Source organism: Carlito syrichta, unplaced genomic scaffold, assembly GCF_000164805.1.
Source record: "Carlito syrichta isolate Samal-C Ts95f unplaced genomic scaffold, Tarsius_syrichta-2.0.1 Scaffold302583, whole genome shotgun sequence".
NCBI classification, from domain to species: Eukaryota; Metazoa; Chordata; class Mammalia; order Primates; family Tarsiidae; genus Carlito; species Carlito syrichta.
This window is the reverse complement of record NW_007246679.1, coordinates 179,290-311,455: the sequence shown is the minus strand read 5'-3', so window position 1 is coordinate 311,455 and position 132,166 is coordinate 179,290. Positions and strand designations below refer to the sequence as shown.

General features: G+C 37.3%; 1 protein-coding gene across 5 annotated transcripts; it reads right to left on the bottom strand.

Moving 5' to 3' along the window:
* Positions 1 to 26,953: 26,953 nt before the first annotated feature.
* On the bottom strand, positions 26,954 to 118,533 carry HBS1L (HBS1 like translational GTPase). 5 transcript variants are annotated; one of them, XM_008056961.1, is made up of 18 exons: positions 118,292 to 118,533; positions 114,322 to 114,387; positions 104,260 to 104,382; positions 100,198 to 100,392; positions 63,955 to 64,051; positions 58,590 to 58,852; positions 57,984 to 58,149; positions 55,050 to 55,167; positions 49,246 to 49,392; positions 47,177 to 47,251; positions 46,550 to 46,667; positions 46,073 to 46,141; positions 42,216 to 42,320; positions 39,048 to 39,138; positions 38,498 to 38,606; positions 32,684 to 32,784; positions 30,107 to 30,251; positions 26,954 to 28,271 (listed from the first exon to the last, which is right to left on the bottom strand). In XM_008056961.1, exons 1-18 carry the CDS (start codon positions 118,332 to 118,334, stop codon positions 28,260 to 28,262), a joined length of 2,043 nt encoding a protein of 680 aa, XP_008055152.1. In that variant the 5' UTR covers positions 118,335 to 118,533; the 3' UTR covers positions 26,954 to 28,259. The 5 variants fall into 5 exon arrangements, with proteins under 5 accessions (XP_008055152.1, XP_008055151.1, XP_008055154.1 ...); XM_008056960.2 differs by having other exon boundaries at positions 27,617 to 28,271; positions 63,955 to 64,063; XM_008056963.2 differs by lacking the exon at positions 104,260 to 104,382 and having other exon boundaries at positions 27,618 to 28,271; positions 63,955 to 64,063; positions 118,292 to 118,448.
* Between the last annotated feature and the right edge of the window lie 13,633 nt (positions 118,534 to 132,166).

Here is a 132,166-nt window from a genome sequence, read left to right as displayed (position 1 = left end):
AGTTAACATTTATAGAGTGGGGTTTTCACTGAACTCATAATATACTAATCAGACACTTTTTATGATAAATTAGCCAAAGACAGAAAGCAACCTTGGGGACCTGGGAAGCATTACTAAAAGCTTCTTTTGAGTTTTCTTTAGAAATAAACACCGCAGGGATAAGAGAAAAGTAACAAAGACACCTGGACAAGAGAGGCGAATACAAAGCTTTTAAGGTCATAGAAGCCCCATATGGGAAAAGTACTGCTACATGAAGAATTTTGCACTGGGAAACTTTCTGGAGACAGTTCAAGGACTGTAATTCGGGACTTTGGACTAAAACTATCATTTTTGGCTGTATGAATAAGACTCGTTGTCTGAATGTTTATAGGGTTCTTGGCTTGTTTGTTGCTAAGACCACTAGATGGTGGTACCTTTTAGAGGATATGTACATGAAGGAATTTTCTTTGTCTTGCCCCTTTACAAATGGTAGAAAAGCCTTCCCTTAGCTAACATTACACGTCATCTGTTCAGGAAGCAGCTGTCCGAGTATAATGTTTTCGTCTTTCGCCTATCCGTCTCTCCTTCAGGAAACCTCACGACCCTTGTCGGGGCTGGACCACCACAGGGCCTGAAGGGGGATGGTCCCTGAGGGCAGGAGGCCAAGTAGAGACTGGTTCCTGGTGACCAGGGGAAAGGAGTCTTCCAGCCCCACACCCAGGGACGGTTTCTTCAGGTCCCCGCACAGCTTTGACTGGGAGCGACTCACTCAGCACTGTCCTCGCCATCAGGGCTTGGCTTCCATCCCTGGGCAGGAAAGACAGGCCAAGGCTTGTACCCCTGAAGGGAGCAGCTCGGCCTGCCCGAAATCCTCCTCCAGGCCCAGCATCTTACCCGGATTTCTTGTTGAAGGCCTTGTTCTCGTCGGACTCCCTGTCGTGCAGCCTCTGTGCCATGTTCCTCCTACTTGTGGCCTTGAGGGGTCTGTACCTGTTCCTGAGCCAGAGCGTCCGCCTCAACCAAAAGAAGCCCTCGTGGAAGAAGAGGGGACAGGTGGACCCGAGCTCACCTCCCGCACCTGTCTGGCAGACGTACCGACTGTTCACTCTGGAAGCAGCACCCCAGCGCAACAAAGACCCCAAGAAATTCCTGGGAGCTACGTGGCGCATTAGTGACTATGCTGCTTCCCATGTGGCTCCCTGGTCTCATGAGGACCTTGGCCCGTAGTCACAGAAAGCAAAACTCCCAGGCCTGGTCATGAACAAGGTTCACCTCGTGTGGGACTCCCTGAGTCCTCCATGTGTCCAGAGGGCCCCACGTGTCTCGGGGGAGGCTCTGAGGGCTCAGCACGACGCAGAGGCAGGGTTTTCAGTCCCACTCACCCCATGGGCACAGCCCTGGAGCAGTGATCACACTGCACAACCAGGCCAGGCAGGAGCACATTCCGTCCTCCCTGGAAATCATCCCCACGCCTCCCCGGACGTGGTCTCACATGCAGCCTGAGGCGGTAGGCGGAAAGAAGCTTCCATTGCCCTGATGCTCTATCCCCTGAGCGAGTCACACCAGCAAATGTCCGAGTCCAACTAGTGAAGTTGCCCACCTCCCAGATCCCCTCTCCACCGCAGGCTTCCCTGGGCGGAGTGAGCTGTGGAGCCAGTTTAAAGGACGTTACTCTTGGCGAATATGAGAATAGAAAAACATCAGAGTTCATTGCTTCAGAGGCCACTTGTCTACCAGCGTGTGTGCGCTGCTTTGTGGCACAGAACAGGATGCGTCTGTCTCGGTATCATCAGTGTAGGAGAGGCTGCGGCAGGGGACCAGCGTCTTTCGGATGCTCACTGGACGTGTGGACCATGGGGCGAGACAGCCTCCTTTCTCTTTCTCTGCTTCCTTGTTGTAAAGGAGGAGGCCAACTGCTGTCCAAGTTCTCTCCCACTTAAAACCCCACGAGGTCTGGATAACAGGAATAGAGAGTGCAGGCCCAGGACCCGGTGGGAGGTGAGGGGGCTTTCCCGCCACTGTACCGGAAGGACTCAGGTGTTCCATCTGTCCTCAGCTCTGAAGGAGACTCACCCTCACCCTAATACCACTTGGCCTTCCCACCCCTTCCCCAGAACTCTGAGAAGACCCCTGGCCTGGCCTGACACCCTCCACAATAGGAACCAAGCATCACCAAACTCTTCCCCATCTCTTCTTTCCTCGCAGGACTGGTGAAAGCAGATGCGTCCTCCCTAGCCCTGTCCAACACAGCTTTGGGGATCTGGTTTCACTGGAACCTGGCCAAGCAAGTGCTGGGATTCTGGGAGCAAGCCACCACTCCTGGCCTAAAGCACTCTTTTAATATGCTGGCGCCTGCCTCTTGAGACGAGGAATACGCTGTTATGCAGCTGAACAAAAGGTAAACAGAGGCAAGCTCCAGGAGTAGCTCCTGTAAGCAGGACACACCTCGGGGCGGCCGGCCACAGGGTTACAGTCACGCTTTCCCTGGGCCCCTTACAGAGCCCCTCCTACACGAGAGAAGCAGGAGCCACTTGACTCTACTCATCCAGAGTATGGCCCTTCTGTCTGTCAGCAATGTCCTTTTCCAGGGTGATGGCAGTTCGAGAGGGCGGAAAGTATACATTTCTTGTCATTTCCACAACAGGGAAATCAATCAGCAGCAGAGCAAGAGTGACTAGGCAGCACACCAGATTGTTAGCTTTAGAGCAGAGAAATGTTGCCGTCATCTACACTCTGGCCTTCCTAAACTTCACTTTTCTGAAAGAGTCTCGTGGTTTGCTAACTTGGCTTCAGTTCCACAGAGATCTGCTGGGAGGAAAGTTTCTGTAAACATACCTGGGACATACTTTGCAGTAAAGAACAAAGTGTGCCTCAGTCTTAGGGACTAGAGAGGATTGTCAAGGGTCGGTAGGTGGGACAGTGGTCTTGATTTTCGGCAAAGACAGGATAGCATTCTGGAAATCTGAGTTGATCGTTGGTGTTACCTCACTGAGACAGAGAATTATAATCAGAATCATCACGGCAGCAGTCGCAGATATTGCCAAGATGAGTCTGCTGTTACAGACATATCCTGGAACTTATTTAGTGAGCTAAAAAGAAAAAAAGAACAAGTTTTTTAAAAATAAAGCAGTGAAAAGGACAAAGCTAGCTATTCAAAACCCCACTCTTCCAGATCGGTGGCCTACAGGCTCTTAAAGAACAGAGCGAGTCCACTGCGTTACGTGTTCGCGTGACTGCGTGTTTCTTTCTGCAGTCTGTCTTGTGTTTGGTCTACTTCGTTCTCTGAACGAGCAAAGTGTAAGGTCCCTGTCGTGACCAAGGTTACTTGATCCACAGGATTCACAGTAACATGGTGCAATGTTGGAAGCTGACCTTGATCATGATTTAGAGGACAAACGATGACTTCCTGATGCTCAGGCCTCCTACTGGCTTGTGAGAAGGTTCGACCTCCCCAGGAGATCAGGAGGCTGAGCTGGCTGCTCACGCTCCCTCGGGGAAGGTTCAGCCTCCACAGGAGGCTCAGCTGGGGCCTCTTTCCGCGGTGCAGGTTCCACCTCCTCAGGATGCTCTGGAGGCCATCCTGGGGTCTACTGCTGAGCTGGGGACGGTTCAGCCTCCTTAGTAGGCTGTGAATTTATGTGATCACCACATCCACGGATTTAACTGTAATGTTGGGTGTGTTGTAGACATGAGCTTGATCCTCACCTGGAGGTCGCACTGTCTCCTCCTGATTCGATGACCTTCAGCCACACCCTCCGTTGGGGACTCTGGAGGCTGAGCTGGGACTCCCTGCCAGGTTTCAGAAGGTTCAGCCTCCAGACTGGATTCTGGACATTGGAGTCGCCCTCAGGGCGGTAGGCTGTTTAGCCTCCACAGTGGATGCTGGGGTGATGGTGAGTCCACGTCCAGAGCTTGAACTGTGATACTGGATGTTGAGCTTGACCCTGACCTGGTGTTGCAACGGTCACCTCATGACACACAGGAAGTTGAGCTCCAACCTCCTTAGTTGGCTCTGGAGGGTGATCTGGGTTCTCCTGTGTGGCGGGGAAAGTTCATCCTCCATTTTGGATTCTGGGGCTATGATCACTTCCTGGTCCAGAGGCTGAACTGTGAGTTGAGTCAGGCTTAGATGGTCAGTCTGAACCTGATCCAGATGTGGAAGTGGAAGTGTCACTACACGGGACACTGGAGGAGCTGTGGTCTCTTTCAGGGCTGTTGACTGCTCAGACTCTGTAGTGTGTTCTGGAGGGATGGTTGCTCTAGGTACAGAGGCTGAACTGTAAAGGAGCAGACTGAATGCCAAGCTTGATCCTCACCTGGTGATGGAACCGTCACCTCTTGATACACTGGAGGTTGGGGTACAACTTCCCTGGGAGGATAAGTTGGGCTGTCCTGCGTGATTGGAGAAGGTTCAACCTCCATGTTGGATTCTCGGGTTATGGGAAGTTCTAGGTCCAGAGGCTGAACTGTGACTTGAGTCAGGCTTGGATGCTCATCTGAACCTGGTCTGGCTGTGGAAGTGTCACATCAGGGGACGCTGGAGGAGCTGTGGTCTCCTTCAGGGCTATAGACTGTTCAGCATTCTCTGAGGATGCTGGGGTGATGGTGAGCCCAGATCCAATGGCTGAACTCTGACAGGGAGTGACGGTGGATATTGAACTTGACCCTGACCGGGTGAGGGAACTGTCACCTCATGATAGACAGGAGGTTGAGCTACAACCTCCTTAGGTGGTTATGGAGGCTGTGTCGGGGCTTCCTGCATGGTTGTAGAAGGTTCAGTGTCCATACTGTGTCCTGTAGATAAGGAAAGTCCCAAGTCCATAGGTTGAACTGTGACACTTGGCAATGGTGGATACTGAGCTTGACCCGGACCTGGTGTTGGACGTGTCATCTTATGATCACCAGTGTTTAAACTACAACTTCCTTAGGAGTGTCTGGAATCTGACCTAGGACAGCCTGTTGACTTGAGGAAGATTCTGTAGCCTCTGGAGCTCTGCAGGCTGAGTGGGGACCACTTGCTGGACTGGGGCACATGCTCCCTCTCTAGGGGGCTCTGGAAGCTGAGCTGGAAGCCCCTGCTGAATTGGAGATGGTTCCATCTCCTTAAGGAGCTCTGGAGGTGAAGATGAGGCCACGAGCTGTATCAGAGTGGGTTTTGCCACCACAGGGATCTCTGAAGACTTAGCAGGGACTGCCTGTGGGACTGGAGAGCATCCTATCTCTTTAGACACTCTGAGACCTGAGTCAGAGCCTGCTGCAGAACCAGAGAAGGTCCTGTCTCCTTGGGGGCTCAGGAGGCTGACGAATGGTCTCTTGAGAAACTGGACGCGGCTCTAAGACCTCAGAGAGTTCTGCAAACTGAGATGGGGTCACCGGCTGAGCCGGAGAAGGTTTCGTCTCCTTAGTGGTTCTGAAGGTGGAGCTGCGGTCTCCTGGGGACTGAAGAAGGTCTCCTGTCTCAGGATGCGCTGACTGGGCAGGTACCTCCTGCTGTGTGAGAGACATTATTCCTCCTCAGAGGGTTCTGGAGGTATAACTGGGGCCTGCTGGGGCCTGGGTAAGGTCGAAAACCTTAGAGGGCTCTGGTGGACAGCCTGAGTTCTTTCAGAACTAGAGAAGGTTCTACCTCTTTGGGAAGTGTATGGAGACTGAGCTGTGGCCACTTGCTCGGCTGGAGAAGATACAGCCTCTTTGGGGGAATCAGATGGGTTTGGAGAAAATCCACCCTGCTCAGTGGAAACAGGAAGGTCATTCTGCTGAAATGAAGAATGTTCAGCCTCCATAGTGGGCCCTGTTTGTATGGTGAGCACCATATCCATGCGTGCAATTGTGATATTAGGAAATGGTGACTTATCCTTGAATTCTGAAGAAGGATCTAGGGATAACGACATCGTCTCATTAAAGGACAGCTCTGGAGGCAGATCTGTGTGCTCTTGCTGACCTGGGGTATCTTCATCACCCCCAGGGGGCTCATGACACAGCTGAGCTCTCCCGAGACTTAGTGAATGTTCCTCAGGCGGCTGATCTGGCTGTGATGGAACCCCTCGAAGGACTGGGGTCCGACAATGGGATTTTGCTGCTGAACTATGTCTTCTTGCTGGTCTTTCAAAGATTGAAAGTGCTCAGGGGAACCAGAGGACTGAGGTGGGTCTCCTGTAGAGGTAAAGCCTCATGAGTTATCTCTGGAGTCATGGTAACCACGTGATCTCTAGATCTCACAGTAACGCGGTGCAATGTTTAGGGTGACCTTGATCATGACTTAGAGGAAAAACTGTTCCTTCAAGATGCTCATTAAGGAGTTGGGGAGTCTGAGCTGGGACCTCCTGCTGGCTTGCATAAGGTTCAACCTCCCCTGGAGACTCAGGAGGCTGAGCTGGCTGCTCCCGCTCCTGGGGGAAGGTTCAGCCTCCACAGGAGGCTCAGCTGGGGCCTCTTCTAGGGCGCAGGTTCCACCTCCTCAGAACGCTCTGGAGGCGGCGCTGGGACCTCCTGGGAGGCTGCAGAAGCTTCAGCACCTTGGAGGCTCTGAAGTTCTGGTGACCGCCGCATGCACGGGTTTAACCCTTACCTTGGGTGTGTTGAGATGCCCTTAAGCCTTGCTGGGCGGTAGCATGGTTACCTGCTGATTGGGAGGAGTTTTGGTCACACCCTCCATAGAGGACTAGGAGGCTGAGCTGGCGGCTCCTGGTCACAGAGGGGGGTTCAGCTTCCACAGGTCACTCTGGAGGCCGGGCCGTGGCCTCCTGCTGCGCTGGACTGGGCTCGGTGTCCCTACTTTCCTCTGAAGTCGCCGCAATCTCCACCTCCTCGGGCTTCGCCATGACACTGGGCAGGCTCCAGGGCTGAGCTTGGTTCAGGCTTGGAAGTGGCATATTTTCCTCCCGATTCTCCGGCGCTGAGACTCAGCCCCCTCGGCCTCCTCATCGAGCTGTGGCCTCTCGCTTAGGCCTCTAGCAAGGAGTGAGAAAGTTCAGCTTGCTCATGGTGCCCTGGAGACTCACCCCCTTCTGGAACCCCAGAGGCAGGCTGCCAGGATCAAGAGTGTCCATTCTGCACCTAAATAAGCGTCCTGCAAAGTGTGTTTGATGCCGAGGTGTGGGTGCAAATCGATGGGGCGTTCCAACCACCACCGTGGCAAGCCTCTGATGCTAAGCCACATCTTTCTTCGGGTTCTTCGGGAAACAATAAGCTTGGCTGCTTTTGAACTCTGTCGGGGGGGGGATGAGTATTTCAAATGCCTGGTAGTCTGCAGCCTCATCCACATCCACGTTCTGAATCTTGACTTTTGAGCAGAGGAGGCAGAGATCAGGCGGATCTTGATCCTGGTCTAGCCGTGGAAAGTCTCTGGGAGACTTTCTGGCCCAATCGGCACTTCAGATCCTGTTGGGCACCAGCAACCTGATCTGGCCCAGGGAGGCTCTCCAGCTGAATCCGAGTCCTCAGGGTCCCGAAGTTTCAGTCACCTTTTGAGGTGGGCCCAAGCCTGGGAGCAAGCAGAGGACCCCGTGTCGTCAGAGTCCCCCGGGGCCGCTGGGAGTGTAAGCACATGGGGCGAAGCGGGCGGCAGGTCGGAGGTGCGCCGGGCTCCAGGGCCCCAGGGCCCCAGGGGGTCGGGTCGGGTGTCAGCGGGACCGGGGCCTGGGCCCACCCAGAGGCTGAACTCCTGGACCAGCAGCCAGGACGCTTACCGCAGGAAGAGGATGCCGGCGCCCGGAGATGCAGGCGGGACATGACGACCGAAGGCGACTGAGGTCACCGGGGTGCCCGCGCCGCGCCCTGAGCAGGAGCCAGGCCGTTAGGGCCGCCCGGAACCGCCTGGCAGCCCCGCGATGCCCGTGGCCTTGGCAACCGCGCGCCCCGCCCCGCCGCGCCCCGCCCCTTACTTATGACTCACTCGTGTCCACACCCGCCGTTAGGCGCGGGGCCCGGATCAGCGCTGCGCCCCCACGCGAGCCTCTCCCCACAGTCCGGCCAGGGCCTCCCTGCCCCTGCCCCCGTCGCAGGGCAGGATTTGGGCCGCAGACCCGGGTGGCCCGCCGGGCTCGGGGCGGCAGAGCTTCTGGCAGCCTGGGCTCTTCCTCCTCCAGGCTGAAAGCCCGAGAGGTGTTCTTCCCTCTTGGCCATGCTGTTCCCAAGAAAGCAACTGACCTGCGAAATGAGCGCCAGTTAGGGCGGCGTGAGCGCACACGTGACCGTTGTTTATTCCAATATGTTGCCATGTTCGCTAAACTTTCACCGTCCTTGGTTCCAGGATGGATCATTAATTCACCTCTGTTAGGTGGGGCCGTCAGGGAACCAGTGGAGGCGCCCACATATCCGTGGGGATTTGGAAGTTGGGCGGTTGAGCCTGGGAGAGGCTTGGATCCGAGTGTCCTGCCCTTTACGCCGGCCTGGGCGGGGCAGAACTGTAATCCCACCCTGACCGTGACCCCCGAACCATGACCCCAGAAGGGACAGACCGCTTCTCAGAGGTCGACTCTGTGTGCACACACGAAGAAGACGCTCAGGATGCTGAAGACAGCATGGTAGATACTTTCCTTGAACCGCCATCAGCACTGACACCCAGCTATGGCCCTCTCAGCCCTTGGCTAGTTTACAAGGACTTGTGCTGCTTGCCATAACCACAGCCATGTGAACTCCAAGAAGCTGCATCATCTTCTGTTCCCAGGGCCTGGAAAAGTCACCTGCATAGTCGTGGGTTTAAAACTGAAGTGACTCCAAGACTTGCCTCACCAAGGGATGGAGCTGTGGCTACAATCAGATTTCTAAAATCAGTGTTTTCTTCCTCTCACGTTTCACAGAATTTAGATTTTTTTTTTTTTTGAGTCAGAGTCTCTGTCGCCCAGGCTGGAGTGCAGTGGCATGCTCACAGCCACTGTAACCTGGGAACTGCAGGTGAGCATTCCACCTCAGCCTTCCAAGTAGCTAGAAACACAGGCGTATGCCACCACGCCCAGCTAATTTTTTTATGATTTATTATAGAGACCAGATCTTGCCACGTTGCCTAAGCTGGTCTTGAACCCCTAGGCTCAAGCAATCCTCTCGCCTCTGCCTCCCAAAGTGCTAGGATTACAGGCGTGAGCCACAAGGCCCAGCTGGGAAACTAGACTTAAGGTTTGATGCTTCCCTGGTGGCTTTTATTTAAACTGGATTAAAAGAATTATTTTATATACAAAGAGCTTCAAGTACTTTTTCAGAACCCAACCATTTTCTGTTTCTCTCCCTTCTTCAAAACAAAACATTTTGCAACTTTGAGGTGAGTTAAATCATTAAAAAAACTAGACCCATATTAAATTCCCACTGAAGCAAAACACATTTTTGCTCTTTAAAAAAAAAGCCAAAAAAACCCTGAATGTAGTAAAGAATGACTATTCTCTTTCAGAGATTAATTGAGCAACTTAATCCCTAATTAAGGACTTCGTGTGTTGCCTGCCACGTGAAGAGGAGCTTGAGAAATGCATCCCTGGGTGATTTTGTCATCTGTGTGAACACCATCGAATGGGCCACACACACCTACATGGTTCAGCCTTCCACACACTATGGTGTAGCCTGTTGTCACCAGGCTACAAGCCTGTACAGCATGTCACTGTCCTGAATGCTGTAGGCCATTGGGACACGATGAGAAGCATCTGTGTATTAAAACACTGAAAAGGTGCAGTAAAAATACAGTATAAAAGTACATTTAAAAATGGGACACTTGTATAAAGAAGCTCTATTACACTCATATGGGACCACCATCACCCTTGTGGTCTGTCATTGATCAGAATGTTATGTGGCACGTGACTGTAGCTGAGTCATAGAAGGTATTTCAGCAAAATATTCCCTCCAATCCAAGGTGTTGAGATCTAGATCGTGAGCCACATTCGAAAGGCCTCATGGTTTCTGAAAGCCGCAGCTTGACCAACCCGAGACCACGGCTACTTCTCCCCACTCCCTTGGGATCTTGTTCAGGGGCAGCTCTGATAAGTCCTTTGTTCAAGCAGCCCCGCATCCCTGACCCCTGGTGGGCCAGACACCCCCCTCCTGTGTCCACAACTGTAGTAGTGCTCCAACAGTTCTCAGCTCTGCTCTCCAACTTCAAATGAGGGGTCAGAGCGAGGGCCAGGATTTCAGGACGGCCCCAGAAATACCCTGTGCTCAACAGCAGCACCAGAGGGTCACATTTTCCATAGAATGACACGTGCCAGAGGTCTCAGGTCCTGCTGGTCATTTTGAATTATAGCTGCACTGGCCACGTCACCCTGGAGCCTTCATCTCCACATACTTGAACTGAACTGAGTAATTCTTTCTCCCTTATGACATCTGCCATCTCTTCTGTACTCCAGAGCGATTTTACCACTTTCTGAAATAAAGTTAGCAAGGATCATCAACTCAGAATCCTTCTCGTTCAGTGTCTACTTGCCAAAATGTGAAAGAACATTTACACTAAATAATGATGGACATGGGAAGTAGTAACTCAAGGCTCTGAGCTAGCAAATAAATAACTCTAATAGGAATGTCTCTCCTCCCACCTAGATATTGACTTTTAGAACATTTCCTTCATTACTCTGTCGGTGATTTTATGTTGCAAAATTCTCAAATAAAGCTTATGAAATGGTCTCCATGTCCAAAGAGCACTAAAAATTCATTCTTCATAAAAGGATACCAAGTGCCCGTTTCACAATCTTTTCAGTACCTTCCGTAAGACTGAGTGGCTACGTGAAATGGACACAGTTTGGAAACAGGAAAATCACAGTCCAAAGATTAAAGAATGTCGGTTAAGTAATCATTCCAACCACAGGAAGTGGAACCAGGATGGAAGAGGGGCCTAACAGGCTACAGAAGTGGAGGCAGTATGCCTAGAGGCAGTATGGAGTGGAAATTTCAGATTCGATCAGGGTTCGATCAATGAAGAAAGGGACAAGGGCAAGAAGGAGGATCCAGCAAGACCAGGGAGCCACCAATCGGGAAGTGAAACGGTCCCTGAACACGGAACGAGGATCGAGTTGAGGCCCACAGTGAGGTCCTGTTCTGGGGCTCTGGGAACATAAAATTGACTGGAATGTTAACATAGAATAGATTTTCCACAGTACAATGAAGAATGCTCCTGTCTTCTAGGAACTGAAGGGACCTCTCAACAGGCAGGGTGAGAGTGAAGAGGAGAACAATGACAATGATGATAAAGCATCCTTTAGTTAAACCTGGCAGAAGGGCTTATCATGCTCACACTTTTTTTTGGTTTCTTTGTTTCTTAAGTTTACTTGTATTTATTTTTTATTATAAAGATGTGGGGTACAATTCAAGGTTAGGTATACACATGCTGATTATGCAGATACCCTTGTTGATAAGGTATGCCCCTCCCTCCCCTAGCAGTTTCCCTCAACTACCAATCCTACCCCCCTTCCCCTGATAGTTTCCCACCACTGCCAATCACTTTCGTATAGTATTATAAATTATTCAAGGTCCGCTTATGAGTGAGAACATATGGGACTCTGTTCTTTGTTTCTGTGATAAATCACTGAGGGTGATCGACCTAAATCCATCCAAGTTGCTGCAAAGTTCATATGCTTGCCCTTCTTTGTGGCTGCATAATATTCCATTTTGTATTTGTACCACATCTATTTTATAAAGTCCAGCTTTGATGGGCAGTATGGGTGGTTCCATGTTTTTGCTATTGTGAATAGAGCAGCGACGAACATGCATGTGCAGGTATCTTTTTTGCAGGATGACTTGAGTTCCTCTGGGTAAATTCCTAATAGGGGAATTGCTGGGTCATATGGAAGGTCAATTGCTAGTTCTTTCAGAAATCACCACACTGTCTTTCAAAGAGTTTGCACTAGTTTGCATTCCCACCAGCAGTGTAGAAGCGTTCCTGTTTCTCCACATCCTCATCAGCATCTGTTGTTGTTTGTTTTATTAATGATGGTCATTCTCACTGGGATTGGGTGGTATCTCAATGTGGTTTGATTTGCATTTCTCTGATGATTAGGGAGGCTGAGCACTTTTCCATGTGTCTGTTGGCTGCCCATATATCTTCTTTTGAGAAGTGTCTATTCATGTCTTTTGCCCACTTTTTAATGGGGCTGTTTGTTTCTTTTCCTTTCAGCAAGTTGGTGTTCCTTGTAGATCCTAGATGTTAGGCCTTTGTCATATATACAGTTGGCAAATATTTTTTCCCATTCTGTGGACTGTCTTCTCACTTTCTTGATGTTTTTTTTTTGCTTTGCAGAAGCTTGTCAGTTTGATGAGGTCCCACTTGTCTATCTTATTTCTTAAGGTATGGGCATTTAGGTTTCTGAATAGGAATTGGTTGCCGATTCCAATTTCCATAAGGGTGTCTCCTGCGTTTCTAAGATTTTTATAGTTTGAGGTTTTATGTGGTCTTGGGTCCATTTAGAGTTAATTTTTGTGTATGGTGATAGATAGGGGTCCTGTTTCAATCTTCTGCATGTGATCAGCCAGTTTTCCCAGCACCATTTACCAAAGAGGTTCTCCTCTCCCCAGAGGTTGTTGTTGGAGGCTTTGTCAAAGATGAGTTGGTTGAGGAATTGAGGCTTTGCTTTCAAAATCTCTATCCTGTTCCATTGGTCTATATGCCTGTTCTTGTACCAATACCAGGTTGTTTTGATTACTGTAGTCTTATAGTAGAGTTTAAAGTCTGGAAGTGTGATACCTCCTGCTTTGTTTCTTTTGCTAAGGATTATTTTGGCTACTGGTGGTCATTTATGTTAACATATGAATTTCTGTATTGTCATTTCCAGGTCCTAGGAGAATGATGTTGGTAACTTAATGGGTATTGCATTGAATCTGTATATTGCCTTTGGTAGGATGGACATTTTAACAGTTTCGATTCTTCCTATCCATGAGCATGGAATATTTTTCCACTTGTGTGTTTCTTTTTGAATTTCTTTGAGCAATGTTTTGTAGTTCTCTTGTAAAGGTCTTTCACTTCTCTGGTTAGGAAGATGCTGAGGTATTTCTTTTCTTTTCTTTTTGTGGCCATTGTGAATGGGATTGTGCTTTCAATTTGGGTCTCTGCCTGCTTGTTGTTGGTGTATAGGAATGCAACTATCTTTTGCACATTTATTTTGTACCCTGAGACTTTGTCAAAGTCCTTTATCAGTGCAAGCAGGTTTTTGACACATTCTCTTGAATTTTCAAGGTATAGGATCATATCATCAGCAAAGAGGGATAACTTGACTTCCTCTTTTCCTGTTTGGGTACCCGTGATTTCCTTCTCTTGTCTAGGACTTCCAACACAATGTTGAACAAGAGGGGTGAGAATGGGCACCTTGTCTTGTTCCAGTTTTCAGAGGAAATGTTTCCAGTCTCTGTCATTTAGCAATATGTTAGCTGTGGGTTAATCGTAGATGGCACTTACTATTTTGAGATATGTTCCTTCTATACCTAGGTATTTGAGGGTTTTTATCAAGAAGAGATGCTGGGTTTTAAATAAGCTTTTTCTGCATCTAATGATATAATCATGTGGTTCTAGTTTTTACATCTGTTGATTTTAAAATTACATTTATGGTCTTGCAAATGTTGAACTAGCCCTGTATCCTGGGGATGAAGCCTACTTGGTCATGGTGGATGATTTTTGAAATGTGTTGTTGAATTCAGTTTGCTAGGATCTTGTTGAGAATTTTTGCATCTATTTTCATAAGGGATATTGGCCTGTAGTTCTCTTTTATTGTTGAATCTTTACCTGGTTTGGGTATCAGTGTGATGTTAGCTTCATAAAATGATTTGGGGGGAATTCCATCTTCCTCAATTGCCTGGAATACTTTCAGTGGGATTGGTATCAGCTCCTCCTTGTACGTTTTGTAGAATTCTGCTGGAAAGCCATCTGGTCCAGGGCCTTTTTTCCTTGTAGGTGGCTTTCATATGAAAGAGTCAATTTCCTGGGTTGTAATTGGTCTATTTATTGTCTGAATGTCTTCTTGTTTCACACTGGGGAGGTTGTGTGATGTCAGACAGTTCCCCATTTCATTGAGGTTATCGAGTTTGTTTCCATATAGGTGTACATAATAATCTCTGATAATCTTTTGTATCTCTTTGGGATCAGTTGTGTTTTGATCTTTTGTATTTCTGATTGTGTTTATTTGGGCTTTTTCTTGGTCATTCTGGCTAGGGGGTCCATCAATCTTGTTAATTCTTTCAATGAACCACTTTTTTGTTTTGTTGATGTTTTCTCTGATATTTTTGCCTTCTGTGTCCCATATTTGGGCTTTTATTTTGGTGATTTGGATTCTTCTGCCAAAGTTGGGGTTTTGGTGGTCTTCTCTTTCTAGCTCCCTTAGGTAACTTGTTAGTTTCTTCACTTGTCCTCTTTCCATTTTCTGATGTGTGCTCGTAGAGATATAAATTCCCCTCTTAGAAATGATTTCATGGCATTCTAGAGGTTGGGGTATGATGTTTCTTCACTTTCATTTGTTTCCAGGAATCTTTTAATTTCTGCTTTGATTTAATTGTTGACCCAGTAGTTGTTCAGCATCATGCTCTTTAGTGTTCATGTCTTTGTGGGCTTTGGGGAAATGTTGATGGCATTGATATTTATTTTGATTTGATACTGTGGTCTGAGAATGTGCATGACAAGATTTCAACCTTATGGAATTGGTTTATGTTTGATTTATGGCCAAGGATGTGATTGACCTTATTGGAGTACATTCCATGTGGTGATGAGTAGAATCTGTGGTTGTTGGGTGGAATAATCTGTAGGTATCTATTAAGTCCATTTTTTTTAGTGTCAAGTTTAGTTTCTGGATCTCCTTGTTGATTTTTTGCCTCGATGATCTTTCTAGGGCTGTTAGTGGGGTATTCAAGTCCCCTACTATAACAGTGTTAGAGTCAATATCTTTTTTTAGTTTACTTAGTAGTTACGTTACAAATGCTGGTGCTCCTGTGTTGGGTGCGTATATGTTTAGGATAGATATTTCTTGGTGATGGATTGAACCTTTTATCATTATGTAATGTCCTTTTGCATCTTTTTAAATTTTTGATAGCTTAAAGGTTGTTTTTGTCTGATATTAAGATCACAACTCCTGCTTCTTTTGCAATCCATTTGCCTGGAAACTCGTTTTCCATCCTTTAACTTTGAGTCTGTGTGCGTCCCATGTAGTGAGATGAGTCTTCTGGATGCAGCAAATAATTGAGTCATGGTTTCTTATCCAGTTTGCCATTCTGTGTCTTTTCAGTGGTGCATTTAGACCATTCACATTTAGGCTGATTATTGAAATGTGATTGTTTATCGCTGTCATGAGGTTCTTATTACATTTTTTCTTTGCTTGTTTTCTTTGGGGTTGTTGTGTATGTTGTCAGATTTCTTGTTGCGCTGTATTCTCTGTTGATTCTGTGCTCTGCTGTTCTCTTGGGAAGTGTGTGGTCATTCATTTTTTTTTTCTTTCTTCTGTGCTTAATACCTTTTTAAGTGTCTCCTGTAGAGCTGGTCTGGAAGCTGCATAATCTCTTAGGGATTAGATGTCTGGGAAGGATTTTAATTCTCCATCACTGATGAAACTGAGCTTGGCTGGATAGGAAATTCTTGGTTGAAATTGTTTGTCTTTGAGGACTTTAAATATAGGGCTCCAGTCTCTTCTTGCTTGTAGTATTTCTCCCGATAGGTGTGCTGCTATTCTGATTGGTTTTCCCTGGTAGGTAGTCTGACCTTTCTCTCTTGCTGCCTTTAGGATTTTTTTCTTTTGTGCCTACTTTGTGTAGGTGAATTATTGTATGTCTTGGGGTTGGTCTTCTCATATGATGTCTTGTTGGGGTTCTCTGTATCTCCAGTGCTTGGCTGGTCACAGTTAAGATCAGGAAAGTTTTCTTGGATTATCTCCTGGAATACTTCTCCAAGTTGTTCTCCATTTCCCTTTCTTCTTCTGTGATACCAATCAGGCATAGGTGTGGCCTCTTGATATAATCACACATCTCTTGTAGGTTTTCTTCTTTCTTCCTTTGCCTTTGTCTTCTTTCTATGTTTTTTACAGATCAGGTTAATTCCATGTTCTGGTCTTCAAGTTCTGAGATTCTTTCTTCAGCTAGATTAATTCTGCTTTCCATGTTTGTCGTCTTGTTATTTATTTCCTGGATAAAATTTTTTATTGCCAAAATCTCTGTTACAAGTTCTTTCAGTGAGCATCTTGTCTTTCTTGAGTTTTATTCACTCTTTCCATCCATTCCCTAATCCCTGTTGTAATCTGGGGACAGTCGTTGGTGACTTCCATTGTTTGGGCACCAAGGTCTGATTTTTCAGGAGACAAAAGTCTTTGATACAATTGAAATTGCCTGAGGTCCTCCTTTAGTTTTTCCTCATTTGTGACAGATCTCTTGTTTTTCTCTTTAGTTCTGTTATTCAGTGTCAGTAGGAGAGGCTTTCCCTTCTGGTGCTTGCTTAGTCCTCTATTCTTCCCTGATCCAGGCTCTGGATTTGTTCTATTTTGAAATAGAATAGTGAATGAGAAACTTTGCTGCTTCTTATAGTTTTCAAAATTTGAATAAAGTAGTGGATGGGGGCTAGGATCCAGAAATGACTTGCAAATTATAATGTTCACTTATTGTGGTATGCATTCCCTGAGACCCACTCCCCACCACCACTCTATATGACACTGCAAAGCAGAACCCAATAAAAATACAACACACACACACAGACATACACACACACACACCCAAAAACAAACTGTAATAACAATAAAGACAAACCACAAAAACAAAAACAAGAAAACTAAACACACACACACGCCTAGCACAAAGTGAATAGAGAAGAAAAACAGAAAGACCAGAGGGGAAAAAAGAAAAGAAAAAAGGAATTCAGGTTGAACTCTCTCACATATATTGACACACACCTTAAACTATATGAAAATTTAAAAACCCAGAAGAACAAAAGAGCAAAAACAAACCAACAACAATAACAAAATTGAAAGATGAACACTCAATCATTCACATACACACTTAAATGGAAAATGACAAATAAAAGAAGAAACAGAAAAAAAAAGAAAAAAATTTGGGGGGCATGCAGATCAAACCCTCACATACACTTTCATGCACAAAGAAAAATAATTTCAAAAATAATAAACTAACAGAGTCAAAAAATTTTTTAAATTTTTTTAAAAATTGAAAATTAAAAAAAAAAAACAGGGGAGGAGTTAGAATTGGCACTTGAGGGAAACTGCTAGGGAAGGGAGGGGCATACCTTATCAACAAGAGTACCTGCATGATTAACGTTTATATACCTAACCCTGAAGTGTACCCCACATCTCTAGAATACGTAAATAAATAAATTTTCTTAAAAAACCTTCCCTCTTGTGGCAGGCTCTGTAATTGTTCCTCTAATCAGGTCCCTCCTGCAAAGCCACCTCTTTCACGCTCTCCTCAGTATCCGAAGCAGGGAAGGAGGAAGGGCAGTGGAGGTGGGTGGGGCGGCAGGCCTCCCCGCCCACTCTCATATGGTCAGGGAGATCTCCTCCAGTGGGAGGGGCAGGATTGTCTCTTCCCCAGGTATGTACTTGCAGGCGGGTGCCCCAGGCTGGCCTATCCTGGAATGGAGTTCTCCTATTGCGACTGACGTCCAGGCTCTGCCTTGGTTTGTCCCTCTCAGTCAGGGTCCAGCTGTGTGGGTCTGATGTTCAGAGGATTGCTGGGAAGGAGGGGGTTTGGGTCAGTCCCGGACTCACCACTGATCTCTTGGGAGTTCTTCCTCGTCCTTTCTGGCTACACCCTTTGTCCCGTGATTGGATCAGGGTAGGGGGTGGGGCGCCTGGAACGCAGCACTCATCATGTCCCTCCCAAGTTTGTGCTTTCAGGATATTCCCTTTGGGTCACAATCAATCCCTGAGTAGCTGATCCGCCAGTCATAGACATCAGGTCTGTTACTCAATGGTGAGCGAGTGGGAGCACGTTCCTGCCCAGTCTTCAAGATGATGGTGGGGGTGCCTCTCTTATCCTCTTTCGCGAGACTTTGCCTCTGGACTCCCTCCGAAGCCCCTGCTGCCAATGTCCTGCCAGGCACTGAAGTGGTGAGGCAAAGCCAGAAGCCGGCAGTTTGTCTCCTGTTGCAATGGTGAGGAAGAGTCTGGGGCGATGGTTTCTCCCAGCTGCTTTTTTGCAGAAAAACTTCTGTCCGTTTAAAAAAAACAATGGCGCTCAACTTCTGTGATCTGGGAAGAACCAGGGTCGAAGCAGAGAAGCTGCAACACCAGCTGCTGCATCTGGGGCCTGACCACTTGCTCACAAGCCCCTACTTAGATAGTCTCTGCCAGCAGCATTTTCTTCCCAGGGAGGGTTTGTTGATTTAAAAAAGAAAAGAAAGAAAGAAATAGAAAATGACCCTGGGTTTCTGTGTCCCGGGAATCGCTCTGGTCCAAGCTCAGCAGCTGTAGCACCAGCCACTGCCCCAGGAGAGCCCTGGCCACTAGCTCCCTAGTCCTCACTTATTCAGCCACTCACATGCCCATTTGCTCACCAGCACATACACAAAATTTTCCAAACACTACTCACTCACACTGGGACCCGCCTAGTCCTGCTGGTTTGACTGCCATCTTCCCACGCCCCTCCCCATGCTCACATGTTTTAAGTTCACATAAAAGTAAGTACAGCTGGGCCCATGCCTGTCTTGTGCCTGAAATCCCAGCTACTTGGGAGGCCACGGCAGGAAGATTGTATGAGGCCAGGAGTTCGAGGCCAACCTGGGCAACACAGTGAGATCCCCATCTCTAAAAACAGAGAAGTTCTTTTTAAAAAGTGAATATATGCAAAACTCTGGTGAAGATGTCCTAAATGCAGGGGAAGCATAAAATGACTTGGAAGTTAACATCAGTAGGTTTGAATTCGACCTCTAGTGTCCACAACCCTTGTCATGAACCCTAAGCAAGTCACCTCACCATCCTGGTATTGAGTTTCTTCACCTAAAAAAAATGGAGAACTGGAGGAATCATGTGGCAAGGTAACTGAAACTCTTCTGTTAACCAATGTGGGCCAAATGCTAGCCTATCAGAATTGAATGCAGCCCTTGTTCCAGTGGAGCTAGGAATTCCATGTGAGACCCACCTTCATCAGGGTGTTCTGAAAAGGCAGCTTCTGGTCGCAGGCCATCTGGGCTCTGTGGGCGTCCCTTATGGAATAAAACTTGACTGTGGCATAGAAACGGGCCACCACAGCATTTGGGAACACCCGGACTGAATACAGGCCAAACTGTGAGAAGACTGCAACAGAGAATGCTGCGGGGGTTCCATGGCGAGTTAGTGCACAGACCCCCCCATCCAGAAAATGTCCACCTCCACCTGGTCCCCAAGCCCTACCTATCCCCAAGCCCCTCCCCACGGAACCCCTCCTCCTCACCCTCCCACTATGCGCTAACCCCTGTTCCTGCTTTGGTGTGTATCTCCTTTGAATTTTTTCCCTGAGGTAATATTTTTACTCCTCGCCCAGTGATTTGTACTTTCTTCCTGTGCCATGTATCTAAGAGATCTTTTCCATGTCAGCACACCAGTCTAATAGCTAGCTGCCTTCCAATGCCTGCAGTGTTTCAACAGAGGGTACTGAGCCAAACTTGGATGTTAGCCAGAAAAGGGGTTCTTTCTCTTATTTGCTGATAATGATAAACTTTTGCCCATTTTCTTGTTGAATTATCTTTTTTGTATTGATTTGTAAAATAAGATGGTTTGGACACTGATCTTGGAAAAAAAAATACTTGCATTCAAAGTAATGAACTGGTGTTATGTGGACAGACAGGAACTGAAACATTGGTGGAGAGACATCCTCATTGTGAGTGTGGTCTGGCGTTATTTCTTGACTAATTGTGGAAACTGGGCAGCTGAAGCTCTGGCAATCACAAAGTGGGTATTACTTTCTGGATTTTAATATCCCCCACAAGGTGGCCGTGATTCTTTTACTTATTCTGTTTCATGAGTTCTTTTCCTACTTATTAAAGGATATGAACTGTGTTTCTTCACATAAATTTCTGAGGAAATGTTATTTCTTACATTGATGAAAATACCTATTGTAATACTTTAAGAAAGGGATTGGCGATAGTGGGAAATGGCTAGGGGAGGGCAGGGATGGAATTGGCAGTAATGGGAAACTGCCAGGGGAGGGAGGGCACACCTAGCCAGCAAGGGTACAAGCATAATGAACATTTGTATACCTAACCCTGAATTGTACCCCACATATTTACAATAAAAAATTGATAAAAAAAAAAACACATGGAAATCATACAGTTGGGCTGAGAAATTGAGTATATTCTCTGCAAATATGAGTACAAAAATCTAACTGCATTATAAGATCCTTCATGGTCCAGAATTTTGAGGTTAAAACCCCTGAGGAAAGGTGTTTTCTTATTCATATCCCAAATTAACCTCTGTTGATTGTAGTTCTATTGGCAGTCCGTTTCTCAGATTTTCCTTTACACTTGACGACCTTCAGCGTTTTCATAAGTATTGGTCAAGAATTTCATAGGATGTGCCTCTATTGAGAGGTGTTGGTCAAGAATTTCATGAGATGTGGCTCTATCTGCCTGATGTTTTCCTCATGACTAGGATGGTGTTACCAGTCACCGTATCATTATTTATAAATATATAGTGTATGTATAACCTAAATGACTTACAATTTTGATGTTTTTGTTGTTTTCTGTTGATGTTAACTTTGACCACCTAGTTGAAGTCATGCTCGTCAGGCTTTCCACTATAAAGTTCTTCTTTTTCACTCCTTTTCCATACTGTACTTTATAGAATAAAGTCACCACACTCAGCTCACACTTAAGGAGAGGGGAGTTATGTTCTACCTCCTTGAGGTTCATGAAATATCTACACAAATTATTTAGAATGCTTCTCCAGGGGAGAATTGTCTTTTCTCTTCTCCTTTATTTATTTATTTATGTATATCAGTATAGACTCATGTTATATTTCCTGAGGACATTTTTTCTAGGTTTTCTGGTTATATACTTAATTTTTATGTCTATAATAAAATTATTTAAGGCTATACTATAATTCCTATTATATACACATATACATACATATACACATGCATATATTATGGAGTATAAATTATTTGTTGTATAAATACACATATAATACATATATAAGAATATGTATCATACATATTTTTACACTTTTCTGATTTATGTAATTTTGCTTTTCACAAGTGATTTAGGATGACTTGCAGAAAAAAATATACACATTACAATAGGTTAGGGGAGTGGGGGATAATACCGGCAATGAAAAATAAGGGTTTGCAAATAAGATAAAACCAGGGAAAAGAACAGTTTAAGAAATGCCTAAGATCCTGCACAGTTTTGGGTGTGGACCTCAAATTTGGCTGTAAAGCTTCCTAGTAGTCAAAACAGAGGGAACCTCAAGATAGTATGCAGTTTTCTGAAGGTTAAATAAGTGACCCTGTTTTCATTTTTTAGAATAATCTGAAATTTCCTTCCCTCCTTTATTAGCAGCTATTTAAACCTCACATGTCTAAGATACTATTTTTATAAGCTCTTTTTATTCTATTACATAGGACCTTTGAATATTATGCTGTCGATAATCCTAGGCTTTATCACTAATAAAATACTCAATTTTTGTAAATTGACATTTTATAAGGTGTTTTAGGAAATAAACCTGACCACAGGTAAAATTCCTCAGATGAAAATGTCAGTATGTTGTAGCCCATTGGGCATCAATCAATATCTTGTTGAAATTACCATGGTTTGACATCTGGCTTATAGGCTTTGAGCCTGATTTTGTTGATATGCTAAGAATAGGTCATTTAACTTAATTCAAGAGATTGGTATTTAACACCAAGTTTCTAATTAGTTTATGTACTGTGAGGAGTATATCAGAAAATCAATATTTGAGTTCTTGCTCCTGGCATATTCCCTTCCTCTGATCCAACTACTTGACTTGCCAAATAGTCAAATTTCTGCACATTTATTCTTACCTTAAGCAGAAAGACTTATGTAGATCCAACATAATCAGAAAGTTAAGGCCCCACAAGGAACCAGAAGGAACATCTGACAAATCAAAATTCAACAGTATTTGAATCTATTTCAGAGTGATGTATGCATATCTATCTCCTTATTGGGCCTGCCTGGCCCGGCCGAGGGAGCCTTTCTTTTCTAGACAGCATGCAATGGTTTGAATGCCTGTATCCCTTCAAAATTCATGTTAAACTTTAATTCCCAATGGAACAGTATTAAGAGGTGGGGCCTCTTAATTGATTAGGATGTGATCAGGCCATAAGGCGCTCTGTCCTCTTGGATGATGAGAGCTTCAGGGAGTGACTTTGTCCCTTCAGATCTCCTACCATGTGAGGATAGAGTGTTTGTTCCTTTTGCCAAGTGAGGACACAGCAAGAGGTGCCATGTTTGAAGCAGAGAGCCCTCACCAGAGACCACAGCTGCTAGTGCCTTGACCTTGGGCTTCCCAACCCCTAGAACAGTAAGAAATATCCGTTGTATAGAGTCTAAGGTATTTTGTTATAGCAGCAGGAACACATGAGGCACAGGGCCTTGAATGAGTAGCATTTGATGCTGTGAACCTTTTTCAAGATTCCATGGATAACCTAACCCTTTTATAATTGGCACAGACCTTCTTTAATTATTTGCAGATATTTTTCTACTTCTGTTTTCTATTTTGTTGCTAATTCCTGTTCCTTTGTAGATTTGACTCTCTCTCTCTGATCAGTTTTAGAATCTTTGTCTTTGGTATCCTGCAGTTTCACTACAATGTATTTAGGTGTGGATTCCTTTTTATTGGTCATACTTGAAATGTGTTGCAATTTTTCTATTTGTGGATTCACATCTTTCATCAGTTCTGGAAAATTTTTCAGGTATTATGGCTTTGGCTATTTTTGTGTATCCATTCTCTATAGTTCTACTTCCTGACACTTTAATTTTATATATCTTCTCATTCTATTCTTCAATCAATACAAAAATTTTTCATCTTTATCTCATTGTGCTGTATCCTGATTTTCTATTTTATGTTCCAAGTCACTAATTCTTTAGCTGTACCTAATCTGTTTAAATACCAGTTTTAGTTTCAATTACATTTTTTTTTACTTTTAAAAATTATATTTGGTTGATTTTAATCCAAGGACAGTTCAATTTGTTTAAGTCATTCTATAGCTGAAACATTATTCCCATATCTATGGTCTGAGCCACTGAGTTGAATTTATAACTCTTCAAAAGCATTGTTATCTACCTCATTATCAAATTCTTGGAAGAAAACCTGACATGTAACAGTATGTTCTCTTTGTAAATATGTTCATTCTTCCTGCTTTGTTAAAGTCCTCTGTGATCTTTCTTGCTTGTTAATATGATCTATAAGGCCATATTATGAGAATCAATAGTTTTAATTGTCCTTTAATTTTTAATTTTCATTTTGCATTTTTATGCTATTTGATACACTGTTTCATTGTGCCCCTTATGAATATTAAATTGTATTGATCTTAATGTTTTTGGTTTGCTTGCTTAAATTATTAGTCCAGTATTAATATTGCTACTCCTGATTTCTGGAGAGACAGTGCAGTGTAGTTGACATGCCTCAATCAGACTTAAATCCAAATTCAAATCATGATTCCATAGTTTATTTACTTTTTGTTTCTTGAGTTGGGGGTCTTACTCTGTAGCCCAGGCAGGAGTGCAGTAGCACGACTGCAGCTCACTACAGTCTTGACTTCCTTGGGTTTGGGCAACTCTTTCACCTCAGCAAGGCACACGCCACCACACTCGGCTAATTTTTTGATATTTTGTGGAGACAAGGTCTCGTTATGTTGCCCAGCTTAGTCTCATACTTCTGAACTCAAGTGATCCTTTCTCCTCAGTCTCCCAAAGTGCTGAGATTACAGATGTGAGCCACCACACCCAGCTTTATTTACTATTTTTATTAACCCTTCTGAGCTGCAGTTTTCTCATCTACAGACTAATTATACCTGCCTCACATGATTATAGAACTGTCACATTTAATAAACTATTAATATGAAAATTGCCTGGCATATGGTAGACATCCAATTGATCAGTTACTTTTGTCTCCCCAATACATCTGTGCCTTTTTCTTTCAGTATATGGTTTTATCAGGCATATTTTTTGTAAATAGCATATCATTAGTTTTGCAGTTTGAGTCTACACTTTTAAGATAAAATATAAACTACTTTCACTTATTGTAATATTGATAGTTAACTCTGTCTTCATTTAATCAGTTTTGTTCCTTTTCCATCTTTTCCTGTACAGACTAAATTTCTTTGCATGTCTTTTGCATTGATATGAATAGTCTTAACTAAATCCATCAGTGATTATTATAATCATCCTTTAAACTTTGTTTTATGTGATTATCAGAATAACAAACTAATATCTCCCTTTATGGACTATAAATTACTTAATACTTTTTCTTCACTACTTCATATTCCCCAAATTTGGAGCTATAATTTAATTCATTAATTTTGTTTGTTTTACACTATATCTTAGACTTACAGTATTAATTTACTTCTACATATTAAAATGGTTTCAATGTGTGAGAGAGAAGCAGGTTCTGACAGCTAAGAGCTGGCCTGGCGTTCTCACCACAGCTAGGCTGTGGTGTTCTCATGCTGATCATTAACAATTCCCACATCTAACAAGGTCACTGTGAATCTGATGAAGTGAGATACTGTAGTCATGCCTGAGCACATGAAAAAAAGTCACTGTACCAGCCGTAACGACAACTAACCAACCCCTCTGTGTGGCTAGCATGTGTGTGATCGTACCAGCCGTAACAATGACTAACCAACCCCTCTGTGTGACTGCGGCCTCATCAAATCCACTACATAAAAATTAAGATATTCAACTGAAAAATCACTCCCATTTTCTGATAGCACCCAATCCAGAAGAAACCCTCACTTGAAACTTTCTTAAAGCTACCTACACATACCCAAATTCAATAACAAGGCCCTCCTTACACCTTTTTACTGAGAAGTATCTACAGACCCAATGGTGTGCAGTCTCTCTTATTGCAGCAAGCATCAATAAATCTAATTTTGACAACAGCTGTGCCCTGGTGATATTTGACTGATGACATCAACAAACGATGAGCACCCACAAATGCTTACTGTACAATTTTCTATCATCTCCCCAATCCTAAGTTTAAAGTTTTGAATTATCTCTTTACAACCCCACCCCGACTCCCACCCGCTGGACTGTCCGTCCTATAAAGACCTGAGTCCTAGAGCTTCCTCCTGAGCCTGAAATATGGCAGGCTCACAATTAGTTGAGGAAGGAATGGATGTTTTTCTATTCATATATTTCTGTTGACGTTTTACAGGAAAATTGGAAGTGTGTATTGGGCCTACTTGTTTTGATTTTTTTTTTTATCTTCAGTTTATTTTATTTTTTAAATATTAAACGTGGGGTACAAGTCAGGGTTAGGTATACAAATGATTATTGTACAGGTAAAGCTTGGACCTCCCTTTGGTCCCCACATCACTTGATTTGAGATCAGGTACCCATATATATATTTTTTTAATCAATATTTTTTATTATGATTTTGTGGGGTACAGTTAAGGGTTAGGTGTACAATTACGTTTCATTCAGGCACCCTTGTTTTGATTTTTTTTAAAAAACTGTATAATCTTGACTAATTTCTATACATTAAGATCTGTAATTTTGTTATTTTTACATCAATACAAAACACTGTATATTTCTATTGAGAAATTCTGATTAAATATAAAATGGAAAGATCTTAGCTAAGGTTCACAACTATGTAAAAAAGCAAATATGCATTGGAGAGACAGAAAAAATATATTAGAACATTGGCAGCAGTTATTTTCAGAGAACTATGGGCGAATTTTACTCCTCTCTCTATTTTTGTTATTGTCCAAATTTTCTAAAGTAAATAGGATTGCATTTTAACAATGGTTAAAATTATTGGCTTGCATACTCATGGGAGGAAAAAGTCTATGTCTAGAAATTAATCTCTAAACCATTTTTCACAACACAGAGCGGTTCAAATGTTTTTATAATTGTGTGAAATAACATCAACAGATCAAGACAGGGCTCTGTAATGTTTTCAAGCCATGTTATCCTAGAGGTTAATTGCCCAGTAGAACTTCAGAAAGAGTCAAGGTCAGAAGACAAAGCCACTGGGTGAAGAAACAATGAAATCAAACACACACACAAGTCAAGGCAAGAATTACCAGAAGCAAAATGAAACAAAATGGATGTACTATAAAACATGGATGAAAGTATCAGGGAAAGGATATCACACCACAACCAAGTGTGGGCATGGCTGCTGGACCTGTCACTTAAGTAACCCCAGTCCTCCACTGTCAACACTTTTCTCTCACACTCAGTCCTCTTAATAGTATCCCCACTCCCTTCAACAACAATCAGTTGTAAATATAATGCAAATAAAAAGAATACGCTTTATCACAATTTAAGAAGGAAGAAATGAATAAACTCATTCATTTCTAGTACAGTTTATGCTAAAAATCTTAATTCTAACAAGGCTTTATATAATATGCAGAGTAAATGGCTTCTTGTTTTTGCTCCCTCATTCCAACTTTCTCTTCCTAATAACACCCTGAATTTCCAACTCTTCCTCATCTGGTGGCTATGTCCTTTGGGTGATATTCACTTCATACTCAATAAGGCCATCCCGGGGAAAGAAAAAAACTCAATCATAGCCAATGATGAGATGTTTCTAGAACTCCCAGAAAAGACATGCTCTTTTAGCCTGTCCTTGCCCTGGATGGAGGGTCTGAAGACATAAGTGTGGAATCACTGGATCCAGTCAAGAACCTGGCATTGCAGGAATGTTCCGTGTGGACTCTGAGGGCAAAACCAGGCTGGAGAAGACAGAGCAGAGATGAGTCCTTGCTAACACTGTGAAAGCTGCTTGATCTGTACTCATTCAAAGCTAGAGCTACCTCTTTTTTTCAGTTACGGCAGAAAATTTTCTTGCAGCTTAAGTAGCTTAAAATTAGTTAGGTTTCTGTCACATGTATCTGTTAAACCCTTGATCAATATAATCTGTAAACAAAACACTTTCTTATCTCAGAGCAAGTTTATTCTGAAATGACAACTCCACACATATATTTTAGTAAATAAATATACCGTATGGATCTGTTCACTTGGTCACCATTCACTAAGCAGCATGATTATGACCTGTGTTCTTTGCCATAGGATGCTATTCTAAATGCTTATGTTCATAATGTCAGGTTCAAAAAAAGGGGGAGGGGAGAAAAAAGAGGAAATACTGTGGTATATGATAAGCCATTAATATACAAGTCACATCATTTTTCTAACGAAAAAGTTTAACATAAATAGTGCATCAGGTCAAAGGCCCAGACTCAGCTGAGGAAAAAAATCTACTCTAAAGTTCCTTATACCCAAGAGGCAGCTCAACAGATACTTGTTCAGTAAGTAAACCTTGAGGTTTGTTGCTGAAACTTTGAAGAAAAACATAATCCCAATCATAGGGGACTTACATTCTATAAGATATGCAAGATAAAGATATAGTTGTCATAGATACAATGGTTAAAAATGGATGACACTAAATTTGGTCTGCTGTTTGGATAAAAAAGCAAGAATGCATGTGAAAGAGTCAGGAATCTCTTAGATGAAAAAGATCACACAAAATCCCCAAATCATATTTAGTGATAGTAGTAGAGAATTTTATAAATGTCTAAGGAACAAAACACATTTTGCATTATGCTCAAACTAAGGCATTTTATTAGCTGGCGTTACAACTTAAATAATACCTTGGTTATCAAAGAAACAACTTCCATAAATTCCAAATTAAGCTTTCAAAAGCTTTACTTGTGAGGAGAAACATTCTTATGCTCACCACAAAACACCTTTACTATACCCTTCAGCAAATCTTTTCTTAGAGTTAACTAAAAAAAGTACTCAGGTCAAATATCAACTACCCAAAAAACCCAGTTCAATTACTTTTCCTTATATTGTGTATAGTTTAGTTGAATCAAAAGAGAAAACTGCAAATACGTTATGGTTTGGTTAGAAGTAGAGTTCATTTCATGACGATTTGATATCTTCTAATACTATTTCTGACACTTTCCATTAAGTCTCAGTAAAGTAAATCCATTTACTAACATTTCAGAGGAAAAGCTGGCTTTTTAAATGAAAATTCAATATTAGCCTTCCTCTGCCAGTTGGAAAACTGAAATTTTTGCAGAAGTTATTCTTAATATTTCTTTGCAGCTAAGTACAGCTTTAATTTTCTCTCTCATCTAAAAAAGTATCAACTGCACATTGTTCCTTTGAATAACTGGATTCTTTAAAACAGAGGTTATTTCACTGCATTTGGAAACACTGTAGAAATTCTGACCCATCATTCTTTTATCTGTAAAAAAAAAAAAAAGATATTTAATTAATATTCTTATGAATTAATGTTCTTATAATGAACAAAAAAAGGGAAAATTACAGCAAAATAAATACTATATCTAAAGATAATCTTTTTTTTCCCTACAACTCTCTTCCTGTCCAAATCATGATATTTCTATGATTTACTAGAATCTCTCCAATATTTTTCACAAGAAACTCTACCTTACATTTCGAATGCTCTTTATGTGTTTGAGTTAGAGTCTCTCACTCTGTCACCCAGGTTGGAGTGAAGTGGCATGCTCACGGTCACTGCAGCCTTGACCTGCTAGGTTCAGGTAATCCTTCTGCCTCAGTTTTCCAAGTAGCTAGAACTACAGGCATGCACCACCATGCCTGGATAATTTTTTTTTTTTTTAATTGTAGAGATGATGTCTCGCCAAGTTGCCCAGGCTGGTCTCTAACCTGTGGGCTCAGGCAATCCTCTCACCTCAGTCTCCCAAAATGCTGGGATTACAGGCATGAGCTACCGTGCCCAGCCTAGAATGCTCTTTTATAAAAAATACCTTGAGATATTAAATGTGACATTGATGACAAAGATGATATCAGCTAACATTTATTGAATGCTTTACACATGCTAAGTACTCTGCCAAATGTTTTGTACGAATCACTTCACAACAACTCTAGGAACTAGATTCTGTATCTATTTTTATTGATAAATAAACTGAAGGAGAGATGTATTCATGCTGCTAAAAGCTGGTGGAGCAGGAGCCCAGATGGGCAGTTCAACCCCGTAAATAGTTCTCTTCTCCAGCCTGAACCACCTTCCACATATATTTTATATAAATTATGTACATCAAGTTTCTTGGTGCTTCAGAAACTTCAAAACAAGATTTCACATGATTAGTGTGTAACAAAATTTTGATATAACTTAAAGCTCTATGTTTAAAGGGTATATCCAGTTAAATGAACTAGTTTTATGCAGAAGTAATGAAGACCTTTAAAAATATTCATAAGATTCATATTAATTACAATAGTGTAGAAGAAAATTTAAATTCCTGAAATTTTCTGGTTCATTGCTGACTATTTTCTCCAAAATTCAGTGGCACCTTGTATTATATAATATTTCAGAAACATTACTATGTTAATTGAACTTTTTTGAATAAATCATTTCAAATGCACCGAAAACCAATTTTTTAAAGAAAAAAATTTAATGAGGGCTCTTTTTTTCCTTGAGTTGGAGTCTCACTCTATCACCCAGGTTGGAGTGCAGTGACACAATTACAATTCACCACAGTCTTGATCTCTTGGGCTCAGGCAATCCTTCTGCCTCAGCCTCCCAAGAAACTGGGCCAATTTTTTTTACTTTTTGTAATGAGAAGGTTACCACTCTGTGTTGCCCAGGCTGGTCTTGAACTCTCAAACAGCCCTCCTGTGTTGGCCTCCCAAAGTGCCAGGATTACAGTGGAGTGAGCCACTGTGCTCAGCGTGAGCCATTGAACTTGGCTAACAAGGGCTCTTTTATTAAGCAAAAGTGCTACTTCCAATTCATTTGACTCCTAAAGTCTGTATACTTTCATAATTTGGATTGTATACTTACAAACCTATTTTCAACAGATTTCCTTGAATTTTGAGCAATATCACTGATGAAGATAGATTAGAAGTCTCACTATGAGGAGGTCTAAAACCAAACATTTTCTTCCCATCATTCTTTACATTTTTTATTAAAAATTTTAATTTCTTGTTCTAATACTATAACTGTGTTTTCCTCAAGTCTTAAAATCTCAGCAATCATCTTTAAAAGGTTAACAAAAGAAAAGACATCGTAACCATGGATGGATGGTCACTTAAAAATACCTCAGTGACAACACCAGCAGCTATTGTAGAACCACTGTAGCGCAGCATAAATCTTCCCAGCTCTTTAAAATCTTTGTATAGCTCAAGAGCTATTGGTCTTTGTGTCTGTAGCTCTACCAATGCATTCTGGCCTTTAGTCAAAAACCTATTTTTTTTAAAAAAAGGAACAAATGGATATACAGTAGAGGTGAATAAATATAACAATAACCCGAAAAATAAATATTTCACATTCAATTAGTAAATCAACTTAGTCTTCCAAAACAAAAAAAAAAGAACAGAATTTTTTAAATGAAAATATTCTCTTCCAATCTTCTGGCCTAAAAAATGCAAGGAGTAATTCTAGATTTAAGAACCATTAGGTAGTTCATTATTTTATCAATCTTCGAAATACAAATTTGTCTCTTGAAAAACCACTATAATCTAAAATGCTCAAAGTCTCTCCGGGTCAATGTTTTCGTTCCCTCGAGAAATTGAAAGGCTCAATGATCTAATAAAGAAAATGATACTAAGGCTTAATCCTACAAAAAAGTATTTGCATTTTTAAAAGGGATATAATGCCCTCTGTCTCTCCCAATACACCATAATTTGTGAAATGCGTGTTAGGAAGCCGTCTTTAAGGAGGATGGGCTCCTGATGCTGAGGCTACATCAACTGCAGCTCTCTCCCCCCAAACAGGAACACTGGTTCCAAGCAGGGACTCAAGACAAAATCATATAAGGAGCTTTTTCACAACATGATACTTGTGGGAAATGAACAGGCATGGGACAGGTTGTAAATGGTTTCATACAAATGATGCAAACAAACAAAAATTCCTATGCAAGGGTCCTACACAAACTTACTGAAAGAGGCAGAACCCATATGGGAACACTTTGAAAACATTTTAGTTTGATTGTTATGTACTCCAGAAGGAGAGAGGACAAAAATCATACACTCTGCTCATGAGAGATTCGTTCAGGAACAAACAGACTACACCAATAAAGTTTCCAAAAAATACACCCAAATTTCCAGTTGGTTTCACACAATTTCAGCTGGAAGTCCATTCCTTCAAGGAAACCACTTGATGTATTCATGACTTGTGCCTAATTTAGTTTCTAGAAAATTCAATTCTGTTCTGCATAAAGTATTCAAGAGTCTGCGATGTGCCTGAACTAAAGTGAAGGGGACAGACCAAACAACACTGGAAAAGGCAAAGCTACAAATAAGGTGACAAAAAACTAACATGAAAATATGTTAAGTCCCAGCATAGTCAAGCTAGGACTTTGTGGCAAGAGCAGGGAGGGGAAAACTCAGGATTAAGTATGATGACCCAAATTCGGACTGAAAATTCTCCAAATCCATCATGCGGGTCAAACAACCTGGCTCCTGCATAAAACGATATCATTCATGATGGGGTTAGAATCCTGCTTCTGCTACTTGTGAGCTGTGTCACTTGGCTGGCTGCTTTATAGGACTGCTAAGAATATAAATCATGTGAAAGCATTCATAATAGAGCCTAGAAAACAGTGGTCTTCAAGAATGTTAGTCATACAGTCATTCTTCAGAACATTATGGCAAACCTGAAGCTAAAGACTCTGGCTAAAAATAAAGAAACACATTTAAGAAAAAGGTAAAGTAATCCTTTTCTCCTAAGAGAGAAACAGGCATGGGTTTAAAGCAGTGTGAGATTCTCTCTCCCACTAACCCGCCAACTACCTTGGCCTCTTACGCAGGTGCAGAAGATGAGGAGCACCCAAGGACTGAAAAAAAGGGGATTTTGGGTGGGATTCCCCACAGGGTTGAACTTGAGGAAAACCCCAAAAGCTGAAGCAGCCAAGCCAAACTGTGATTACCCTTTAGGTGAACTGGGGTCAGAAATCTGTATGTTGTAACATTCAGCTCTAGTCCTTTGTATTTTGTTTTTATTTATAGTACCTAGTTTCTCTGGAAGTCCTTCCTTTGAAAAATCTCAACCTTGTCCCAGTAAAGGGGAATTATCCACACTTAGGCCTGGATATTAATGGTAATTAGAGGGGACCAACATGACAGTGATCACCTCAACTTAAGCTTCCTGGTGGACTTAAAAAAAACAAAAACAAAAAAAAAACTTTCTGAGTGGAAAAAACCAGGTGCTACAAGAGTGTAGAGCACTTTCTTCTAAGATCTCATTAAGGAGGTGACAAGAAAGTTAAGAAAAGAACACAGCTGAAACTTGGACCCAGTGGCTAGACATAATTCAAATTCACCTTTTAAATTGTAGCACTGTTTCTGAAATGACATACTTTCGCATCATCAGTATCTAAAACTTGATAGTACATATTTATATATAAATTTGTATTTAAATTTATTTACAATTTATATCGGCTACCACCATACACAACAAGTATATCCAACCTTCACACATAAACTGAAACTTAAGTATTCTTTTCTTAATGTTTGTTTTAATCTAGTCCTTGAAATAAATAATTTCTGGAACAAGTAAAAATAAACTTCACTTAACACAAAGAGAAATACTATATATTTCTATATACAGATGAACTTAATCTGTAAGGAATTTGCTTAAATTGCCTGTGCTTATGATGACTGCATTAAAATACTTACTTAGGTTTTTTCTTTGTGACTTCACCCGTGCTTTTGCTTAAGACACTAACCAATCGTTTAATAACAGCAGGTTCACTGACAGTCTGGTAGTGTAACAGCACCTAAAACAAAAAATTGCCACACTAAAAACTGCTGACCATAGCATCTCTGGCCTTTTCTTTGAACATCTGATCTCACTATCTTCAATTCAGTATGACTGCTTGGAGTCTTTCAGAATCTGCAGTTGCTTCCTCTAAGTCCCACCACTCCAATCAGGTGGATACTTAACTTACTAAGGAGAAAAGGTCAAGAGAGACGGTCCAAATTTCTACCTCACCACTTACTGTGTAAATTTTAGTTTACTGTGTAACCTTCCTGTCAGTTTTTTCCCTTGTAAAGATGGAGGACAGCAGCATCTTAGAGTTGCTGTAAAGATTAAGAGAATTCATCATTTAGTACAACTGTTGTTACTATTTCCATTATTGTAAGTAGGGAAAGAACCTTGGATTGGTCCCAACTCTTTCACTTTAATCTGCCTGTACCTCAATTTCCTCAGGCATGAAATAAGTAGATTTTACAGGGTTGTGATGAAAATTCAATAGGATCAGACACAGTGCCTAGCATAGTAGGTGTCCAAAAAATATTATTTCATCATAAAAATGAAGGGAAAAGGGATAATGTCATATTTAGCAGTAGTTAATGCATTCATTATTGGATGAGAATAAAATATTATAAAGAGAAAGCTTAAATGAAAAAGAAAATAACGTTTTTAAGCTCCAGTGGCTGCACTGTGAGATATGATTCATATGTACCATTTAATCTAATTTATATGATAATTCAGATAGGATCTAAAGTCAGACAGACCTGGGTTCAAATTACCTTCTTGTCATGGGAACGTTGGAGCAGCAAGTTCTCTAACAATATCCCCCATATCCCCAGTCTTGTGTTCCTTATCACTAAAATAAGGAAACTCAGTTTTGTTTTTTTAAGTGGTGCTTGGCACATGGTAAATACTCAGTTAATCGATGGCCTTGTATATTAGCTATTATTGTCCATGTTTTATATGTAAGAAAAATCAATGTCAAAAGGGTTAAATAATTTAATGTAGCCATGGTGCTATGTGTCAGAGCTGAATTTTAAGCTTAGGTCAGTGGGAGCTATAAATCCCAGGCCCTTCCCACTTCCACTTACTAAGAGACCTATAGAAATACATAAATGGAAACTTCCACTTTGTAAAAGCAGCAGCTAAGGTTTAGCTAGATCCTAATCCAAACCGGAACAAAATTAGACTGACTATCCTCATTCAGATAACAAGCATTAAGTGTCTATATATATAGGTCTATAGTTTGAGAATAATGGAAAGATGACATTCCCAGGAAGTGGCAGAGCTAACAGAGTTTAATTGGTTTGTAAGTACCATTTTACGCTGTTTGATTGTAGAAACACTGACAGTTCTCTGAAATTTTCTGGCTAAGTTTGCACATTCAGAAAACAGAAATGCGAGTGACTGTGGCTGCAAAATCCTAGACTGTGGGAACTTTCTAAACCAAGTCACTCAATTTTTTAAAAAGGCACAAAACTGAACCATCATTAACTTCAAAAAAAGGTTTACTTTTTCAATGGCACTTGATGATTCAACTGGAAAGATTCCAAAAGAATCAACAACTGAACCTTAGGATGGGGAGGGGAACCTGTTACAATGCTTGGTAAAGTGGTGTGAAACACTTCTGTGGGTTTGGTGGATTCGGGTCTTAAGTAGCACCGATATAAATAATATAAATGTAAGTCTAGGTATCTAAGGGACATCGCTTTTGTAACAATTTAGGTAAACAAGAAGGATTTGTTTCACTCAGCTTGGGTGTGACTAAGGAACTGGAACCCATCTCCATGGTTTGCTACATTTGAAAGAACACAAACTAATCAAGTCCCTTTTACCCTTTGTGAGCTATGTGTGGATGCCAGGATGAAATCAGGGTAGATGAAGAATGGGTTGTGGTATTATGAGATTGTGTTTTTCGATCTCCTCAGCATCTTACAAAAGGTAGATCAAACAAAATGCTTACTGAACACATGTTAAAAAAACTACAAGCAAATAATAGGGAAGCGATTATATACTAGTGTAACATTTTAATTCACATTATATATAACCAAAGTCATCTATAATTCGAGACAATCTGCAGTATAATATAATAGGGGAAAAAAGTACGGGATTTCAGGGTGAAAGAGATAAATAATGGGTCTTGGCTTAACCCATTACTATTTGCATAGTTATAATTTCAGAGTCTCCAATTCCTCATCTTTAAGTGGGAACAATGTTAATACAGGTCTTCAATCACTTCTCTGCAATTCCAAAATCTCAAAAGATGGAAAATTAAAGTGTTTTTCTCAGACTGCTATAAACCCATGTAAGTATCAAAATCAGACTTTAAGTGAGACAATTTATAGTCCTTATTTATCTCACTTAGTATTTATAAGTTTTGGTGCAGAAACATTAATGTCTGTCTACAAGGTATTATTTATATGAGAATTCAGATAGGCTCTAAAGTCAGACAGACCTGCATTCAAATCACCTTTTAGTCATGGGAACATTGGGGCAAGTTCTTTAACAATCCTTTACCCCCCAAATCCCTAGCCTCATGTTACTTATCACTCAAATGAGGAAACTGTTAGGATTTATGTAACATGCATGCATCCACTTACCTTTCTAAAATTCCAACATTTCTGAATTCTGAAACACACTGACCTAACGGGTTTCAGGTAAAGATTGGAACTCGTGTACTTCATGTAGGGTTATGAGGACCAGATTATCTAGTGTTTATAATAACTATAATGGGCTACATATAGGTGGCAGAATAAGTTATTATTTTCCTTAAACCTCTAGGTAACCTATATACTCAGTGATTTATCACAGAAACAAAGAACTGAACATCACATGAACTCACTCATAAGTGGGTCCTGAACATTTATCACAATACTACAAGAAAGGGATCGACAGTAGCAGGTCACTGTGTAGGGACAGAGTGGGGGGCATGACATCACTAAGGGTACTTGATCGTAAACCAGGGGAAGTAAAGACCAGTTGGAGGCCCAAACTTCACTTGCACCCAGCCTACTCATGTACCTAAATCTTGGCTTGTACCCCACATCTTTACAATAAAATAAAATAAAATAAAATATCAAGAAATATATGGTCAATTGACTTTCAATAAGGGTACCAAGACCATTCAATAAACATAGGACAGTCGTCTTAACAAATGATGGGAAAACTGGATATCTACATACAAAAGAACAAAGATGAAACTGTCTTATATCATATACAAAAATTAACTCAGAATGGATCAAAAACCTAAACATAAAAACAAAAACTATAAAGTTCATAGAAGAAAACATAGGCCAAAAGCTTCATGATAATGGATTTTTAATGATTTCTTGGATACTACAACAAAAGCAAAAATAAACTGAACTTCATCAAAACTTAAAACTCTTGTGCAGCACAGAACACTATCAAGAAGGTGAAGGCAACCCAAAGAATAGGAGAAAATCTTTGCAAATCATATATCTGATAAGGAATTAATACTCAGAATATACAAAGAACTCCTATTACTCAACAATAAAGAAACAACCTAACTAAAAAATGGGCAAAGGAATTGAAAAGTTTCCAAAGAAGATATACAATGGTCAATAAGCACATGGAAAGACGTTCAACATCATCAGTCATTAGAGAAATGCAAATCAAACCACCATGAGATACCACTTTGCACCCACTAGTTTGCTTATTATTTAAAAAAAAAAAATCAATCCAACTCCTCCCCCGAAAATTTATTATCTAACAAGTGTAGATGAGGAAGTAGAAAAAACGGATTCCTTGTGCACTGCTGGTAGGAATATAAAAGGGTACAGCCCCCGTGGAAAACAGTTTAGCAGTTTCTCAAAAAGTTAAACAGAATTACCATTTGATCCAGCAATTCCACTCCTAGGCATACATCCAAAAGAAGTGAAAGCAGGGACTCAAACAGATATCTGTACAGTCATGTTCACAGAAGTAATCCATAATAGCCAAAAGCTGGAAACAACCCAAATGTCCATCAACAAATGAATGGATCAACAAAAAGCAGGATATACATACGATGGAATGTTACTCCGTTTTTAAAAAGGGTATGTGTATGTGTGTGTATAATATGTAACATTAAAGAATTAGTCCCTAAATAGTGAAATTTTAGTTGCTTGGGAAGTATTTTCTTGGTTAAAAAAATTTTTTTGAAGTTTTTCTCCTTTGACAAAATATTACCGTTTTTTCCTAAATAAATTTCAACCGCATCTGTGCGAATCAACGTATGTGGGTAGAATCTCATAAAGCAACACTGAAAAACTTTCAGTTCATGCATATTTTTAAGAAACTATAGTAGACAGGAAGACAGTATTACTATTCAGTTACTACTGACCTCTTGACCTCTGCCTCTCCATTAGCAAATATTATTACATGGCATGAGTAAAAACATGCAGCAGCCAACCCCTCCACCTTCTCCCATAGGACATACTGCTTTCTATGAGTGAGTTCTAGTCACTCAAAACAATTACCTTGTAGTTACTTGCCAATGAATACATGAACTCTGCATATTTCAATATTTTCAACTATAACATTTTTCATGAGATTTTTATTCCTTTTTCAGTGTATGGAAGAAATGGAATATAATTATACAAGTAAAGTAGCTACATAGTATCCTACAAATATAATTTTTACATGGTCAAACTACATAAAAATAACAACAAGGAATTACAAACCAGGTATACGGTTATCTCAAATACAGGTGTATAATTATAAAATAAATTTAGATGAGCTAAATAAATTTATTGCCAACCTGTAAAACACTATCATCAACTTCAAAAAGGTTAAAGTCAATTATCAGTCTTGACAATTTTTATTTCAAAGATGCTTCAAATGGTGAAAACGATCCATTTATTTTTAAAAGGTAAAGCATTTAATCCCAGAGAAATATTTTTTACTGTCATAGAGAGTCTGTATTATATGAGCTATTAAAAAAAAATCTAATGGGAAAAGGGTTGTCTGTTAAGTGACTAAAGCAAGGTGCCAAACTAGAAAGAGTATGGCCCAGAAACATCCAAACAATTGCATATTAAACAAGGAATCCAGGCTCACAAGTAATATCTCTCCTGGATAATTAGCATTATAATATACAATCCCCCACTTCCCATAAAATGTGTATGCTCAAATGATGCCGGTCAACGATAACCAGCAAACCAACCTCAGAGCATGGAAGGGTCTGAGTTGCCACTTCAGCACAATTAAAGTTTATTGTATGTCTAAGATCCCGAGAATATGCTCAATATTTTTACATACTGGGTGGATACATGAAAGTACAGGGCAATGTAAAGAATAGATATCTATGGGTTACACAAGGCATTCTTATTTTCTGTACTTTTTGTGTTTTTCAAAATTTTTAAAAATAATCTATTACTTTCATAATCAGAAAAACTGCAAATAAGCATATTAAGCCAAACAAAACACCAGAAAAATCCAAACTAAAAATATTAGTCAGGTAAACTTTAGAACACAGTGAAAATGTCTATCCTTTTCCTTGGGTGAATTTATTATTACCATTACTTTGTTTCTTATTATATCTTCCAATGCCTCTGATCAAAGATCAAAATAAAAAACAAAAAAAGTGATTTTCTAATTTTATATTTTTCTAAATTAGAGTAATAAGATATTAATTAAAAATAAATATCACCACTAGTAAAGAAAGTGAATCCTTTTTAGGATAAAGTTATTTTGAATTTATAAAAACAAGAACAATAAAACATATTGAAACTTACAGGAAATCCTTTAGTGATAGGAATTTCAATATTAAAGATGAGGATTCGGGCTCTGAAACGAGTGCAAGCTTTAATGGGCTCTTTGGGGCCACAAAATATGCAGCCAACACTGTAACAAAAAAGGAGGGAGGATAGGTGGAAGACAAATTTACATCAAATAGAAATACCTCAAAACCATTTACAAAGAAAGTAAAACAATTATGTAAACTAGGGACTTTTTCTACCTATTCCCTTCTGGGTTAAGCATGGCTTAAACCATTATTAACCTTACATCATTTTTATACATTTCATACATTATAGCTTTCACTCAAAAAGCATACTAAGTACCTGTGCTGATATGTATTAATTCCAATTTTAAGTACATTTACACTTATAAAGTATGTTTATATAATGTGTATATAAAGTATACTTGGAAAGATCGCTTCTACTTCCACATGTGTCTATTTTTTGTCAAATGATACTCAAAATTGAACCAGTGGATTACAAAATGCATGCGTTTTGGGGTTCCATATCCAATACAACGGTTGCTTAAACTCATTTTCTCACTCACTTTATTTTGATGATATCCATCCCAACCAAAGTAAGGCTAACATGATCGCCTGCTGCCGCCCAGTCCACAGGTTCATCATGCAGAGTGATTCCTGGAAATGAGTAAGAACCAAAGCATACAGTGAAACAACTCGATATCAAACATAGCAACCAAGAGAGCTCGGCTGACTGTGCTTCAGCAGTCACTACTCATCATTTTCAGAATGAATGGATTGAGAATGAGAAGTGTAACTGCGAGCACTGAGGAAAACACATTTCCTCTAGACTTGACTCTTCTAGAACACCACCCTAAACATGAAGTGCATTTGCCCATAAAAGGCTGACTCCTGCTTATTTAATCAAGATTTTTAAACTCATCTACACAATTGGTAGGCTCATTAAAAAGGTCACATTCAAATATTTCTGTCATATTAATGGATGTGGGCACAACACAACAGTTCAAATTATTCATAATGACATACAAGATGGGACCTTGAGAAGATGCCTAGCAGTATTTTATTCTTTTGAGCTTTGCTTTTAATTAGACAACCACCTAAATAAGTAATCCTTGTTCTCCAACTAACCCATGGAACAACTGTGCTCAGTCAGAATTTTAAATATTCCTCTCAGCAGGTCCCTACTATTCCTTGCCCAGGCTGGTCTCATATTCCAAGCCTTAATCAATCCTCCAGTCTTGGCCTCCCAAAGTGCTGGGATTATAGGTGTGAGCCACTGCACACGGCCAGAACTTGGGTCTTCTGATGAAGAGTGTTTAGGCCAACCACTATGGACTATAGTTCTTGACCGACAAATTTTTAGTAAATAACATTTCATCCATATCTTTCTAAAAATACTCATTTCCCATGCAGCAGCATCAGTTTCTGGTTTTGGAGAGTTCAGGAAGAGCTTTAAGAGCTCTGAGACAACCACAATTTTATACAAAATTTCATCATGTGCACATCTGCATTAATCTGAGAAGAGATGGCATAACTTTCAGCAAATATCAAAAAGATGATTGACTCCCCCCCAGGCCACCACCACACTTTCTTTAAGTTATATGGCCCCCTCTCCAATCTTAGAGAAGTGAATCTACGCTCTCCCTGATCTACTTTCTGAATAAACTTTTTCTAACCTAAAAAGAAAAGATTATTGACCCCTAAAATGTTAACAAGTACAGTATTAAGATGTGTTTGCTAATTATCAACTAATTAAATTTAGTTTTTAAATATAAATTTAAAGCAACTATATCTGACTTTTGCTATGAAACATAGAATTGAGAACAGAAGCCAGAAACTTAAAATAAAGATTGCCTTTTGTTTAAGAATCTGCAGAGCTTTCATACTATACATTCAATTAATAATATAAAGTTTTTCAAAGATAATTGTATTATCTGGTTCTTCTTCCCTCCAATCATGTGACACTGTTCTATATATGCTAATTTATTTTTTCTAAGAACTTTTCTCAGATAAACATTACAAAAGAGGCTCTTTCTTAATACTTCATGAGCTAGATATGCTAATAAAGTAAAAAAAAAAAATTTAGAATTTCTCTGTTGGTAGTAGATTCAGTCAAGTCTTTCTTTGGGACATTACTGATTAGAGAGCCACAGTAGCACCGAAATGTTCAGACAGAAGGGTGTGTTAAACAATCAAGTAAGCCAAGCAAAGCAACAGGGTTAGAATCTAAAGACTGAGAACCTCCAGTTAATTTAGAAAGGTGGCTCTCAAGGAGCAGAGGGGCTCTCTCCGGGGCTTCTGATAAGACTTCTCTTTTAAGAACTGATTAAAGATAATGCTTAGAGTTTCTCAGCATGAAAGGGATAGAAAAGAGAAAGCTTAAGAATGCAAGACTTTCAGAGGTGACTGCATAAGGATTTCAGAAGTCACAAGGGAGCCAATCTCAGCGTCTGTGATAATTTTAGGATCATGGTTTTAATTCATGGCTCTTGATCACAATAATAATTTTTATTCTCAAAAAAGCTTGTTATCATACAAAGAAATTAGTATTACCAAAGTATTATAGCTCTTGATCACTTTAAAAAACAAAAGCAGAGAGTTGCACTTGTACACAAACAAACAGATCTTTGGAAAACAACACTATTTTTAAAGTGTATATTACTTTTTATCTAAACAGAAATTTCACAATTTCTAAGCAGACAGAAAGAAAAGGCCAAATAAGAATAACTTCAATTTCCATTCCCTTATTCATCTTTAAATGTAGGTTAAGCTTTGTTACCTAAACAGATATTCATTAATTTCTAATACTTTTTAAGAAAACTGCTTTTAAAGTGAGCAAATTAATTTTAAAAAGTACATTCAAATTTATAAACTAGTCAGGTATGACTCTAGATATAAACTATAAAAGTAAAGTGGGAGATATAAAGTTTTAAAAAATTTTACATTTCCAATAGGCTATATTTCATTCAGCTTAAAATTAAATAATATTACTGTATAGAAAATATCTTCAATTTTACATTTCAACCAAGTTATGTTAAGGTTAATCTATACATTTTTAATTATTAAAACTTTTAATCAGAATTTGGAAAAGATAATATGTATACATACACATGAATGATTTGAAGACAGAATAATTATTAGCCATCATAAGAAAACACATTATATCTATGTGCAGAAGCAGTGGCTGTGGCATTTTAAACCAGCTCAATTTATCTTTTTAACAATGGGTTTTTTTGCATTTGCATTCTACTTTCTTACTTAGGTCTTCCTAAAAAATACATAAATATTTTTGGTAAATATGACAAAACTGTTAACTTGTAATTATTCTGAAATACACATTTCAAAACAACAGACTGTAGTAGGCTCTTTTGCCACAGATTACTTAGTGTCAGGTTGGAATTAGATTTAATTTCTGCTACAGAATATGATTTTAAATGTATCTGCGATGTATATATACATCTCGTTAAACCTTAACCAGGATTCTTGACTCAGTGTCAAAAAAAAAGAACGCTATCACAGTTAGACTGTTAAATGTACATAAATATATACACCGACAGTCACAACAGAAAAAAAAACGTTTAATGTTTTCACATTTTAATCTTCAACAGTTAGTATCATTTTGACAGTCAGTTACAATTTCAGTAAGAAGTTACTTACTTTAGAGTTAAAACCAAACCACTTAAAAAAAAATCTGCTGTCTCAAGGCTTAGCAAAAGCATTTTGCAGATAAATACCTTTTGCAGTACAAGTTTCATTAGGAGGCATTGCTAGCAGTCGGTCACCAGTTTGGATATAACCAGCTTCAATTTTACCAGTTACACAAAATCCAGATCCTTGATCTGCAAAAAAAAAAGCCAAAATATTGTAATTCATATAGCAATGGAATAAGATGATTAATACTGTTAACTATATTTAGTTCCCAAATAGTTACATAAAACTAGTAGTTCAGTGGACATTAAGTAATGGTGATTTCAGAATTAACATCTCTATTAAAGATGGCACACCATGCTCTACTCTTTTTTCTTGCAAATAAAAGTACTCATATTACAAAAATTATTTTCTCAAATAGTTATTGAAAATTAATAAATATTTGAGTAGAAGGTACTGTACTAAATTCTGGGGATAAAGAAATGAAAATATACATTCCTACTCATAAGGATTTTACATTAGTGAAGAGAAAGACAAAAACAATTACATTGTCCTGAGACAAATGCTATTTATAATACTCAATGTAAACATAGAAAGGCTCACTAAAGAACCCATGATGGGGAGAACAGACACTTTATCTAGCACTTAGAAGGAGAAGGAATAGAAGTTTATCAGGAAGCCTGTAGGTATGGGTGAGGGAAGAAGGAAGACACTGGTGACCCAGGAAACTGCATGTGGAAAGGCATAACCAAACGCGGGATGTGCTAAGACCCATGTGTCATGTATGCGGGGGGCGGGGGGGGATATGGAACAATGAAGGAAAGATAAGACAGGAGTAACAGAGGGAGGCAAGGGGGAAATAAAGGGACTTTATAAATCACATTTAGGGTTTAAATTTCATCCTGAAGTTAAGTAAAGGGAAGCCAGTACAGAACTGTGGGCAGAGATGTGATATGATGGTATTTTGATGTTAGAATAGAGGCTGATGGAAATGCACACACTTACTACAAAAAGGGAATAACCTCAAACTATAAGAACCTTTGAAAATGCAGGAAATGCCCTTATAGAAATTGGAACTAGCAACCAATTCCTGATCAAAACCCCAAGGGCCCATGCCATAAGAGATAAGATAGACAAATGGGACTTCATCAAACTGATAAGTTTCTGCAAAGCCAAAGAAACCACTGAGAGCGGGGAGACAGCCCACAGACTGGAAAATAATATCTGCCAACTGTATATCTGACAAAGGCCTAACATCCAGGATCTACAAGGAACTCAAAGGTGCCAAAAAGAAAAAATCAAACAGCCCCATTACAAAGCGGGCAAAAGATATGAACAGAGACTTCCCAAAAGAAGACATATGAGCAGCCAACAGATACATGAAAAAGTGTTCAGCTTCACTAGTCATCAAATAAATGCAAATTAAAACCACACTGAGATACCACCTAACCCCAGTCAGGATGGTCGTCATTAATAACTCAAAAAACAACAAAAGCTGGAGAGGATGAGGGGAAAAGGGAACACTTCTGCACTGTTGTAACTTGTACAACCTCTGTGGAAATGTGGAAAACAGTTTGGCGATTCCTAAAACATCAAAAAATCGATCTTCTATACAACCCCACAATCCCCCTTCTGGGAATATACCCGGAGGAACTCAAATCAGTCTATGAAAAAGATTGCACACACATGTTTATTGCAGCATTATTCACAACAGCAAAAACATGGAACCAACCATGCTGCCCATCGAAAGAGGACTGGATTTTAAAAATGTGGCACAGCCATAAAGGACAGAATTATGAACTTTGCATTAACTTGGATAAACTTAGAGTCTATAATACTGAGTGATCTATCACAGAAACAAAGAACTGAGTACCACAAGTTCTTACTCATAAGCGTACCTTGAACAATTATCATAATACTATAAGAAAGGAATTGGCAGTAGCGGGAAACTGCTGGGGTCGAGGGGCATACTTCATCAACAAGAGTACCTGCATAGTGAACATTTGTATATCTAACCCTGAATTGTACCCCACATATTTAAAATAATTTTTTTTAAAAAAGGGAAAAAATTTAAGAGTTTGGGAATAAGAAATGACAAATCTGAGTGATAAGGTAAATGAAGGGTAATGACAAAAAGAATGAAATTTGAGATGATGCATTAACTGTGAGACAGGAAACTAAGGAACAAGATTCACTACAGCCTTAGAGAGGTTGAAATATCTATGAGACATACAGGCGGGGAAGTTGCATTCCATGGGGCACCAATTACACCCATTCGATGTCCCACAGCAGTTAGATGCATGTGTCGAGAGTGAATGAACAGGTCTGGGCTTAGAGAGCGATTTGGTAAGCATCAAGATCAGGAGGTAGAGAAACTCAGGGATGTCAGTTCAAAAGGAACATGCAGAGTAAAAAGAGGACCAAGGTAACAACATCATTTAAAAGACAGAGAATGAGGAGCCCACAGAGAAGACAGACTCAGAGAAGACACAGACCGCTTAACAGGACAAAATGGGTCACAGAAACAAAGGGAGAAAAGTTTCAAGGTGAATGTGGCTGTCAGCCCATTAGAGGTAATGATAAATTCAAGTAGGACAGAAGTAAGAGAGACTTGAAAGTGTGTACTGACTTTGGCAACCAAGAGGTCATTTGGTGAACTTAGCAGAAACACAGAGGGGAACAGTGGAGGCAGAAACCCAGAAGCAGCCTTAAGAGACAACAGAAGGTGAAACAGTGTCATCAGCAAATACTGTTAAATAAAACAAAGTAACCACCTCTTGTATTTTTAATAGATAATGGGCATTTTGAAAACTATTTCCATATCTTGTCTGCTACTAAAACACTGGAAGCAAATGATAATAATGATACATTTTAATTTCAAGGCATTTTTTCAAAGTACCTTCATTCATTCATTTCTTATTCATTTACTAAACATGCATTATGTGCCAGGCACTGGGCTAAGCCCTGCAGATATAGATAGAGAAGAGACAGAATTTGCCCTCAAAGAGTTCACAATATAAGAAAAATAAACAGGTAGCACACAAACCAGTATAATACCGCATGAATTGCAATGACAGAGAGTACAGAGAATGCAGAGGAACACCTCAGGTTATGTGTGGTAAGCATGCCAGTTATCAGCTTATTGCTCAGTTCCAAATCCACCCTTCACTGGCTGCTCTGTGATAATGGAAACATGGGGGACAATCAACAGCTTTGCTGTATTTATAATTCTGATACATAAATGTGATATCCTTTTATTTATTGGAATCGTTTATCCTATTTCCATTTTATAGTTTTCTATATAGGGTCTTGCACACCTTAAGTGAGATATATGCTTAGGTATTTAATGCACGTTCTCCATTGACATCTGAATCTCTTCTAAGTTTGTCCTTCCTTAGCCCTAGGGTACAATATAGAGTTTCTGTATATCTCGCAATTACTTTTTTATCAGAGTTAATAATTCTGTATATATAATTTCCCATGTTACCTATGTGTAGCATCTAACTCCTTGTTGGATACAAACTATTACAGATGGGAGGAAACGGACATGGAAAGAGAAAGATGAGCAAAACAGGAAAACACAGGTAGATATGCAGCAATAAACACCCTCTATGGTTAAGAAACAGCGAGCAATCCTTCCAGTGGCTGGAAGGCGTGAAAACTAATCTAATGGGAGGAAAAATAACTCTGAGGTTAGAAAGGTAGCAGATAAAGCTTTCTTATGCCTGAAAGTTGAGAAGTGATGAGTAGGTGGAAAATGTTTCTGGGAAAGGGAGCTAAGTGACTATGCCATTTGAAGATTAATTTGACAGCGATTTTCACACTGGCATGGTAAAGAGAGAACCTGAAGACAACACACTGTAAAACCTTAGTCCAGGAAAGGTTAGGAGAGAATGGGAAGAAAGGGACCATTTAGAAGAGGCAATGCCAAGGCAGCACTCACCTTTGAAAACATCAGACACACATAACCTAAACGGCTTGTCTATAGATCGTTGGGGAGGCTTGAAGGAATCTGGGGGGGAAATGGCAAAAGGCAAGGTTTAATTTAAAATATTTTTTTGCTCACTTCAGTAAGCCCATTATAGCCCCACTTCTCTTAATATAATGCAAATATCTCCAAATACAAAAAAGTTCAAATCCTAAAACACTTCTGAGTTCCAAGCATTTTAGATAAGAGATACTCAACCTGCAATACTTTTCAGTTTATAAAACGTGTTCACACATGTTATCTCATTTAATTTCAACAGCAGTCTGAGATAGGAGGGCAGGTACTAGCCTCATCAACTGAGGAAAATTGAGTATTAGACAGTTTAAATATTGCACATGATATCAAAACTGGTAAAGTAGCTCCTCTGGCTAAAATTCTACAGAATACTATTGAGTTTATAATGCATTAAAATTTGAATGGCAGTATACTTACCAATTTGTTCTAATAAACATAGTCCTTTATACCATTTTGTGAGTTCACTTGACTGAGATCTTGTGATTAGATTTTCACCACTGAGACCACTTGTAGGAATAAAAGCCACATCACTCTCCTGTTAAAAAGATTGAATGAAACTTTTAAAGGTTCACTATTACCATAACTATACCAAGTTTTCAAAAGCAACAATAATGCACCTTCTAAAAAGTAGTAAGATTCATAGAACTACAGCCTAAAAGTTATCAGATCCAACAGCTTTCAACTTTTTTTGACTTTGTGGGAAATTTGTAAATGTTCTCTCAAGAGCTTTTAACCTGGTAACATAGTCATATTACAGATTTTTGCTTTATCAGTTTCCATGTTCTTCTGGGATCTCCCTAAATCTATGCCATCTTTCAATAGATGGGGAAAAAAGTATTTTGCTTATATAAAAATCAAGTCAAATAGTAAATATATGCAATTTTCTAAGGTAAATACTCTAAAAAATGTATCAGGTATACAATACCAGGAGGAAGAAAAACCCAAAAGAATTAATAAGATAAGAATACTAAGTATTAGTTTTTTTGTCATATCATTAAGATGACCTAAGGAAAGTATTAACAAATAAATTTAAAATTTCCTTACCTTAAAACCTGCTTGCTTAAGAAAGTGCCCAAGTTTTCCAGTAATCTCTTGAAACCTTTCTTGTTGCCAACTAACCTGATAAAGATTCAATTTATTTTTAAAACTATGCTTCAGAACATGAAATTTAAAATTTAAATTTCTGCAATAAAATATCAAGACCATAAAAAATAAAACACAGAATATCAGAGCTTGCTTATGAACATGAACTAAAAGTAATTTTTTCCTAAAACTGAAAGCTTAGAAAGTCTCTAATACATTTAGAATTTTTTACATATACTAAAAGTGATTTCAAATTTTGAGGGAAAAAGTGAATAGTGTATTAAATTGAGCTTGGACCAACAGCTGGAATAAAATAAAATTACTGACACTCCTCTCAAGCCAAATAAAAAAAATTTATGTAATAGTAACTCGCTAAATAATAACATGCATTCAGGAGTAAGTGTACTATCTGCAACAAATATGGAAATGCATGCCAAAGAAATGGATTAATGGATGGATAAAGGAGTAAGAGGGGCAAACATGATCAAGTCAAAGGCAGAATCTTAAGTAGTAGGTATAATAAGGGTGTTCACTGTCTTTCAGCTTTTCTTTATATCTGAAATTTTTCATGCTAAAATGCTGGGAAAAAATGAAAAGTACATGTAAGAATGATACCACTTTAAAAGATAAAGAAAAAGAATGATACCACAAAGAATTAATAGCAAATGTAGGTGAATATTTATCTGATCCCAGAGTAAGAAAATACCTAAGCATAAAGACAGATGTCAAAAGGAACAATTTATAAAATCAGAGATATGTCCAAAACACACCATAAACAAAATTAAAAGTAAAATAAATTGGAAAAAATATATAAAAAGAGGATACAGAAGTAGTATCTTTAATAAATAATGTTTACAAATTGAGAAGAAAAAAAAACAGTTCCACAAATGAGCAAATTATACAAATATTTCCCAAAAGGAAAAACAAATGGTTAATAGACAAAATATATTTAAATAGCATTAACATTCAGAGAAGAATGAATTTTTTAAAAAAGAATCATTTTGTATATAAAATGGGAACAAATTTAATAACAGTAATGTTGATAAGAGTTTAGAAAAGTGAGTATACCATATCCGTCAAGAGTAAATAATTAGAACTGGGATCAAAGGCATTTTAATCATGTTCAGCAAGTCTTAAAAGGTATTATTTCTTTAGGCCCAGAAATTTTCATAGAATAAGCAATTTCTAAATACACACACAGAAAGTATTCATAAGGAGGGAATTGTTTGAATTAATTATATATCTTAAATAGACTAAAGCCATAAAAACAATTTCTTTATCCAAAAGTTATTAATTACTTGAGAAACAGGAATATTGTCTTTTTTTTTTTTTTTAAAGCAGATAATAATGTCTCTCTATTTTCAGAATAATACTTTTATCTATAAAATCATATTAGATGGATATACAAAATGAAATGTTAAAAGTTTCTGGGGGGAAAGAGAATGGGAAATATAGGTTATTTCTAATTTTTATATTTTCATTGTACTATAATAAATGTGTATTATTTTATACTTAAAAACAACTTTTAAGTCTTAAAAATTTATTTTGGGCCCGGTTTGGTGGCTCAACCTATGATCCCGCGCTTTGGAAGGCTGAGGTGAGTGAATTTCCTAAGCCTGAGGGTTCGAGACCCGCCTGGGCAACTTGGCAAGACCTCATCTCCACAATAAATCAAAAAAATTAGCCGGGCATGGTAGTGTACGCCTGTAGTTCCAGCTACTTGGAAGGTTGAGGCAGAAGAATCGCCGGAGCCCAGTAGGTCGAGGCTGTGGTGGCCGGGAGGCCTCGTCTAGGTGACTGAGTGAGACTCCAACTCAAAAAAAAAAAATTAATTAATTTTGAAAATAAGACATCTTCTTGCTTAAAAATTACTAACATCTCGTTTACTTAAGATTGGGATTATGAATTTATTTTTGAAAACAGCAACTTGACTAATAAACTGTACACTAGTGGCATCTGTGGTCATCTACATGTGTAGAATAACATCTTTATCAGCATCTTCAACAAATTCTCACAAAGCTCCTAAATACCTGATCCATTTTGTTGACTGCCACTGCGAGCTGTGTGACTCCCAGAGAACGAACCAAGAGGCCATGCTCTCGTGTTTGGCCTCCCGTCTCAAAGCCAGCTTCAAACTCTCCCCTGCTGGCATCTACAACTAAAACAGCTACATCCGCCTAAGAAAGAAAAAATAATCAGAACTAGAAACAATGTCACAACATTTTAGTTCAAAGGATGGATTTTTCTATTAATTGTGCTGGTCAGATTTTTCAAGGCAAACCCTAACCTAATCTCAACCACCAAAATAAATCAAACAAAAGAATCCCACAGAGGAATTAAAATTTTTAAATAAAAAAATGTACTATAATAAACTCCAATATAATAAAAAAGTCCATAACTGACTATATAACAATTAAAATATCTAGGTAGAGGAGGAAAAACACAAAACATTAAAACACAAGTAAGGCCGGGCTCGGTGGCTCAGCCTGTAATCCCGCGCCTTTGGGAGGCTGAGATGAATGGATTGCCTGAGCCCACGGGTTCGAGACCCGCCTGGGCAGCACGACCTCATCCTACAATAAATCAAAAAAATCAGCCGAGCGTGGTAGCGCATGCCTGTAATTCTGGCTACTTGGAAGGCTGAGGTGGAAGGATCGCCAGAGCCCAGCAGGTCGAGGCTGCAGTGGCTGGGAGCGGCCACTGCACTCCAGTCTGGGCGACAGAGTGAGACTCCAACTCAAAAAAAAAAACAAACAAAAATCACAAGTAAGCAGATATAAACATTTGCAGCACGAAAGATAAAAGTTATAACCATGAGTCTTTAGAAGAAAAAAAGATAAAGCTCTGTAGAAAACTAGTTAAAGGATTCAAGCAAGAAATTTGTCAACAAACATGAAAAAGTTATAATTCACTAAAAATAAAAAATTTAAAAGAGAAAATTTTTAAAAAATTGATATATTCCCCTCTCTCCTGTTTTTATAAATCACGTTGTTAAAGACTTAAAAGACAAAGTCATTTTCTTGTACACAAGGGTGCACTGAGAAGGGCATTTTCATACATTGCTGATATGAACTGTAAGTACACAACCTTTCAAGAGGGCATTTTCACAATAAGTATCAGAAACCCAAAAATATGCATATTTTACTTCCCATCAATTCCACCTCTAGGAATTTATTCTAGAGAAATAATTATGGATCTACAGATATTCATCAGAGTATTGTTTAAATGATGAAAAATTACAAATAAGTGAATTATCAAAAACAGCATATTCATCCGCTACAGTTACTAAAAGAGTCTCATAACAAAATTTTCTAATCTATGTGAATCACCTTGTGAATCAGACAGAAAGACATTTCTCCTTTTATACTCAAATTATACAGAGAAAAAGAAAGAAAGAAAGGAGGGAGGGAAAGGAAAGGAAAGAGTTACCCTTAGCTTAGCCCATTGTCCTTGTTACCTATTGAAACTAGCTTTATAGGTTCCCACTATTCTTTTGTGTTGATGCTCCTTTTTCTGAGTCCACTTGTCCCTTGTCTATGCAGTCTTTAAAATTTTGCAATAAGCAATTTATGCAGGCCGGGCTCGGAGGCTCAGCCTGTAATCCCAGCACTTTGGGAGGCCGAGGCAAGTAGATTGCCTGAGCCTGTGGGTTCGAGACCAGCCCTGGTAACTTGACGAGACCTCGTCTCTACATTAAATAAAAAATTAGCCGGGTGCGGTAGCGCACGCCTGTAGTTCCAGCTACTTGGAAGGCTGAGGCAGAAGGATCGCTGGAGCCCAGCCCCAGCAGGTCAAGGCTGCGGTGGTGGGGATCGTGCCACTGTACTCCAGCCTGGGCAAGAGTAAGACTCCAACTCAAAAAAAACCCAAAAAACAGTTTATGCAATCGTAGATGTTTCTCTATTTTCATTCCTATCAATTATTTCTGTCAATGCACTGTCAGGGCATTTTTAAAAGAACACTCTATCTTTTATTTTCCCTTTTACAGTTTTTGCCTTGTATGGAAAACCACTTTTCTGTTATGTGGCATCCAATGACTAAATGTGGCAGTACCCCCTTTAGCTCTTGGGCTTTTACATAATGTAGTGACTTTCTCTCAATGGTCCTCTTATATTCCATCCGAATTGCTCTGTTCTCCCGCCTTTTGGTCAGATCAGAGTCTACAAAAGTTTTTCTTCTTTTTGCTTCTTCAATGACACCTTATGCAGTGTCCAGTTTTTAAAGAATTTTTTATACAATATCATACAATCCTTATCATAATGAGAAATAAAATGATCATAAAATATGTCAACAATTTGTCAGATCCTTTACTCTTAACAGAACACTACAATTTAAATTAGAAGTATCATCCAAATGCTTTGTTGGTGGGACAATTTATACTACTTCTTTTTCCTTTTACTCCTATCAAAATACTCCTGCTTTACTTTTACTCTTAAGTGCAGCATTGATTTTCAATCCTTCATTATTTATAATGCTGAACACTAATTACCAGGCAATTTCTCTATTAATATTTTTCCTATGCAATAGCTCTTGCCTTTGGGAACACAAATGCCTATACATTTTCAAGGAAGCCTTTGATGATCAAGCAGTATAAAGCGATCTGTCCTCGTAATGTATATTGTATATATGTGCATTTGTTAGCCTGTCATCTTTACATGTCTTATCTTCCTGCTACATGACATCCTTGAAGAGAGGCAGCATGTGTTTCTTTGTGTCCCCAAAAGCTTACCATAATGCACATATATACAATATACATTACGAGGAGAGTTACTTAACAACTTTCAATCTATGTCGTTGTTATATAATCTAATTCAGTTAGGTAATCTCTAAAATCCTTTCCTACCCTAATTCCATAAAGAGTTTGGAATAAATGACAACTATGGATTCCAGGTTCTAGAATCTGAAAACATTCGAATAACTATAACTGCTTGTTCTAGTGTTTGTCTCCCCCATTAAACTATCAAATTGTGCTTTGTAGCTGTTCTATCCCCACTACCTCCCCAGTGCTTGATACATAACTGGCATTCAGTAAGTATTCACTGAATGAAAAAAAAACAAACACATGCACACATACATATCAGGAGACATTAAAACTACATTGTATTCTCTAGTAAATGCAATGAGAAGTACAGTTGTCCCTCGGTACCCATCACAGAGTGGCTCCAAGACGCCCCATCCTAGAGTGGATACCAAAATCCAGGGGCACTCAAGTCTCTACTATAAAAATGGGCTAATATTTGCAGACCTAGACACACCCTCCCATACACTTTAAATCATCTCCAGATTATTTATAATACACAAAACACTGCCTACATATCACTTCATTCATGTGGATTCAAAGTGGTACTCAACATGTGGCAAATTCAAATTTTGCTTTTTGAAAGTTTGTAGAATTTTTTTCCCCCTAATATTTTTGATCTTCAGTTGACTAAATCCATGAATGCAGAACCCATGGATATGGAGAGATGACTGCAATTTAAAATGGAGGTAATATATACTTCATAGTGTTGTTATAAATATTATATTTAACTAAATGCATATAAAACACCAAGTATAGTATCTGGCCCATATAAAATATTCAATCAAAAGTGATAATTACTATATTTCAGTCTTTTATCACATCCAGTCCATAAATCTTAAATCAATATTCTAAAATTATATATCAGCTTTCTAAAACAGAATCAAATAATTTCTTACTTATCTTCAAATATATTCTAATTTATTCAACTTATCCTCTAGCTTTTATTCAATTTATCCCTTATCCAAATAACCTTTCTAGGATGACAAATGTTCATATTAAAATTCCCTTTTAATAAGTGGAGCCCTAAAAATGGTCAATTGCTTGAAGTTTCACTTTTGCCATGTGACAGAACCAAACTTTTTAACTCTATTATGAAGGAAATCAACACTTAACATATGCAGTGCTATTTTCGTTGTTTTAATTATTTAAAGTCATGTCATGCAAAGAATAATAACATTTCAGTCAACAATGGACTACATACATGATAGTAGAGTCCTATAAGATTACAATGGTGGCAAGGAGCGGTGGCCCAAGCCTGCAATACCAGTACTTTGAGAAGACGAGGTGAGAGAATTGGCTGGCCCAAGGGTTTGAGACCAGTCTGGGTAACTTGGTGAGACCTGTCTCTACAATAAATAAAAAATTAGCCAGGTGCAGTAGCACGCACCTGTAGTTTTGGCTACTTGGAAGGCTAAAGCGGAAGGACCGCCTGAGCCCAGCAGGTCGACGCGGGGGTGGCCATGAGCGTGCCACTGCACTCCAGTCTGGGCAATGGAGTGAGACTCCACCTCAAAAAAAAAAAAGAAAAAATACAGCACATACAGTATGCATAGTACCTAATACTTGATCATAAACTATGTGATTGGTTTATGTAGTTACTATACTATACTTTTATTATTATTTTAAAGTGCGCTCTTTCTATGTAATTAAAAAAAAAAGCAAATTGTAAAAGTCTTAGGCAGGTCCTTCAGGAGATATTCCAGAAAAAGGTGCTGTTATCACTGGAGATGAGAGCTCCTTGCGTGTTATTGTCCCTGAGGATGTTCCAGTGGGACAAAACACAGAGGTCAAAGGACACTGATGATCTTGACCCTGTGTAGGCCTAGGCTAATGTGTGTGTTTGTGTCTGAGTTTTTAACAACAAAATTTAAAAAGTAAAAAGACAAAAATTTTTAAATATAAAAAATTTACATATTAAATTAAAATTTTAATAAAACTTAAAAACCATTCTTATGGAATAAGAATATAAAGAAAATATTTTATATGCCTGTATAATGTGTGCTTTAAGTGTTATTACAAGAGTCAAATAAAGTTTTAAAAAAATCAAAAATTTATGAAGTAAAAAAGTTGTAGTAAACTAATTTATTATTGAAGAAAAAAATTTATTTTTATACTTTTATGTGTAGCCTAAGTGTACAGTATTTATAAAGTCTGCATCAATGCCCTAGGCCTTCACATTGACTCACCACTCACTCACTGACTTACCCAGAGCAACTTCCAGAATTGCAAACTCCTTCCGTGGCAAGTGCCCTATACAGGTGTACAATTTTTTATCTTTTATGTGATATTTTCACTGTCTATTTTCTATGTGTAGATACACAAATACCATTGTGTTATAACTGCCTATGGTATTTAGTACACTACAAGCTATGCAGGCCTAGAAGCTATGCCTTACAGCCTAGGTGTATGGCAGGTGGCTATATCATCTAGGTTTGTGTATGTACAGTCCATGGTTCATGAATGACCAAATCATCTAGCAAGGCATTTCTCAGAACATACTCATGTCACTAGGGAACACACGAGTATATTTATCTTTAATTTTTTTGCAGTATTCTTATTAAGAATCATATGTTTACAAATTGCAATTTTTTAATATTATAAAGTAAATAATATTATTTATTTAAATAAATATATTCCCACATAGGGGAAACCACAAGTTTAATTATTTCTGCATAAATTAGTTCTTTAAAAAGATATAAAAATTAGGCACTCCAACTTATCAATATTCACTCCAATTTATCAATAAGGGAAATATAAAGGTATACCTTATCAAGTACTTTACCATTATTTTTACTATAAAGAGATTCACAACTTTTATATATTTGTTTCTTTGTAAGAAATTAGAAAAGGTTTGACAAAGCATAGATAAAAAGATCATGAAAATGCAATATTCTTCTATATTTTCAAACTTTCTAACAGTTAAAATTTTTAATTTCAAAATATTTTTTAAATACCTAGAATTATAACCTCAGCACCAAGGAAATTTTATGTACACTACAATCAGTGCACTATAATTAAAGAAATATCTGGTACCTGAGCTGCTCCTGTAATCATATTTGGAATGAAATCCTTATGGCCTGGAGCATCCATTAATGTAATAACTTTAGTTGTGGTTTCAAACTTTGTCATACCAACATCCATTGTTACTCCCCTTAAACAAAACATAAAATGGTTAGAATGTACTATATAAATATCAGTGCTATGGATTAAATTAATAATCTAAATGTCAATCTAAATTCATAAGTGAAAAAGGAATTTTTATTTATAGGCCATTGTTTTTCAATAATTAGCTACCAATTAGGGTGGAATTTCTTCTGTAATTGAATTACACCCATATGGTTTTAAAACAAAGCTATAGATGCAGCAAGAACTCAGTCAAAATGATCGTTATTTCCCATTACCTTATTTTTTTGGTAAGAATCATGTAAATTGTGAACAAGGAAAGATATATAGAGACACCTCTAGATGTGTATAAGAAAAGATAAGAAATGACCACTTCCAAGAGATAGCTTTCTTCATGCTGTTTATGTTTCACTGATTATATAATAAACTTATAAAACTTTCACTTGCAAAGTTGGTCGGTATGTTACACATTTAGAAAACATGAGCTATCAAAGAAGATGTCTAACTGAACAGCAGTTTAATTCGTATCCCATTTCATCCTTCTCAGAGGTCAACACAGTGTTTCCTTTTAGCCACAAAAATGTAGATTCAGATTACACATTGAGTATTCCTTATCTGCAATGCTTAAGACTAGAAGTGTTTTAAAATATTTGCATATACATAATGGGATTTCTTGGGGATGGGACCCAAGTCTAACAAAAAATTCATTTATGTTTCTTATATACCTCACACACATAGCCTGAAGGTAATTTTATACATTTTCAATTATTTTGTGTGACCCTGTCATAGGAAGTCAGGTATAGAATTTTCCACTTTTGGCATCATGTCAGTGCACTCAAAAAGTTTCAGATTTTAAAACACTTCAAATTTCAGATTGTCATTTTAAGATGGTCAACTTGTATAAGCCTAAGAAAAGTCTATAAGGGTACTCAGTCACTCTAGACTTCGGGAACTTAGAAGGAGAAATTATGTGGGCAACAAGTGAGGTTTGCCCAAGAGCATCAAAAGTAGAGAATAGTACTCCTTTTTACTACCAAAAGAGTTCTGACAATTATATCAATAAACTACATGTTCACTCTAGCAGTAAGGTGACTGTGGCTCTCCTTAGTCAAGCCATTTGAGTTTAATTTGAAAGTATGGGTCATTCAAGTTTGCCAAGATCATGCATACTTATATTTGGTAATCTCCAAATAATTTAGGGACCATGGGTGTCTTCAGAATAGTGGTGAAATAAGACTTTGAGATACTCCATAGACTGCTTTGACCCAAGTATAATCTTTTGACCCAGCTCTGATCTAAATTTGTAACCCTAGGGATACAAAATGTCACTCAATTTACTAATTTATGTTCTTCAATATCTGAGAAGAACAGAGGATTTACAAATATTTATCATGGTGGGGTGAGCAATATACATTTTATAAATGCTATTAAAGAACATATAGTGGTGAGTTAAAACTCCCATTATATACCTAGAAGCTTCCGCTACCTATAGAATGAAAGAATAGTCTAAAAATTATATCATGATGAGCAACAGAGAACTAGCAGCAGTAAACAATAAGCAGATATATTAGCAGAAGAACTAAAATAATTGATTATAGGAATCAAACAGATTTGATTCAAGCAAGTCATTTTAACTTAAATTATACTGTTCCCAATCTCTTTATCTACCTACCAGATAATGCACAAAAACCCCTAAAAAACCATATACTTTAATAATCTGCTTATCAAACTGACAGGTGGAAATTATTTAAGCTTCTAATGTTAACAACAAACACATTTTTACTGTTTTCCCTAATTGTTCTTACTAGAAAACAGGCTTGTTTTGAATTTAGAATTTAAAAGACACCTACAAGGAAAAAACAAACAGTGTGATATAAATTCCTATTTATTAGAAGAGATAAGGAACATTGTTGATCTGCTTTACTGAGCATTACCCAAGACTGCAAGAAAATAAACATACACATGAAAAAAGGTATGAAAATCCAGATATACTCTCTAATCATATTCAGATTGACAATATTAGGGAACACAGTTTGATCTCTCTGTTAATCTAGGACTTTCACAGGACTTTACAGGTCTTTAGAGTATTATTTTGTCACGCTTGATACATTTCATTTCACTTAATAAAGTGCACTTTGGCTCTCCCATCCCTAACGGCCCTAACATGAGATTTATTGCTATTCTAAAAAGACTAAAAGATACTATTCATGGGCTGGAGGAACATGAGCAACTGCATTCTCCTGCTAGAATCTCCCCCAAATTAGCACCAAACACAGTAACAGAGACAGAGTAGTAATTGAATGGATTGAGTCTATATGGTAAGATACATGTTTAATTACTTGTTTGTTGACTCTATCTCATAAAAACATAATATATAAAGTATAAAAATGGAATTAAGTCTGGCAATTTGGATTTACTGGTCATTTAGATTCCAGATAGAAGAAAGTTTCCTACAGAGTTACTTTTTCTTTATAAGCTGACATAAAATTAAGTGTCTTACTCATAATTTTAATTCAAAATCAAGACAATCTGAAATACACTTCTCCCACAGAAAAATTAAGCTTAGAGTTTTTACTGTTTCGTTCTGTACAGTTTTTGTTTTGTTTTATTTTGATTTTGATGGACATTCTTTTCATCTATTTTCACAGAATTCAGAAGAGTTTAGAAAATTATGTAGGTTACTACAAAAAATACAATAAAAACATCTTCCTGATAATTAAAAGTTTTTCTAAAAATATACTCTAAAGTATCTCATGATATGTTTCATATAATACACATATTTAATACATACTTATTTTAAAAGACTACCATTTGAAACTGAAAATTTTGAAACATAGTGACTACCTTTCCCTTTCTTCGCCAGTCTCATCCAAGACCCAAGCATATGCAAACGAAGCTTTGCCAGCCTTTTTAGACTCTTGTTCATATTTATGCATAGTTCTTTTGTTTACATTACCCAGAAGATAAAGCATATGGCCCATCAGAGTACTTTTCCCAGCATCAACATGACCTAAGGAAAATTGATTCAGGGTTAATACTAGGTACATTTCCAGATGTTGTTCACATTGAGGCATTGCACGAATGTGTAATTCAATAGTTCATGTCAGTGTTCAGATTAATTATAACAATCTTTACCAAATGACAGTTAAAACATCTAAGTGGAGAAAAAAAGAGCACATCTCTCTAGAAAGGGGGGAAATTTCTCTGATTTTGGAAATTAATTTTCAACAAGACATGCCAATTTCAAAATATTCACAAAATGAAAAGTGCCACAACCAAGTCTGATGAGCTCCTTGGTAACTTGGCGTCATTTCTCCCAGAGTGACGAGAGAGCATTATAATGCAATGCCTCCTTGCTTTATGTCCATCACACCCACAGAGAAACTCAGAGTTTCCAAGTTGCCATCAGATAGTGGGTGACTGATAATCCAGAGGAACAAAGGACATTACCAATGACCACCAAGTTGAGGAGCTGCTTCCCTGCTTGCCGCTTCTCCAGTTCTGCTTTCACATCTATTTGCTGCTTCAGCTTGCCAGACTTTTTCCCTGGAGGTGGTGTTGAACTCTGTTCTTCTGATGATTGAATGGTGTGCAGTGGAAGAGCAGATTTAGAAACAGACTCGAGAGCCTCAGAGGAAGCAATGCTGGCACCTTCACCAGGCAGTCCTTTTTGAGGTGTGTGGAAACTATGACCATTTTCTTCAGAAGTTACTCTACAGAAAGTAGAGAGGAAAAAAGTGTTTAAAACCCACTCAACTGATATCCTGTAAGGTCAGAAGGGCAGAGAAGTTGTCTCTTCATAATCCTTTATACTCCAGACCAAAAATGACCTCTGCTAAGTGGCTAGAGTCTATTAAAGTAGAAAAGATAATAGCTAGACTCAAATCACACAAATACAGACCTGGAAGCTTCCAGGAAAAAAAAAGTTTGCCAAAAATTAAGACAAGAAGAAAATAGCTTGTAAAATAACTGAAATTCAAAGTCCACAGCCTTGGCCACATAATTCATCCTATCAAAACCAATGGCAGAAAGGAGATATTTTTCAAAAACGGCACCAAATAAAGGTGCTACTGGAGATAAATTAGTATAAAAATGGGGCGGGTGTGATGGCTCAAGCCTGTAATCCCAGGACTTTAAGAGGCCAAGGTGAGAGAATTGCTTGAGCCCACGGGTTCGAGATCTTCCTGGGCAACTTGGTGAGACCTCTTCTCTACAATAAATCAAAAAAATTAGCTGGGTGTGGTAGTATGCGTCTGTAGTTCCGGCTACTTCGTAGGCTGAGGCTGAAGGATCTTCTGAGCCCAGCAAATCAATGCTGGAGTGGTGGTGAGCATGCTACTGTACTCCAGCCTGGGAGACGGAGTGAGACTCTAATTCAAAAAACAAAAAATAGTTTTACCCTGACTCATCCTTATAACAAGATAAACTTACAATCTTTTTCACTCAAACACTAACCTTAGGAGATCTTCAAATGTCTATCGTCTGTAAATATTTTTGACAATGAAGCTTTAATTTATTAACAACAAACACTTGATTTACTAAAAACTACAACCATTTACTAGGGACTGATGTTGAGCAGAAAAAAGAATGTAGAAATGGAAACATTAACTACAACTCCCAAAAGTTTATAGTCTAATGAGGGACTCAGATATATAAAGTAGAAAAAAGACCACCTAGTTTTACTCTCTCCTTGACAATGACGATACCTCTAGAAGCAAACACTGATTTTAATTCTTCATTAGCTTTTTGACTACTCCCCATAGAAACTCATACTGTTGCTATCCCATGGACAGCTATAAAGAATGTGACCCAATCAATCAAATGATAATATGCCTTACAATTCCTTTAACAACTTTGGATAAACAGAACAGGACAAAGAGCAGGTAAAATTGCAAGTTATTAAGAATGAAGCCAGTTAGATCCAACTCAATTTAGAGCTGGCAGAGAAGAACTATATTTAGAAAGCAGTTTATAACAATCACTTAAGACTGCAATGTAATGAAAATGTGTAAGAAAAATTCACCTATTTTCTTTTTGCCTATTATAATGAAAAACAGATTAGTTTCTCCCTCTTGGGACATTTGTATATATATGCTTGACATTAAATATGCTTGACATCCTATGCCTCAGGAAAGTTATATTTGCAACTTCATTAAAAACCTCATATCCGTTCTCATTTTATTTTGCTTCTTCATATCTCCACTAACCAATGTAGGTGTTCATTTGTGAGCACTGCTTAGACAGATTAGCTTCATCTTGAATTGCTACCAAAAAAATTAGCATGTGCAAAATGTTCCTGTACTTTTAAAGAATTTTAATGGGTTAAATGAAGTGAAATCAAACTTAGACTAAACTATGCAAATAATTGCTAAAATAATTACAGCAAGTTCTAAAACCAAAACATGACAACACTGCATTGAGAGGAGTAGAGAAAACTACAAATTACAATAAAACAATTCAACTGCAATGATTAGATATAGGATCTGGTTTTGGTCAGACCTAGGGGAAATCACAATCCCTGGTTTCAAATCTTTGATTTTAGCTGCAAAATCTTCTCTTCAGAAGAAAGTTTACAGTAGATCCAATATGGAAAACAGATAAAAGCAGCTACGATAGACAGAGAGGGCAAGGGCTTATAGACAGAGAGGGCAAGGGCTTAAAGCTCAGCTCGCCCATCAAATCAGGCAGCACTCAGAGTGGCTGCTTGGGATAGGAAGTGCTTTATAAAACAGAGGGGTGACTTGATCATTTCATTTACAACTCAGTAACATGAAAAGTGTGTTGTCGGGCAAACCCTTCAGGGCCCCTCCCAATGTGGGAGCTTTTCTGTCCTCTCAATAAATCCTGCTTTCTAAAAAAGAAAGAAAGAAGGAAGGAAGGAAGGAAGGAAGGAAGGAAGGAAGGAAGGAAGGAAGGAAGGAAGGAAGGAAGGAAGGAAGGAAGGAAGGGTGTGTTATCCTTTGGCTTTTAGGATAACATTTCCTTTAGGTAAACTGTAAATTAATTCATTAAAACTGTACAGTGTTAGAGGGAAGGGACTAAAGTAGTTAGAAAAGTATCCTATGTAAATGCAAAAGCAAGCACTGATTTTAATTCTTCATTAGCTCTTTGAATATTCCCCATAGAAGCTCGTACTGCTGCTATCCCACAGACAGCTATACAGTATGTGACCCAATCAACCAAATGACAATCCACCTGACATTTCCTTTAACAACTATGGATAAACAGAACAAGACAAAGAGCAGATAAAATTGCAAGTTATTAAGAATGAAGCCAATTATATCCAACTCAGTGTAGCACTTAACAAAAACTGATGCATATTATGAAATAAAATTCAATTTTTTAAGATTTGAAAAATATCTAAGATAAAGTCTAAGTGGTCTTTTGAGGTTCGAGCCTATAATTACTGACTGGTATTACTTAGAAAATAAGTTGCTTGAATTTTTTTCAGGTGCTTTCTGGTATAATTTTGTAATTTTTTTTCTAATATTATAAAATGACTGGTCTCGTTTCTTTTCTAAACTGCCTTTCCAGGAGTGGAACTATTTATACACAAATCTCAAGGTTTAGCCTTTCTTCTTCAGTTAGACATTTAGAAGAGGTTAAATGAAAAGTATTTGTTCTATATGCAATGTTCTAACCACTTTTACTTATATGCATTTTCTAGAGAGATATTTAATATTTTTAACATCAGTGAAGAAAATGTTTGTTTCAGCTTCTTCCAATCAATGCATTATCCTTTTTAAAATAAAACGCCATTAAGGATCATACTATGTAGAAACTTATGATGCTGAAACTGACTCAAAAGAGTTTCATTAGGTTTTTATGTGCTTTCTTGAGACTAAGCCATAACAGTCTAAGACTATCCCTATTATAAATCTCAAAACAAAATCCTATAAAAATACAGCTTGGTTGGTCTTGTTGGCCCTGAGCACTATTGCACATATATAAGTATCTCAAGCTATAACTACAAACCTTTCACCTTTTGATGACTTCTCCCATAAGGCCATATCAAAATGTCTCACAGGTGGTTTTTTAACTGCTATATTATTTGCAACTTTACTTTTAAAGCAATATGTATTTCCTCAAGGATCTGATCAAAAAATATTTAAATGACTATTCTGTGAAAGGAACACAATAAGACGAACACTAACAGTCTCTATCTTCATGTAGCACATAGTCTTATAAAATTCTGAAAGGCCTGCATTGTACTTGCAAAGCACAGAGCTGGGTTTTCAAAAATTACTTACTTGAATCAACAGTTCTGATTTCTTGATTATTTATTCCTCATTATCTTTAAAATTATTCATTTAGATAACTATGCAATTATCTCTAATATGGCACATTAATTTTGGTTCACTTGCATGTTGCTAAGACTTCTGAAACACCCTCTGCATTAAGATTATAAAATTCTTGTACTAAATTGTGTATCCTATTTATTTTATTTCTTTCTCAATGGAAAAATCCCATAATAAAATTAAATAGCCAGGCTCGGTGGCTCAGCCTGTAATCCTGAGCCTTTGGGAGGCTGAGGTGAGTGGATTGCCTGAGCCCGTGGGTTCGAGGCCCGCCTGGGCAGGCCAGACCTCATCTCTACAATAAATCAAACAATTAGCCGGGCATGGTAGCGCGCGCCTATAATTCCGGCTACTCAGAAGGCTGAGGCGGAAGGATTGCCGGAGCCCAGCAGGTCAAGGCTGTAGTGGCCGAGAGCAGCCACTGCACTCCAGTCTGGGCAACAGAATGAGACGCCAACTCAAAAAAAACCAAAATAAATTAAATTAAATTAAATTAAATTAAATTAAATAGCACTCAAGAATAAGGATGAAAAGGGCATTTATCATTCTGACAATTCAACCCCAATTCAGAGGAAAAAAAAGACACACATGAAGATTTTTGAGACCAAATCAGAATTCAAGGTTATTTTAATGAGTTGAAGTTATTTAAGATAAAATAATTTTAAAATTATTTAAGATAAAAAAATAAGGTTGCTGAGTTTATATTTCTAGAAGTTAAAACAATCTCTCTTCTTTATAGTTGACAATATGTTTCCTGTCTATCTTTCCGGCACAAAAAAAACTCACATATAATTCATAAGTAATGGATTTATGAAATAATTGAAAATTCTGAAAAATTTTTAAAAGACTAAAAATCAATGTTTTAAACTGTGCTTTTAAGCCTCAAGCAACCTTCCTCCCTGTCTATGAAAACTCCTGGAAGAATTCTAGAGACTGTGATAAGAAAGAACAAATAAGTACTAAGTATGACTTATTACCATTTTTCACTAGATATCTGAAATACTAAGTATGTTTCATTTCATATGTCTTTGCTACATGATCCATTTTATTCAATATAAAAATCTAAAACTGTTTATGGATAATATTTTAGTTACTAAACATTTTAATTCGTGGTTCCAGGATTCACTGACTACAGCTAACTCCCAACTCTGCTTACTTTCGCCACCTAGTGGTCAAGAATTCCCTATCTCATAGTGCTAGATTTCACAAAACCCTAAGTTAAAGTAGTTATAAAATATTTATGTGAAAAAACTGACAGTAAGATAGAATAATATACAGAGATAAGGTTAGAATTAACCCTAACTTCTCTTCTTTTTGTAATATATTATACTGAGGCCATGTGATACTTCAGTGCTAATGATACATTATGCAAAACAAGAACAGAGTCTCTTTCTTACAGATTAATAGGAGACAATCTTTCTTACAGATTAATAGGAGACAATCTTTCTTACAGATTAATAGGAGACAATGCCGATTTTTAAAAAGCAAGAAAGGGGGGATGGAACTTAAAATCTTACCCAGGCACTTCAAATCCCATAGTTTGCTTCTTTCCAGATACTGTCATTTTAGCAACTTTTGGCACAAGCTCAGATTCACTTCGAGATGACTGGGAACCTATTGGTTTTCCTGATTAAGGAGTAAAATATAAAAGGCTAATTAGTTAAAGCTGATTTCTAGAACTATATATTACATAGTATATAAATCCTTGATTATGATAATTGTCACAAAATTCATGTCTTTACAAACACATATCTTTTCTTTTAAAAAAATGTAGTGAGATACTAAAATGCTGAAAGAAATTGTTCTATCTTCCTATTCTGGGAAATCCCCTACTGTCAGGAGTCTCCTATGCTTAGACCTCCACCAAATCTCTTCCTAATTTTGAACTGACTGTTAAGTTTCAGTATTAAGAGGTCACAAGGTGGTTTTGCACTGAACCTTGTTCTGTCATTCTACCTAGACCTATACCTTCCTCTCCTACCACGCCCTTTCACAATACTAAAATTGTTTGGTCAGTTAGCAGATGGTTCAACTGTATTTAATCCTGTAAGATTTATAAACTGATGAATAGGTTGAGAGTCTGCTGAATTGTGCTGCAACCCTGAATGTATTTTACTTGCATACAACAGTAGACTTAGTAAGATATCTAGCATTTTCAAGGGGTATAAAGGAAGAGGTCAATGTAGAAAAAAAATGAAGAACATGGAAGAGGATAAATGATGAGCTAGATCAAAGTAAAACTTTTATGCATTTGATCCTTATGTAATTCACTGACTTTTTCAAAATGTATCTTTATAATTTTCAAGAACCATCAAGATTGGCTGCACATAAAACTATGAAAACTAAATGTGTTATGTTGGTAAATACATGTACAGAAACCACTAAAAAATTAGAAAAGATTAATGTACAAAATTTTTCAAAATGTTTGCTATTTGCCTACTATCTGCTAGAAATATGTGAACAAAAGCAAACATGAAGACTAACTCCTAGACACACAGTAATTACATATAGTAATTTTTAAAAAGCAGACATGATTCTTGTCCTAAAAAAATAGTCTAGTGGGGAAGATATACTAAATGATTTTAAAAGTATAATTGAAACTGTTATTAGTATTATGAAGAACTTGTATATGGTGTCATAAAATTTGATGATAGGGTACATGAATTAAGGAGTTTCTTTAGGAAAGTAAGAATTGGAACTAAGATGCAAGAACACGAGTAGATATTAACTAGCACAGAAAGAAGGTACATTCCCAAGAGAGCAGCCTGTAGAATGGTCCTCCTGTAGGAGGAAGTACACTATTTGAGAGGGAGTGAAAGCAGAGGGGAGTTATGTGAAGCTGGAGAGGTAGGCAGGCCAAGCAATGCAGGACCTTTGGGTCACATCAAAAACCCTAATGTTTCTTCTAACAGAAGCAGAAGTCACCAAAATGAAGTAAGCAAGTGGTGACAAGGGGAAAGAGAGAAAAGAGAACAATGTAAAGGAAAAACATTTGCAAACAACCAGTTTGGAGATGAGAAAATCTTGACACTGGGACATATTAGAAATCTGGACCACCTGAGACTCCTAAATGGAAATGTCAAGTAGGAGTTGCGCATACATCAAGCTCAAAGAAGAGATCTGAGCTGCAGCATGTATTTGCAATTCATCAGCAGACAGATAACTGATAGATGAAGACACAGATATAAGTGAGATCACCAAGTGAGAGAGCACAGGGTGAAAAGTGGGCCTAGGACCAAGTCTTAGAAGATCTCCAGCCTTTAACTGCAAGACAGCAGAAGATGAACCTGCAAAAAGGTGAAGGAGGCCAGCAGAAGGTGGAATCTAGGAAGCTAAGGGAAGAGGGTGTTCATGGAGTTGGCATCACCAGGATCAGAGGCCGTTGGCCAGTCAATTGAGAGAAGGACTAAAAACATTCACTGGTGACATGACCATTTTAGATAAAAGCTATTGGTACAGTTAGCAAGAGCCATGTGAAAGAAGTGAGGGAAGTTGAAGTAAGAATGAGTTAAAAAATTTAAGGAAGATGAGAAGAGAGACTTGTCCCCTATCTCTTATCTAAATTTCAAAGTCCCAAAGCACTAAAATATTAAAGTTTTGTTACTTTAATAACTCATTTGGAAGCAAAATGTGGCATGGACTGACATGAGGCTATTTATCTATAGCCCTTATTTATCTCTAAGGTGAAAAGCTGCACATTTTAGGGCAGAAACAGCAATGTGTTTTATTACAGGGAACTGCTCCACAACCCACTGGGCTATTATAGCCTAGATGGTATGTACACACACATGCTTTTCTAAAATTCTGAATTCTGACTCAAATCTGGCCCCGTAGGCTTTAGATACAGGATTGCAGATGTGTGAGAATGACTCTGAAAAAGTCCAGCTGAAAAAGGAAGACATGCGGTAGAATGGCCACAGAAGGGGCATGTGGGATCAAGTTGATGAAAAAGTGTAAATTGAGAGAGCTTGGTAGGGCAGGTTAGAAAAAGATCCTCAGTATTTTAGAGTTTCTGAGAAGATGGAAAGGGATGGGATACAAAGCACAGGTAGGAACTGAAATAAAGAAGATGAAACACTTTCATTACAATGGGAACAGATGTGTATGTTTAGGAGCTGGGAGATGAAAATTCCGAACCAATGACTTCTATTTTCTCCATAACATAGCAGCTCAGACTGACAATGAATAAGGAAAGTAAAAATATTTGAGAAGTGAATAGGTTTTCAATAATTGTTGCATAATGGAGAATGAGCTGAACATGCACAAAAATTAGGTGAACTGTTAGACAGTAGCGAGAGCCTATTTAAGATTTGTGGTAATGAATTTATAGTGGAAGCAATCTGCCTTTCTGTGTGACTTTCTCTAGCAACGTTCAGCCACTCAGGAAAAGACACAGAGAAGATACTAACTGCTTCATTTGGGGTTAAGGTTGAGTTCCTAGGAGAAAACAGATGTGTCTATAGGTAAAGAAAAGATAATGGTATGAGAAGCACAGCTATAAGTACTTGTGGTCAGAAAGGGATGTGTGAATTAGTGATTTTGAAGTAGAGAAAATTTTAGTGAATTTTTGATGAGGTGAAGGTCACTGGAAAGGAGGTAGTCAAGGAACTAAGAGTCCAGTACTGGGCTTGTTGGTGTTTTCCCCCATAGATAGGAGTAGTAAAGTATTATCATGAAGGGGTTAGGGAAGAAAAGATCACAGGAAGTCAGCTGCCAAAGTCTTTGATAAGCAAGGAAAAGTGGCCACGAGACTGTTCACTAGATGACAGCAACAAGGACTAACAAAAGGCTGGTTCAGGAAAAAGACAAGAACTTCAAAAAAGCAGATATCAAGGGGAGAAAAAGATGCAGGAATAATGGTGTTGGAAAGGAAAGAAAAAAGAACAAAGTTGACCTTGCAGACCTTGAAGTTTGAGAGGGTATAAATGAAGTAAAGCAAGGAAGCAGAAAACATACTAGGGAAATAGATTGAGGGACTGCCTTTTCATGGAGAATGTACTTCCTAGAGTCACAGCAAAGGTGGAGAAGAGTGAGGCAAGTGAGGGGATAAAGAAAGGGGACACTTAAGAGTATGGTGGTGACCATATTAGTGTGTGTGTGCATCTGGGGGAAGAAGGGAGGAGACATCCTAACTGATTCAAACAAAGAAAAGAGACATGGAAGATTCTGGCCTCTGTCAAAAAGAACAGAGGAAGAATCCATACAGCATGAAAATGTCTCAATCCAGGTTCTACAGCAGCAGTCCCCAGCCTTTTTGGCATCAGGGACTGGATTCGTGGAAGATAATTTTTCCATGGATGGGGGTGGGGTGAAGGTGATGTGCAGTCAAACCTCACCGCTAATGTTAATCTGTATTTGCAGCCACTCTCCAGCACTAGCATCACAGCCTCAGCTCCACCTCAAATCATCAGGCATTAGATTCTCATAAGGAGCACACAACTTAGATCCCTCACATGCACAGTTCACAATACGGTTCATGCTCCTATGAGAATCTAATGCCACCCTGATGCGACAGAAAGCGGAGCTCAAATACCCACTGCTCACCTTCTGTTGTGTGGCCAGGTTCCTAACAGACCACAGACCAGTTCCACTCTACAGCCTGGGAGCTGGGGACTCCTGCTCTGTAGGAATAATTCCAACTTCCCACCAAAATTCACTTTAATATCATCTAATCATTTTGCAGGTAAAAACTCTATTGACTCAATATTTAGTACACTGAAATTTTGATTTTAAAAAAAGTAGGTCATACTTGGTGTAAAAGGTCTCTAAGCATAAAGAAAAACCACACAAAAAAATTGATCCCTAATATTTCTGAGGATACAATAAATGTCACATTGGATTTTTTTCTGGTGATTCTTACCTACAGGACATCAAACCCAAAATGCAACATTTCAAACATATGGCTATTCAAGTGAAAGTAGAGGAGAAAAGTGTAGTATGGATCTGAATCAGTTTGTTTCAGTCGTGTACCCTTTAAAAAGCTAACAAAAACCATGAGATATTCTTGACAATAAAGTACACCATACATATAAGATTTTGTATGCTATTTCAAGGAACTCAGTAGTCCAACTCTAGAACCCTTCCTGTGAGAGATAATCTATCTGGCTTACACTATTCTAGAAATATATTAAATCAAATTGATGCTATCCACAGTCAAAGACAAAAAAGTACCCTCAGTAAATAATCTACTGAGCTGTTGTTAACAGCAATGGGATGTACTTCCACTTATCTAACCACATTGTAAAGTCCCCTCGCAACTAGCATGATTCTGGACGGCAAGCAAACTCTACTACATGGATCAGAAACAAACTAATAACTAAAATAACTAGTCACAAATCAGTAAGAGATACATAAGTAATCAAACAAGCAACATATGCAATATATAAGTATTAAAAATGTAAAATATTTATATATCCCATCTTCCCCAACAACTGGAAATTCATACACTGTATAACAATCCCAAGATACTGAGTACTCAGTTTTCATTAAGTCCCAAAATATGGCAGCAAGAGAAAGGGAGCTTGGATTCTAGTCCCTGTCCTGCCACTAATTAGTTGTTGTTACCTTATAGCTTAAGCAATTCATTTAATTTTACTAACTTCAATTTCCTCTGAAGTTTTCTATGAAGTATATTAAGTTTCCACTTCACATAATGAATTGAATTAAACCACTAAGGTGTCCTTTAAATCAAATAGCCCACAATAAGAGAGAAAAACACACCATTCCAAAGGAAGATTATCAGTGTTCTCCACCAAGCCATGTAAAACTCACCAACCAAATCATGATCACCCAAAAAATATGAACTGTGAAGATTTATATTAGTAATTAGTGCTCAATATCTAGGATAATAGAAGAGAACTGAACATCTGTTAGATTTTTCATTTGGGTGGAAATAAGTTAGCCAGTTGAAGAGCTACCCAGTTATCAAGTCTAACCTGCTTATTATATGGACAAAGAAACAATGGGATGAAAAAGTGAATCACTGTCTGGGGACGGGGAGACACCCCTTATCAACAAGGGTGCCTGAACGATACATATTTGTAAACCTAACCCTTAACCATACCCCACAATTTTAAAATTAAAAAAAAAAAGAAAGAAAAAGTGAATTCACCTTATTGGTAGAGACTGCACTTAAAACAAATTACACCACCTGCTTGTCCAGCAGATCTTTTTCATATTCCAGCTATCTCTACAGCAAAGCATAATTAGAAATGACCTTCCTCTGCCCGTAGTGGTGAGCTTCAGCAGTTTCTTTCAGGGTTCCACTACATCCTCTTTGGAGCTAAAATCTACATAGAAGAATCTAGGTTTCCCCTTGAACAATCTAGGTTTCTTGTCCTAAAGCTTTTTTTTTTCAATATCTATTTCTTTGTAAAGGATGCAAAGAGAGATCTCTCCAGCATCACACAACAGATACAGACTCTTGCTGAATTTAATGAAAACTTCTTCTTATATAGTCACATGATTTACCCTCTTCCAACACGTGCCTTTGGTCTTTAAGCACAACCTTTCTAAGACTATTAGCTGTCTGAGAGCAGGAAATGCCTTATACATACAGCACATGACACAATGCTCTGCCCATAATAACCAATTAATAAATACAGTTCAATGATTAACCTATGGGTTTAAATTATGAAACCACAAGTTGACTTCTATTGTCTTTACAGATTATCTTAGATCTCTTCTTCAGACAATAACCTCTTTAATTTACTCCGTTTATCTACTTCTTGCACTTATTACCAGCTACCTTGTAATGTGGAGACATAGATTCTATAAAGTCAGCTTGGCACTTGCTATGGGTGCTTTGCTTGGTCTTTTTACCTTCATATAGCCATGCAGAATAGGTACAATTATTCCTGTTTACTTTAGATAAACTGTGGTTCAGTGAGGTTAATTTGCCAGAGGCCATACCACTTTGGCCTGTGACATAACTAGATTTAAAAAAACAATATGAATCACAAGGATGGCTATTCTAAAAAGCTTACACACCATTCAAAGGGACAAGTTATAAAAGCTGTGGAGATGAGTTATAGAGACGATAAGAAGAGAAATTCAAAGTATGTGCCTGAGTAATTATGGAAGGCTTAACAAATGAAATGAGATTTGACCTGACTGAAAAATAACATGAGAAAAGGCACACTTAGGAAGCAATGGGGCAAAAATACTGAAAAGGCCTGGGCACTGATCAATAAACTTTTAAAGATTATATAACTGAAGCTTTGAATGAAAGGCCTTAAAAAAATTTGTGCAAATTTATGTTCATGGACTCCTTTTCTCATTCAATAAGTAGCAAGTAAAACAGGCCAGGTGCAGTGGGTCATGCCTGTAATCCCAGTACTTTGGGAGGCTAAAGTGGGAAAGGCAACATAGCGGGACCTTGTCTCTCAAAAACAAAAAACAAAAAAACTACCCGGATATATTGGCACGTACCAGTAACCCCAACTACTTAGGAAGCTGAGGCGAAAGGATCGCCTGAGCCCAGGAGGTCAAGGGAACCATTACTGTGCCACTGGACTCAGCCTGGGTGACAGAGTGAGATCCCTCTGCCTCAAAAAACAAGAAACCTAAAACAGAAGTAGTAATAAATATCTTTGGGAAGGAAATTTACTAAAACTGTCTAGAAATGGGGAAGGCGAAATTAATATTAGGTAAGAACCATAGAAACCAGTATGTGACGATTATTTCTCACAAAATAGTCAGCCATGTCTCATCATTCTATAATTCCTTACTTCTTCCGAGTCCTTAAAAAGGTATTCCCAAGCTTCAGCTCTAGGATCCTCTCTGCATTCTACAGGTATCTTCTATACCCAAGACCAATCAATTCTAATTAGTATTCCTAATATGATTAAAAATCTAGACCTAATCAAATATTCCAGAGACTCAGTTTAGCCGATCTGCAAAATGTACCATCTACCTTACAATGATGGTGTATTAGCTGGATTTGAAAAAAATATATATAAAAATCACATATTACAGAATTACATGTTAGATATGTAAAAGTATCAAAAATATTCTCAGGAAAAAAATAAAAAGTGAAGCTGTCTTATTGTTTCTGTAATAATATCCTTCTATACCTATTAATCATTTTTAGTTTTTAAGTGATTTTAGGTGATTACAGGATCAAGAAGTGCTACAATAAACATGTACCTAGTCATAGAGAGATAGTAACACAAAGTACCTTACCTTAGCTTGAACTCAGTGTTTTTATTTGCTTAAGTATCATGCAAATAAATTTCAAAAGTACATTAAAAAAAAAAGAATGATCAGATAGCACAAATCCAATGGGACTATTTGGAGGAAAACATGCCAAGTTGATGCTGAAGTTCATCTGGAAAAGTAAATGTGAGAGAATGACCAATAAAATTTTTAAACTAAAAATGACAGGAGACCTGAACTGTATCTTTATAGAAGCTATCAAGACCTCTTAAAAAGTTGGAGTGAATTTAAATGTGATAATAGCAAAAAATAGTTCAATGAAATAGAATAGGGCATCTGTAAATGGACCAATTAGTAGGCATATATTGATATGTATTAAGTGTATGATAAAATACATAGGGATAGGAATATATACATCATATATAGTTATAAATAGAAATTCAGTATGCAGAAGTGTTTCAAATCAGTGGGAAAAAGAGGTTGCTACTTAACACACTACTGGGAATATTGGCAATTGCTTTGGGAAAAGGCTTTGCTTTATGTATGTCTGTGGTGTGTCATGTATAAATTCCTTATTGATTAAAGATATGAACAGGAAGCAAAAAGAAAAACATTAAAGAATGTACTTGTAAACTTCAAGTAAGAAAGCACGGCAAATATGATATAAACGTTTCTCCTGGATTAAAGATACCACGAGTGAGCATAAAACATGTAGGAAAAATATATGGAATAAAGAATTCCTACATGTCAGTAAGAAAAAACAAATCATAAAAAGAAAGTGAGCAATAAATAGACCAGGTCAATAAATTCAAGGAAAGTGTGGCTGAGGAAAGAAGGGGATGGAGGAAGGAGAAGAAGGAAGAGGAGGAGAGGGAGTGAAAAGAGGAGACAGAAGATACAAGACAGAAGAGATGGGGAGCAGGAGGAAGTATTTCTACTCTTTTTTTTTTTTTTTTTTTTTCTGAGTTGGAGTCTCAGAGTGTCACCCAGACTGGAGTGGAGTGGCCGCTCCTGGCCACCGCAGCCTCAACCTGCTGGGCTCCGGCAATCCTTCCGCCTCAGCCTTCCAAAGTAGCTGGAACTACAGGCGCGTGCTACCATGCCCGGCTAATTTTTGATTTATTGTAGAGATGAGGTCTCACCAAGTTGTCCAGGCGGGTCATGAACCCGCGGGCTCAGGCAATCCACTCACCTCAGCCTCCCAAAGGCGCGGGATTACAGGCTGAGCCACCGAGCCCGGTTAAGTAGTTCTACTTTTTAATGAGCACCTGCTGTAGCCAAGGAAAGGGGAAGACGAGCACTATCTGACACCACTGGCAAGACTGTAGCCTGGTATCACCTGTGGCAGGAAGAAATCTGATAAATTTAAAATTTTTACGGTGTACACTATACTTCTTGTAATATAGTCTACAGAAATACTAACACTATTATGCAACAATATTATGAAGAAGATTGTTTACTGTGATGCTGTTTGTAAGGACAAAAAAATTATAGCTGTACATCCTAAAGGAATAGTTATACTGCATCTAACCAATGAAATAGTATGCCACAGAGACAGAATTAGAAGGCCTACGTGTAAGAAAAGATAGCCATGATGCTTAAGTGCAAAAATCAATTGTAAAATTATATAGTAACAATCCTATATCACCATGTTATCAGCAATGAAAGGTGCCCAAGACTTTTAAAGGTGATTACTTCTAGGAAGTGATACTAGGAAAAAGAAGTAACTTTTAAAAAGTAAACTCTTAAAAGTGAGTACTTCCAGGGTGTGATTCTAGGGCTGTTCTGTGTTACGGGTGTTTAGAAGCATCCCGAAACTGTCTCCAGACATTGCCAATGCCCCTTATGCAGCAAAATCACCTCCAGTTGAGAACGACTGCTCTTGAGAGTTATTAGCAAAATAATTACATACTCCACACAGTCACCACTTCAAACACATACATCATCTCCTAAACTCATACTACTGCCCATGAAACCAGCAATTTTCAATATTCTTTTCCTATCCAGCCAAACTTGAAACTCTGAAGTAATTTGTTTCTAATTCCTCCTTTTACTTAAACTATCTATCCAATTAATATAAGCCTATTAACTTTTTCCTCATAAATATTTCTCAGATGTCCTTCCCCTTCCCCACCTTCCTAGGTAAGGTCTGAGGACCTCACGCCTGCAGTGTCTGATATATTTTCTCTCTTCTTATATCTAGCTCATCAAACCATATCCTACCTCTGTCCTCTAGGGTTTTCATCATCTCAATCAACTGCTAAATCACACTCAGTGGCTCTTTACAGAAAAAAAAAAAATGTACTTGTATACAGTCCTTTGCAGTATGACCCCAATCTACGCTTCAAACCCTATCTCTTCCTTGCTATTCTTGTAAACAGAGATTCTCTGGCATAAACACTCTTGTTTTCTCACACACGTGGCCATGGCTCATGCTACTTCCATGCTCCTTGAAAATGCCACTACTTTCACGAAAATTGTAATTGGCAGCACAAAGATTTGTTAGTACAAGGAAGCCAAGGCTTCTTGATAATGCATGAATCCAAAAGGCTAACTTCAGCACTGTATGGCCGAAGACTCTTGGATTCATTCCATAAATTTACTGAAGGTATATGAGGTTAAGACCACTGAAGTGTTTCCCTGTGTACAACAGAATAAAGTACACATAAGTTTACATGCATACTTTCAAGCTCCCACAGGAGACCATCAATAAAATAGATGAGACATGGACTCTGCAGCCACACAGCCCGAGTATGAGGCCAGACCTAGCCGCTACATATCCTCAAGTGAATCATTTAACTTCTCTCTGTACCTAATTTCTTCATCTGGAAAATAATAGGCCAAGGCAAGTAGATTGCCTGAGCCTGCGTGTTCGAGACCAGCCTGGGCAACTTGGCAAGACCTTGTCTCTACAATAAATCAAAAATTAGCCGGGATGGTAGCATGCGCCTATAGTTCTGGTTACTCGGAAGGCTGAGGCAGAAGGATTGCTGGAGCCCCGCAGGTCGACGCCGGGGTGGCCGTGTGTATGCCACTGCACTCCAGCCTGGGCAAGAGTGGGACTCTAACCACCCCCCAAAAAAATACCTACTTATAGGGATGTTAGAACATCCTAAACGAGCTAATATATGTAAAGTGCCTACAGAAATGCCTGGCATATATTAAGTACTCAATGCTTCACACCACTAAAAGAAAGCACATAGTCTGTGGGTCTCTGGTATCACCAAAATATCAACTTCCTTCTCCTTTTTTTCATTTGATACCAGGGAACTAACTTACAAACACAAATTACTTTCTGGCAATCACATCTTCATTCTTGATGGGAAGTAGAGAAATGCCAGCAGTGTGACAGTGCACTAGATACTCAGATAAATGGATCCAAGGACAAGATATGACTCCAATTCTTAAGAAACTCAAGTCTAAATAGAGTTATCACTCAAATTTATTATTAAAATGTGAACTGCTAGAATCCAAGCACAATGAGAGTCCATGGCAAGGTATTAACCCACCCACACTGGAAGAATCAGAGAAGGGGTCCTTCAAAAGATTCCTACTGAATTCTGGAAGAAAAAAAAGTAAGGAAAAAGAGCACCATGAGTCACGATACAATGCATACAAATGCCAGCAGATCTTCATGGCTGGGACATAAGGAAGGAGATTAAATGGTGAAGCATAAGGTTAGAAAAGCAGGTAACTCATTTAGGGACATGTGTATGTAACATTTACAGTACCTAACTTGATTTTGAAAGATACAAGCCACTGAGGGAATTTAAGTATTTGAGTGACATATCACAATGAACTTTTAATACTTACTCTGACCACAGAATGGAAAGTGGATTGTGGAGACAAGATTAAAAGAAGAGCAGTTAAAAGACTTGTGCAAATACATGTAGAAAATTCTATACACTGACCTAAGAACAACAGAGATGGAGTGAGATATCTAAAAGATATTACAGTCAGCCCTCCGTATCCATGGGTTCCACATCTACAGATTCAACTAAATGCAAAATGAAAACACTTGAAGAAAAAAAACCACAATACAAATAAAAGAACAATTCAGTTTATCAACTACTTACATAGCTTTTACTCTGCATTAGGAATTGTAAATACTCTAGAGATGATTTAACATATATGGCAGAATGTGTATAGGTTATATGCAAATCCTGTGCCATTTTATATCAGGGACTTGAGCATCAGCGGATGTTGGTGGGGGGTGCTGGAGTTAATCTTCTGCAGATACCAAGAGATAACTGTACAGGGTAAAATAATTAATCCTTAATACCTGAATGGACGGAGGAGTAAGAGAAAGTAGTCCTCAGATATTCTGCTAAGAAGGGTGGATGGTGGTACCATGAATAAATGGGAGATATCGTCCAAGGAACTAAGAGAAGTCTGCTGGTCATAATCTTTTTTTCTCCTGGGCAGTCCATACGTTTAGTACAAACTTAAAGCAATTCATAGAGGAACTCTGCTTCCTCCTCCTAAGAGATGAAGACCGCCACCAAAAATATGATTTTATTAAGTTCTACTTAGTTATTGGGTCTTTAGAGGTTTTCAGGTTAAATTTTGCTCTTGGCACTGGGTACACAAAAATGAATGACAGTCACTGTTTTCAGGTAGCTTTCATGCTAACAGACGTGATGAACATCAAGATAGACAAAATGGCCGGGCTCGATGGTTCAGTCTGTAATCCCGCGCTTTGGGAGGCCGAGGTGAGTGGACTGCCAAGGCCCCCAGGTTCGAGACCTGCCTGGGCAACTTGGCGAGACCTCATCTCTACAATAAAAATCAAAAAACCAGCCAGGCATGGTAGTGCGTGCCTGTAGCCTGTAGTTCCAGCTACTTGGAAGGCTGAGGCGGAGGGATCACCGGAGCCCAGTGGGTTGAGGCTGCAGTGGCTGGGAGCGGCCACTGCACTCCAGTCTGGGCGACAGAGTGAGACTCCAACTCAAAAAAAAATAAAAATAAAGTACATTTAAAAAAAAAGACAAGATGGAAAGAAAAGAGATGGGGAAATTAAGAGATTCGCATAGGAGATTCAAGCTGAACAAGTACTACAGCATGGGAAAAGAGTAAGAGTACAAGCTCGAGAGATGACAATTTAACAGAACAGAGTGATTGGTATTGGTTAAATATTAGAAAGGCAAAAAATAGGAACCTAAATGACTACTGAGACTCCTCATCTACATGCTTTTAATGAATATACACACTGGGTCTAAGATTCTTTAAAGACATAGAGATAGAAATCCACAGAAAACAGCTGGATGATCAGGCTCACAGAAGTGAATACCATTAAAACACATGAAGCAACTCAAGGTCCAGACAGCTTATAGAAAATGAAGGGCAAAAAGGCAAACAAGGAAGGAACTCTAATCCTCAATAAGGAGGGAGGCAGAAAACAAGTATTCACCTTCCTAGAAGAGTGTCCTAATACAGAATTGAGATTCATTATGTCATGCAATTTCGGAACCATTTTAATAGGCTGTTTGGTCCAGTCCATAATTTTACAGATGAAAATTTAGGTGAATTTCCAAAGATCACATGGCTGATAAGTAAAACTTTTGCTCTTCCCTTTCCACTTCCTGTGTCTTCTGGCTACAGCTCCTCCGGACTTCAGTGTCGTTTTGAAGTTGAATGCATACAAAAACTGCTAATCATGTGCACATATAAACAATTTTTCCACATCGGTGTAATATTCTTTGAAAATTAGCTGGGCTCGGTGGCTCAGCCTGTAATCTCGCACCTTTGGGAGGCTGAGGTGAGTGGATTGCCACTGCACTCCAGTCTGTGCGACAGAGCGAGACTCCAACTCAAAAAAAAAAAAGAAAGAAAGAAAATTAAACTACCTACCTCGTGTTGACTGGTTTTAGGTTGCTAATAAAAAGATGTTTGAAGTCCTTTCTCAAGACAGGAAGCTAGCTCAGATGACCTTTTAAGGTACGTGTTCTTATAATCCTAATCTCTCTCACACATACATAGATCATTACTCTCTAAATGACATCAACTGCAAAATGTTTGAACATTTTAATACTATCATCAACATAAAATAGAATACTAGTTAATGAAAACTGTTACCTAGGAAATAATGTTCTTAAACCCAATCAAAACCACCAAGTTAGTTTTTCCCCCTTCACCTAAAATCCTCAACTAAATGTAAGAAATATTACAAGGGGCAAATTTCAAAAGTAAATTTGCATCATTAAGTTATTTCAAATTTGATGAGTATGTATAAACATTTTAAAACACTAGTATAAAACACTAATTTTGGTTTTAAATGTAAAATGCTCTTATAATTTTTAATCAATGTTTTGAAAGTACTCTCCAAATCAAATTGAGATTTCAAAAAATTCCACATTTCAAAAATGTATACATATATAAGGAAAGAAGGAAAATACAGGATACAAAATTATATGTACAATACAACCTTATTGACATAAAGAATAAATGTGTATAGAAAAAGCTAAAAGAAAATGTGATAAAACAACAAACTATAATTGTTGTCTCTGGGTAAGAAAATAGTGACTTTTTCCCCTTTTATTATATTAAGAATATATTACTTTGACATTGTCAAAGGATGACTGAAAGATTTCAAAAAGAGGAAATCTTTTATAATATTTATATGGTTTTAGAAACATTCAAAACACATTCACAATAGACTCAATGTGACACAAATTCACAATTTAAAAGTCATTCAGAATAAAACACCTTGAGTTTAAAAAAAATTTAAGGTTACCTTTAAAATAAATAAAGCAGGTTTTCCAGGTATATACGCTTTTTGGTATCATTAACATTTTTCTCATAAATGTTTCAATATGCTTATACATATAGATGCATACATACATACACACACACACACACACACACACACACACACACACACTCTTCATATTTTCAAAATTTCAAAGAAATAGATACTAAGTTCTGTTTAAATAGTTATTTAACTACTTAAAATATGAAATCATTTCACTGAATCTGACTAAACAGCTGAATTCTGGTTACTAGATGTACTGAAAGTACACCAAGGCTAAGGAGAATAAACCACTTCCTTCACTAGTATTGTTGCACTAACTGTGATTTATTTGTTATGAATTATTTTTCCACTTTAAAGAATCTTTATAGCAAAACTTGCTTCATTTAAGTCTATTATACAGCATCCATCTCCTATCTCACAGGAAAAAAAAAGAATGCTAAAAGATTCATTGAGACGAGATTTCAATTTTATGTAAATATTACCAAACCAACAATTTTTTAAAGAAAAGAAATTTAAATGAACAGATCTCAACCTATATGTAAGACTGGATTATAACCTTGAGGTAATATACACAAAATTTATAATCTAATATATGCAATAAAGTTAAATTATGTTATGACCATTCTATAACAGCAAGAATTCTTATGTTACTAATAATTTTCCTTTATAAAAGAAAACCGTTTACATTTATTTGTAAATAGTATTGCTGTGACTGAAAATGTTGCTTCTTAGACAAGAATTAGGACAGCCTATAAAATAAAGCCTTTTTACTTTACAGAATTAAACAGTACACATCCTTTAAAAAAAAAAAAAGACCGGTACATTTTGCCCTAGGCCTTCTAGTTACCTTATTCCAAAACCTCTCTGAGATCTCACATCTTTATCCTCATTCCTGGAATTATCTACTCTTGAGTTTCTCCCTCACAAACCAGGTTAATCCTTCCTGTCCTAGGCCTAAGCACGATATTATTATATACAAAGCTAAGAATGTATATTTGAGAAACACCTCCTCAACAATGCTGGATAATCTAAATTTAATGAAATCTTACTATGTGCCAAGAAATGCTCCAATGGCTTAATATATATTTAATACCACAACTATCCTTAAAAAATAATTATTATTACCCTCCTTTTGCAAACAAAGAAACTGTGGCATAGTATTAAAAATAATTTGCAAAAGGTCATAGCTAGGAACTAGTTCAGCTGAAATCTAAATCCACACAGTCTAAATTAAGTACCTGTGTTCTTCTAAATTGTGGGAACTAGCAGAGAGAATCAACAACACTGGTCGTAAAATCAGAAAAGCAGAACATTTAGATAAAAGTAAAAGTTCAGGAGAAATTAAAAATTCATAGTATGCATGAGCTGAAATATGAAAAAAAGTCTACAAGAACCTTGTTGAAAACTTTAAGAAAGGGTTCCAAAGAACCAGATATGATAAATGCAAATTAAACTACATTATTAATCAAATCTAAAAGACAGCAAAATTTATTACTATTCTCTTTATTTAGGTGTCATTTATACTGTTTTTAGTGACAATAAAATGCACATACACAAGGCCTTCCTGGATTCAACCTAAACCTTATTTCAACCTAGTCTTCAATTTATTTCCTAAATTGTACCTTTAGAATTTTCAGGAACATGACCTCACAGACAGGGAGTGGCTACTTTACTTGAATAATCCTAAACAAATTTAAGTTGTAATACAATAGGTAATTGTATATCTCCAGATATATCTTTCCCAAACACCACCTTGAATTTATATGTGGGGCCCAGAGGCATCCCTAATGGCTTAAGAAGACTTGGTAATGGCACCAATATCCAAAACTAACTACACAGTAACAAACATAATGAACTTTACTTGAATTAGTAAAGGGAAAGAAAGGGAAACTGATAATGTTTTATAAAACTACTATACCCACATTGTTGATGTTGTGAAAGGATAAATCATAATACTTTGAGGTAGATAATATTATCACCATTTTAAAGAAAAAAAAATCTGATAACTTACCAATGTCATGCAGATAGCAAATGGCAGAGCAAGGCTCCAAAACATTGCTATGATTTCAGAGCTACCAACCCCTTCTTCTACACAACAGCCACTAGTCACAGCATATGTGCTGATGCATACTTAAAAGTCTAATAAAAATTTTAAAGAAAATAAAGTTCCCTATTTATGCCCTACACAAAAATAAATTATATAGAAATTAAGCTTAAATTGTAAAAATGTGTAGAATGGTTATCTCAAAAGAAAATCTAGAATATGTATAACCTAGAAGTTGGAGTTTGTTTTTTTAATCCAAGAATGGAAACTAGAAAGTTATAAAAGACAGACATGGTAAATTAAGATTTCAAATTCTCCTATAAAAAAAAGATTACAAATAAAAAAAATAAAAAGACTGGAAAAATATTTATAAAGCATAAAACTCACAAAAGGTTAATACCTGTAATACAAACAGGCCTAAAATGAGAAGAAAAAGACAAGTCAATTTAAAACAACAGATACAAGTAGCAGCTCACAGAAAAATTTAAATATTAAATGCATATATAAAAAAATACTAAACCTCATTAGTGATCATGGAAATGCAAATTAAAGTAATAACCAGACATTAACTTCTCACCAGACTGTCCTAAATAAAGTAATGAAACTTACTGCTGGAGGAGGAATGAACCAAAATACTTTTCATAAAGCAATGGCCACACTTATCGAAAGCAGACAATGTACCTTTCAACTCCACAATTCCACCAGAGGCATCTACCTCACAGAAATAAAAGCCCTACTTTGTAGAGAGGTACAAAGATATATGAACAGTGCCGTTCATAGAAGCAAAAATAGAAAAAATGAGTGAGTCTCAATACTGGAAGTCTTGAATAAACTATAGTACAGTCATATCATGAAACAACATATGTGTAAAAAGAGTAAGTTGCAACTATTTTCATTGACAATTATGAAAAAAGGGGAAATGAAAAAAATGCAATATACCTTTTATATATAAAAGCATAATAAAAAAATCTCTATATGTATGTGTCTATTTTTATATACAATGATGTGAAATACACATCAGACTGTTAAAAATGGTTAAGTAGAGAAAGGAGCAATAGGTAGTCTCCCAAAAAGGGCCTACATAACATCAAGAATTATTTTTTTTAAAAAACTCCAAAAAAGTCAGTAACTTGAACATAACAATTCATTAGACTTTAACATAATAATCTACTTTTTCACATGATCTATTCTTTAAGTAGTAATAAAAGAACACTATATCTTGAACTAAGTTCAGTTATCATTTCTTAGTCATCTTCTACAGGCAAGATACTGCATCACATGGGTTATTTTATTTCTCAGAGAAACTTGTAAGGTAGATACCATTTTCTTATGAATAAATGGTACTTTTGGCAATATCAACCTAAAACAGCATGCTCAATGCACCACAAACACAACTTTCAGAGATACATAGGTAACTGCTATCACAATAGGCCCAAGAAAAACTGTAATTTATCTTTTACTCTTATCCATTTTTTATTATTGAAGAATGAAAAATTTCAATACAAAATCCTTTAGTGAAGTGTAATTATCCTTTATAAAATAACTGTATCAATGCTATTATGAATAATAATTAAGTTTAGGATGTAAATTAGTACAATCTTTCTTAAGTACTAAGTATACATATACTTATGTGCTAAGTATAAAAAAATAACATAGCTTTTAACCAGCAATACCACTCTAGAACCATATCTTTTATATAATAATTTTAAATGCACAAATATACAAAATGTTTACTGATGCCTTTTTTACACTTATAGAAAAACTTCTCACTATATTAGGTGTTTGGTTAAATAAAATAACCATACATCTAGACAATGAAATAATATGAAATCTAAATTTATCAGTATTTTAAAAAGGTCTATGTATGGTTGCCAGGGGCTAAGGGGAGGGGAAAATGGAAAACTGTTTAATGTGGCATATGAATAAGTTAAAATGGGTTTTTAAAAAAGAGAGAAGTATGACCACATTTTTTTTTCAAAAAGGACTAATATGCCTTAATAAGGAGAAAGACACACAGAGTATACTGATGAAGACTTTGCTATTAGAAACCTATTGCCCTGAATGCAGGTTGCACCATTTACTAGTTTTGTGGCCTTGGGCAAGATGTTTAGACATTTTGGAGCTTCAGATAAAAATAGTCTCTACTATATATAATTACTGTGACTATAAAAAGAGACTGCAAATATAAGAAATTTAGTACATTTGGTGTAGAGTAGAGTTCCTTAATATTCCTTACTGTTATTGCTTAAGTGTGTCAAAATGCTAAATATTTCCAAAATCTGGACAATAGGATTAAATGTAGTGGGGTTTTGTACATTTTTTCACTTGAATGTTCTAGTTTTTCACAATAAATACTATTATTTATTTAGGTTTGTATTTACAAATGGCACTAAGCTAACAACTACAAAAAATAGATTCTACAGTATTTTAAATCAAATACAATTGTTGCCTTAAGTAAGGAATCAAAGATCACAAAGTGATTTGAAATTTAAACAGATTAACAAATAACTTCATTTCTTAGGACTAGTCATTTGCAAGGATTTCAAAATTGACACCAAGTCTCTACATATGAATGACAAGTCTCTTAGTTATGTTATGCTAGCAGAAAAAAAAACTAACAGCAATTTTTAAATACCCCTAAAAGTAATTTTTACATAAAGCTGGTTTACCTGACAGATTCTATTTCATCTTTAAGACACTTGTCACTGAACAAGATTAAATTGTTACAGAATAAAATTTTGTTGCAAGAAAGTAATGTATAACAATGAAAAGAGCACTGGAGAGCCAAAGATCTCAAATTATAATTTGCCTCTTAACAACCAAGTAAAACAAGACAACTTACATATTTTATATAAGCCTTTCTTCTGCCTATCCTATAGCTCTTGTAATGACCAAATAAAACATATCCAAAGCCTGACTCATAGTTGACATTCCATATATTAATTTGTTTCCCTATATTCCTTTGAAAGGTAGCAGTTCCCAGAACAGAAAACTTTACATACAATCAAGAAAAAGTATCGGGTAACACGTTTAGAGTGAAAGCACTTGACTGCTACATTTGCTATTTCTATTAAATCTGAGACCTAGCTCCAGGAGGCTACCACAAAGCTATAGGAAAAAATGTATGCCTTAGTTGTATGTCCCCAGTGACTAGCACATTTTTCTAATTTTTCTTTTAAAGCAGGATTTATTGAGAGGACAGAAAAGCTCCCACAGTGAGAGGGGACCTGAGGACGTTGCCCAAATTTTTTTTTTTTTTTTAAGGAAACATGCAGTCAGGTGCAGTAGCTCACACCTGTAATCCCAGCACTTTGGGAGGCAAAGGCGGGAAGACTGCTTGACTGCAGGAGTTTGAGACTAGCCTAGGCAACCTAGCAAGACCTTGCTTGTCTCTACAAAAAACAGAAAAATTAGCCAGACATGGTGACATACTTGGGAAGTCGAGGCAAGAAAATTGCCTAAACCCAGGAGGCTGAAGCTATTGAACTACAGCCTGGGCAACAGAGTAAGATCCCAACTCAAAAAGCAAAAAAGGAACATGAAATAAATGCTGGCTAAATGGAACTGTATTTGTCATCTCACTCCATTCTATTCCTTGCTAAAGTATTTAGCAATGCTTAGCACATAACAAGCATCTAAACATTATTTTTTATTAAAAAGATTTATAACTGCCTCTGATAAAACAAGAAAGCATATACAAATATACATAATTTGATTATAATTTGCAAAGTTAAAAAAAAGCAAGGTAATTAGCATTAAAGAAAACTCTAATACTAACCGTCATGTAATTCATAGATGGTACCAGCTATTGAAAAATAGCTCCTGTTTTGAGAGCCTACAGCAAATTATTTTTAAATTAAGCAATTAGTGTTTCAATTTTTCCAGTGTAGGTGTATATACAAAGAGAATCTTAAAACATATCTTAGAACATTCTGAACTGCTTAAGTTTTTTCACTGAAATAAACCACTTCCTTTCAAAAAACCCACATAATTTTAAGCAGAAAGCCAGTAAGTCTGAAGTTATCTGTACAACTATAAAATTCCTATAATTGCTTAAATAAAAATTCATAGTGATGAATAAGTAAAAAAATATTTTCAGTGAAAAATATATTTAAAAGAGAAAACCCAAAAAAGTCACAGTTAAATGTCTATTTTAACAATCTACTAAAAAGGAATAAAATGAAATATGTATTTTAAGTGCATTATTAAAAGGCTCATATAGATTCAGTGGTATTCACAATATCACATATTAATATTTCTTTATAACATAAATTCTTCAAATTAATAATAGGATTTACTTCCAAGATGAGGGTAAAATCTCACAACACACTTGTCTTGAGAAGGGAAAAAATAATCGCATCTCCTTATAAAAATCTTACATCACTATGTCTCTCATTTACTTACTCTAGTAACATCTGAGAGAGAGACAAATCCATAATAAACAAGAAGGACAAAATGATCTTGTTTCAAGTGTTTATAGCTCTGCTTTATCTTTTTTTAATTTCTTGCATCTTTTATCTTTTCTAGGGAACAATCTGCCATCAAGACCCCAAAATAGGATAATCATCACCTGAGTAGTTATAAATAGTATTGTACACATATTTAAGCAGTAATATACAGATATATATGTAAAGTTTATTTAATAGACAAACTATTAACACTATAAAAATAGCAAAATACTAGACAATAACTAGATCCCCATTATATAAGACTAGGTTTTATTTTCTAAATAAAAGCTTTACTTGAAGGGAAAACTAGATGAAATTCAAAAGGAAAAGAAAACGATGTATAACATTTCTAATCAGTATGGGCAAACCAGTATTACCTAAAGCAACTCTTATCAAAATGAGTAGCTCAATTATAAAGTATAATATTGAAGTCTTTTTCTCTAAATTTTATGATACTTTTTTGAGAACTGTAAAAAATGTTAAATTTAAATTACACACGATTCTTTGTCCATATCTGTAGACCAACTATTTTTTTCTCAATACTTACTTTTTAAAATATCAACTATTTTTCTAAATGAATCAAAATAAATCTAATATTAGAAAAAGCCTCAATAGCAATCATGAGTAAAAGCTCACCTCACACAATAATATCCATACTGTTGAAAACTATTTTCTAGTTGACTAGTTATAAAATTTTAATCCACAAATAATAAAATTTTCTGCCAAGATTTTCCTTTAAAACAATAATACTATAGATATTTCCATTTCTGGATTTTTTTATGGAAAAAAATTAAAAGTATGTGTTATTCAGTTCTATAGTTTGGAGGATATTCTCTCTCTTGATAGGTTTAAAGTGACAAAGAAAATAACATCAGGAAAACTAAAACATTATTCCATGGTTTTACTCTTCAAATATATTCTTTTAGTAGTTCACTTGTATGATGTAACAAAATTACATGATAATTCATGGTAAAGTTTTATATATTTGCTGTTAATAAAATAAACTACAGTGCTATATAAATTAAGACTAATATTTAATATATTATTTTAGAAAATAATCCTAATCTATTATCAAAAGGCTAAATTTATGTAGATAGTAGTGTTCTCACTCTAAAATTACAAAAATACAAAAATATTGAAAACTTTTCTAAAGGGAAAAAAGGAAATTTCCTTCCAGACTGTTTAGTGGTATCAGGTTGATACAGCACTGGAATCACGACACCTAAATTCCTAAATCTCTGGGACAAGGTCTGTTACAATACATATCCAGAAAGAAATTCATCATAAGCCACTTAGATCTGTCTAGCTTCAAAGTTGAAAAGGTGGTATCCAAAAAGGTGGAAAGAAACATCCATTTAAAGAGCCAAAGCAAAGATGTTTCTATCTCACTTCTCTCCCCAAAACACCTATGCCACCAACTTCCCCACATTCAAAAAGAGACAGTGAGAGAAAAAGGAGAACACTGTACATTCAACAAAATAAGAAAACAGTTGGGACACTAAAACAAAAACCTTTTTTTTTTTTTTTGAGTTGGAGTCTCACTGTCGCCCAGACTGGAGTGCAGTGGCCGCTCCCAGCCACCGCAGCCTCGACCTGCTGGGCTCCAGCGATCCTTCCGCCTCAGTCTTCCGAGTAGCCAGAATTACAGGCATGAGCTACCACGCCCGGCTGATTTTTTGATTTACTGTAGAGATGAGGTCTCACTGCCCAGGCGGGTCCCGAGCCCGCGGGCTCAGGCAATCCACTCACCTCAGCCTCCCAAAGGTGCGGGATTATAGGCTGAGCCACCAAGCCCGGCAAAACAAAAACTTTAAAGAGCATTTACCAAACAGAAATTTGGATCAAATTGAGAGCACATAGGGATACATGATTGCACATTTTGTCCAGAAATAGTTCTCCCAAGCTGGAGGCATAACTTTAAAGAACCCAATAAAAGAGCCATCATGAAAATAGCAAAATCTGAGATATGAAAAGGCCAAAGAAGAATCTCAGAATCCATCCAAACCAAGGACAAGGAAAACAAAAATTCTCAAAAGAGAATTTCACTTAGCCTTTTAGAGCTTCTGTTTTGTCCCAAAGGGAGAAAATCTGCAATGTTGAAAAACTGTGCGGAAACATGACCTAAGGATAGAGTATAGAGCAAGTTCAAGAGCACAAGATGGCCTAAGCTCAATCACCACATCCCCCCCCATATTATACTTCATAAAATGCTATGAAAAAAAAAAAAAAGAAATTCCCCCTTTTTCAAATATGAGAAATGTCCACACAGGACATGACACAGAGGCTATAGGAACACACTTTAAGAATAAATATGGAAGATAACGAAAAGCAGATGAGGCTGGGCATGGTGGCTCACATCTGTAATTCCAGCACTTTAGGAGGCCAAGATAGGAGAACTGACTGAGTCCAGGAATTTGAGACCAGTCTGCGCAATACAGCGAGACTTCATCTCTACAAAAAAGTAAAAAAAAAAAAAAATCAGCCAGGCATGGTGGCACACACCTGTAGTCCCAGCTATTCAGAAGGCTGAGCTGGAATGATAGCCTGAATCCAAGAGATCAACGCTGTGGTAAGCTGTGATCTCACCACTGTACTCCAACCTGAATGACAGAGTGAGACCCCAACTCAAAAAAAAAAGGGGGGGGGAGATGAAGAATATACAACAGATGAATGGGGAAAAAACAGGTTTTTTAAAGTTCAATGATATCAAATATACCAAAGAAAATATGGTCTCTGAGAAAAAAGCTTTAAAAAAAGACACAGGAGATGAAAGAAAAGATGATAAAAACAGGAGAAAAGTTGAAAAGTAAACCAGCAAAGCCCGGGAGAAAAACATACAGGGAACAAGAAACGACCACAGAAATGAAAGCTACACGAGAGCCAGCAGAATGGAGCCAGCCAGCAAGTAACACGTAGTAACAGAAAATGGCAGGGCAACATCTGCAAAGCCCTCCAGGAAAGAATAATTCTAAGCTATTAATTGTTAATCTGCCATGCAAGTATGGGCCACAACATCACTTTAAATATTTTTGAGATTAAAAAACATAGTTTAGGCTGCGCTCAGTGGCTCAGCCTGTAATTCTAGCACTCTGGGAGGCCAAGGCGAGTGGATTGCCTGAGCCCATGGGTTCTAGACCCGCCTGGGCAACTTGGTGAGACTTCATCTCTACAATAAATCAAAAATTAGCCGGGAGTGGTAGCACGTGCCTGTAGTTCCAGGTACTTGGAAGGCTGAGGCGGAGGGATCCCCGGAGCCCGGCGGGTCGAGGGTACAATGGCCATGAGCATGCCACTGCACTCCAGCCTGGGTGACAGAGTGAGACTCCAACTCAAAAAAAATAAAAGTTAAAAAAAAAAAAAAAAATATATATATATATATATATTAGAAAGTAAATTGGAGAAAGAGGAAATTCACCTCCCCAAGGTGAGGTGGGGCAAAGCTTAAGCGCACATGGCCAAACCACAGCTTAGCAAGGCAATGGTCCACTTTCAAATATTTAATAACTCAGAAAATATCTTGCACATGCATATTTGGTGTGATAAGGGGTTGAATCATGTCAAGTCAACCAGTCAAATAATCGTGAAAAATCAATCAATTTTCAAATAACTATGATTTAAAACTGAGGAAATTTTGAGTACAGAATAAAATGAAAACGCTATAAATCCTGAGAATAAATAAATAACAGGAGACAAAAGGAGGGCAGCTATGAGAAAGTATAACTCTGATGAGCTCAATTTTTAAAGCTAGGCCTCAGTGAATAACTGCTTAAAGCTAGGACTCACTGACTAACTGAAAGCTAGTAATTCAGTAAATACAAATTTATCTACAGTATCAAAGGTATAAAGGTAAAAACCTTACCTAAAAACATAAAATATTAACAAAAATTATGAGAAACAGAAAAATGAACTGGCAATATGTCAATTTCTTCAGTATCCACAGAGAGGTCAACACCTATTGTTTAAAGTTGGCAAAGTAAAATAAACTCTGCTATATGTTATAAAACTAAACTATAACATTTTCCAGTTATCAAAGAATATAAAAAAATCAAAAGAACAAATCATGTATGTAAATACAGAAGACCAACATTTTAATAAATGACAGAAGGTATTACAACTATCATATGAATCCCATAAATGGGAAAAGGCCATCTCTTAAAACAAAAACTCTCTGACAAACCCAAGTATATCCAAGTATAGGAGTTATAACTAAAGTAAAATGCCTCAAAACACTGAAAGCAAAAGGATAAATAAACAAAGCTTAAAGAAAGCAGTAATCATGACATTAATGTTAAACAAACTGAATTTAAAGCTAAAAAGCATAAAACTAGCAAAAAAGGAATTTTAATAAAAAATTCAAATCCATAGAAAGAGCATGAATCTCTACATATCAAATTTTATAAAGTAAAACCTGTGAGAAATATGAAATAAAAATGCAAGTTATATATAAACTTTCCACTCTCAGTCTGTTGAACCCCATAACAATTTTAAAGTAACTAACAGAAATACTGTATTTTGTATTCTGCAAATAAATAGCATTGTTGACAAGTGCCTATAAAACTATATTGGACAACAAAGACAAGCTCTGCAAACCTCAAAACGCAGAGTACAGACTACATTCTCTAATAACAGCATAATAAAAAGTAATCATAACAAAAATAACAAACAAATCTCTCCCAACAACCTGGAAATTTTAAAACTCTTTTCAGACTTTCAAATTGTTATTATCTAGAAAATACCAGTAACTCTAAAAAAAACCATCAGCTACAACAAATGCAGTATTCATAGGAGAAATATTGACTACAAAGATATAATTAAGTAAAAGAGAATGGGAATGATACATTTGAAATTTAAGATAGCAGAAACAAATGAGGTAAGGATGGGGGCTAGATTCCATTCTAAACAACGTTTCTTAAGACAGAGAGAGATCTGAAAATATGTGGCAAAAGGTTACTTCCATTAAAACTAAGTGGTAGCTCTTGATGTTTGTTAAATTATTTTCTGCATTTTTCTGTGTGAAATTTCACAAATTAAAACTAACTTTTAAGATAAAGGATGAAAAATGCATAAGTTAAATACTAGAAAAGTAGAAAAGAAAAAGAAAAAAAACATTAAAAAGATTCAATCATAAAAAACTTACAAAGTAATTAATTAAAACTAGTAGACCGGCCTGGCATGGTAGCTCATAGCTCACATCTGCAATCCCAGCACTTTGGGAGGCAGATGTGGGAAAACTGTTTGAGCCCAGTTCAAGACCAGCCTGGGCAACATAGCAGATTTTGTGGCTACAAAAAATTAAAAAATTAGCTAGGTGTGGTGGTATTCTCAGCTACGTAGGAGGCTGAAATAGAAGAATCACCGAGATCCAGGAGGTGAAAGCTGTGGTGAGCTGCATGATGGCACCACTGCCCTCCAGTCTGGCAACAGAGCAAGACTGACTCAAAAAAACAAAAACTAGTAGAACTAATTATTGATCTACGAGCCAATCTTTGGGGGAATAAAAGCAAGATAAATTACAAAGCAATAACCAAAAAGAAAAAAAGTTGGGGAGAAAAGGGGAAAGAAGAGAAAACAATGCTAAAAATGAGAATTTAGAATTAACCATGAATAAAGAAAAATCTAAAAGAATAAGACAATGTTTGGTATCATACTTAACAAAAAATATTTGTTACCCTGGATGAAATGGATGGTTTGCTATGAAAATGAAAACTTTAAAAATTGACCCCAGAATATTCAGAAATATTACCCTCTCACAAAACAAATAATCTCAATGCTCAATTATTCAAAGATAAAGAAAAACATCCAAATTTTCTATAAAATCATCACAAGAAAAACCAAAAGTCAAAGAACATGCACACAACTGTAAATTAATTTCATAAATGAGATGGAATCATCTTAAATAAAATGTTAGCAAATAAAATCCATCACATTAAAAGAATAATCTATCATGACCAACTGGAGATTTTTGATATTATAAGACTGGATCAATACTAGAAAGTCAATTATGATAATATAATTTTTAATGTCATCTATGGAGACAGTATTTTTTTCCCCCTTTAAATTCTTTTTTTTTATTATAAAGATGTGTAAAATCTCTTAACACAACAATATTATTACAATAAAAATTACAACTGGAATTTTTTCCAGTAACTTGACAAATTGTTTCTAAAACTCACATAGAAAAAAGAGTCATGTGAAATAACTTCAGAAAAACTTTAAAAAAAGGGGGGGAAAGCCTACAAATATTACAACTTAACAGTAATAAAAAAGCAAAAAGTTTCAGTAATTTAAAAGTTTATTACAGTACAGAGTCCCAAAATAGACAGAAGGACAGAGATGTATTTAGCATGTCAAAGATGGCATTTCAAAAAAAAAAAAAGAATATATAATTCAGAAAAAAAAATCAGTTTTTCAATAAAGAGAAAAGATATTAGTGGAGAAACCAGATTCCTATATTAGTCCTTAAAGTTAAAAAAAAAAATTGCATCTTCCAAAGGTACTGGAAAAAAACAATGAATAAAATAATTAAAAAATTATCTTGTTATGGAGTGGAACTTGTAAACAAAACCCCTAAGAAAAATAACAATAAATATATAAAAATTCAAAATTCATCCTCTAAAAAATAACCTAAGAAAAAACAAAGTAGAAAATCAGAAAAAGTATTTTCTATATGTATAACAATTTTTTAAGAACTAATTCATTTCCTTAGCATATAAATATGCATATAGTATGTGTGTATACCAATCCACAAATACACACATATATATCCCTAAAAAAATCATGAAAAGGGAGATAAACCAGCAGAAAAACTGGAAAAGATTAAGAGCAGACAGCTCTGAGAAAAACATACATAGCATTAAATATATGACAAGGTAGTCAGCCTGACTCATTAAAGAAATGTATTGGGAGTCTGAGGCAGAAGGATCACCTGAGCCCAGGAAGTTGAGGCAACAGTGAGTCATGATCGTGCCACTGCACTCCAGCCTAGGCAATAGAGTTGCCAGTTCATGAAAAAAAATAAAGAAAAAAATATAGATAAATAAATATTTCCAATTACCAGTTTGGCATAATACCAAAAGGAATAATATCCATAGCTGTAAAAATCTGGGCAGCAACAGTCATCAACTGGAAAAAAGTATAATCTCTATTAAAAACAATTAGGCAGTATCTAACAAATTTTATAGTAAATAAATTCAAAATTAGGCAGTCTTTATCAAAATTCTTAAGTATATAATTCCAACTTCTAGAAACATAGGATGCTTATCATTAGCTATAGCAACTAAAAACACATAAAATGTTCACCAATAGAAGCTGTAAGTTATACAACCCTATGCAGCTTTTAAAAAGAATGAGATCGATCTTTACAAGCCAGTAAAGACTTGCAAAATGCTTTATTAAGTGACAGAGAAGTGTTATAGTCTCCATTTGTATAAAAATGTACATGTACACCCACATGTATAATACTCAAGTAAAGTTTCCGAAAGAATAAAAAAGAAACTATCTGTTTACAGTGGCTGGCTCCTCTAGGCAACAAGACTGTGAGACAATAGCAGGAGAAAGACTCACATTTTACTTAAAATCCTTGCATACCTTTATGTGTCAGACATATTCTAAGTTAAGAATACAGCAGTGCATATACAAAATTCCTCTATCTATACAACTTACACAAGGGGGAGGGAATGGGGAGCAGAGTATGTGTATCAAAACAAATGTGTATACAGCAAACACCCCAAAAAGTGCTGTGAGGAACAAGAAAGCAGAGTGACAAGAGAGTGCAAATAAGTGTGTGAAGGGAATTATGATTTCACGTGGGATGGTAACGGAAGGAGTACAGTGAGCTCTGGGTGCACATGAAAACTCGCCTACCCCACAGTTGGGAGTGATGTGGCAGCTAAACCTCACTCTGAAGAGCAATTAGTCAGGGGGCAAAGGGGAGAGAAGGAAGCATAAAGAAGCAGAGGACACTCAGGAGGCGCTGTGTTCTTGGGTGGGATTGGGGAAGAAACAGACAAACAGAAACAAGCTCACAAAGGGCCTTCGAAAATAAAACAAGTTAGACAGGGAGAGGGAAAATTTTATCTTTATTTTAGAAAAATTACTCCGGCTGTAGTGTAGAAAGTATTTTAGGGTGAGATAAAAAAGTATTTTAGGGTGAGAAGTTTCAGTAATTCTGCCAAAAGTGAATGGCTTTTAAGAGGAAAAGCAGCACAAAGAGATGGGCAGCAGTGGGCCAAAATATGGACAGTGGATCCTCATTTTTCATGGATTCCGTATTTGTGAGTTCACCTCTTGCTATAATTTACTTGTAACCCCCAAATCACTACTCACTTTTGTACTCACTCGCAGACATGTGTAGAGCAGTGAAAATTCTGAGTCATCCAACATGCAAGTCTCCACGTGAGGTTGAACAAGGCAAGTCTGCCTTCTTGTTTCAGCTCTCATACTGTAAACAAGTGTCCTTGTCATGATCTGCCTAGTATCACATGGCTTCCATTTTGTGCTTTTTCTGGTAATTTTGCATTTCAAATGGCCTGCAATTGTGATGCTTAATTGCTGTCTAGTTTTCCCAAGCACAAGCAGGCTAGGCTGTACCTTATGAATAAAAGATGTGTTAGATAAGGCATGGGTTATAGTGCAGTGGGCCATAAGTTCAATGTCAACGAATCCATCTAAATAAGGTGTCCATAGAGACACATACAAAACAAGGTTATGTATTAATTGCCTGATAAAAATGTTGTGAGAGGCTCACAGAAACCTAACTCTCTATTTCCGGCAGGAGCAAAGGCTCAGTATTCGCTAATTCAGGGTTCACGGTGACTTTATAAACCATAACTACCACAAGTGACAAGAATCAACTATATAGGCGTGCATATATAAGCACACATATATATTTACTTATCTTTGTGGCAGAAATAACAGGAATGATAATCAATTATAAGTAGTAAATGAGGAGTGAGGAATCAAGGATGTTTCTTCACTTCTGGTTTTGGTTAACTGGAGGATGGTGATCCTAATAATAAAGACAAATAACAAGAGGAGGTGGAAGCTTGGATGAGGAAGACAAAGATGCCAGCTTTGGAGGGTATGTTATATAGGACACGCTGTAATAAACATAATTATGTGTTAAAGTGTGCACATTCCCTTTGATGGTAAAAAATCACATCTTAGTTCATCTGAAAATATATCCTGCATCTAAAATACTTTCCCTCAGTCATAAAATATAAATCAGGCATGTCGTCAGAAATAAATGTGCACTTTATCTTTTTTTTTTTTTTTTTTAAGACAAGATCTCGCTATGTTGCCTAGACTGGTCTCAAATTCCTGGGCTTAAGCTTAAGTTCTCCCACCTCAGCCTCCTAAGTAGTTGAGACTACAGATTTGTGCCACATGTCCAGTTTATAATTTCTTTTACCTTCCACTGACATCTCTGCAGTCACATTACCAATACTCATCATAACCTATGCTTTCCTAGTATTTCTATGTGAGTCCTAAATAGCAAAAAGAATACATATAGTTTTACTCTGTGCAAAGCCAAGAATTCTAAATGCCAAATATCTTAAAGGAAATTCTTCACAACCAGGTAGTTTGCTTTTTTAATTTGCTTATAAAAACATAGAGCAGTATTTTCAGGATCAATTATTAAAATACCATTCAGAAATATCAAGTTTATATAGAAAATCCTACTGGATAGCCTATATGTCACACTTGATTTAAGAAAATATCAGAATTATAATTTCTTCAATGTATCTTTTACAAATTGTATACATACACACAAAATATGACAAGTTTTTTACAACCCCCAAATTAAAATTAAAATATACAACTTCATAAACTGAACCTTATGTCATTATAAGTATACAGGTAAAAGAAAACTAGTATAGAAATTCATATTAGCTCCTCCCTGTGTAGTCAACATTATCTTTAATTACATACATTCCACTGTTTATATAAATCATAGAAAACACCTTCTTAGGTACTATAAAACTGATTTTATAGCCAAATATATACTTGTGTTAACAGAAAATGTGTTGATACACAATTCTTTCTCAATATACAATGTGTACCTACTTATTTGCAATGGTCCACATATAGATTCAGAGTCAATTTAAAAGGCAATTAATCATATTAGAATACATTATTTTTCTCTTTATGTGTTTATCTTAAGTGCTTCCTTTTACATACAAAAAAAAGCACCTTACTAGTTTTACCCCTGGTATGACAATTAATTGCATGACCTCCAACTGAGTACTAAATTAAACATCAAGCACTGAGAATAGCTATTACTACCTATATGAGAAGAAAAAAGACAAACGAAAGTTCAAGAAAAAAAATTCTAAAGTCCAAGGAATTAAAAAAGGTTAAAATGCTAGTTTAGTAATTAGGAAAGGGAAAAGTTAAGGAAAATGCTCTGTACAGAAATGAAATACTGGATCTTTGCAATGAATTGCAAGAAGAACCACATCCAAAAGAGCCAGCTAAAGACTTGAGAAGGCAAAAGGGGAAAACATCCACGAAAATATCAGATCTTTTAAAAAACAAAAAAGGAAAGAGCAAAGGTGGCAATTTAATGTCTTTTCTATTTTATATCATTTAGAATGTAATTACAATATTACTTCCACTTCTAAAGTAAAACATTATTGCACTTGATCATAATGCAAATAAAAATAGCTTTGTATCTCATAACTTATATTTGAACTAGAAAATAAAGTCAACCAAAACACTTAGCATACCTGAGCTTCCAAGACAGCAAGTAGTCAGTCAATAAACAGCAGCTAACACACAAACAATCATTACAGGGTGCAGATTCATGAATAAACAGGTACTAGTCATTTTACCAAAGACCAATAACCAAGGGTGGAAGGAAGAGGGGTCTTCTTAGTTCCACCCTTGGAATCTCAGAGACTGACATTCCCTTAGTAAACAAGGCAAGTAAATGCCTGACAGGTGAGTAGCGACAAGGGAAAGAGGAAGCCTGGAAACTTAGTTAAGATATTGTCGCCTTCATCTCATAAATGGTAGCTACAATTCTAATTAACCAACAAAGGAAGACCTAGTTCACTCTACAATGTCTGCTATATGGCTTAAAAAGTATAGTATTTCCACTTGAAAATTACTTTATTATATAAGAAGATGAAGTAATAGTGCCATTACTCAACTACAATATAGGTTAAACCCGTATTTGTGAATTCATGTGCAAAGTGAACCACTTTTGTAGCACTTAATCTATCTGGAAATAGCATCAGTTACAAACTCTTATAGAACTCACGTCTAAGTTGGAGACTGCCTATATGCAAATCTAATTGAAGTGTCATACAATAATATTTAAAAATTACTAAAATGTTTGATCAAGGCTCAAGAATAAAAAAAAAAAACCCAACAGCTAGGGTAATTCAAATGTTAGAATAGATCACAAAATATAGCTTGTGATTTATGGGATCTCCTATGCATCAGTATTATGGGCACTGAAATATGCAATTAACAAAACCTGAAGACATAACAAGAAATCAAGAAGTGTTTGGCCAAAACAATGACATGATGCCATCTTAACTTTTCCCATGAAAATCCTGAATTATAAAAATATCAGACAGCTAAATATATTGGAATGTCATTCTGAAAATAAACAGAAACAAGAATATGATGAAATTATCAAATGCCTAGTGAAGTAGCTGCCAAGAAAAATTTCTTTACAGGGAAAAGGCCAGCTATTTTATTTTCAGTAAGAAATACTATTTTAGATACTACTGCATTTTTTTGCAAGTAATACTAATAAATCTTCATCATTTTATACAAAGCACCATTTTCCTAATTAACAATTTTCCTTGATATTTCTGATTTCTAGAAATTATGAATTCAAATTGGTTAGATGTCATTCACAGCATTAATAATTCTATTCTACTTATTTATCTCTCTAAAGCAGTGGTTTTCAAGCAGAAGTATACATGAGAATCACCTGAGGATTGTCCTAAAAACACATTCTCAAGTGCCATCCCTCAGAGACTGATTCAGTATATCTGGAGGGAAGCCACAGTATCTGTGTTTTAAAATAATTCCCCCAGTGATTACTTATTGTAAAGAAAACGTTAAAGAAATCTAGTAAAATTATCTGCTTGAAGAACATGCAACCATGCTTAAAAACACTTTCTAAACATTTACTTTAAAGTGTATATTAGGACAAATCGCTCTGAAAATGTATAAAAATAATTCACATATTAACCCAACTTCTATATTACATGGTCCCTTAAAAGATTTTAATTTTATTATCATCAAAAATGTATTTCAGTAACCACAGTACTCTCAAAAGTCAAGAATTTTAAGATTTCCTAATATAAAAAGCTTTGTATTTACCTACGGAAAAATAATGAAAGTAGGAATGATATCAGTAATATTTCAAAATATAATTATGCCCCAGCTATGCTATGCCACATATCATAAGAATAATCTTCACACACTCAACTACAATAATAGCAAATGCTGGCATTTTGGTTTAAGAACAAAGCACAAAAATATTTCATAGAAAAAAATCTCATTGTAAAAACTTATAAAGTTGAATGCTTCAAACAAAAGTATCTGAGGTTTGATTTCCCAACATCAAGCTTCCACACATACTTTGTAAACATACACTCAGTAAAGGATATCAACTTAAATAATGCCAGTTATCACTAAAAGAAGAATATCTAGGGAAAAAAAATTCCAGTGTAAAAATACATATCAACTAAAGTTATCAACTGACTTAAGACAATTTTAATATAAAAATCACACCTTGAATCCCATAATATAAAGTGTTCCTCTAAAGACTTTAAATTAACTAAAAATAAAAAGCTCTACACCAGTAATCAAGTTTTCCTTTTGTTACTATTCTCTAGTAAATGCTTTCTTTTGATTAGCTTTTACAATGTCATCAGGAGAGGCTGATTTGAAGTCAAACGGTGTTATTGCTACAAGAGGACTTATTTCTTTATTCTTTACATCTTGAACTTGTCTACTATAATGAAAAGTCTTATAGAGGTCAAGGGTGCGTCGCTTGCAGCTTTTCAGTGGGTAACGAAGACACAATGTTGAAGCAAAAGCTGAAGGTCTAGCAGCAAGGGCCTTGGTCCAAGAGAGAGAAAAGGGTGGTTTCCTAGTCACAGAGCCTTTATTGTTTTTCTTATTATCCTTAGCAAAATTGGAGTTTTTCCCTAACTTTGAACTTAGGACTTTAGTTCCTGATGTTGGAGCAACCGACTGATCTACTATAGGCTTTGGAACAAAATCTGGGGTTTTTATAAGGACACTAAGATCAATATTTGAATCTATTCCAGGAGACCTCATTTCAGATAAACTGAGATCAAAAGAATATTTCTTAACCTGAGAGTTGTCTACATCAATTGTTTCTGCAATCAAATCAGAAAGTGACAAATTTTCAAGGTCTCTCGTGGGAGAAGGTTTATGAAATGCCAAAGATGAGAGAGATCCTGTTAATTCTGATATTCCAGCCGAAGACTGACAGCGATTTGCTAGTTGTGACAGGGGAAAGGAGCTCAAACTTAGATTTGTGAAACCAGCAGACGACTGGTTACAAAGATCAGATAAAGTAAAGCATTGGTCTAGATCGTTTTCTTTGTGTTTCTGAAACAGTTCAGAAAGGGATGGCCTTTCACATTGGGAAAACTGCAAATTGTCATTTTTATAAATGCAATTCTTGGCACTTTGTTCACCTAAAGAAACACTTCCAACTTCAGTCTCTTTACTAGCATTTAAATGATCAAGAGTCAAATTTTCTAATGAGTTAGTTAACTGCAAAGGATTATTTGAACTTCCTAAATTGTTCTGTACAGGAATGTTTTGGAAGTCAGGCAGTGAATTATTTTGAGTAAGCAAAGAATTACTCGGTGTTGTGCTCTTCATCACTAAGGACTTTAAATCTGGTACTTCTTTGAACACAGAATCATTTTTGGAAACACATTCAGATGCATGAGGTCTTAACAAATCAGCATCTAGATTCTTTGAAAGTAGATTTTCCACACTATCCATGGTTGATAATCTGACTGATGGCTGACTTTTACAAGAATCTTTCGGCATATCATGAATTAGGTCGGCTAGTGAAAGCCCTTTTGTTAACTTACATGATTCTAGTTTCTTTACACTTTTAGGTCTGTCAAGTTTCTTTTTTCTATGGAGTAAACAGTGACTTGGAACTGAAGAATTATGATATAATTCATACTTCGCTACTGAGCTACAAAAATCAAAGGGGTTGCTACTGCAATCCAAAAGATTTGCTGATTGCGGACGAGAACTTTGAACATTGTCAGCTGAAACTTCAGAGGAAGAAAATAAGACTCCTTACCTTACAAGAGCCATTAATTTTCAGATGAATAGGATGACATATGCAGAAGACAGTCACAGCAACCAAAAGGAAACATGAAATGAGGCATTTAATTACTACATGCTTTTTTTATTATGACATGAATAAAGTGATACTTAATCATTACTTAACATTAAACAAAGACTCAGAATTTGTCTCAAATTCAAAACTTCTTAAAAAAATAGAAAAGACTAGGTTCATGTTCTCTGTTTTAATGCATTAAAAACAAACAAGCAAACAAATAACACCCTGTAATTTCTACTGCAATCTGGGATGCACTATTAATATAGGATGACATATTCAGACTCATTCCCAAAATGATCAATTAAAAGTACAAATCCATGTCCCCTGTCCCCCACCTCCTCAAAGAAAACACTCTTATTGCATGGTAACAGACTGCATACAGCTTTGTTGTAGCAAAAATCTAGCCCGAAGTTGCAAGAAATATTGACCTAGTTAACAAATCACCATACTTCTACTGACAGATGGGCCAATCAATATAATAGAACTACTACCTCTGTTCCCGTCTTATGTCCACTAAACTCCAAATTTAACCTCAAATCCTACAAATTAAAAATTATATATTTGGCTATAAAATGCAAGAGTATTGCATTATATTTAATGTTATCTAAAGGAAATGGAATTATATTTAGACATGATATAATAATACAGGTATTTTAACCATTAACTGGCTGGCTATTTCTACTTCCTATCTTATTAGATTTCAAAAAATAATAAATAAAAGATTCTTTCAGCTACTAACAAGAAAAAATACATCTTGCTTCATCCGAATTTCTTTCCACTATGTTCTATTATGAAAACAAGTAGTGAAGTCACCAAAAAAATAAGCTGTAACACAAGAAAATAGTACTCATCTTAGAGATTCACAAACTAGAAGATAGACTGTTAATAATGAAGAATTAACTGTAAGGAAAGATTTTCTTAATAGCTCAAGGAAATTAAAGCCCCTTTTAAGCATTAACTCTTAAAACAACTAAAAGAGAACACATAAAGGCATACCTTTTGCTATCTTTCCTGCAGATATTGTTCCCTCACTCTTGTCCTTCAAATTCTGCATGTTATCTTTTTCCAGAACCACTGACAAAGCCTTCTCCACATCAAACTTGTTCTTCAGGATGGCTTCAATCAATATTTCATCTGGCACAGCACCTCCAAGTATCTCTCTCATGTGATCAAGGCATGAATAAAGACGAGCTAGAACAGACAATAATGATCAAAAGCTTTATGATAGGAGCTAAATGAAGGAACTGCAAAGGCATATAGAATGACATAATCGATACTAAAGACTCAGAAGGGGGTGGGTGCAGGGATGAAAAACACCTGTCAGGTACAATGTACACAGGTACACTTAAAGCCCAGACTTCTTCACCACAATGCATCCATGTAACCAAAAATCATTTGTACTCCCTTCAGCCACTGATAAAAAAAAAATTTTTTTTAATTTTTCTAAATGGTACTGTGAAAGAATACTTACTCTTCAAAATTAATAAGAAGATTTGAAATCCTACCAGAATATTTAATTATCCTTTCTCTTTTGCAAAAATTATTTATAATGGTCATATTTTTATCCACAATATATCTATCTACCCTTATCAGAAGAACCAGTACTTTAATTAAGAAATCACTATAACAAATGTCTTCTGAATAAGTGACTAATATCTGAAAAAAGTGTAAATTGTATACACTAATAGCTATTTTCAGTCATTGAGGAAAACTCTCCTGAATAATACTGACAAGTGCTTGAAAAAAGTGTAAACTGCACAGTATACACTAAAAATATTTTCAATCAGAAATGATGACAGTATCTGCATTGATCATTTCTAACATGTGCAGAAAGGGAGAAGTGAGTATAAGACTGTTTCAAACTTGTTAGTGAATCCAGTTAATCACTAAGTATATTCCTTATATTTCTTGAATTATTACCTTAGGTTTTCTTTTAGGCTAACTTAAGTTTTTCCCAACCAACTAAAATAATCCTTGGTCAGGTGCAGCGGCACAATCACACCTATAATCCTAGCATTTTGGGAGACCAAGGCAGAAGGATCATTTGAGCCCAGGAATTCAAGACCAGCCTAGGAAACATGCAAGACCCAATTTCCAGAAAAAAATCAAAAAATTAACCAGACATGGTGGCGTGCACCTATAGTCCCAGCTACTGAGGAGGCTGAGGCAGAAGGATCATTGGAGCCCAGGAAGTCGGGACTGCAATGACGTGTGATCATGCCGCTGCACTCCAGCCTGGGCAACAGGGTGAGACGCCAACTCAATAAAAATAAAAATAAAAAATAAAATAAAATCACCCTTAATGACAAGAAAACAAAAAAAAAAGCCTAATACAAAAATGCCATAATAAAGAAGTCTTATAAATTAAGAGGAAGATGGACATTCATTTTAAAAGTGAAAAATTTAAGCCCTGAATTATCTAAACAGTTTATGAATTTTAATTTTCTAATGACTAAGTAATTAATAATATTTATTAATGGTGTAAAATCCATAAGAGCAAAGGTTTTGTATCCCTAAAACCTAAACCAGTACTTGGTACCTAGAAAGTCAATGAATAAAAATCAATGAACATCATCATTTACATCTATATAGCACTTGACAATTTTCACAGTACTCTTACTGGTATTCCTTTTGTAAACTTCATAATAATTGTATGACTAGATATAGCAGACAAATTCTAACTTATAAAGAAAAGACTGAAAATCATGGAACTATTAAGTTAGTAATAATCAAAATAGAGCTGAGGTTTTTGAACATCCTAGTTCACAAAAATCATTTCACAGAATGCAATCTATATTTAATTTTATATGCCTACAAGTTAAATAAGAAATCTACTGTCAGTACCCTTCCTTTAAAAAAAATAGTATTTGATGCTTTTCCGCCATCGCTCCATTTTTAATTATTAAAGATAAGTTCCTCAAATATTGGGCAATTTGCGTCAACCTAAGATTTTTATTTTATTTTTCATTTTGAGACAGAGTCTCACTCTGTCACCCAGGCTAGAGTGCTGTAGTACTATCATAGCTCACTGCAGCTTTGAACTCCTAGGTTCAAGTGATCCTCCTGCCTCAACCTCCTGAGTAACTTGGACTACAGACACATGCCACCATGCCTGGTTAATTCTTCTTTAATTTTATTATGCCATGCTTTTTATAGAGATATGGTCTCACTATTTGCTCAGGCTGGTCTTGAACCTCTGGCTTCCAGCAATCCTCCCACTGGCCTCCCAAATTGCTAGGACTACAGTTGTGAACCATCATGTCTAGCCTACAAAATTAATTTTAAAAGGCTAATAATAAGCTCTACTGAGAAAATAGTACCTATTGGATACATACATGAATTATCGGAACTGAAACAGAATACTTAACATAGCTAGCATCAGGGCCTCTCCTAATTAGAAGGAACTATTTCTACACATACACAAAAAGGTAGTGAGAGGTTAAAAGTAGAGGTTCTTGAGTTAACTGGCTTGATTCATATCCTAATGATACTCACTAGCTGTTATACCTCAGGTAAGTTATTCTCCATGTCTCATTTTCCTCCCTGTAAAATGAGGACAACCATCCTACCTCATAAGGCTGTTGTAAAGATTAAAGATGTTATTACCTGAACAGTATGTAGAACAGTACTTGGAGAGTTTTTAGTAAAAGTTAGCGAAAATCATTACTATTGCCATCACACAATCACTTACATATGCCAGGTTGGAATGATTAACTTTCCTTCTAAAACATGACTGAATTTCCTGACTCCTCCTTAATCATTGTCCACTGAGGCACAGCAAAAGGACAAGACTTTTACTCTATTCCCACCCTCTTAGCCCACAATATTAACTACAGCACTTTCTTTAAAAATACAATTAAATATTACCAAGGAGTTCATACAACAGCTCCTCTTCAAACTTTTATCCAAATTTTCAAATGTATTTGCATAATTGATAAAGAGATTATTTTTTTTCTTCTGTATCTGTTTCCCTTTCTGCTTTCTCTCCATTTCTCTTAATCTGGTTAGCAGCCTGTACATATTTTATTGAGTCATTCAAATATCAGCTCCCACAAATTTCCATGTAAAAATGTTTATAGAACAAAATCATATTCCAGAAAAGAGAAAAGCAGCTCAACCTGCTCACTTTCAACAGGTGGCACTACTGTTATACCTGGCGCTTTTAGTTCTGCTATCAATGGTTTGCGTGATGTATGAAGCAATGTTACCTTTGAAACGTACTTATAAAAAAAGAAAGTCAAAATATAAATATCTTTGTTAAAATGTTTAAGAGTTGAAAACACACATACTTGTAACCAATATCATTATCATTTCCAAGTTCTATCTTGAAACTAGACTGAATTGTTTTTTGGTTTTTGGTTTTAACCTTTTGGAACCTAACATCTTGGGTAAAGTAAAGGAGTCTCTGTATTCTAATCATAAGCTCCACACACAACTTATGAGACAACAAACAGGTTTCATAGAGATTCTCTCCTATGAAAAACTAAAAGAATGGCATATTCAATCAAAATTCTCAGTTACTAAACAATAGCCATACAATCAATTTTTTTTTTTTTTTTTTTTTTTTGAGTTGGAGTCTCATTCTGTCGCCAAGGCTGGAGTGCAGTAGCACGCTTATAGCCACCCCAGCGTCGACCTGCTGGGCTCCAGCGATCCTTCTGCCTCAGTCTTCCAAGTAGCTGGAACTCCAGGTGCGTACTACCGTGCCCGGCTAATTTTTTTTATCTATTATAGAGACAAGGTCTCGCCAAGTTGCCCTGGCTTGTCTCAAACCCGCAGGCTCAGACAATCCACTCACCTCGGCCTCCCAAAGTGCTGGGATTACAGGCTGAGCCACCAAGCCCGGCCACAATCAATTTTTCAACCATGAAGTCAAATACTCTCTTCACAAAATATACTTAATAAAACACAAATTTTATTTAAAGAAATAAGATACATTTGCATCATTACTATCTATAGTCACTATTGTGAATAATCAAAATAAAAATTGATCAATTCTAATGTATTTGGGACAATCATTTTCAGGTAAGAAACACAGACACGTTACTTTTGCTATACCTTCATCAATTCCACTTAGCCGGTGGTTCAAAACAGAATGGGAAGATTCTTTCAGATCTTCATATTCTTCTACTGGCTCAACAACGGAAGGCTTATCACGTTGTGAATAAATAAACTGTGCAGCTAGAATATAAAATGATCAAAGAATGCTGTAGTATAGCCACTTTCCATTCACTTTTTTTAAATAAAGGTTAAAGTAAAAGTTAAAGATTCTGATCTACCACCCAGAGTCAGCTAGTCACATTCTATAATAATGGATTAAAACGAAAAACAATCTAAGACAAAACATATACCCAAAATCCTGCTCAAATGTTCTAACTCTTAAACTCTTATCATCTTCTTCTTTCTTTCTCCAATCTCAAAGAAAACTCCACTGAGCCTCCTTTCTCCATGGTTTTCAAAAACCACCTTTCCTAATACCTCTGGCTTGCATACTATTCCATGTTCCCTAAAATGTTCTCTTCTTTGCTACAATTATTTCAAACCATATAGCAAACTTACTAATTTAAATAATTAAGAAAACCCTAAAACGTATTTGCATAATTAAGAAAACAAAAGGTTAATGTTCACTTCCCAAGAACTGCTAATGTTGCCTGAATTCAATAGTTCAATGAAAACACAGGCCTTAACCTATGAACAACCCTTACTTTCAGTCACACACTGACACTATGAACTACTGTCCTATACCTAAATTTGACTTTCAAACATCTGTCTGTGCTACTCTGCAATACTGACAGTATTATCAGTAAATATATAACTGGGTATTAGATATCTCATGACAGGAAAGAAAGACAGATTATCAAAGTGTTAATATATATCTGAGTACCATAAATAAAATACAAGTGAGCAAAGGAGAAATTCACAAGGCATGCCCGAAGTATTAACATTTCTACCTCTAATAGATGGTCACTGAACTCAATTCTGGAAACTGTTAAATTGTGAAGGAATAAAATTAAAGGATATGTTAAGGATAGAAATATACTATTCAAAAGGCAAGGTATTATTATGAATTTTACATGATTTTGCTTTCTGTAAAAGCACTACATATGTTCTCTCAACAAGTTTCACTTAGGAAATACTGACAAGTAAGGAAGTTCTCAATGTATAGGCATCTACTCTCCTCCTAGGAGCTATATTTTTTACTACTACCACCCCCCCAATACACACCCTTGTACACGCTATTAGGAAGGCCTTATTTATTAAAGGAAAACTCCATTCAAAATTTATAGATAATGCACATAATAGAAAGCTGTGGCCTGAGCGTTACACCCTCAGAAAACCACAGCATAAGTGCTCTCTATTCACTGTACAAGTCAATGGCCTTACAGATTCTCAGGGAAGGCAAAGAAGAAAAACGTAATGACATATCTTAAGTCAAATGAGTTAACACAGATAAGTGCTGCAGAAGCATAAAGGATTAAGTAATCAATAAAGACTGAAGTAATAATAAAACAGGTAAGAACATAGGACAAGCTGAAGAGATGGAAGAGATCCTGAACAAGGAAAACAGAACAAAAGAAACAGAGCCAATGAGAGAATTCAATCTATTCAACTATAATGCATGTTTCCTAAATACAAATTAGCTCATACTAATTGGCAGACAGCAGAATGATGAGGCAATATTAAGAATGCTTTAGTTGGTGAAATTTTTCTCCCAATACTTCAGGGGTTTGCAATACCAAACAATAGCAAGAGATATGCAGTCCAATAACACTAATCCCAGAGAAATATCCTGTAATTGTGATGTAATGTAATGCCATCTAGCCCCAGAATGCATGTGCTGTTTTCTTCCTCTTGGCTCAGATTGGCCATATGCTGTTTTCAGAGTCCTTCCTGTTTGGATCTCCAAGATTCTGTCTTCACAACATTACTCATTAGTTTCAGTCCTTTCTTATATCTTCTTGTGTCAAACTTTCACTTTAAAGAAAAAGTAAAGTCCTATACTTACTGAAGTATTTATTAGCAAGTTAATATATCTTTTCAAATGTGAAAGCATTTTTAATAAGATGATTGCTGTTTTTCTTCAATTTTTTATTTAAAGATGTGGGGTACAATTCAGGGTTAGGTATACGAATGTTCATTATGCAGATATCCTTGTTGATGAGGTGTGCCTCCTCCATCCCTGGTAGTTTCCCTCAACTACCAATCCCACCTCCCTTCCCCTGGCAGTTTCCCCCACTGCTAATTCCTTTCTTATAGTATTATGATAATTGTTCAAGGTCAGCTTATGAGTGAGAACATATGATACTCAGTTCTCTGATTCTGTGACAGATCACTCAGTATTATAAAGTCTAAGTCTATCCAAGTTGCTGCGAAGTTCATAATTTTGACCTTCTTAATGGCTGCACAAAATTCCATCATGTATATTTATATTTCTCAAATCCAGTCCTCTTTCGATAGGCAGCATGGTTGGTTCCATGTTTTGGGTATTGTGAATAATGCTGCAATAAACATATGTGTGCAGGTATCTTTTTCATGTAGTGTTCTGAGTATCTCTGGGTATATTCCGTGAAGGGGGATTGAGGGGTTGTATGGAAGGTCGATTTTTAGATCTTTTAGGAATCACTAAACTGTTTTCCTCAAAGGTTGTACTAGTTTACACACCCACCAACAGTATAGGAGTGCTCACTTTTCCCGCATCCTCTCCAGCATCTGTTGTTTTTTGAGTTATTGATGATGGCCATCCTGATTGGAGTTAGGTGGTATCTCAGTGTGGTTTTAATTTGCATTTCTTTGATGACTAGTGAGGCTGAGCATTTTTTCATGTATCTGTTGGCTGCTCATATGTCCTCTTTTGGGATGTGTCTATTCATATCTTTTGCCTACATTGTAATGGGGCTGTTTGTTTTTTCTCTTTTCAGCATATTTGAATTACTTGTAGATCCTAGATGTTAAGTCTTTTTTGTTAATACTCTATAGGTCGAGTGGTTTGCCCTGATTCTATTTTTTACTCGTAAGACTTGGTATTTCTGGCATACAATTTTGAAGACCACAAAGTTTTTCAGAAATGCATATATATATATATATATATATAGAGTGTGTGTGTGTGTGTGTGTGTGTGTGTGTGTGGTGCCAAAAAAAGCATACATTTTTAGAGATGTTATCTATGTATTATTTTTCAAAGTTGAATCGAATGACGGTAGCAGTGTGTAACATGACGTTCACTCAAAAGTTGGTGTTAATCAGATGAAGGCTAGCATCACCATAGGCAGGACAGTTAAAGAAGATGGCAGAAGCACGGTTGTCATTTGAGGAATACAGGACCATCTGAAATTTGGTGGTATTTGAAATTTGAGAATGTTGTGGAAGTACAATGATGAGAGAGGTATGAGTATGCAACAGAACCTCCAACACACCTAACAACTGCATGCATCCATAAGTTTGAGACACATGGCACTGTGTGTGATATGCACAAGGGAAGATTTGGGAGTCCTTGCACAGCAACAAGTCCTGCAGTAGTTCACAGTAATCAGAAGTACCTGGACACTGATGGTAACCACTGTGAGTACCTCTTGTAATTGCAGAAGTCAAATGTAACTTCTATTGATCTTTTGTTATCGGTATATATTGACTATTACAAATTTAATAGTTTTTTCCTTTCTTAAAATGTGTATACATTTTTTTGGCACCACACAAATACACACACATACTCACACATGTGTATATACATATACATGTATGTCCCTATTTTTCCCCCTCTTGTGCAAGGAGATAAGACTGGTATGATAAAGTCAGCATTGCTAAATAACAGAAAAGAGATAATCCTATTTCATAAATTCTCTTAGAGGACCACTTTTTTTCCACATGTTAAAATCTCAAGCCGGGCTCGGTGGCTCAGGCTGTAATCCCGCGCCTTTGGGAGGCTGAGATGAGTGGATTGCCTGAGCCCGCGGGTAGACCCGCCTGGGCAGGGAGACCTCATCTCTACAATAAATCAAAAAATCTGCCGGGCGTGGTAGCGTGCGCCTGTAATTCCGGCTACTCGGAAAGCTGAGGCGGAAGGATCGCCGGAGCCCAGCAGGTCTGGGCGACAGAGTGAGACTCCAACTCAAAAAAAAAAGCTCAGAATTAGGGATGCACCCTGCAATCAAATGGTATCTTAGCATTATGTAATACTTAGATTGACAGCCTTTTGTTTTAAAGTGGTCTGTAAAATAACATTTACAATCTATGGCATCTTAGAGTCAATAAAATGTGGTAGTACTAAAAAAATATAAGCTGGGCCATTTTCTACCTGGTGATTTACAAATTGCTTTCTCAGCTCTGATAAACTTATTCGGTTTAGCCTAAAAGTAACAAATATACTTCCCCCAATTTCCTCTCACACCTCTGAACTATAAGGAAGAAATCTAAGACGAATCAAAAAATTAAATAAGGCATGAAATCAGATGTTTCCCTCAACAAGTTTCACTTAGGAAATATTGACAGGTAAGAGGAAGTTCTCAATGTACAGGCTTCTACTCAACATCCTAGGAGCTACTTTGTCTGTGGGGTTTCCTACTACCACTACACCCTCCAAGACACACTTAAATTCAATTCAAAAGCCTACACTGTGGCCACTGTTTTGGAAGTAGTAATGACTAGGTTTGCCAGAAAGGAAGGAGGGTAGGAAAACTCCCCCAGAAAAAATAGCAGCTGGGGGTGGGGAGAGCAGTTCAAACCTTTGAAGTTGAAATGAGAGTTCAAAAAGCAACAAATACAAAAAACTGAAGTTAGAGAAAAGCAATGGTTAGTGATAAATACAAAATGATATTCTTCTATAAATTTTAAATCACAAACTTATTAGAAGTGCTTTCTGAAAAAATAAACCCCACAGGGATTTTTTTCCCATTGAAGGCATTTTAACAAATACAAAAGGTCAACGAATTCAAAACCTAACTCCTGAAACTACCTAACATTGTTTCCTAAATACCTAACAATAAAAATTATGGAAGCACTCATTAAAGATATAGCTTTCTAGGCCTCTTACCCTGGAGACTATGATCCAGTGGTGCTGCAATGGAGCAGGAACCTGTATTTTCAAGAATCACTCCCAGCTGATTCACATCATCAGGAACAGTTTGGAAACACTGGCCTGCAGACTTCCCCTGTAGTACACTTTGTAGACCATTGTCAGTTACCTGCCCAAAATACTACCTCCCCATACTTAACCTCCAACAAGCTGACACAACAAACACAAAATTTAAAAATGTCTTCCACAATTGGGTCCCCATTTCCTTTCTTAGCACTCTTTCCTGCTACAACTCACACTAATCATGGAAGTCTCCTGAAACAAGCCTCACTTAGAGGCCATTGCTTAAGCAATGCTATTTCCTCTACCTGGGATGCCATTTTTCTCCCAAATTTCCCAGCCCCAATCCCACCTCCTTCCAGAAGCCTTCCCAGACTCCTTCATTCAGGATTGCTTTACTTACCATACTGCTGTAGAAAGCTATTCGAACAAGACTTTAAACATGGTGCCTTACACCAAACTAACTGATCAATGTATTCGAATAGGGCTTTTCTTACACATAAATTGAAGCTCAATAAAGTTTCTAAATTATAATGGACTGAATAAAGATTACTTCTAATCATTGAAACAAAATACAGAGCCAGTCGAATAAAGTTTTATATGTAGGCTCTTTTTGCTATCCCCACTCTTGACATAAATTCAAGTCCAGGCACAGTGGCTCACGCCTATAATCTCAGCACTTTGGGAAGCGGAGATGAAAGGACTGCCTGAGCCCACGGGTTTGAGACCAGCCTGGACAACTCGGCGAGATCTCATCTCTACAATAAATCAAGAAAAACTGGCTGGGCATGATGGTGCATGACTGTAATTCCAGCCACTTGGAAGGTTGAAGCAGAAGGATCACCTGAGTCCAACAGGTCGAGGTTGCAGTGGCCATGAGCGTGCCACTGCATTCCAGCCTAGGCAGCAGAGTAAGACTCCAACACACACACAAACACACACAAAAATTCAATACTCAGTATCAAAGACAATCTTTCTAAAGGAAATTAAAAAGTTAACATTTAGAAATCGCTTTTCCATCAGGAAAACTGGGCTTAACAGAATTTTTTAAAAACCCATATGTGCTAATTATAGAGAGGAATTCATATTAGTAAAGTCACTCAAATGTCATATTCAAACTATGTTCAGCTCTTCAAAGACATTAGCTGCTTCTTTAAGAACGCAGTATTCTAAAACTATTTTTTTAATTGAAAATTACTTGGAAAATATAACATTAAAGAGGAAAGTAAGTTTCTGACCTGACATTACTGCTATTTTATAAATGTTGTGAAAATCTTAAAAATCAAAAGTCACATGCTTTTGTTAAAAATACCAGTTTGAATTAGCCAGGCGTGGTAGTGAAAGCCTATAGTCCCAGCTACTCGGGAGACTGAGGCTGGAGGATCACTTGAGCCCAGGAGTTTGAGGCTGTGATGAGCTGTGAATGTGACACTGTACTCCAGCCTGGGTGACAGAGTACAACTGACTCAAAAACAAACAAAAAACAAATTACAGTTTGTCACAGAAAAAAACCAAAACAATTTAACTATTTCCTGCTTTGCTAATGTCTGCTGACTCCTTAGTATATACAAAAGTAACTCTCAGACTCAGACTGTCCTGAATATAAACCACATACAAGACATACATCAAGAGCTATGAGAGACACAGAGATAAATTCTAACCCTCTCCTCAGGAAAACTAATCCATAAATGCAAATCTCAGTACAACACCCTCTGAAGGTCTGGTCTTGTGTATTGTTAGCTCGTTATTCAATATTAAACACTATTTACCCAGATAAGCCTAGATAAATGGCTACGTTAACCTGCAATATTAAGATGTCTTTCAGTAATCCCTCTATGAAGGATTCCAGTCACATGGAAGCCAAATTCAACCAGTTTCTAAGTACTGGAGACCTCAGTGCCTATACATTTTCTCTCGAATCTATTTCCAAATCTATGACCTAAACAAATGATTCTCAATGCATGCCATAAGCATATTCTACTAGGCCTGTTAAACAACTAATCTCCCTCACTCCCAACGTTTCTGACTCTTGAGTGGGACCCCCCAGTACTGCATTTCTAACAAACTCTCGAGTAATGCTGATGGTTCAGGGAACACACTTTGAGAAGACTGTCCTAAAATATCCTCATCTCCTCTAGATACATACATAATAGTCTCCTAACTAGTCTACCTACTTCCCTCCACTCATGAACCCTTCAATCTGCTTGCTACCATGAAGATTTTTTTAAAAACCCAAATCGAACATTACACTCCATCACCTTCTTGGTTCCATGAACATGCCATGCTCTTTATTGTGCTTAGAGTGTGAGTGATGAAGACAGTGCTACCAGACTTTGGTTGGTCTTTTTACATTTTTTGTTCTGTAATACCTAGTTAACAGCTTTTTTTTTCTTTCCAGAGACAGGGTCTCATTCTGTTGCCCAGGCTGAAGTGCAGTGGTACAAGCACAGATCACTTTGTCAACTCTAAAATTTAAGTTACCTAGTCAACTGAGATGTTAAAGCATAGGAGCCCAAAGGCCTAGGAAATTTCTTGGAAAATGTGAAATTTATTTTATTCTCCAATCCCTATAACATGTCTTTATTTGAATCTCTAATAAGGAGCTGTAAAGGAATGCTGGTTACTAAGCCATCTTTCAGCTTCTAACCTACCATTCTTTATTCAGCTTTGTGATGCTGGGTTGAAGTCCCTGCAAAGCACATTTCTTCTTTGATACCTTTTACCGTCTTTGACACTTGTAGGATCAGCCAATAAGGAATGCTCAAGGGAAACTGGAAGACCAGAGAAGGAAGGCACATGCTCCTTCCTTTTAGCTTCTTGTTCCAGTCAGTCATACCAACAACACTTCACCTTGTAGAAGCAGTTTGCTCCAGTAGGCAGCAATTAATATCATTTTCCAGTTTTTCCAAAACTCCCAGAACCACCTTCAACTTGTCTCTTCACTCCCCAGACACCATGACCAGCCAGTAGATTAGAATTCCCTCTTCAAAAGGTTAAATCTTAGCTTCAGAGGGATTCAAAGAGATCTTCAGCCATGCAGCGTCTCCCTCCCCAGTCTCATCCAGTCTTTCCTGTGAGCTTTAGAGGCAAACTTCCAAAGCAGAATTCTCTCCTCAGGGTCTAAGTCACAGCTCCAAGGAGCCCTCACAAGATTCTGATAGGTGGTTTCAACTTTGTCCATTTATTCCTTGAAGAACTAGGGATGGTAAATGCTTCCTGAATTTACTACCTTCTTGATATTTTGGTTGGCCTTTTTATACTTTTTTGTTCTGTAATACCTAGTTAACAACTTTTTTTTTCTTTCCAGAGACAGGGTCTCACTCTGTTGCCCAGGCTGGAGTGCGGTGGTACAAGCACAGCTCACTGCAACCTCAAACTCCTGGGCTTAACCAATCCTTCCTCCTCAGCCTCCTGAGTAGCTGGGACTACAGGTGCATGCCACCACACCTGGCTAATTTTTAAAAATTTTTTTTGTGGAAACAAGATCTCACTGTGTTGCTGAGGCTGGAACAACTCTTTATATTAATCCCCTATGGTAAAATAACTGGTGCAATTTTTAACTCCTAACAGAATACTGACTAATAGCAGTGAAACATTAAAGAAAAGAAAGGCCATGGTTAGACTAAGCGAGGAAAGTATTTGACAGGCCTATAAACATAGAGCTAGATGCATTTCAAAATAACAACAGGAAAAAGGTGACAGTAAGGGTAGATATGATAAAGACAACTTCTAGAGCACCTATGCCTTTATAAAGAAAAAGGTATTATAAAAGTCAGAAGGGACATGTTTGGTCTTCAAAGGCTAAAAGTGGGATTAAAGCAGATACAGTTTATAGGACAGCCCAGCAGATTATAGGGTAATTAAGACAGGTCTTAGTCCATTCAGGCTGCTATGACAAAATGGCATGAACTGGGTAGTTTATAAGCAACAGAAATTTACTTCTCACAGCTCGGAGAATGGGAAGACCAAGATCAAGACAGAGTCTGTATCCGGTGAAGGTCCGTTTTCAGGCTCTCAGATGGCACCTACTTGTCCTCACATGCAAGGGGCTCTCCTAGGCCACTTTCATAAGGGTACTATCATACTTAAGAAAGCTCTACCCTCATGACCTAATCACCTCCCAAAGGTCCCCTTTCCTAAATTATACTATTACCTTGGAGGTTGAAATTTCAATATATGAATTTTGGGGATACACAAATATTCAAACCATAGCAGATGATTTTAAAGGGAATGTAATTATATTAAAACTTCAAACTTGTGGAAAATTAGTTTTTTAGTTATATTTACACTATACTTAACTATAGGTAAACTGTATTCACTTTTTATACCATACTAAAATTGAGTAAGGCATTTTAACCAACAGCATATATAGTAAGCTAAAATTTGAAGACAAATGCATTGTTAGGGAAATCAGTGAGAGAAAGATCAGGATCAAAGCCTCAGTCTTTGCTGGAAAGGACATAGGAATGTTTTCCTTACATGGTAACAAAGGAAAAATCTTTGGGCAGATGATCTAGAAAATGTAGCTCAAATGCAGAATGATTCAGAAAGTTGAATTCTAAATCCTTTTGTGGCCCCATAAGAAGACTAAACTATATGTATTTGGTTTATTTACCTAGCTGTTTAGTATTGTTTATACAGTAGATAAAGTATTGTATAAAGGGAAGTCTATTCATAACCTAGCAATGTTTCTAATATTTAAAAGATCCTTGGGGGTATAACTGTTGCCTGTCACCAGAGGCTTTAGAATTCCATTATCAATTAAATCACCATTTTAGTATATTTAGATTAACTGTAAGTTGCAAAGAATATGGGAAAAACCACAGACCAGAGTTTTCTTCAAACTGCTTAAAACTAAATGACAAAAGCAAAACCTTAAATTCTACTCACAGGTAAAGAAATTACTTTATATATCTTTGAAAAATAACATATAATTATCTTTTTAAATGTTACATATGACAGTCTATGGAACATTCCAGTCCTATAAAGACAATAATATTTACTTGATACTTTTAAATACCCAAATCAAAAAATTCATTTTTTTTATTCACCTGTTGATGGCGAAATACAATAATCATCCTCTACCGAGTGGCCATAGAGATCATCATCTTCGAAATCTAAAAGATACACAAAAAAAGACAAATTCATTTACAAGGTCTTTTCATACACTTATTATAAATGAGAAAGCATCTGAATTCTCTCCAAAATAACTTGTTTATCAATATTTACTTTTCAAAAAAATGCTAAGAATTACACTCACAAAATAGGTATTTCTATATTATAAAGACATGTATTGTCCTTCTGTTTCTGTTTTGTTTTTTTTTTTTTGCAAGAGACAGAGTCTCGCTCTTTGCCCAGGTTGAAGTACAGTGGTGTGATCATAGCTCACTGCAGCTTTGAACTCCTGGGCTAAAGTGATCCTCCCTCCTCACCCTCTTGAGTAACTGGGATTACAGGGGCATGCCACCACACTCACCAATTTTTTTTTTTTTTTGAGACAGGGTCTTGCTATGTTGCCCAGGCTTATCTTGAACTCTTGGCCCCAAGCAATCCTCTGGCTTCAGCCTTCCAAAGCACTGTGATTACAGGCATAAGCCACCACACCAGTCACGGTTCAGTGCTTAAGACAACTGGGTATAAGTTTTTCCAAGTTTTTACCTCAGCTGATCAAAAAATAATAATCCTATAGACACTACACTTGAATAGTCTTTCTAGTGTTGACAAAAACTTGAAATTAGCCATGTGTCCTTTTTTCACCAAATGCCCTCTATAACCAAAGCATTTTTTCCCAGTAGAACTGACTAGCACAGGGTGTACAACAGATCATGAAAGTAATTCTTCTTCATATAGAGCTAGGGAACTTCTATACTAATCCCTGTGCTTACTCCATTGACAGTTAACTGACCTTTTTCCTACTGACTGGAATATGCTCTCTGCCTAGATGTTCAAGGCTGTTTCTTTCTCCTGGCGAAAGTTTTAGCTCGAATGTCACCTCTTTGCAGAATTCTTCCCTGACCATTCTGGGTAAACCAGCAAGCCCCCGTGCCACCTTTATCCTTTAGCACACTCCTCCAATTTACAGTATGTCTTCAAAGCACCACACTCCTGTTCACGCCAAGAGACTGTCAGCTTCTTTTTATATTTTTAATAACTTCATTCTATTATAGAGATGTGGAGTACAAGTCAGGATTAGGTACATAAGTAACCTATGTGCAGGTTAAGTTTGGGCCTCCAACTGGTCTTCACTTCCCGGGTTTAGGACCAGGCACTGTCAATCCCTCCCTTGTGCAATTGTGATTAATGGAAAACTTGGTTTAGCAAACTACCGAGCACATATTTAACACTAAATTAATATTTGTATTATAAATTAATAAATCAAGCTAATTAAAACTAAAAACCCACAAAGAACAGAAATATATTTACATAAATGTATTTACTTATTTGTCAACACATACAAATACCACATTAGGGACCATTAGAGATAATCGTGATTTAATAGTGAGCACGGTCCCCAGTTACCTCCACACCTGAAATCTGACAAGGAACACAGACAAGAAAATGGGCAATTACAAAATCATGTGACAAATGCATGACATGAGAAACATGGAGCAATTTGGAAACACCCACATGAACAGCAAAACTAGAATAGGGCATGGGGTGGCTAGGGGAAAAAAACCCAAAATACAGCATCTAACCCAATTCCAAAGATGAGAGTTAGTTACATTTTGAGGGTATTCATGCAACAGGAACAGCATGCTCAAAGTTAGATAAATGCTGTTATTGGATAAAAATATGCAACATTCAATAAATTATGAGATCACAGCTCCAAGTTAATAAATAACAATTTACTAACAAATAAATGAGGGGTCATTCACAAACAAAATCTTTGTAGATATTAAAAACAAGAAGAATCCTTTTTAATAAGTCTGCTAATGTTGAAATTGACTCTAAAGTGTCACAGTATAAAAGATGAGGAGAATTCTGTCCTGCAATCTGTGTAAAGTAGCTTGTTTCCTCAATAAAATTTTGGAGTACTTACTACAGGTAAAGAATACTGTAACAGCTACTTAAAATTAAAGTATGGATTTTGCCTTCCACGAGCTTATAAACTTTTGAGAATCTAAAAATTATGATCCTGAGAGTACAAGGGAAAGCCTAAATGGGAAGAAGAGAAATAAATCAGGCCCTGAACATGAGCAAAATTTTTATAAACAGGAAATGAGGACGAACCTCCTATGTTACAAAAACAGCTTGGTTATGATGTCATCAATTACTCTACAAACACATGACAACAGTAGAATCTGACCCCAGCTGGACAAGGTGATATTTAGCACTCATTCTCTCAGGCCAAGCACCTTTCCTCCTCAATGAAGCATTCCTTTTCATAGAAATCCTGATTATGCAAAAGAAAATAGCTGGGCATGGTGGCATGCACCTGTAGTCCCAGCTACTCAGGAAGTTGAGGATGGCAGATTGCTTGAGTTCAAGGCCACAGTGAGCCTTGATCTTGCCATTGCACTCTGCAATGGATGACAGAGTGAGACCTCTGACTCCAAAAAACAAAAAAAAAAAGAAAGAAAGAAATCCTGCTTAAACTCTCCCAATCCACTGTGAATTAAGTGTTTTCATATGCACAATCCCTCATAGCACTCTGTCAGTACTTTTTCTAACACCTCTCATACTGTAATCATCTGTAACTTGTATTATCTCCTCCTTTTAAACCACTTTCAAATATCTTACTGTTAGTCCCAAAGTTTAGAACGGTACTCTAAGCACTCAATAAATGTTAAGAAAATGATAAGTGACTATTAAAGAAACAAATGAGCAAAGATTAGGCCTACTCATGTTCTTTATATATCACATTTGCAAAATATCTCCCAGTCTTAATTTCTCAGGTAACAGTAGCCCAGATGCAATACTTACATTCACAGCAGTACTTCCTTAAAAGGGCAGGCCTCCATTCCAAAGTGAACACCAGGAAATTACCATGTGCCAGGCAGACTGCATCACAGTCTCCAAATACAGCACAAGCTGCCCTCCACTATGGATTAGACAACACAAATATTCCAGAATAATCTACTTGGGGTGCCAGTGATAAACACTAATGTATTTAGCACTATATATATTAGTGCTTTACAAAACAAAAGATTTTTGTTCCTCTTCTGTATTAGTACATATTTGCTCATATTTTTAATTTGTATGACGTGTGGTGATGCCTTTAAGAGACATATGCTCCTCCTAAAACTAACTCTAACTCCTTTAACTACTAGAAAATATTCATATACACATTTTTTTTATTTCACTTTTAAAATCAGAAAGTCCTTTCCCATGCCCTCTTTCCTCTCGTAATACTTTTTCTTTCCATTTCAAAATACGTTTATGCTAAGCATTGCCAGCCGAGAACTAAGTGTACATCTCAAGAGCATCTATGTGATCGACTTATCCTTTGGGTCCTTTTAATATGTGTCTTTTCTACAGTCTCCTAAACTCCCAATTTGAAATCCGTTGAAAAATAAGTTAGCTCAAGTAAAAGTGTTCATTAACACACACAAAAGGTTTATCACGTAAATCTTAAGTTTCAGCAGGTGACTTGAATGCAAGCACTAAGTCAATCTACGTTTACAAGGAAGCAAAGTTTCATGGACAATTCTAAAAGGGGGCTTGGGGAGAGAAGCTAGCAGCAGGCACGTGAGTGCCGGACCTGGGAGCAAACAATGGGAGAGGTGATAATGCTTACATACATAAGTATCACCGAATCCCAACCTCACGACGTGTCCTTCCCATCTGACGCTATGCAGCACCTTCTTCTTCCCGAATGAAATCAATCCCAGAGGGTAGAGATCACAACTGAAAACAACGCCACGGTGGCACTCAGGTGTCCCGTCATTTTCCCCCGACAGGGCCTCCCCGAATTCCAGCCTGGTCCAATGAGAGGAACCCACAGATGGAAGTGGATGCCAAAGGGCTGGGATCCCAGCTGGAACAGCGAAAACAACGGCCCGGCATGACCCCGCCACCTACCTTCATCGTAGTTATAGCCTCGGACATTCCGATGCCGCGCCATGGCGGCGGAGATGGCGTTTGCCACAGTCCCTTCGGATATATCCCGCTTAGATATTGACGAGGCGCCGACTGCGGCCTGAAGAACACCTAACCGCCATCTTGGCTTCCGGCAGGCGTCTGCGCCGAGCGCCTGCGCACGCACGACGTCTTATCTGCGCACAGCGCGACGGCAACCTCTCAGGGTCAAGGTCCTCCTCCCTAAGGACGCATGCGCACTTCTGCGCACGGGTCCGGGGCATGGCTTCTGCGTGGCGGTGCTTGCCGGCACCGCTGGCTGTCGGGGTTTCCAAATAAGAAAATCCCGCCACCCAGAATTGGCTGGTTTGGACCAAATTTTGTGAGCCGGAGTCCTTGATCTACACCAGTGTTCCAGATTATTTTCCAAATTTGTTTTCTGATCATCTACTGAAAAAGCCAACTGTGTACTCAATAAGAGCAAGGACCTTGTTTTCCATAGACCTGGAAGACTGCCCACTTTGGTCTCTGAGATCTAGTTAGGCACACAGTAGGCATTCAACAAATGTATAAATTTGGTCTAAGAATTATACAGGCTGGTCACATGTTCTTCAGACGCCTGGCCCCCTTCTCTCCCTTGAGAAGTGGATTCACCCTCTTTCTCTCTATCTCTTTAAGCTACTCCCAATCTAAAACAGAAAAAGAATTAGTTCAAGCTTTAGAGGGAGTAAAGGCTATTTTTTAAGCGTTAAAAAGGCTATGTTTAAGGTTAAATTGAGAACCTGGCCACAGTAGGTCACCATGTGTTCGTGTAATGCTTGGCTGTCATGTACACACTCGATCCTGCATTAATTCCTCTCATAAACAACTATCTGCCCTTAGCTGTGTAACCGATGTTAGCTATGTAAACAATCTTTACAGCATCATAAAGAAGGATTCACTAAAACATTCATTGAACTCATAATTGTAAGTAACATAGTATGCATAAATACAGCTTTTCAGACATAGCGCTGGCCTTAGGTGGTGATGATGAAGGTTGTTGATGCATGAATCTATAACCTATCATTAAATGTATCATTAAATGTCCTCATTTCTTAGAACATAAAGTTAATAACGCTATATATATATGCATATATATGCACTAACTTCATTATCGTGCTGAAAAAAATCACTGCAGTTTTAGCTTGTGTTTTTGAAATGATGATTTCCATGAAAGTTCTAAAAATGAATTAATGAATTAAAAGCTTACTCAGCTTTTACTTATCTGCAATTGAAAGAAAAAAATAAGAGTAATACAAATTTAATTCATATTTGTAAGTGACTTGGAAGGTATTTATGCATGCATTTGTATATTATATTTTTGTTATTCGTTATTGTTTCATGTGGCTCCAAGTCAAAATTCTACACAAAAATAGAGTTGCTAATTTTATTTGGCTTAAGTGTTTTTTTTATTTTACACCTTTAGATAAATTTTATATTGCAGACTGTTTCTTTGTAAAACAGAGATGGTAAAACTATCCAGCTCAGAGTTATGAATAATTTATCAATTCAAGATTACGTGAACATATCCAGATCCCTACTTCTATATCCAGAATATAAAATCCCAAAATATCCAGGGATCCCTCACTGCCTCCTCATCATGGTCCCTGACAACTGATCACCTGTCACTTGCATTTTTTTAAAATTATATAAATGTAATCATATATTCTTTTTTCTGTCTTAATTCACTCAGCATAATTATTTTGATATGCAACCATGTTGGTGGTAGAATCAACAGAGGAAGATTCCATTGTATGGATATGCCACAATTTGTTTTCCATTTGCCTACTGATAGATATTTGGGTTGTTTTCAATTCTGGCTACTTCAAATAAAGCTCCTGTGAATATCTGTGTACAAATCTTTGTATGGACATAAACTTTGATTTCTCCTGGGTCAATACCTAGGAGTGGAATGACTGGATGATATAAGTTATCTTTAGCTTTTAAAAGAAAATGCCTTTTGTTTTCCAAAATGGTTGAAACATTTTCTCTTGCCACCAACAGTGTAGTTCTGTTTTCTCCACATCTTTGCCAACACTTCATATGATCTAAAGATGCTAAGTTTATTTGACATTTGTGTATTCTCTTTGGTGCAGTGTTTGAATCTTTGGTCAATTTTTAATGGGATGTTTGTTCATTTTTTTGTTTTTGAGTTTGGAGTGTTCTTTTCATATTCTGGATACAATTCCTTTATCTAATATATAATTTGGAAATATTTCTTCCAGCATGTGACTCATCTTTTATGCTCGTAATAGTGTCTTACTAGAAGTTTTAATTTTGATGAAGTCCAGTTTATAAATTTTTTTACTTAATGCATTGTGCTATTGATTTTGTTCCTAAAAAGTCTTCAATGTCACAAAAATGTTCTCTCTTTTGAAAAATAAGTTTTACAACTTAGAGTTTTACATTTAGGTTGATGACACAAATTCATAATTTGGTTTTTTTATATGGGAAAAGGTTTGGATTAAAGTTCATTTCTTGCATATGGACATTTGTTGTAGCACCATTTATTGAAAAGAAGATCTTTTCTTCACTGAATTGCATCTGCATTTGTATGAAAAATCAGTTGTCCAGTGTGGGGCTATCTCTGGACCACTGATATCCTGATCCACTGATATACTGATCTAATGATCTAGCTTAGCACTGGTACCATGCTGTCATGATTAATGTAGCTTCATAAATCTTAAAATTGGTGGTGTTAATCCTCCACCCTTGTTCTACTTCTTTAGAGTTCTCTTAGCTATTTTAGGTCCTTGGCATTTCCATATGAATTTTCAAATGAAGTTAATAATTACTGATAGTATTCCTTCTGGGAGTGTAATTGACATTTTGCTTACTTTGTAGGTCAGTTTGGAGAAAATTTACATTTTAACAGTAAGTCTTTCAACACATGCATATATTTTATTCCTCTCAATAATGCTTTCTATTTTTGAGTGACTTGCACAACTTTTGAAGATTTATTTCTAAGTACTCCATACATATTTTTTGATGCTATTGCAAATAATATTTTTAAAACTTTTAAAGTAAACATATGCAATTAAACTATTAAAATTAGTAAATTAACACTATCAATACACGAAATTGTATATTTTATGCATTCTATAATTGTACAAAACTAAATTGTATATAACATAATTTATATGATTGTATAAAATCACAAAATTTTATATATAATTGCATAAAACTATATAATGTATATATGATAGTAACAAACAATACAAAATTAAAAATTCATTAGCTATGTTAGCATTAAAAAATCATCCTAAGTAAATTTTAAAAAATTCATCCTATGATACTTAGGATAAATATAAGAAAATATATATGAGAGAAGACCCAAAAAAACCACAGCATTTGTTTATAAGAACTCTGTATTCTTGTTTTTTTTTGTTGTTGTTTTTTTTTTTTTTTGAGTTGGAGTCTCACTCGGTCGCCCAGACTGGAGTGTAGTGGCCGCTCCCGGCCACCGCAGCCTCGACCTGCTGGGCTCAGGCAATCCTTCCACCTCAGCCTTCCGAGTAGCTGGAATTACAGGCATGCGCTACCACGCCCGGCTGATTTTTTTGATTTATTGTAGAGATGAGGTCTCGCTGCCCAGGCGGGTCTGGAACCCGCGGACTCAGGCAATCCAATCACCTCAGCCTCCCAAAGGCGCGGGATGACAGGCTGAGCCACCGAGCCCGGCTAGGAACTCTGTATTCTTATATGTTTAAACTTAGTCATCTTCAAAGCCCTCTCTGTTTGATACAATACACCTATCGAGGCACTTTTTCCACTGTTCAAAACAGTTTTTGAACTGTCAATTTTGATGCCTGTTAGTGCTTCTGCCATTTTTTGTTTCACCTCTTCCACATCAGCAAACGCTTCTCTTTGAGGCCTTTCTTCATCCTGAGAGACAAAAAGTCTCTTAGAACAAGATCAGGTGAATAGGGAGGGTGGGGCGTGGAGGTCATGCCGTTTTGGTCAAAAACTGCTGAACACTCAGCACAAAGTAGGCAGGTGTGTTGTCATGGTGGAAACACCAGTCACCTGTTTGCCACAGAAATATTCACTGTAGCCAAACACAGCCTCTCACAACAACACAAGCTGGTACACTGATGCCAATGAGTTCCTAGAACACTTACCCAGTGGAGAAAGCCTGTACTACAAGGGGCCTGCCCTCCAAAAGATAACTGGTTTCCTTGGGGGGGGCGGGGGCGGGTCCTCCCTGTGTAAGGCCTAAACTAAAACTAGAAAACATTGCGGAGATAAATACAGAAAAATCACATTAAATGGAGAGAAATACCATGTTCATGGTTTGGAAAAGTCAATAATATTACGTTAAATTGGAGAGATGTCTATTCTCCCCAAATAAATCATATCCAAGTTTATCCCAATCAAAATCTTAGCAGCTTTTTTTTTAGGGAGGGTGGAAATTGACAGTCAGATTCTGTCATTGAAAGGGAAAAGCAAAGATTCTAGAAGAGCCAAATCAATCTCAAAAAAAAAAAAATCAAGTTGGAGAACTTACACTGTCTGATCAAAGCAGCAACATAGTTTAATCTGAGATGTAATATGAGCAAAAGAAGCCAAACCTGAAGAGTATGCGGTGTTTGATTCCATTTAGATGAAATTCTAAAACAGGTAAACCCATTTCATAGTGATAGAAGTCAGAATGGTGGTTACTTTAGAGGTAAATATTAATGGATGTGGGAAAGAGAATTAAAGGGGGGTACTGTAGGTTCTGGACATGTTCTATATATCAATCCAGGTGAGGGTTATAAGGTTTTATACATCTGTAAAATTTTATAATGTAGTACATTTAAGATGCATGCACCTTGCAGTAATAAGTTATACCTCAATTATAAAAACTAAATGAAAAATGCCAAAATTTTTAAATGTAATTTTCATGACTATCTTCAAATATATCTGTATATATTTCAAATGTTTCCTTTATGCCTTATAGTGTCATTTATTTGTGTGTGTGTGTGTGTGTGTGTGTGTGTGTGTGTGTGTGTAAAACAACAGAAATTTATTCCTTCCAAGTGTGGAGGTTAGATATCCAAACTCAGAAGTCATCAGCGCTATGCTCCCACTCATGACTCTAGGTGAGAATCTGTGCCATGTCCCCCCACCTTTTGGTGTTTCTGGAAATCTTTGGTGTTCCTTGACTTTTAGACATATCACTCCAATCTCTGCCTCTGCTGTCACATGACATTCTTCCTGTATGTCTGCATCTATATCTTTTTGTTGGTCTGTTTTCTTATAAGGACATCAGTCATATTGGATTTGGGCCCGCCCTCATTGGATATGATCCTTTCTTAACTTAATTACATCTGTAAAAACTCTATTTCCAAATGAGTGCACCTAAAACAGAAAACTTTGGTTTGAATATATCTTTTCAGGGAGATATAATTCAACCCAAAATAAAGGCCTTGCTTTTTTTTTTTTTTTGAGTTGGAGTCTCACTCTGTCGCCTAGACTGGAGGACAGTGGCTGCTCCTGGCCACCGCAGCCTCGACCTGCTGGGCTCCGGCGATCCTTCTGCCTCAGCCTTCCAAGTAGCTGGAACTACAGGCGCGCGCTACCACGCCCGGCTAGTTTTTGATTTATTGTAGAGATGAGGAGGCCTTGCTTTTAAATATTCTGTTTAGTTGAGGGTGATTCTTGTATTTTTATTGTTCTTGATTTTAGAGTTGTCGGGTACAAGTGAGAGTTTGCTACATAAGTAGGTTGCATGCAGGTGAAATTTGGGCTTCTAGCTGGCCCTCACTCCTCCTAGTAGTGAACCAGGTACCCATAATATCATGTTTTGAAGATATAAATAAAAACTAAGCAATTTGACATATCTGGGTTATAATTTATTCAGCAATATCTCAGTATTTCTCGAAGCACAATCTGTTTTCTTTTCTAAATCAAACAATTACTGATTCATTTCGGTATAAATCTTTTCTGATGTTTCTGAAACCACCCTTGATGTCTACTTAAATATTCATATGAGTTAGGGCAAATAAATTATAGTGCTTCTGGACTCCATTATTGTTAAAAATAAATGAAGGAATTGATCTTAAGTCACTAAGGAAGGAAAAGTAGGGAAGGAGAGGATAGTTGTAATTGTGATGCTAGACATGGCATATAAGAAAAGTTTTAGAGTTTTCTAACTAAATGTCTAGGGAAGTATGGCTTATGCTACAATTGATACAATGTCATGGGTGAAGGGAAGGATCCTTTTGGGGTCCTTTGCAGTGATTGTCAAGTGCTTGTGATTATATGTTAATATCCTAAATTTATTTATCTTCATTATTGCTACCAAATATCTGTAAAATGTATAAATAAACAGATGACTTTAATTTTCTGTTTAACATCCAAATTAGCTCTATAACCTTCTTTCTGGACTAATGCCTGTACTACCTTCCTCTATAGAATTTCTCCTGACTTTCCCCATATATTGTTTCATTTGTCTCTCTTTTTCCCTTTCTTTTTCTTTCTTTTCTCTGTCTCCCCCTCCTCCCTCCCCCTCCCTCTACCTCTCTCTTCCTCTCTCTCCTTCCATGACTCCCTCCCTCCTTCCCTCTTTCTTTCTTGGCAGAAATCCAGCTGAATAAAAATTGGCAAGATCCTGTGAATAGGTCCTTCATCAAGACAAAGCTTTGCCCCCCAAGGACTCAAGGCCATCTGGAGATTCTATATTTGACAGAAGTGCTGACAGCATAACCAAACAAACAAGAAGGTATTCAGGGAAGCTACAAAGCTTCAAAGAAGACTCAGTGGGTGATTTTTAATTTCTGTGTGGTATTATAGAGCTTAATGCAGGACATATCAAAACCTTGGAAAGGTAACGGTAAGGCCATGAACTTCAGAAGGCAGAGTGATACCCTGCAACAAGGTAGAAGTCAAAGAGTTCTGTAATGAGACATGAACTACTAAATGGGGAATAGCAGCAAAACAACAGCACATAGGTAAAACTTCTTTCTCACAGGTAGGTTTTTTCCACCACCAATCCTAAGCTCTTTGGCTGTCAAGCACTTTATCATGAAATGTAATAATAAAGATGTTTCAAGAGTTCTTTATGAGGCTCACTTTTTCAAAAGTTCATGTTCTGAATGCTCTAGTAATAACGATCCTCTAGGTTAAAAATCTTTCAGTGGAGCCACATTATTTACAAAATAAATCCAAATCCTTAGAAATTCCATTATGATATCACCGCTGCCTGGTTTCTCACCTCACCTGCCACTTGTCCACCTCCCATTCAAGGCACTCTGTACCTCAACTCCCACTTTTGTGGCTTCGAATCCAGCCATGCTCTTCCTGCCCCAGGGCACTAGCATATACTATTCCTCCTCTCGAATACCTGTCTGTCCCCATGCCTTCTTTATTGCTCAGAAGAGCCCCACTCGAATCACACGTTGTGACACCTTCTTTGACTCTGCAGAATAATGTTCCTCCTCTGTGCCCTCAAGACACACACTGTCTCTGCTATAACACATATTAATCATATTCTGACAGTTTATGTCTTCTTCTACCTTTCTCCACTTCCCCCAACTAGATATAAGTTCCTTAAAGGCAGAGATACTTTTTAGTTTAACTTGTATCTCCAGCATCCAGTGTTGTGACTGGTTTGAAACTGGAATAAATAAAATGAATTTTGTTGAATGTTGGATACATTTATAACATGCAAAATAAACATATTGGTAAGAAAAAGTTCATTGATTTGGAGATGTCAATATCAGTAATATTCCGGTGAAAGAAACTGTAAAAGGAAGGAAAGAGTAGGTGCTATGAAAATAGAGGAGGCTATGAGTAGAAATTTCTAGATTAAAAGACACATTTGTACATACCCAAAAGAAACAACAACATAAGCCAGGCTCGGTGGCTCAGCCTGTAATCCTGTGCCTTTGGGAGGCTGAGGTGAATGGATTGCCTGAGCCCGGGGGATTCGAGACCCGCCTGGGCAACTTGGCAAGACCTCATCTCTAAAATAAATCAAAAATTAGCCGGGAATGGTAGCGCGCACCTGTAGTTCCAGTTACTTGGAAGGCTGAGGCGGAAGGATCGCCAGAGCTCAGCAGGTCGAGGCTGCAGTGGCCGGGAGCGGCCACCGCACTCCAGTCTGGTTGACAGAGTGAGACTCCAACTCAAAAAAAAAAAAAGAAAGAAAAGAAACAACAACATAGGTCCACACACAAACTTGTAAACAAACATTCATAGCAGCCTTATTCATAGTAGTGAAAAAGTAGAAATAGCTGAAATGTCCATTAACTGATGAATAGTTAAAAAAAAATGTGTGATCCCTACAGAGCAGAATACTATTTGGCAATAAAAGAGAATGAAGCACTGATAATAAAGCTACAAACATGGAAGAACCTTGAAAACATCACACTAAGTGAAAGAAGTCGGTCATAAAACCACATATTTCATGGTTCCATGTATATGAATTTTGCGGCATTAGGCAAGTCTATATAGAGGCAGAAAGTAGATTAGTAGTTGCTTAGGGCTGGAGATGTTGGGGGAAAGGGGGTGACCGCTCATGGGCAGTGGTTTTATTTCGGGGTGATGGAAATGTTCTAAAATTGACTGTGGCGAGGGTTGCACCACTCTGTAAAACACACCAAAACCACTTTAAAAACTACACTTTAAATGGGTAAATTGTATGGTGTGTTAATCAACCTAAAGCTCTTTAAAAAGAGTCTCAGTAAAACTCAATCTCATTCACGAAAATATTCAGTCAATTTTGGACCCAGAGAGTTTCTGCCACCTGGGAAACATGGATACAGTGAGAAGCTTCTGTAACTTCTGTAACTTGGAGGCAGAGAAGGAGAAATGTCTAGCACAGTGGCAATTTGCTCTTTTGGTTACTAGCCACTTGGGAAAAAAGCCCCGTTACCAACTGAGTCATTATGGGACAACTGCTTCTCCCCTTAGTCGTCACACTGTGAGACAGGATTTACTTTCAGCAGTTGTGAGGGTTTGGATGGCTTAATTCAGGAAGGCACCTAGCAGCTCCTGACAAAGAGCAAGTGCTCCAGCAATGATCATAGTCTCTGTTGGCCCCACAGATTTGCGCTGCATCTGAGCCTTGAATGCTATGAGATGAGTTTGGTCTGGTTGAGTGCCTGGGTGCAGACATCACCACAGATGCCCTTGAACTCCACCACTGCCTCTAGTGGTAAGGCTCTCAGAAGGCCTCCTCATCTTTACGTGAGGTCTCTCGTGCCAGTAGAACCTTTAGCACTTTCTTGTCTCTTGGTATATAGCTGATGATTCGTAAATGTTTTCTCAGCTTCGTGCAGCAGGGTGCAACACTCTGGGAGTCTGACTATGGCCACTGCTCAGCCCCTGTTCAGGTAATAGCACACTCCCTCCCTCCTACCCAGCCCTCAACACTGGATTCTGCACCGTGTCAAATGGGAAGATTTTCTGAGGGACTTTCAGCTGTTCCAGGCTATGCTCAAGAAATTGACTCCCAATATTCCTGATTTATCCAACCCATCTGGAGATCTTAAAAACAACAGCTCCCACCCAGGTTAAAGAGAACTGTCCTTTCTGAATACAGTATTCTTTAGGAAAGAAAGTTGGGTGGGAATACTTTAGTGAAAAAAATAAAATACTTTTTTCTGTGTCCAACCTGGTCTGAATCTAGGCTTGCTGGACATACGTTGTTAGTGTACACGCAACTTCTTCTAGGTCTATCAACCATCCATTTCTGGATACCATCTTGAGTGCACCCCTATGTATGCAACTTAGGGACACATAGGGCTCTTTAGCCATGGGAAAGAGATGTAGCCACAGTACAAAATGCTCCAAGGCACCAACGATATGTTAATGGCAAATCAAAGGGCAAAGCATTTTTAAATCCTAAGGGAAAATTCAAAGCAAAGAAAATTTGCAAATCAAATTGAAAACAGAAAAAAGCATAAACATGAAAGGTAGGGTTTTAAAAGACAAAATAGGCTCTCATAGAAGTCATTTAGAATAGTGAACTGTTTGAGGAATTTCCCTTCCTTGCCCTGTCATGCTCTGTTTTTCTTTGAAAAGGCAGAAGATAAGGTATAGTGTCAATGTGTTGTTTAGAAACCTAAATCTAGAAGATCTCCAGGAAGAAAAGAGGAATATAATCTCAATCAAAACGATTCAAGTCACTTCACATGGTTCTTATTAGATTTTCTTAAGCTGGAAAACGGGAAAGGCAGGAGGACAGCAATTTTTCCTCCTCAACTCAATATGTGCCGAGAATTGGAGTTGTTGCTCATCTTGAGAAATTGGGATATGGGACAGTCACACAACAATATTGCCTGGATATTGGGCTATAGATTTTACAAACTATCGAGTAAAATCCATTAGCAATTCTGAAAAAAAAAATCATACTGAAACAAGGCCACTGGATATTGGTTGCTTTTTATGTGATTTTACCAAGGGTCATTTAGAAGACTGGCCCCTAAATTCCTGTTTCTCTCAGAAAATGATTTAATATGATCACTAGTTTTCTTCTTATTTCTTTAGATCTTCCTTATTTCCTTACTTGTGAGGAAATAGAGGGCATGGTTTAACCAGGCAGGAGTTACTTTTGACTCTGGTTGAGGTGCACGTAACACACTGATAGAACTAGATGGTTTATAGCCAAGCTGCATTTAGAGGAATAGGGTAGGCATTAGTCCTTTTCTAATAGAACAAGAATTGGTCCTCTAGATTTCCCATTACCATTGTGGTATATTATATCTTTCTAAGATGTTCACATCAGCCTAGACCATCCAACATGATCTTCTAACTATGTGCTGTTGACACCCCTCCACTGAGAGATGGAGACATTCCTCCTATGAGAGATACTCTTCCACTGAAAGATATTCCCTACACTTAAAACTTGGGTGAACCTGGGGGTTGACAGTTGAATAAGGTGGAAGCAACATTATGTGCCTGCTGAGGCTAGTCCATAAAAGGTGATACAGCTTCCACCTGGTCCTCATAGGATGCTCACCCTCAGAACGTAGCCACCATATTGCGAGGAAGCCAAAAGCCACGTGTAAAGGCCATGTTCCAGCAGCACCTCAGTTGACATTCCAGATGACAGCATCCGTGACCAGACATGTGCAGGAATAAGGCTTCAGATGACGTCGGTGCCCAGCTTCCCAGATGCCCCAGCTGGTGCTGAGCAGAATAGAATCTGTCCCCTCTGATCCTACACCCATTGCAAAATTATAAACAAATATAAATGTTGAAGGAAGATTTGGGATGATATTTTTATGTAGCAACAGATATCCAGAATAATTATCACCCCAAAAAACATTTCACAGGAGACAGTAATAAATACTTCCATGTTTAAATAAAGAACTCCATGCTTATAGACTCACATAATCCATAAAATGTATATGATAGCTAAATAAGGTTAATAATAAGTACTATTGATCATGATCATTCTATATGACAAAGAATACAAATTCAGAAAGTTTGCTTTAAATAATATTTTCTTTAGTCACTAATCACAATTCTGAAAACTGCCTCCCTGGTGTACCATAAATAATCACAAAAGATCTTTTTGTTCCATCCCATTGAAATTTTATTCTTAAAATGATATGGGAAGGCGAGTATAACAAAGACTTGATTTTCTGCCTGGAGAATTTATGTTACAGTCCTCACTCTCTTACATGTTCCCCAATACATTTATTATCTGAAAAGTTTTAAGGAACAAATATTTCATTCAAAGGTTTATGCTTTTTTTTTTTTTAAAGGGGCAGCCTAACAAGGAAACTTGATAAAATATCCTCTTCCGAAATAATATTAATGTGGGTCATTCATGTTTTTTTTTATTACTACAGGGTTATAATCTTCCAATAGCACTGGTAAATGATTCAGACTTATCTCAAGGGTTGTTTGTTCCTTAAGGAATTTTTTTTGAAAGAGGACCAGAAATTAAGCGCCATGCAGCTAGGTATTCTGTCATGTCATTAGGATAATCCTAATCAAGTTTAATAAACACTCTCTATTTATTTTTTTTTTTCCAAAAGGCTATTTTATTTTCAAGTCTCATGTCTTTATATCACCATTTAAGTTAATCATCTTTAAAATTTGCTGAACGTATGAGTCAAGTGTTAAACAGAGAAGACTGTCACCCTAAAATGACGATCCTTCCTCCATTTTTGTCTTGTCTTTAGTTGGTTTCACATCATCTTTCTATGATCCTTTGTCCAGTGGGGGAGCTAACATTAGCTTGCTGTAAGCCCTTAAACATCACACCTGGGGGGCTCAGTGTCATATGTCTCTCGCTTTCCTTCGGCTCCTGTGAGTCCATGGCTCCTGGACGCTGGGCCGCAGGGATCCAGGGAGCGCATGCACACCAGCCCACCAGAAGATCAGCGGATCCCAAGAAAGCTTTTAAACCATCAGTAAAATATTTAAGAATTAATGATTCCCTCCCAGGGGTTTAGACTAGGCGAGAGCTAAGATCACTGTGTTCCCATACTCAGTACATGCTAGTTTACATAAATCTATCTTAATACATAGTTGAAGTATTACTTTATCCACTAGTCGTAGCCAATTGACAATCAGTAAAAAAAGAAGGGAAAGCAATAAAAAACTTTAGAGGAAAACTATAGTGTAAATTATGATTTTATTTTAACCACAATTTGGTTAACAAGACTAATAGAAAGAGCCAAATATAGACAGGCCCTTATATTGGCCATTCTTTCTTCTCAGCCCTGCTCCCAGGAGTGTTGGCTAGATGAATTCTGAACTCCTTGTAGAAAGATTTTGACCTCTGACTTACTCATTTTACTTGGGAAAAGAATCTTTAGGAGACATGCTGATATTTAGGGAGGGAGTGTCCCAGGAGAGAATGAAAAGTTCTTTATTTGCCTTAGTATAGACAGTCTAGAGTAAGGAGTAAATAGGGAATTTGGAAAGAATCTAAATCATTGTGATCCTGTGGTAAGATTGACTTCTGGTATCCTTTCTGTCATAGCAAATTTCCAGTATTTAGCATGAGTCCTAAAGAACCTAAAAAAAAGTACTTCGTTTACCAATATGAGCAGTGACTGGAGAAAACTTTGTCGTCTTTTTTTCTTTTACTTACACATACTATTTATTACAAAGGAAAATATTTGCTATGTGTTAACAGTATTAAAACATGTTTACACACAGTAGTATTTGGATTACATATAGAGAAAAGCGGAAAAAATAATTAATTGAAAGCTGAAAGAAAATACACCCAGATGTTACAGTTATTATCTTTAGATTGGCAGAATATAAGTAGATTCATTTTCTAAATTAATGTGCATTGTTTTTTGTAATTCTAAAAGACCTTATTTTCTTTTTTTTAATATATTTTTTATTTTAAAATTGTGGGGTACAGTTAAGGCTTAGGCATACAAATATTCATTGTGCAGGTACCCTTGTTGATGAGGTGTGTCCCCCTTTCCCCCGACAGATATTGACTACCGTTAATCACACCTCCCTTCCCCTCCCTACCCCCGTCCATAGTTTCCCACCACTGTCAATCCTTTTCTTATAGTATTACGGTAGTTGTCCAAGGTCCACTTATGAGTGAGAAAATGTGGTGCTCAGATCTTTGTTTCTCTGAGAGATCACTCAGTATTATAAACTCTAATTCCATCCAGATTGCTGCAAAATTCATGATTTTGTTCTTTTTTATGGCTGTGTAATATTCCATTGTGTATACGTACCATATTGTTTTAATCCAGTCCTCTTCTGATGGATAGCATGGTTGGTTTCATGATCTTGCTATTGTGAACAATGCTCTGATAAACACACGTGTATAGGTATCTTTTTCATAGAGTGATTTGAGTACTTCAGGGTATATTCCCAGTAGGGGGATTGCGGGGTCATATGGAAGGTCGATTTTTAGAGCTTTTA

Excerpts from the sequence above, each read along its gene's own strand:
- HBS1L (XM_008056960.2), bottom strand. The coding sequence starts at position 118,334 with ATGGCGCGGCATCGGAATGTCCGAGGCTATAACTACGATGAAG. Across the intron at positions 100,393-104,259 it reads GCTAAGTGGAATTGATGAAG|CTCGTCTTTATTCATGCCTT; the intron begins GTATAGCAAAAG and ends TGTCTGTTCTAG. Across the intron at positions 55,168-57,983 it reads ACTGGCGAAGAAAGGGAAAG|GGGAGTAACAATGGATGTTG; the intron begins GTAGTCACTATG and ends GTTTTGTTTAAG.